At 48.7% G+C, this 142,355-nt stretch overlaps 2 protein-coding genes across 2 annotated transcripts; one reads left to right on the forward strand and one right to left on the reverse strand.

The window, feature by feature from the left end:
- The first annotated feature begins 5,883 nt into the window (after positions 1-5,883).
- Positions 5,884-12,784, forward strand: Bri3 (brain protein I3). Its single transcript, XM_070033541.1, has 3 exons — positions 5,884-6,192; positions 6,284-6,386; positions 12,387-12,784. The coding sequence occupies exons 1-3, from the start codon at positions 6,048-6,050 to the stop codon at positions 12,517-12,519; spliced, it is 381 nt and encodes a 126-aa protein (XP_069889642.1). The 5' UTR covers positions 5,884-6,047; the 3' UTR covers positions 12,520-12,784.
- Positions 12,785-13,194: 410 nt separating this feature from the next.
- On the reverse strand, positions 13,195-84,858 carry Baiap2l1 (BAR/IMD domain containing adaptor protein 2 like 1). The gene is made up of 14 exons (XM_070033540.1): positions 84,559-84,858; positions 56,756-56,831; positions 51,489-51,575; positions 29,586-29,647; positions 29,410-29,481; positions 28,614-28,751; positions 27,264-27,416; positions 25,361-25,528; positions 22,801-22,948; positions 21,086-21,293; positions 19,867-19,944; positions 18,909-19,065; positions 14,287-14,324; positions 13,195-13,713 (listed from the first exon to the last, which is right to left on the reverse strand). Exons 1-14 carry the CDS (start codon positions 84,607-84,609, stop codon positions 13,638-13,640), a joined length of 1,512 nt encoding a protein of 503 aa, XP_069889641.1. The 5' UTR covers positions 84,610-84,858; the 3' UTR covers positions 13,195-13,637.
- Between the last annotated feature and the right edge of the window lie 57,497 nt (positions 84,859-142,355).

The raw sequence follows: 142,355 nt of genomic DNA on the forward strand, positions 1-142,355 counted from the left end.
ACCACATAAGCAGAAAAAGCCAAAGTGGCACTGTGGCTCAAGTGGTAGCATGCTCACCTTGAGCTGAAGAGCTGAGGGACAGTGCCCAGGCCCAGAGTTCAAGACCCACTACTGACCAAAAAAAAAAAAGAGTCTCATGGACTTTCCAGCCCAGGCTGGCTTTGAACCATGATCCTCAGATCTCAGCCTCCTGAGTAGCTAGGATTACAGGTGTGAGCCACTGGTGCCTGGCTTGGCTTGTTATTATTCTTAACAGTTGAAGGAAGCCTGGCTGGACAAGGTTATGTGGCTTGCTCAAATTGTATTGGGAGTTTCTGGAACATTCTAGATAAGAAGAATGAGTTGTTCTTCCCAAGACAACCCATCACTCCCTGTGTGGGCTGCCAACATTCAAATTTGAATGGTTTTTTGTTCCCCTCCTCCCCCCAGTATTGTGTTTACACTTACAGGGCAGAAGCTCTGCCACTTGTGCCCAACCCCACCTGCAAATTTGATTGAAGTGTTCTTAGATTCTCCCATCAAGAAGTTTTGGAGAACCAGGCATCAGTGGCTCAAACCTATAATCCAAGCTACTTGAGAGGCTGAGACTAGAAGGCTTGTGGTTTGAGGCCAGCCCAGGCAGAAATGTTTTTGAGATTTCCCCTAATCCCTTCTCAACCCATAGCTGGGTGTGTAGTGTCACATGCCTGGGTGTAGTGTCACAGCTATAATGGGAAACTGGAAATAAGTCCATCTCCACCTAGGTAGGAAGCAAAATGAAGTAGCAAAAACAGGATTGGAGGCCTGGTTCAGCAGTAGAGCACCTTATTATAGTAAGCTTTAATGCTTGAGTTCAAACTCCTAAAAGAAGTTTTAGAGGGTTGGGCATGTTGCTCAGTGGTAGATAGACAGCAAACATGAGTCCTTGGGTCCATCCTCAGCACTACCAAGTTTAAAAAAAAAAAAAAGGGACTGGGAAGGTGGCTCAGTGGTAGAGCACTTGCCTTGCATGCCTGAGGCCCTGGGTTTGATTCCTCAGTACCACATAAGCAAAAAGAAAAAAGCTGGAAGTGGCGCTGTGGCTCAAGTGGTAGAGCGCTAGCCTTGAGCTGAAGAGCTGAGGGACAGCGCCCAGGCAGGCCCCACGATCGGACTAAAAAAAAAAAAAAAAGGCCTCAGAGAAACTCTTTGTTGTATTAATTGTTGGCCTCCATGTTTAGTGTAATTGTGTGGATACATCTACAACACAACAGCTTTCTAGGGATTTCAAGTACAGCATCATGAAAAAAAATTATTTTTATGTGTGCTGGTCCTGGGACTTGAATGCAGGGCCTGGGCAATATCCCTGAGCTTTTTCACTCAAGGCTAGTGCTATACCACTTGAGCCATAGCTGAACTTCTGGTGGTTAATTGGAGATAAGAGTCTCATGGAGTGGCTGGGAGGTTGGCTCAGTGGTAGAGTGCTTGCCTTATATTCATGAGGCCCTGGGTTCGATTCCTCAGCACCACACAAGCAGAAAAAAGCCGGAAGTGATGCTATGGCTCAAGTGGTAGGGTGTTAGCCTTGAGCTGAATTGCTGAGGGACAGTGTTCAGGCCCAGAGTTCAGCCACCATGATGGACAGGACAAAAAAAAAAAGTCTCATGGACTTTCCTGCCTGGGCTAGTTTTGAGCCTCCATCCTCAGATCTCAGCCTCCTGAGTAGCTAGGATTATAGGCATGAGCCACTGGCTCCTGGATTGGAAATATATTTTACCCAGAAACTTACTCTGTGCCTATATTAGAGTTGTTTAACAGTTGGACATAGTGGTCCACGCCTGTACTGCCAGTAGCCAGCAGCACCCAGGACACAGAGACAGGAGGATCAGGGGTTTAAGGCCTGCTAGGCAACATATTGAGAAAATATCTCAAAGACAAACCAGAATTGCTTGAAAATGTGGCCAGCAAAGGGAGGCTCTGTCTCTCATTGTATGGACAGGATTTTTTTTTTTTAGTTAGATCTACCCCCCTCCCCCCTTAGCAAATGAGGAAGGAATCTGGACGTAAATATTTGTATGTGTGACTTGTGCAAAACTGACTCTACCAGAGACGTTTTTGTGTGTCTTGTAGAAACTCATGTACTTACTTTATAAAATATTTACAACTAGTTTGCTTAGTGAAATTGTAAGACTTCCCCCTCCACAGAACTTCGAAGTGTTTATCTAAGATAAACAGTGTAGCAAATATCCAGCAAATATTTGACCAGCTCCTTCCCTGAGCAAGGCGCTTGCTTGCGAAGGGCTCCAGCCTTGGATTTTGAAATTTCATTTGCTTCACTTTCATTAGTTGCAATGCAGCCGTGTGAGATACCCACTTCCTGTGTGCCAAGAAGAGCATGTGACGCTTTCCCAGGCACAGACGAGTGAGAGCATGCAGGATCTTTGTCTCGGCTTCCCTTAGGAGAGGCCCTGCAGAGTCATGTGGATTGTCAAGGCCCCCTCTCCCCCAACAAACACCCAAGAAGACTCCTCCCCCAGCCCTCTGGCAGAGGCCAGGTTATCTCCTGTGACCAGATGCCCCAGTGGGCCCTCCTCTCTCCCAAAGTGTTTATACATAGCAGTCAACATCAGAATTGTATTTACTTGTTCTTATGGAAATGGAACTCAGTCCAGTGTGTGCTGTGGTAAGTCTGCCATCCCAGTGACTCTGAAGGCATGGATAGGAGGATCTTGGTTCTAAGGCAGTCCTGGGCAAAAGCATAAGCCCCTGTTTGGAAAATAAACCGAAAAGGATTAGGGAGGAAAGGTAGCTGGCTCTCTGCCTAGCAAGTATGAAGCAAATTCCCCAAGAATGAACCTCAATACCATCAGCAAAAACAAACAAACAAAGGGGTGCTGGTGGCTCATGCCTATAATCCGACCTATTCAGGAGGCTGAAATCTGAGGATCACGATTCAAAGCCAGCCCAGGCAGGAAACTCCTTGAGACTCTTATCTCCAATAAACCACTAGGAAACTGGAAGTGGCACTGTGGCTCAAGTGGTAGAGCACTTGCCTTGAGCAGCTGAAGAGCTGAGAGACAGCGCTCAGGCCCAGAGTTCAAGCCCCAGATTGACAAAAACAAAAAAAACAATGTCAGGTATTTGAAACATCTGCTTGGAAGAAAACTGTAGACTGTCTCATTATTCACTGGGACCCAGCGATGTATGATTTCCACCCTCCACAGCTCAAACCCCTGAAGGAAAAGGACAACTCACTCCCTACTATGGCTGCCTGATGTCCATCTATCTCCCTGTGCCCCTGCATCCCCACCTCAACCCCAGTCCATTAGGATGCTCCTCAAGCAGAGCGCCTCCCGAAGTTCTGCATGGACCAGCTTTGGTCACGGGACCTCCCAGACATTTTTTTTTTTAAGCTGGAGGATGGCATGTCCCTCAGCAGCAGCTCACGGCCAGTTCCAGCTTTGTTAAAAACTGGACTGCTAGCTGGGTGCTGGTGCTCATGCCTGAAATCCTAGCTACTCAGGAGGCTGAGATCTGAAGATCGTGGCTCAAAGCCAGCCTGGACAAGGAAAGTCCGTGAGACTCTTTTCTCCAATTAACCACCAGAAAACCGGAAGTGGTGCTGTGGCTCAAGTGGTAGAGCTCTCACCCTGAGCTGAAGAGCTGAGGGACAGTGCCCAAGCCCCAGAGTTCAAGTCCCATGACTGACAACAAACAAAAACCTGGACTGCTATCCTTCCCTCAGGGCAGCTCCTCCTGAGCCCTGAGCGCAAGCCAGGTGCACCATGGCCCAGCCAGAAACCTGAGTATCCTGGCTTTACTCCCTGTTTTTCCACCCAGGAGTTACTAAGATCTCTCCCCCTCCCCATCCCACTTCTGGAGATTGAACCAGGGCCTCAAGCTCGCTAGGCAAGTGCTTTACCACTTGAGCCATGCCCATAGCTCTTTGACTTCATTTCATTAATTATTTATTGTGCCCGTCCTAGGGCTTAGAACTTAGGGACCAGGTACTCTCCCTAAGCTTCTGTGCTCAAGGCTAGCATTCTACCACTTGAGCCACAGTTCTACTACTTGTTTTTTGGTGGTTAATTAAAAATAAGAGTCACAGATTTTTCCTACCCTGGCTGGCTTCGAACTATGATCCTAAGATTTCCTAAGTAGCTAGGATTACAGGTGTGTGCCGCTGGTGCTGGCTTTTTTTTGCCAGTCCTGGAGCTTTTACTCTGGGCCTAAGTGCTGTCCCTGAGCCTCTTTGTGCTCAAGGCTAGCACTCTTTTCATTTGAGCCACAGCGCCACTTCTGACCTTTTCTGAGCATTTCATTGGAGATAAGAGTCTCAAGGACTTTTCTGCCTGGACTGGCTTCTAGCCATAATCCTCAGATCTTAGCCTCTAGAGTAGTTAGGATGATAAGTGTGAGCCACAGGCACCTGATGCCCAATTTTGTTTTCACTTAATATATTCAATTTTTTTTGGGGGGGGGCTTGAACTCATCTTCTTCCTTTGCTTATTTGCTCAAGGTTAATATTCTATCATATGAGCTACACTTCCATGTTCAGCATTTTGCTGATTAACTGAAGTTAAAGAATCTCTCAGAATTGTCTACCTGGTTTAGCTTTGAACCCAAATCCTCAGATCTCAGCCTTCTGAGTAGCTAGGATTACAAGTGTGAGCCACCTATGCTTGGCTTTAATTTTGTTTTTGAGAAATGGTCTTGCTACCTCTGGGCTGGCCTTGAACTCAAGGTTGGTGTGGAGCCATGACTGCGCTGGGGGCTGCAACTCGCAGACTGGAAGCGCCTTCTACAGAAGGATGGGTGGGTGGGCAAAACAGCCAGCAAAGGGGAAACAAGCCGAAGGAGGCTTCAGAAGATGAGATTCCCCCCTTCCCATGCCAGGGTTTAGCTTGGAGGATAATGGTGAGTTGTCTCCAGGGACCAGGGAAGAGGCTTCCTGCCCCAAAGGGGGCACAGAAATCATCTGTAGCAGGACTTAAGTTACTTGTAGCCCTGGTCCTGGAAATGCCTCCAGGAGACAAAAAGACTCCCTGTCTGGGGCAACGTCTGTGCCCAGACATTGTGGGGGTGGCATTCCGGAAGAACTAATTGAGGAACTGTATGGAGTTTAAATGGGAGGAGGGAGCACAGGATCTAGGAAAGGATGGGAAATACCACTAAGACAGAGGCGGGGCCTGCTGGCTCAGCCTGTAATCTCTTCTGGGGAGTTGGATGCAGGAGGTTTAGGCCAGTCTGGGCGACATAATAAAAGACTGCCCCCCCCCCCAATTCAAGTAAAAACAAGGCCCTTCTTCGAGGAGCTGTGGTCCCAAAGCTGGTTCAAAACGTAGATCACCTAAGACAGGGCAGGAAAAGGGGAGAGCGGGGCCGAGGTTCTACACCTGCGAGATCCTGAGTGCAGCCACAGCCCCACGGAGCCAGGCGCTGCGATGCCCGGGTGGAGGGGCCGCGGCGCGAGTGGGGAGGCGGCTGGGAAGGTGTAGGGCAGCGATTTGCCACCGGCGGTCACCGCCCCGGTAGCGCGGCGGGGACCCGGGGCGGGCCCGGGCCTCTGCGGGCGGGGCGGGGAGGAGGGAGGGGAGCGGGTGAGGGGCGCGGCCTGGGGCTTCCTCCCGTCTGGATCCACGGGTGGTAGCCTGGGGCCCCCGGCCAGTCATGCCAGGCGATGTCTGCCCTGGAGTTGGGTCGAGGGAGAGGGGCCCAAATGACCACGACCCTGGGCAGGGAGACGCCCCGCCCTATTTGGACCCCCGGGGTAGGGGGCAGCGAGGGGCGGAGCCTGGAGGAGCCGCGGCTCCTTTAAGACGCCGGCCCCGCCCCCGCCGGTCCCTCAGGCTCCGCCCCCGAGGGCCCCGCCCCTCGCAGACCCCCCCCCCCTCCGCCTCGCGCCTCCCACGTGACCGGGGTGCAGGGACCGGCGGGAGGGCGGGGAACCCGCGGCGCCTACGCCCCGCCCGGCGCGCGCCTCCCAGGGCCGAGCCGCGGGGCCGCTGCCGTCCCCACCGCTGTCCCCGCCGGGCCGAGGAGCCGGAGCCGGGCCGGAGCGGGCGGGCGGGCGGGCGGGCGGGGCCGCCATGGACCACAAGCCCCTGCTGCAGGACCGGCCGCCCGCCTACAACCTGGAGGCCGGCCAGGGCGACTTCGCGTGCGGCCCGCACGGCTACGGCGCCATCCCCACCGCGCCCCCGCCGCCGCCGCCCTACCCCTACCTCGTCACAGGTGGGCCGGGGCCGGGCGGGGCGGGGGGCCCGGGGCGCGCGCGGCGCGGGGGGGGGCGGCGGGGTCGTAACCTGAGCGCCCCCGCCCGCAGGGATCCCCACCAGCCACCCCAGGGTCTACAACATCCACAGCCGCGCCGTCACCCGCTACCCCGCCAACTCCATCGTGGTGGTCGGAGGCTGCCCGGTCTGCAGGTGAGTCCCCGCCTGGGGCGCAGGCCCCGGCCGCGCGGGGTGGGCGGGGGGGTCGCGGGGGGAGCCCCCCCCGGCGTGGGGTCCGGCCCGTGACCGCGAGGGGCGGAGGCCTGGCGGCGGGGCCAGGCGGGGTCCCGCGCCCACGGCACCAGGCCGGCTTCTTTCCCTTGAGCGGTGGGGGTAGGGGGTGGGCTCCTGGCACCCCGAGTGGGGAGCGAGTGGGGTGCAGAACTGAGAACAATGGACTCGACCGTTGTTGGTGCCCCTAGCATCTGGGGCCGCACGGATCGGGGTTCTTTTCTGCAAGTGTTTTTTGTTGTTGTTTGTTTTGTTTTAATCCAAGTGGGTCTTTGAAGAGGGTGCCTGCACTCGGGGTGTCAGGGTTCGGAGGAGGGGGGGGTTCCCGGTGTGCGGCGGCTGCGGGGCCCGCCAAGCAGGCTGTGACGACTCCTGGCCGCTAGCTGGCCCAGGAGGAAACCCCGTGCTTCTTTGTTCTGGGCAGGGGTGCTTTTTGGCGTACCCGCGGTCCCAAACTGGTGGCGACAGAAACTTTGTCAGGGCTGTTTTTGGGGGGTCCGAGGTGCAGCCAGGCTCTTTGTTCTGGGGCAGGTCTTGAGGATTCTAAGTCCAACTCGGAACCTGGGCCCTGCCCTTGGCCATGGGGCTGCCCCGATGGGCGGAGGAGCTGGGGCAGGGTTGGCAGGCGGGGTGCCAGCCTGTGTCAGGGAGGAAGCCAGAGTGGCCGCCGCGCTTTGGACTTGGACTTCAGCTCACAGTGTGTCTGTAGGAAAGTTAGTCGTTTCACAGCCTGAGGGCCACTCTTCCCGAATGTCTGCTGTTGGGGGTACCCTGTCCCTCCCCTCTCATTCTGTTTGGGTGTCAAGGAGGTCTTGGGGTTGCTGGAGAAGAGTTGGTGAGGCCTAGGAGGGTGTCCTAGGGAGAGCCAGGAAGCAAGCTGGGGTCCCCAGTGCAGAGAGCCATTGGGATCATTCTCCAAAGTGGCGGGGCAATGGGGGATAGGGAACCCCAGTGTCTGGCTTTGAACCTTGTTGTGTGCAGGCCCCCTGTGCCCACCAAGTATTTCAGGTGTCTGTGCTTCAAGCATCTCCCAAGTTTAAGCAGCGGAGTTGGGCTGCAGGGGGGAGGGCGGCGCTTGGTGCATGTGGGCCTCCCTGTCTGCCCATGTTGGGCTCCAGCACCCTACTGCTGGAAGTGCTGGGTTGTGGGTTTGGATCCAGTCGTGGGCGGTGTAGCTGGTTCTCTTTCCCCATCAGGGGATGGGTGTCTGAGGAGCTGGTTCATGTGGTTCTCTTCCCTGAGCTGGGGAGAGGCCAGCCCAGCCTTGGGCGGCTGTGACCTCCGGAGGATGAAGCAAATCCTCCTCTGAGGAGTGTCCTCTGCTGGGGGGGGACACTTTCCCTCACCGTCCCCTTTCCCTGGGGCTAGATGTGTCATTTCTGAAGCTGGTGGCTCTCCAGTTATCCAGAGTCTGCCAGGCTTGGCCCCTGCCCTCTGCCCTCCGCCCTCAGGGAAGGTCTTCATCCTTTGGAAACTGGGCTTTCCTCTGCTGAGCACCAAGGATGCTGCCTTCTCTGAGGATAAGTCTTGGGGTGTCCAGTCCTGAAAGTAGGGGGCCAGTCTCTGTGCATGCACAAAGGAGAGGCCCTTTGCCCTGGGGCCAGCCACACCTGGCAGCCCTGCCCGCTGGAGGCAGGCAGTGCCCAGGATTGGGCCTGGTGACAAGACTCTTCTCCGCCTTCACCCCGCAACCCTGCTGGGTGCCTGCGGCAGGGGGCCGTAGGGAAGAGGGGTACCCTTGTGACCCTGAGGGATACAGCATGCTGCTCTGCCCCCTGCAAGTCGGGTCTGCCCCCTGTCTGGCATCTTAGGCTGGGAGACCAGACGCTGATCACGTGACCATGCTTCCTCCCTTGCCAGATGGAGCCTGCCAGGCTCTGTCCCTTCCCTCCCTGGTGGCTTGGCAGGAATTTGCCCAAGTCACACGTCTGTGATTCCCAGGGGGCGAGGCTTGGCACAGAGGCCAGTGTCGCTTGTCACTTGGCCAGCCTGTCTGAGCCTGTTGAACAGCCTGACTCTCTTCCCTTTTTAGCCCTTCGCTGTCCATGTGCTGCGGGCCTTCACCCTCCCGGGTGGCCTCCGGCCCCCCTTCCGTCCCCACTCCTCACCATGTCCCCCCTACCCCTGGGTGCAGGGTGAGGTGGCAGCATGCCGTTTGGCCTGCTAGGGCTCACTGCAGGTTGTGAGGCTGGCCAAGGTGCCCCGGGGCACAAAGTCAGTCCCAAGCCTGTACTGCCTCCTCCCAGCCCCGTGAAACTTGTTGGGTCTTTGTCTGTGGATGCCCTGTTTTGGGGGTGACCGGAGAGGCAGGCGGAAATGCAGCAAGTGGAGGCCCGGAAGGCAGGAGGAAGTCACAGCTGTCCTGGGCAGAGGCCCTGGATGGTCAGTGTGGAGGCTGCTAGTGTCTTTGGGGGCCCTGGGAACTCGAGGGGCCATGAGGGCCTCCCCGGAGCCCCTGGGGCTTCCAGCGCAGTGGCTGCCCCTGCCACCTGTGCCCAGCCAGGGCCCTGGCCCTGCTGTGGGAAGGAAGTGGGCTCTGTGGCGGCTGGCCCGGCGGGCTGCATGTGCCCTGACTGCGGGTGGCCTGCCTGCGGTGCGCCCCGTGTTGTGGAGACTGTGGGACAGCCAGGGTGAGGTGTGGGCATCGTGCCCTACCCTGAGCCTGAGGCTGGCTGAGGGAGTCCTGCCTCTTTTTCTGGGGGGCCGTGGGCCTCGTGCAGGGTGGGGGGGCTGCTCTTGAGGCCCCCAGTACGGTCCTCTCCCCCATTGTGGCCCTTCTGGACCACTTGTATCCACTTGGTATCTCAGTGGAACTTTGGGGTGTCTGAAGCCAGGGCCAGGCCAGGCCTTTCTGCCTGGGATACTCAGGGCTGCCTGTCCCTGCTCCTCTGCCCACTTGGGCCCCATGACCCCTCGTCAGCAGGATCGAGGGCCATTTGCTTGTGAGGCTCAGGGCAGGGTGCAGAGGAGCGGCTCGGAATTAGTTCCCCATTTGTCTGTGTGGGCAGCGGCAGCCCTGTCCGTCTCCGTCCCTCCGGAGGAAGAGCTGGAGCCTGTCTTGGCTGACTTGAGCTTTTTGGGGGATTGGCTAGAGGAGGAGAGGCCGCTGGGGACAGGCTAGCTTTGGGGCAGGGTCCCCCTGCTGTAGCAGCAGCTGTAGCATTTTCCTGACTTCAGAGTGAGCTAGAGGCCACAGTGGTTTCTCAGATCAAAAGCTACCCACTGTGGCGAGGTGGAGGAGGTGGAAATCGCCCTGCCTGGGGAAGGGCTCTGTGTAGAGTTTTGGGCATTGAGAATTGTGGGTGAAGGATTTTGGGGTGCTCATGGCAAAGGTGTTGACAGGTCCCCTCACTATCCCTGGGCCCACGAAGCTGGGGCCGCTTGCAGCAGGCAGCTTGTCCTGACGGGCTCTGGCGGGTCACAGCTCGTTGGCAGATCTGAGCCTCAAGGAGCGACTGAAAGGGGCCCCCATGCCCCTCCCACAGGTGCCGTGGACTTGGCCCTCACTGAGAAGTGACTCCACGTGGGCAGTGGCCCGGGGCAGCCCTCAGTGGACAGTCTGGCACTCGTGACCCAGCTGCCTAGCTCAGCTCTGGCGGGTGGAAACGAGGGCTTGAACCAGGAACTTCATGGGTTTGGAGACAAAGGCAGGGGTTGGCGCATGGCCTGGTGGCTGGGGGTAGTCAGCTAGTTTTGGCCATGGCTCTGTGTTGCTTTTTCTCTTTTGTGGTGGTTTTTTGTTGGTGATACTGGAGATGGAAGCCGGGGCCTCCTGCATGCTAGGCCAGCATTCTCCTTAGGAGTCCGTGCCTCAGGCCTGTTTTTTCTTTCCTTTGTTCTTTTTTTCTTTTTTTTTGGCAGTCCTGGGGCTTGAACTCAGGGCCAGGGCACTGTCCCTGAGCTTCTTTTGCTCTACCATTTGAGCCACAGTGCCACTTCTGGCTTTTTCTGCGCATGTGGTACTGAGGAATTGAACCAGGGCTTCATATATGCTAGGCAAGCACTCTACCACTAAGCCACATTTCCAGCCCCTCATTTATTTTTATTTATTTACTTATTTAGCCGGTAGTGCGTCTTGAACTCTGGGCCTGGGGGCTGTCCCTCAGCTCTTCAGCTCAAGGCTAGTGCTCTACCACTTGAGCCACAGCGCCACTTCCGGCTTTTTCTGTTTATGTGCTGAGGAGATAAGAGCAAATCGGGGGATTGGGCCTTGAGATGAACAGAAACAGCGGTGGTGGTGGTGGTGGTGGTGGTAGTGACCTGAATGGAGAATTAGGAGGAGCTGGGGAATGGGGATGTTGGATGGCAGAGGCCAGCAGCCACCTGCAGGCAGGATACCAGTGTAACAAGATGCAGACAGCTGGGCTTCTGCAGCGCTCCTGGGCACAGCCCCGCCGGCCTGGCTGACACAGCTCCTGCTGCGCGGGCCCCCAGGGAGCAGCCTGGGAGGCAGGAGGTGGCACAGACTGGCAGGGTGCTGGGCCGGGCATGCCAGGGCCCCTTCCGAGGGAAGGCTTTTCTCTGGAACGTTCGCGGCTGGCTCCTCTGGACAGATAGCGCGTAACTGGAACATGCAGTGTTTCTGGGAATTTCTGCAGCAGGGGCGGGAGGTGCAGAAGCTCCGTGTGCCAGCGCCACCTGCCTCGGGCACACAGGCCCCGCCCCGCCCCCCCGCCGCGCCTGGTGGCCTCAGGTGTATGTGGCTGGGTGGGGGCGTCCTGCCATCTGGGCTGGCAGCGTGACGGTGGGAAGGCCGCAGGAGCCTGTCCCAGCTGCTGGGACGGACTGCAGATAGCCAGCTGCCTTCCTCCAGGCCGCACTCAGGGCTGTGGGGGAGGGTATTCACCACACTAAGGTGACGGCTTCCTGGGCCACTGTCCCTGCGCACCCCCTCCAGGACCAGCTCAGCTGTCACCTGGTAGCCCGGCATCCCTTCTCAGCCCTGGCTTCTTGGCTGGCTCTCCAGGGTCTTGGTCTCGCCCAGGCCTGGGCCTGAGAACCTAAAGGGACCAGTGCTCTCTTGGGTCTTGTATTCAGCTCTGAATCTAGAGCTTTCCAGAAGTGGCCTAAGGAGTGGAGCACTGGGCTCCTGTGGGTGTGGCAACGCACGCCTGTAAGCCCTACCCTGGGGAGGCTGCAAGTTCAGAGTCGGGCCTCACCTCAGGCAGGATCCCCTTCCCACCCCCCCCCCCCCCCGCTTCTGTGCATGCGCAGGCTGTAGGCCGTCCTTGACCTTGTCCAGTAGGACACAGAAGTCGGCCTTCCCCAGGTTCCTAGATTCCAGACCTGCGTGGCTGCGCCCCCATCCACTGGACTCTGGTTTGCTCCTCCTTTGGTGGAGGGGCTTGAACTCTGGGCCTTGGACGCTGTCTGCACCCTACCATTTGAGCCACAGCGCCACTGCTGGTTTTCTGGCGGGTTACTGGAGATGAGTCTCCCGGACTTTCCCGCCCCAGCTGGCCTTGAACCGCTATCCTCAGATCTCAACTTCCTAAGTAGCTAGGATTACAGGCGTGAGTCACCAGCGCCCTGCTGTCCCCCCCCCTTTTTTTTAAGTTGTACTCTAGCTGATAGAAATTCTACAACTTTTTAACAATGGAAAAAATACTGCAGGATAAGGATAGGTTTGGGTGTGGGGGAGTCTGTCTTTAGTAGAAGCGAACGTATTTGTGCCATCCTGCCTTCCTTCACTAGTGCTCTGCTCTCCACCACGGGAGCTGCACCCCCAGTCTCCTAGCCATCCCCCTAGTCTCCACCAGAGTGTCTGAGAATACAGGCGTGAGGCACCATGCCCAGCTTTTCCCCGTTCCTTTGGATTCACAAGGGGTACTGAGCGGCTGGGGTAGTTGGTGGCCCTTGCTGAGGGGGCCAGGTGTGGGGTGTGGCGGGACTTGGGTGCTCACCACCTGCTTCTCTCCACAGGGTCGGGGTGCTGGAGGACTGCTTCACCTTCCTGGGTGTCTTCCTGGCCATCGTCCTCTTTCCCCTGGGCTTCATCTGCTGCTTTGCCTTGAGGAAGCGAAGGTGCCCCAACTGCGGGGCGGTCTTCACTTAAAGGGACAGGCCCTCTTTTCTAATGAAATGTAAATGTCGTGTACAATAGTTTTCTTCGATTCAGCTCCAGGACTGTTTTGTACGGTTGGTGGGGTTGGCGGGGAGGGCGCGGAGGTGTGAGGAGTGAGCGGGTCTGCAGGAGGGAAGGGAGCACCCCACCCGGTCCCCATCAGCAACAACTCCAGAAAGCTCTGCTTCTAGTTTTGCAGTCTTCAATTTGGGAATGGTGAGAAATACTGTTTTAAATAAATGCAATTCATACCATGTTGAGCCGCCTCTGCCTGCTGGGCACTGCACGGGGCATGCACAGGGCACACATGCACGTGCGCACACACAGTGACATGCCAGTCACGTGGCAGCCAGCCTGACCTCAGCCACTGCCATCTTCACAGAACCTGGTGTGTGCAGGCCTTGGGCCCAGGGAGCAGGTGAGTGATCAGGGGTCCAGTGTGGGGAAACTTGGACGCAAGACTCTGCCCGCTAATAAAGCGACTATGGTGAACACTCACTTAGCTTAGGGGGGCACCACACACAGCCCACTCTCAGGGGCCCACCCGACTGGACCCCTGGAACCGGCCAGTCCCTGGGAGAGCTGGTGGAATGTGGTGGCTGCGCGGGGTGGCCCCCTCTCCCAGGCCAGTGTCCAGCTTGTGTTCAATCAAAAGTTGAAAATTGGTAAGTTAAAAAAACTTCACATTTAATATCACGTCTCATAATTTATATTGCTTAAAGTGATGATCTGCATGCTTAGCCACAAACTTACACAGCATTTTAACACCCCGATGCTAGTTAACAGCTCATGCTTTTCGAAGCAAACCCCCGTTTCTACAGGTAGTCACCCAGAGAGCTCCTCACAAAGCACACATGTGTGTCCTTTACTCTAGCTGTTAACTAAAGATACAAAAATAAAAGCTACAGGAAGAATTGGAACTCAATTTTTTTTGAATAGAATAATAGGAAGGAAATATTTTGATTGAGCTGGTGGCTAAACTATGATTCATTTATCTTAAAGAGAAATGTATAAACCCAGCCAGGTAAAATGGAGAAAATGCATGTCTGTGGGGAAGTGAGCGCCCCCTGGTGGAGCCGTGCGTGGAAGGCCCTCTTCGCAGGTGAGCTTCAGCGAATGACGGGCGCTGAACGGTCATTTGTCACCGTAGGCCGGAGCTTCACAGTAGCAAAGGGGTTCTCTCCACTGTCAGGGAGAAGAAAAATCTACATGAACGACGGTGAACCCACATCCTGCAACCCTGTCATACGCAAGTGTGCAGCATTTCCTTTGTTCTTTTTGGTGCTGGGGTTTGGACTCGGGGCCTCGTGACTGCAGACAAGCACTACCACTTAAGCCATACCCACAGCCCTTTCTGCTTTAGTTTTCAGAGAGGGTCTTGGTGGAAATCTGGGCTGGCCTCAGACCATGATCCTCCTACCTCTGCTTCTGGCATAGCTGGGATCGTCTGCTCATTGATTGAGTTAGCTTTTGCCCAGACTGGCTGGCCTTACATTGAAATCCTCCCAGGTAGCCTGGATTGCAAGTGTAAGCTACCACACAGAGCCCTAGTCCTCACACTGTCTGCTGACCACAATGATCCTCTCATGCTGTCCTTCTGGGTAGGGAGCAGGCCAAAGTTTTGAGCAGAAGTCCAAGAGCACACACATCCACACCTCTTTAGTCCTGGTGTGGGCAGGGCCAAGTGGGAGGCTGTATCCAAAGGGGGGCACTCACCAGGATCTGCTCCCAGGAATGTCTAAAGAGGGTGACACATACCTGAGGAAAGGCGGCTTGGCAGTCCCATTTGCATCACTCTGTGGGAGGAATGAAGCAGAAGGTTAGGGAAGGGCTTCCTTGAGGAGTTGGGATTATAGGCGTGCACCACCATGCCCAGCCTGAAATCAAGGTCTTTTAAGTAAACCCATGGGTAAAGACATAGAAAACTCTGGATTGTTTAGATACTGTGAGACTTCTGGATTCCTGTAAGAGGAAGGAGGGGCGAGAAGAGCATCGGAGGGACAGTCCTGTGACACCTGGAGCTCACATCTAAGCAGTGGGGTCTTGTGTGGAAGCAGCACTCAGGGGCACCTCTGCAGCGACTGCACTTGATTTTGGGGAGCTGGCAGTGAAAATCCACTTGGGGGGTGGGGTTTGCTCCTGACCGCCCAGCTGTCTCCTAGGGAGTTCACAAAGCACGAGAAAGTAGAAGCAAATAAAGCCACAGCTGCCCTCCAATTCAGGAGCCACTCTGTCCTGACAGGTGCCAGGAGCACTGGGGCCACCCATAGGGCTGTGGAGGGGGAGCTGGTGGGGACCTGGCAGATGGCTGGTGGGCCTCCCCTCCTGCACACTTCCAGACAGGGGCTTGGCCCAACGCCAAAAGCCAGCAGTGGATTTTCATTTTCTGCCAGCAGGGGGCAGCATGGCACCATGAGGCGTAAGCAGGGCTGGGGAGGGGGTAGGAATCTTGGGCAGTGCAGAGGGGCTCTGGGGCTCAGCCGCAGGGCAGGCGAGCAGGGTGCAGGGTGGGTCCTGCGCACACAGCCAGGGGCTGCTCAGCACATCCAGATGGAGCTGCGGACCCATTTCCTCCTGCGGGGGACGCTGTGCTCCCCAAGCCCAGATCTAACTTTTTACTGTCTGATGATTTAGGGCTGATTTGTGGTTTTTCCCCCCTTGGGCAGTACTGGGTTTCAGTTCTGGCCCTGTATTGGTGAAGCTGGTGCTCTAACCACTTGAATTCAACCCCCACCTCTTTTTGCTGTCGTTATTTTTCAGTGAGAGTTTTTTTTGTTTGCCTGGAGCAAGTCCAGAGATCTTCCTACATATTGCCACCAGGCCCAACTTTTGGTTCGGATGGGGGGGGGGGGAGCCTTCCTTGTCAACTTTTCTGATTTTTAAAACACAAGGAGGCCTGCTGACTTCCTGCTCAGGGCTAGCATGACGATGGCTCGGCCCTGGAAGGAGCCTTGGCCTCTACTCCAGAGGCCAACAGGAAGGGCAACCTTGGTCTACCACACAGAGCGCCTGTCCTCCGCACACACTCCCCTCCAGTTCCCCTCCTGTGTCAGGAACCAGAGCCCCCTCGGAGCAGGGGTGCGGGAAGCAGGGGTGCAAGGCCACCAACACTCCTAAAGCCTACTGCTCCCCCAAGTCAGTGGGAGACCACCACAGCGAATGTGGAAAGTGGTGAGAAGCCACAGGTGAGTGAGGAGCAAAGGAACCCCTAAGTAACCCCAGGTCAAATGGGGACCAACCCTGTACCCCAAATCCCACACCAGCAGGTATATTGCAAGCATGTGGTGACCAGCAAAGCCTTGTCCTGTAACTGCCCCGAATGTCCAGCCAAAGGGGAATGCAGTTTTACCCAGATGCTGGCCGCCTGTGCGCCAGGGCAGCGACTGGGTGGGGGAACAACTGTGTGGAGAGTGATGTAGTGGTGCATGCCTGTAGTCCCAGCACTTTGGAGGCTGAGGCCAGAGGGTTTTGAGTTCTAAGCCAGCCTAAGCTACACAAGGCCTTATCCCTCCAAAAAACAAAAAATAGCTTTGTGCTTTTCTACCTGTGGTATTGAGATGTTTATACACAACACAGTCACTTGAGGCTGACACGTGGTGTGGCTCAGTGACCTTGCTGGTGTGAAGGTGACAACACAGGAGAAACTGCCTCCTTCCCTTCCTCAGGGGACCCTGGACGTCAGCGCCACCGTCCTGCTGGAGGCCAGGAGGCCCAAGTGACTGCAGCCTCTGGCAGCTGGCCTCCTGGCCTCCCAAGGCTGTTTCTACAACTCGGATTGGAAGCTTTGTTTGCAAAGGCTGGCGTCCTTGGAGGAAACGTGCTCTGTGCTGGGCGCCGTGGAAGGGAAAGGGAGCAAAGAGGGAGCAGAGCCCATCCTCCCCCTCAGGCCTGAGGCCTCTGGTGACTTTCACTGCTGGAGGTGCTTGCACTGTCCTGACATCGGGGCAGAGCTCATCAGGACCTGAAGGAAAGACTCCCGAGGTGGAGTGTGGCTCGCAGCCGGCTGGGCCTCCGCCTGCTCGGCCTGCTGCAGGACCCAGGAAGCAGCTGTGGTCCTTTGTGCCCCGATTGCTCCACCCAGGAGGGGTGGCAGTGCCAGGCCCATCACGGGCACAGAGGATGCCAGGGAGCCACCCGTGCCAGTGTATGGCCTGCGGGAGGGGAAGCTGAAACAGCGCCCTGTTTCCACAGGTTTCTGTGCATCCAAGGAAAGACGGTAAAATGATGACCGCAGAGCCAGGCACCGGTGCTCACACCTGTAATCCTAGCAATTCAGGAGGCTGAGATCTGAGGAGCATGGTTTGAAACCAGCGCAGGCAGAAAGTCCCCATAAGACTCATTTCCAACTAAGCACTCAAAAACTGGAAATGGTGCTGTGGCTCTCAGGCCCAGAGTTCAAGCCCCACAGCCAATTAAATAAATGAAATAAAAGCTGTTTTTTTTTTTTTTTTGGGGGGGGGGGAGTCTTTTGTGTGGCTCCAATCTAGGACCTGGCACTGTCCCTGAGCTCTTTTGCTCAGTTTTCTGGGGTTTATTGGAGATAAGAGTCTCACAGATATTCCGCCCAGGCTGGCTTCAAACCATGATCTTCAGATCTCAGCCTCCTGGGTAGCTAGGATTGAGTCATTGGCACCACCCAACTTAATTTTTGGGGGTCCGGTCGTGGGGCCTGAACTCTGGGCCTGGGTGCTGTTCCTCAGCTCTTCAGCTCAAGGCTAGCGCTCTACCACTTGAGCCACAGCACCACTTCCGGATTTTTTTTTCTTTTTGCTTATGTGGTGGGTGCTGGGGAAGTCGAACCCAGGGCCTCAGGCATGCAAGGCAAGCGCTCTACCACTGAGCCACCTTCCCAGCCCGGCCACCCAACTTAATTTTTAAAAATTTTTGTCAGGAGCTTGAACTCGGCCTGAGCGCTGTCCCTCAGCTCTTCAGCTCCAGGCAAGCACCCTACCACTTGAGCCACAGTGCCACTTCGGGTTTTCTGGTAGTCAACGAGATAAAGAGTTTCACAGACTTTCCTGCCTGGGCTGGCTTTGAACTGCAATCCTCAGATCTCAGTTTCCTGAGTAGCTAGGATTACAGGTGTGAGCCACTGGCGCCAGGCGTAATTCTCTTTTTACTAGCACTCTATTTATATCCAAAGTGGGAAGCTGCTCTCCAGTGGCTGTATGCATCCTGAACTAACTTTCTGTGTAAGACAACAGTTCATCTAAGGCCCTGCTTAGTTCATCAGAAGCCCAACACTCACGGCTCTGTCTTTTCACTTCAGAAAAGGATTTTTTTTTCTCTTTTAAATGCTGGCCCGTTTCAAGATGTAGAGTGGGAACTGTGTAAATTGTTGGAAAATGGCTCTTAAAATATGCACATGAGAGAAAAGCCACCACCCCCGGGGTCCGGGCAGGACAGTGCTTGTCCTGGGCTGGCTGCGACTGGCTGTGGCTGGCTGCGGCTGGCCACTAGTCCTGAATTGGTCCTCATCACCCCACCGCCCCCACTGCATAGGACCATCGCGCAGCCTCCCAGCCGCCCCCGGGGCTCGGAGGGCACAGCCCAGAGCCCTGGCTTCGTGGGCAGGGAATCTGTGATGCTCACCAGCCGCTCTGCACACCTACTTTATACCTTTTGTCACACTTGCCACAGCTGCCAGGAAGCAGCTGACAACTTCCTTCTCCATAGCAGTGGCCAACAGGCGATTTCACCACACCAACGCCATGCCCTAGGTCCTTTCTTAGATGGCAGAGTGGGTGCAGTCTGAGCTCCGGCCTGCCCTGCCTTCTGTCCTCCTCCACTACATCATCTACACTTAATGAAACCCCACAACTAGATGTCCTGTCACCAACTTGAGGGCTAGCCTCAAACCATGATCCTCCTGACCTCAGCCTCCCAAGGAGCTAAGATTCCAGGTGTGAGCCCCTGGTACCTGGCTATCTTGGTTGCTCTGTATGGGCCCACCCCCCATCGATCTTTTTTTTTTTTTTTTTTTTGGTAGGTCTTGGGGCTTGACCTCTGGGCCTGGGCGCTGTCCCTGCGCTCTTCAGCTCAAGGCTAGCACTCTTCCACTTGAGCCACAGCACCACTTCCAGATTTCTAGTGGTTTATTGGAGATAAGAGTCTCACGGTCTCTCCTGCCCGGGCTGGCTTTGAACCGCGATCCTCAGATCTCAGCCTCCTGAGTAGCTAGGATTAGAGGCATGAGACTGGCTTACCCTCATAGATCTTATTAACATAAGGACTGCCACTCCGACTGCATGCTGACACAAGCAAATGCTCTGAGGTGAGAGCTTTTCGCCCTTAGGAAGCAATGGCAAATAGAAGCCCCTGCAGGGAGTGGGGAGGGGCAGGTGACCGCCAGGGGGCGCGGAGGCCGTGTGGTCACTCACAGGCGTGGCGCTGTCCGGTCTGGACGGGGCTCTGAAGGTGGAGGTGTTCTTGGCAGGGTCCGGCGTGGGCTGGCACTGCAGGTAGTCAGGAGGCGGGATGGCCACGCTGCCCTTCTCGGTCAGGTCCACCGTGCTGACGCTCCTCACCGGGGCCGCACTCCAAGCCAAGGCACGGAGTCAAATCAGAGAAGGGTCCCCCCAACCTGGGTCCCCAGCGCCCCATAGCACAGACTCTGCTATACGGCATCTGCCCAACTGAAGCTTATACTCAAAGGCAACTCTTTCAAGGACAGGACTAAGGACGGGGGCGGCTCTTAAGCAACGTCATCTAAGCAGATTAAATCTGGAAAATCAGGAAAAGGGAGGTGGCAGCAAGCTCCTGAGCCAACACACACCAAGCACTTGGAAAAAAATGGAAAAACTCAGGTTTTGGATTATTTTCCCCCTTTTGTTTTCTGTTTTTTTTTTTTTTTTTTTTTTTTTTTGTGAGATGGGCCTAGGCTGGTCTTTAACTTGAGATCCTCCTGCCTCAGCCTCTCCAGTGCTGGGATTACAAGTATGTGCTACCATGTCTAACAAAACTCAGAGTTTCAGCATTCTAAAAATGACACTTTTAAGTTCTGGGCACAGGGGCATTTAAGCTGTTCTGCTAGGGCTACACAGGGGGCAGTCCTGGAAGGCTCCCAGGCTCTTGGGGGTCCACAGGAGAGCCATTAGAACCCACACACAAACTATCCACACTGAGGCCCAAATGGCTCTTCCTGGAGCAGGTTCCTGGACACTGCTGGACTTTGGTTTTCTCATTTTACGAGTGGGGGTCTATGGCAAGATGAGTGCTGCCCCCAGGGTGTAGGGCTACCTCTGGGGTGGGTGCTGCCCTCTGCTGTGGGTTACATCTGGGGTGGGTGCTGCCTGGGGTGTGGGTTAGTGGGGCGTTGGGGTCGGGCAGCCTTGCTACCTGGGCGCAGGCGCAGTGCTGGCCTCCTCGGCGCTGTCCTCCAGCAGCTTGGTGTACGAGGACGGGAACCAACCCCTCCTGTGAGTGCGACAGAAAAGTGTGCCTGGCTCACGAGGCTGCCTGGCACAGGGGGCTGTGTGCACCCACCCCACCCACCACCCCGTTTTCCCTCAGGGACTTCGCTCCCATGGCAGGCCAGCAGCCGGGCCAGTTAGGCGCATGATCTCACTGAAGTGACTTGGCGCTGACATCTTTCGCCTTGTCTGGTGCTGGAACGGAGCCTAGTGCCTCATATGTGCTGAACACACGCTAGTCCTTTTGTTTCTATTTTATTTTTGAGGCAGGGTGTTGCCGCTTTGTCTGGACTGGCCTCCAACGAAGATCCTCCTGACTCTACCTCCAGAGTAGCTGGGAGCAGTAGCTGGGATTGCAGGTGTGCACTGGCCACGCCCAGCCCTTGTCTTAAATCTGAAAACACATCTGATACAGACTAGCGAGGCCAGGTGCAAGGATTCAAGCCATTGCTGGTAGCTACTTGGGAGGTAGAGGCCAGGGCATTAAACAGTTTGAGGCCAGCCTGGAGCAAATAAATGACTGGGCATGTCACCCCAGCTACCTGGGAAAGTACAAATGGGAGGATTGTGGCCCAGGCAGGACTGGGCATAAAGCAAGGCCCTCTACCAAGAAATAACCAATGCCAAGAGGGCTGACAATGTGGCTCAAGTGTCATGCCAAGCAAGCACCAGGCCTGAGTTCAAAACCCCAGTACCACAAGGAAAAAAAAAACCCAAAAAACCACAAACCAAAACGCTCCCAGATTATTATTCCTGAGAAACAGGTCCTTTTTAAAAACAAAGGAACAGGGCTGGGAAGGTGGCTCACTGGTAGAGCGCTTGCCTTGCATGCTCGAGGCCCTGGGTTTGATTCCTCAGCACCACATAAGCAGAAAAAGCCAGAAGTGGCGCTGTGGCTCAAGTGGTAGAGCGCTAGCCTTGAGCTGAAGAGCTGAGGGACAGCGCCAGACCCAGAGTTCAGGCCCCACGACTGACATAATAAATAAAAAATAAAAACAAAGGAACGTTCACATCTGTGGGGGGTGAAACCGCCTGGCTTCAGTGCAGCGGCACAGACACTAGCAAACCAGACTCCAGCTAAAGTGCTCCTGCACCCAGTGGGCGCGGGCAGCTGTGGGAGCCCGCCGACGCGCACCCTGACTCACGCTCTGGTGGTGTCGTGCTCCCCGTAGAGCCAGCCATCCTTCTCCTCGGGGACAAGCAGCGTGATGACGTCTCCCTGCGCGAAACTCAGCAGAGTCCTGTTGGTGCCGGCCGTGTGAGGGAAGATGGTCTTCACCTTCTGCTTCTTCATCAGGTTCAGGCCAGTGGCGACGGACACCGACCGCTGTAAGCTGGGGTCCTCAGATGAGTCTGTTACAGGGGCGTGGCTTTGAGCAGTCAGAGGTGTGGCTTTTGAGGGTTGGGGGCGTGGCCCTGAGTGGTCAGGGACTGGCCGGAGGACACGCCCAGGCCCCCTCTGTCCAGTCTTGGCCATGTGGGGCGGGGCCTGCCGGGCAGTCAGGGCCTGGTACACACTGTGTTCTGTCACTGCTCTACCACCAGCAGCCCTGGCGCCAGCAACCACCCACCTCACCGCTCCGCAGCACCCACCAGTTTACCAGTGCCCTGACTGGTGAGGAAACCGAGAGCAGAAGAATCCTGAATTGGCCCAGATCACACACAGCAAGTGGTGCCAGGCCTGTCTAGAGGAACCCAGCCCACAGCCCACACTACGGGGCTTTGTGCAGACTGGACCTTCAACAACTGGGGCTCCTGCTGCCCTCTGGCCAATTCTTCACCGTGACAACATGGTTTTGCCATCTCCTTACTACTCCTGTCTCTGCCTCTTTTTTGGCTTATTGAAAAGACTCGGTGGTTTGAACAATGGTGCTGCAGGGCACTGCCGACTCAACTCCTCTGGAAGCAAAAGACCAGTCAAGTCTCAGGGGCCCTGAGTGCAGAAGACTGCATGGGGTGAGTGGGCCTGCTAAGAGAAATGGCACCAAGCTTCTGCCACCATAAACAGCCCTGCTTGGTTGAAAGGGAAGCAGTGAAGCACAAGGCGCCCTGCCGGAGAGGGTGAGTGTGGAGAGTTCTATGATGCCTGTGGGTAAGATTAATAACCAAGATTTTGGGCTGGGAATGTGGCTTAGTGGTGGAGTGCTTGCCTAGCATGCATGAAACCTTGGTTCGATTCCTCAGTACCAAATAAACAGAAAAAGCCGGAAGCAGCGTTGTGGTTCAAGTGGTAGAGTGCTAGCTTTGAGCAAAAGAAGCTCAGGGACAGTGCCTAAGCCCTGAGTTCAAGGTCAAGACTGGCAAAACAACAACAACAACAAAAAAAAAACACCACCAAGATTTTGTCATATAGCTGGCTTTACTAAAAACAAAACAAAAAACCACCACCACACAGTGCAAACTAGGTTATGTACATGCCAACCCCCCATCATCATCATTATTATTCTTTTTTGTTAGTTTCTTGAGACAGAGTCTCAAGAAGGCCAACTCAGGTTGGCCTTAACATTTGATCCTCCTGCCTTAAAGCCTCACAGGTGTTGGGTTTACAGGTATGCACCACCACACCCTGCTCAATAACATTTCTCAATAGTACATCTACCTTATGTAAGCAGCCATCAGTAGGTAGAATATCTTAAGGTCTATACCTTCCCCCGCCCCCCGTCTCCATAACTATAGAGTTGGCTCCAGGGCCCAGCTCTCAGCCCTACCTTATCAGCCTTGAGGTATAAGCTATTTGAAGCTCAGACCAATCTACCATGTTTGGTTACCTAGCTGTCAGGATATGCTGGATATTTATTTTACAAATTACTTTAAAAATTTTATGAAGGTGCCATACAAGAAATCAAAGGAAATATCTTACCTTTTGAGTGATTTGTCCTTTCTAACGTCTGCGCCCCTGTGGCTGGATTATTGAACATATCAATCAGGGGGCTGGTGTAGGCTTTGGCTGAGGGAGCGGGGGGCATCTTTGGTGAGTATTTTGAAAGTGTGTCATAGTCCTTCCCGACCTGGAAGAAGCCTTGGTTAGTTTGATGGCAGAGTACCCCAGCAGTGGGTGACAGATTGGGGGGGGAGTGTTATTTGCATCTTTTCAGTCCCACTGTCTCCCCCAAATTCTGCCACTTGTAGGACAATGTTCCCATTTAAATTATTTCAATAGAGTCCTTCACTGTCAAAAGAAAAAAAGCCGGGCGCCGGTGGCTCATGCTTGTCATCCTAGCTACAGGAGGCTGAGATCTGAGGCTCATAGTTCAAAGCCAGCCCAGGCAGGAAAGTCTGTGAGACTCATCTCCAATTAACCATCAGAAAACTGGAAGTAGCACTGTGGCTCCAAGTGGTAAAGCACTAGCCTTGAGCAAAGAGCTCAGAGACAGCGCCGAAGCCCTGAGTTCAAGCCCCACGATTGACCAACAAAGAAAAAAGAAGAAACAGCTACTCCCCCTCACCTCCATTAATCAACTTTCTGTCCTCAGGGTTCTGGCTCCCCTGAGGAGTGAGTGAGCGGAGTCTACCCTAAAGGTGGCTCTTAATCACCCTCTCCCCTTCTGAATGCATGTTCTTTTTCAAAATCTTCTCTAGCTTCCTATCAACTAGATAGAATCTCTGGCAGGGCGCCTCGTGCTTTCTGGAAACTTCATTCACTGCTTCCCTTTCAACCAAGCAGGGCCGGTTATGGTGGCAAACATTTTGTGCTGTTTCTCTAACCAGGCCCGCTCATCGCAGGCAGTCTTTAGCACTCAGGGCCCCTGGGACCTAACTGGTCTTTGTGTGTGTCTCAACCCCAATCCATGAAGGGCAGGTCCCTGGCTGCCAGACCTTGGCCCTAAGTCCAAGGACAATGTGGAGGGTGAGGGGCAGACACCGGTGACACGGGCTGCACAGGCGGCAGTGAGGGCTTCCTCTTGCTGGGTGGGGATTCCTCAGGTGGTGTTGGCATGGTTTGGGTGAGGGGATTGAACCCCCAGGGTCCAGCCTGTCTTCTGGGTATTCATCCCCCTTCTCATCTTCTGAACCCCTTTTCTTTCTTCCTTTTTGTTGGTTGTGGGGCTTGAACTCTGGGCTTGGGCGCTGGCCCTGTGCTCTTCAGCTCAAGGCGAGCGCTCTACCACTTGAGCCACAGCGCTCCTTCTGGTTTTCTGGTGGTTAACTGGAGATAAGAGTCTCCTGGAGGGGCTAGGAAGGTGGCTCAGTGGTAGAGTGCTTTCCTTGCATACATGAGGCTCTGGGTTCAATTCCTCAGCACCACACAAACAGAAAAAGCCAGAAGTGGCGCTGTGGCTCAACTGGTAGAGTACTTGCCTTGAGCTGAAGAGCTGAGGGACAGCGCCCAGGCCGAGTTCAAGCTCCACAACCGACAAAAAAAAAAAAAGTCTCATGGATGTTCCTGCCTAGGCTGGCTTCGAACCACAATTCTTAGATCTCAGCCTCCTGAGTAGCTAGGATTACAGGCATGAGCCACCACTGCCTGGCTTGAACCCCTTTTCTTATGGCAGTGTTGGGACAGTCCTTTTGCCTAGTTCTGAATCCCTTTTTACTAATGACTCATCGACCACTAGTGCTGTTTTGGAGGGAGGGGTGAAAAGGATAATCCCATGTAAAAAAAATTGGGGGTGGGTGGGTAAGAGGTGTGGCTCATGTGGTAAAGTACTTGCTGAACAAGGACAAGGCCTTGAGTTCAAACCCCCATATCTTCCCCATCTTGTTTTGGAAGGAGTCTAACCATGTATGGAAGCAGGATGGAGTGGCATAGAAATCCCCCCACCTGCTTGGGCACCAGCCCAGGCCATGTGGGCCTTTACTTTGTGCCCGTGTGTGTGGGGAAGGCTGGCCCTGGCAGTGCAGGATGGTCCTGGATGCACTCTAGGGCATCATGCCAGGCTATTCTGGCCGGGGCTGGGGGGGGCGGGGGGGGAGCTGCTGCCTGTCGCTTGGCACAGGGAGACGGGGGAGAGACACGATGTCCTCCCACTCCACACCTGCCGGCTCTGCACCTTGTCCTGCTTAGCCTTGGGCCTGCACCAGACCCCGTGGGCAAGCAGCTGGGTTTTAAAGCTGTTCCCATCATTCCAGTGCCCTTAGGTAGACAGGCAGGATGGACTCAGGTATCCAAACTGCCAGCCAGCTCCAGCTTTCCCTGTACGTTTGTGAAAATAAAGCTATAAAGCCCAGCTCACGGCTGGCGCTCTACTGTAGAGTTCCGCCTCCAGACAACACCTCCGTCATTGCTGGAAAACTCATGTGCGTGGCTTGCTTCAGCTCTGAAGACAAGGGGTGGCCATGGGAAGTGGTGGGCTTGGAAGTAAGAACAAGGCCTGTGGTCTCCACCAATGAGGGCAGCCCTCTGCCTCTGCTCAGAGCCCAGCTGGCCCCAACACACAACAAGGGCACCGTGCAACTAAGGAGAGGGAAGGGGCACCTACCATGTTGCTTCTCTCGATCATGGGCGACGGCTGGGGCGTCATGGATGTGGGGGTGGAGATCGGGGTCCTTATCTCTTCGATCATGTTCATGATTTTCTCTGGCACTTTGGTGGCATCACAGCAGGTTTCATGCCACCGGGGCAGTTTGGAACTCAGTAATTCTGCAGACTAGAAATCCAAAAGAAACAAAACCAATGGCAAAGGCGTCTGGTGAAAGATTGCATGGACGGTGCATTACTGCTTATTTCACAAGGGAAGGGGCTGAATTTGATTGATCCAAGGAGTGGAATACTGAGATCAGGGGTCATAGTGATTAAGGATATGTTCAAGCTGGGTGTGGTGGTGCACACCTGTAATGCCAACACTTGGGAGGCTGAGACAGTTGTGGCCTGCCTGGCCTACATAGTGAAGCACTGTGTCAACAGTGAAACAAGGAGAAAAACAAACAAAAAGAAACATGAGTCAGTGGAGACACAGCTCACCCTCAGAGCACAGAAGACAAAACAACAACAACAACAAAAAACCCCAATAACTCTCTACTCCCTACCACCAAAAATAAAAAATTCAAAAGCCAAATAAGAAAGGTCAGGGGCGGAATCTTTGATCTCAGGGAAACTGGCGGGCTCGCGTGTCTGTGTATGTGTGTGCGTGCATGCATGCGTGGTTAGGCCAACAACACTCTGGGAAGTGGGTTCCGAGGCCGTGCTCCAGTTGAGCATGAGGACACACTGAGGGACGCCTTCAGGCCTTTGCAGAACAGCTGGGCTGCAGCTCAAGACAAAAGTAGGCAGAGCCTGGAGATCCAGGTGCCCTCCCCTACTCTCCCAGGTCAGCAGTCTGTCTGGGAAGGGGAAGCTGGAACTTTCTGGAAGCTTCATGCATGGCAACTTTGCTGTTCTGATCAGATCTGCATCAGCAGGGGGAGAGCACAGCCACCCCCCCTCCCACCACATCTGGACCAGCGCTGGGCCTGGAGGAGCTCGGGGCTTTGGCTGCCAAGAGGGAGGGGATAAATGATTACTGGGACTCAAGGTCAAGTCTAAGAATGCCGTGACCAATATCCAGCACTCTCTGAAAGCACTCCAGGTGCCTTCTGACATAGTGGGGTGCTGCCTTGGGGAAGAGAGCCTCAAGGCTGTGCAAGGCCCTCACCATGGAAACAAAGTGTAATGTTACACATGGTGGTTATTCATATTAGGTAGCCAACAAAACCTCTGCAGAATATACAACAAATGTGTGCAGATATGCAAGGCCCTGAAAGAAGAAGCTGTGGTCAAGCTTCTCGGATGATGCAGAACACTCTAGATCACTTTTCTATGAGCAATGGAGAGTACCTGATCTTAACTAGTGCTAGTTTTGGACAGCTGCACAGGCATAAGAGAATTCATCATTTAAAAGATGTGTATTAGTCTCTGGCATCCCCATAGCTGATGTGTCAGAGGGCCTCCTCCTGTCAGCCCTCTGCAGGGACAGGAAGGACTCCTGGAACACAGTGTCCTGACGCCTGAGAAGGGGCAGGGCTGCTGGTGACCTGCTCCACAGCCGTAGCAGGACAGTGCCTTGGGCCACTCGAGCTGGCCCTAGGAAGGACATCAATGCTGTAGATGCATTGTAGATACATAAGATAGATGACTCACAGAGGAAGAGTGGACTTTTCTGCCCACGCTGGCCACAATCCTCAGATCTCAGCCTCCTGAGTAGCTAAGATGACAGGCCTGAGCCACTAGTGCCCAGCCTGAGCATTTGTTTTACAAGAGGATTTTCAAAATGGATGCAGTTCTACATCCCACACTACAAGCAGGCATGTCTACGGGCTGTCTGGGATGTCTACGGGCTATGTACTAGGGTAAAAGCTCCCTCTGGAATGGCCTGGCTGGAGCAGGAGGCCCGAGCCCGCGCCCACCTTCACATGGTAGTGGTGGATGTGGTCCGTGAAGCTACAGTGCTTGTCCACCAGGAAGCAGAAGCGCCGCTTCTCCTCCAGCAGGGCCTCTCTGCAGCCATCAGCGATGAACTTCTGGATGTCGCTCTGGCGGGAGGTGACTGTCTCCACATACTAGGAGAGAAAGCGGAGGTGTGGCAGTAACAGGGTGCATCCTGTCCCTGCCCAGCCCCATGCTCATCTTCTGCCATCTTTATGCTGTTTTATTTTAATAATGGAGGCAGAGCAGAGTTGTCACCTGACCTGCGCATGCAGCCCTCCTTATAAGCCCCTACGTGCCGGCCTGCAAGTGGCGTGGATTGTACCGCAAAGCTCTGTGAACTTGGCAAGGTGAAGGTTCAAACCCTGGGTCTACATGCCAGTCACAGGGCGTAACCTAGGCTGACCCTTCCAATGTAAATTGGGGCAGGAATGCTGATCACAGAGTCCCTTCTCCCTGCTCCAGGGAAAACCTTGCAGCATGCAGCTCTTTTTTTTTTTTTTTTTGGGGGGGGGGGGGGTCCGGTCATGGGGCCTGAACTCTGGGCCTGGGCGCTGTCCCTCAGCTCTTCAGCTCAAGGCTAGCACTCTACCACTTGAGCCACAATGCCACTTCCGGCTTTTTTCTTTTTGCTTATGTGGTGCTGAGGAATCGAACCCAGGGCCTCAGGCATGCAAGGCAAGCACTCTACCACTGAGCCACCTTCCCAGCCCCGAGCATGCAGCTCTTATGAGGCCAGAATGCATTCATTCATTCACTCATGACAATGTCTCATGGAATACTGCCTCAAACTTGAGACCCTCCTACCTCAGATTCCTGAGTGGGGCTGGGTTCACAAGCATGCACCACCATACCGGGCTCAGAATGCTGAGTGTGTATGTGTACACGCATGCTCGAGCTGCTCTCCTGGGACTTGAACTCAGAGCCTGGGTAATGGCCCTGAGCTTTGTTCAAGGTGAGCCCTCTACCACTTGAGCCACAGGTCTACTTCTGACTTTTTTTTATTTTTTTGCCAGTTCTGGAACTTGAACTCAGGGCCTGGGTACTGTCCCTGAGCCTCTTAGTGCTCAAGGCTAGCACTCTATCACTTGGCTTTTTCTAAGTAGTTTATTGGAAAGTCTCACAGACTTTCCTGCCTGGGCTGGCTTCAAACCATGATCCTCAGATCCCAGCTTCCTGAGTAGCCAGGATTACAGGCGTTAGCTATACGAGTGCCCGGTGTAATGCTTTTTAATTCAGCAATAGCACAATGTTGAGTGGAGACAGCAAGGGGCAGGCCACCCTTTAAATCATATGACTAGGGGTCAAAAGTAGTAGGGGGAGGGATGTACCTCGATTTCTTTGTGCTCATATTTTAGGGCATTGCGGCCCCCTTGACTTTTCCTCCGTATCTTCTTCAGCTCGGCCTGGGACTTCTCCAGGGAATCCAACTTGCTCTTGTGTTCTGTTTGGTATCGCTTGAGCGTGGCCTGCGAGTCAAGCGTGGGCTTTCCTTCACTGCAGCACCTAGTAGCCGCCACGCACGCGGCTACCATGACCGTGGCTTGCTCTGCATGGGCGCCCAGCACTCACAGGCCTGCTGAGGGCCCGGGGGCAGGGATGGCTCTGGAGTAATGAGGACCAAGGACTCACATATTGGGGTGTTGGGGGACATTGGAAAGTAAGCTTTCTAGGGGAGATGGAAAGCACTTGTGTGACATGGCTGGAAGACCAGGGGAACGGAGACCCCAAAACCAGCTAAATGGACACGGGAAGTGGGGCAGGCTGGGGGCGGGAATGGCTGTCCTGATAGGCATGTATCAGCTGACAACACTGCTTTCTAGGAACACAGTTATTTCTGAAACTATTTGGTTCTTGTGCCTTTTCTTTTTAAAAATGGTTTGGGGCCAGGGTCTTGCTATGAAGTCCTGGCTGGGTTCAAACTCTCAATCCGCCTGCCTCAGCCTCCTGAGTGCTGGGATTACAGGTGTGCACCACCCCACCCCACCGGTTCCTCTAGTTTTTAATACAGATCCCAAGTGGTGGCACAAAGAGGCCCCTCAGTTCCACAACCCTCCTCCCCCACTTCCCTCCCGCCCCTAGGACTGAACCGAGGGATGGCCGTGGAGTGGACCAGGCCGCACGCACGTTCATGTACTTCACATCCAGCTCCGTCTTCTTCTCCAGCTCATGGATGATCTCCTTATGGAACTTTCGGAACTGTTCATGAAATAAAAAAAAAAAAATCCCCACCAGGTTGGAGGCTTTTGGTGCGATCAGCACAAAGCACGGTGCCATTGTGCTTGGCGCGCAGTGGCACGTACGTTCTCTTCCAGGCTCTCGTTGAGCTTCTTGTGGGTGCTGGCAATCTCGATGAGGACGTGGCCTGCGAAAGGAGAACAGACACGTTAGGAGGCGCCATGCGCCAGGGACAGGCTCTGCGAGGCAGGTGCTCTCCCACACAGCCACCCCTGGTCACCACATAGGAGTTGAAAAGTAACAGAAGGGAACATGGTCTGACAGGGTGCGGGGGAGGGGGGAGGTAGGAGGGGGACACACTAGCACCACTGGCCCCCATGGCTGCTTCTAGGAAGAGGGCAGGGAAGCACCTTTGCCACCATCAATAACGCTTTGGCTGGCTTTCCCCACGCTCCGCCTCCCGCTGCTTTAATTCCGAAATTCTCTTGCCAAAGATCACCTCCACCATCACAGCCACCAACTTTAGGAACAAGTGATTTATTTTTATCTGATTTCCCCAGAGTAATCGGAGTATATGCTAGCCATGAGAGAAAAATGTTTCTCATTTTAGTTCATGGATTGTTCTGGAACTATGAATGCCAGGGGAAACTGCAACAGGAACAGTGGTTTGGCTTGGGTCCCCTGGGAGGAGGCCACTTCTCTGAAATGGGAGGGGTGGGGGGGACAAGAGTCATATGACCGAAAAGAGGGTTCCAGGACAAAAGGGGGCCATTCCCAGAAAATGCCAGAGCACTGCTGTGCAATACCTGCCTCTCTTGCAAAGTGGTAGCCTTGCCTACTAAACAGCGAAGTACATTTCAATAACAGTAACAGCTGTGCAGGGCAGCTCATGCCCATATTCAGGAGGCAGAGATTAAGAGGCTTGAGGTTTGAGGTCAGCCAGGGCAGAAAGTCAGTGAGACCTCCATCTTAGTCAACAAGCTAGGTGTGGTGGTTCACAGCTGAGAAGAGGGAAGAGGATCACAGTTTGAGGCCAGCCCCAGGAGAAAATACAAATTTTTTTTTTAAAGAGCTAAAGCAAAAAACAGCTGGGATTGTAGCTCAAGCAGTAGAGCAACCACAAGACCCTGAGATTAAAACCCCTGCACCAAGTCTGGCACCAGTGCTCACACTTGTAATCCTACCTATTCAGGAGGCTGAGATCTGAGGATCACGTTCAAAGCCAGCCCGGGCAGGAAACTCCAGAGACTCTTATCTCCAATTAACTACCAGAAAGCTGGAAGTGGCGCTGTGGCTCAAGTGGTAGAGCATTCACCTTGAACTGAAGAGCTCAGGGACAGTGCCCAGGCCCAGAGTTCAAGTCCCATGACCAACCAAAAAAGAAAACCAACAATCCCGCATGGCAACAAAACCAAAACCCCAACAAAAGAATGTGCTGCTGGGTCATCTGATAGTTCACTGGCCAGAGAGAAAGGATTCTTATGGCAAACCAAATAGCTGTAGGTGAGGGAGGGAGACAAGTGCGGGCCAGCAGCTGGCCTCAGCTGTCCCTTCTGTATAAGAGCCGTCGCATTCTAGGACAACTCGGAGACAGCTGGCTCATAGACTGCCAGCCCAGACCTTCCCACGCGCTGCCATCAGATACGCCACAAGGCCGCCCACCAGCCACCCACATCCTCCAATCCCAGCTCCTTTTTGGCTGCCAGCTAGTCATGAGGGGCGATTTGTCATCAGTGCCACACCCACAGGGAAGACTCACTGCACAGATGCTACCATGTGGCATCTTTAGGGCACATGTGACGTCATGGGCATGTGCTCACCAAGTCTCTCCCCAGCCCCTGTCCTGCCAGCTGGGCTCTGAGGAGCCCCGTTCTCTGCCCTCTGACACCTGGCTCATGTCCTTACCATCTTCTCTCCTGCTCACCTGGTGGTAAGCTGGATACACCAGTATCTAGGGCAGTCAGAGCTACTAGAACCCTGAGCATTGTGGCACAGAGAACCCACTCTGAGGACAGGATGTGGAGTCACACTCTGGAGGTTCCAGTGACATAATCTATTCCCTGTGTGCTGCACAACACTGACAGGACAACAAGTTGGACAAACGAGAGGATGGGGCAGAACCTCCCCAGGACCCAGGCTCCACCCACCCTCCCAAAACACCCCAACTCACTAAGAAAACTGAGACTTCTTCACAACGAGCAGCCTTTCTACCTCAAGAATACAATCAGAGCCGGGTGCTGGTGGCTCACGCCTGTAATCCTAGCTACTCAGGAGGCTGAGATCTGAGGATCGCGGTTCAAAGCCAGCCCGGGCAGGAAAGACCGTGAGATTCCTATCTCCAATAAACCACCAGAAAACCGGAAGTGGCGCTGTAGCTCAAATGGTAGAGCGCTTGCCTTGAGCTGAAGAGCTGAGGGACAGCGCCCAGGCCCAGAGTTCAAGCCCCATGACCGAAGGAAAAAAAAAAAAAAAAGAAAAAAAAAAAAGAATACAATCAGATTAATGTTACTTGATATTGTTGAGTCATTTCTCAGGGAGCTCTTCAGGGTTCTTTTACAGCTATTTAAAACTCATATGTAATTCTTTGTTGAAGATGAAAAAATAAACTAAATCTGCTTAACTGTTAGAGAGTCAAGTACTTCTTCTATTCTTGGCAAGTCAGATCTCCATAAGAAAACACATCTACAAGTGATTTGGCTAATGCTGGGTGCCAGTGGCTCACCCCTGTAATCCTAGCTATTTAGGAGGCTGAGATCTTAGGATCATAGTTCAAAACTAGCCAGGGTAGGGGCTGGGAAGGTGGCTCAGTGGTAGAGCGCTTGCCTTGCATGCCTAAGGCCCTGGGTTCAATTCCTCAGCACCACATAAGCAAAAAGAAAAAAGCCGGAAGTGGCACTGTGGCTCAAGTGGTAGAGCGCTAGCCTTGAGCTGAAGAGCTGAGGGACAGCGCCCAGGCCCAGAGTTCAGGCCCCACGACCGGACCCCCCCAAAAAAACAAAACAACAACAACAACAACAACAAAAAAAAAACTAGCCAGGGCAGTAAAGTCTGTGAGACTCAAATCTTCAACCAACTAGTAAAAGGTCAGAATTGGGCTTGACCTCAGAACCAGGGTGCTGTCCCATAGCTTTTTCACATAGGTTGGTACTATATTACTTGAGCCACAGTGCCACTTCTGGCTTTTTGTCATTAATTGGAGGTCTCACACATTTCCCTGTTCAGGCTGGTTTCGAGCCATGATCCTCAGATCTCAATCTCCTGAGTGACTAGTATTATAGGCATCAGCCATCAGTGCTTGGCATGAATTATATTCTTTTTTTTTTTTTTTTTTTTGGGTCCGGCCTCATTCAAGCTAGACAAATGCTGGGTCACTAAGCTACAATCTAACCCAAAGGAATTTATGTTAAACATGTACATTTCAAATTCATGTGCTCAACATAGCTAAAAGACATCTATTATCAATTCTTCTGAAAATTCATAGAAACCCACCCCTCCTCTGGCTCAAAGGAGTATTAGAGCTGGGAATGCGGTTCAGTGGTAGAGTGCTTGCCTAGCATGCATGAAACCCTGGGTTCGATTCCTCAGTACCACACACACAGAAAAAGCTGAAAGTGGTGCTGTGGCTCAAGTGGTAGAGTACTAGCCTTGCGCAAAAGAAGATCAAGGACATGGGGCTGGGAAGGTGGCTCAGTGGTAGAGCGCATGCCTTGCATGCCAGAGGCCCTGGGTTCAATTCCTCAGCACCACATAAGCAAAAAGAAAAAAGCCGGAAGTAGTGCTGTGGCTCAAGTGGTAGAGCGCTAGCCTTGAGCTGAAGAGCTGAGGGACAGTGCCCAGGCCCAGAGTTTAGGCCCCACGACTGGACCCCCCCCAAAAAAAAAAAAGAAGAAGAAGATCAAGGACAGTGCCCAGGCCCTGAGTTCAAGCCCCAGGACTGGCAAAAAAAAAAGTAGTATTAACTCTAATAACATCTAGGAACTATGAGTACATATATCCCATGCTTTCTCCAATCCCATGCAAGGGCAAGCTTGTGCCAGCCAAAAGGCATATAGGAGGTAAAACAGTCAGGTGGCAAAGCTCAAAGAATATGCCTGGCATGAACACACAGTTGGTGTTTGACCCTTTTGTGTGCTTTTTTCAGGGCCCGCGTTGGGCAGACGCCCCACCACGGTGCTCCATCCCGGCCACCTGATCCAGACGGAACCGAGCAGCGGGAGACGGGCAGCGCCCGGGATGGCACGGAGCACGCGCCGGCAGGCGGACGGGAACCGAGGACATTCTTTCCATCAGGAACTCATCACGGCTACGGGAACACACTATTTCCCAGAAGCACCAAGTCACGTGTGACCCTCAGTGTCCTCAAAAAGACCACATGACGCAGGGCGAGCCCACCCGCTGCCAGCCTAAAGCCACCCAGAACGGACCAGGCGAATGGACCTCGGCATCCCTGGAGACAGGATGGAAGTTTCCAGCAATCCTCCAGATAGCAGAAGTGAGGCTGAGGGAAGACAAAGAGGCGAGCAGAGGACGTGGATCCTGCCAACTGCAGCGCCTGCGCTGGGGCCGAGGAGCAACAGACGGGTGACCGCGGCGAAGGCTCCGCGCTGCGCTGTGCGCACGTGCGGATGACATCAGCACGCAGCATGTGGTGCATGTGCGGACGTCGTCAGCGCGGTGTTCTTACGGCATGACCTCAGCGAGTGGCCCACTTTTGCAGGGATGACGTCAGCATGTGTGTCCGCATCTCCGGGCACATTACTCGAAAGCCTTGCACAGCCAGGCGCAGGTGGCTCACGCCTGTCATCCTAGCTACTCAGGAGGCGGAGATCTGAGGATCCCAGTTCAAAGCCAGCCTGGGCAGGAAACTCCGTGAAACTCTTTTTTTTTTTTTTTTTTTTTTTTGTCGGTCGTGGGGCTTGAACTCTGGGCCTGGGCGCTGTCCCTCAGCTCTTCAGCTCAAGGCGAGCGCTCTACCACTTGAGCTACAGCGCCACTTCCGGTTTTCTGGTGGTTTATTGGAGATAGGAGTCTCACGGTCTCTCCTGCCCGGGCTGGCTTTGAACCGCGATCCTCAGATCTCAGCCTCCTGAGTAGCTAGGATTACAGGCGTGAGCCACCAGCGCCCGGCTCCTCCGTGAAACTCTTTATCTCCAATAAAAACCACTAGAAAACCAGAAGTAGCACTGTGGCTCAAGTGGTAGAGTGCTCGCCTTGAGCTGAAGAGCTGAGGGACAGCGCTCAGGCCCAGAGTTCAGGCCCCATTGACCAACAACAAATAAATGAGAGTCTTGCACAGGGCACCTGCTTATCCTACAGCCATGCTAAAATTAAATTAAATGGATGGCGAGGAGACCTGACACACGTTAGTCAGCTAGTCAGCATCAACACGGTCGTGTCTGGCCCGAGCAGAAAATGGTGAAGGTCAGTAATGAGTTACAAATGACTAGAGAGCCTAGGAATCCAGCAGTGAGAGACCCAGGAAGAAAATGCAGCACCAGGCAGGGATGCCCTTGCCACAGGTGCAGCATCAAGCGCCTTCGTGTGTGAAGAGACTGGCATGGTGTGGGAACATCGCCATTGGGTAGCCATCGTAGTAATGCTCAGTGGCGGCAAAACTCATTGACAGATGCCAGATCTAGAATGCCCAATGCCCATCCTGATGTGGAACAGGTATTGAGGCAGTCTGGAATCCCCCCCCCCCCCCCCCAGGACTTGATGATATATGTGTGAACAATAGGAACTCTGCATGGTAGAAAGCATAGAATGTCTTCAGCACACAAATTTATACACGGGGGGTGGGGTGGGGGTGGGGGGGTGGGGGTGGGGAGAAGCTGAGCAGCAATAGCCTGTAATCCTGGCTACTCAGAAGGCTGAGGTCCACAGGATCACAGTTCAAAGCCAACTTGGAAAAGAAAAGTCTTCAATACTCCATCTCCAATTAACCAGCAGAAAGTCAGGCTGGAGGTGTGGCTCAAGTGGTAGAGCTCCATCTGTGGGCAAGCAATTCAAGTGAAAGCAGGAGGCTTTGAGTTCAAACCCTAGTACTACCAACATGGGTATGGGAAGGGAGGTAAATAATCATTGTGTCTGCATTTGATATTTGGCAGATAACAAGCTGACTTGGATAGCATTCCAGCCAAGGATGTGCAACTTAAATCCAATCACTAAGATCGGGCATTTGAAAGTTCCAAATGCCAAGATCTGCGAGAGTGCTTGCTGGGAACAGTGGCCTAGGCCTGTAATCTCAGCTACGTGAGATACAGAGATTGGGAGTTCTACCAGCCCAGACCAAAAAATTACTGAGATCACATCTCAACAAAACAAGCCAGGCATGGTTGTACCAGCGTGCAATGCCAGGTATGTGGGAGACATCTTGGTGCCAGGCGGGCCTGAGCAAAAAGGGTGACCCTAGCTCAAAAATAATGAAAGCAAGCAAACAAGCAAGCAAGCAAGGAAGCAAGGAAGGAAGGAAGGAAGGAAGGAAGGAAGGAAGGAAGGAAGGAAGGAAGGAAGGAAGGAAAAGGAAGGAAGGAAAAGGAAGGAAGGGAAGGAGGGAAAGGGAAAGGGAAAGGGAAAGGGAAAGGAAAGGAGAGGAGAAAGAAAAAAGATTTCACAATCCTAACTACCCATCTCTACTTAGTGTTTCTGATACAGATTTATTCTTGTGTGTGTGTGTGTTTGTGTGTGTGTCTCGGGGGGCCTGAACTCTGGGCCTGCGCGCTGTCCCTCAGCTCTTCAGCTCAAGGCTAGTGCCACTTGAGCCACAGCGTCACTTCCAGCTTTTTCTGCTTATGTGGTGCTGAGAATCAAACCCAGGGCCTCATGGCAAGCACTCTACCACTGAGCCACCTTCCCAGCCCCACAGATTTACTCTTCTATCAAGTATTTATTGCAGTATTAAGTACAATAGAATAGCTTCATTCCACTCTGGTGACTGTGGCTTGGTGGATGGAGGTGAGGGAGAGAAGAGTAATATTTGCTTAGAGTAAGACCCGGGGGAACTCATTCTTAGGAAATGATCAATAGTCAAAGGCCCAAAAGGGAAACATCCTCAGAGCCAAGGCAGAGTTGGAACCACAAACCCAAACCAAAACCCCTTCCCTGCCCACCCTTCCCCCTTTCTTTCCTTCCTTCCTTGCTCCTCTCCAACTTGGGGGTTCGTCACCACATTTAGACACAGAATAAAGTTAATTTTATATAAGCTTAGAAGAGACACTGGTTTTTAACACTGGAAGATCACACAAAGCCTTTTTTTTTCTTTTGGGTCCGGTCGTGGGGCCTGAACTCTGGGCCTGGGCGCTGTCCCTCAGCTCTTCAGCTCAAGGCTAGTGCTCTACCACTTGAGCCACAACGCCACTTCCGGTTTTTTTCTTTTTGCTTATGTGGTGCTGAGGAATCGAACCCAGGGCCTCAGGTATGCAAGGCAAGCGCTCTACCACTGAGCCACCTCCACAGCCCCCACACAAAGCCTTTAGGAAGAGCCCACTCATAGCACAGGCCTGCTTTCCTCCACCCTGCCTTTACTGCACTATACACAGATGACCTTCCTCCTGCACAGCACTGGTGTTATCAGGGCCATTCCATGGAAAAGCACGGAGGCTTCTGGCTTCCGCTCTGCCATGGAAAGGGTCATTGTCTCACTCACTAGCAGAAACAAGCTAGAGGACAAAATTCCAGCTAAGAGCCAGCACTGTAGTATGAACCTGTAGTCCCAGCTACTCAGGAGGCTGAGGCAGGAGAGTTGCTTGAGCCCAGCCTGGGCAACACAGCTAGAATCCATCTCAAAAACACCCGAGCTAAGCAACATGAGAAACAGATTTTCTGTAGGAATGGCTAACAGGGGGAGGTGGGGAATGAATTCTGGGGTCAGTGTGAAGGGGAATGAGTTCACAATCCCAATGGCTTGGTTTTCAGGGGTCCCCAGACCTCAACAAAAGGAGGCCTTGCACCACAACCCTCTCAGGGCCCCAGGGCAGCAAGTGGATAACAATAACACTGAGAAGAATTTTCGAGTCCTGGGTGTGGATGCTTCATGTTTGCAATTCTAGATATTCAAAAGGCTGAGATCTGAGGATTGCAATTCATAGTCAACCGGGGCAGGAAAGTCAGTGAGATTCTTATCTCTAATGAACCACCAAAAAGCTGGAAGTGAAGTAGAGCTGTGGCTCAAGTGGTAGAGTACTAATCTTGAGTAGAAAAATCTTAGAGACAGCGTCCAGGTCCTGAGTTCAAGGCCCCCTTCCCTCCCCACACACAGGCACACAGAGCAGATTCAGAAAGCTCAGTGAACACAGACAGGTGAAATAATAAACTTGATACCTCCGCTCATCACATAGAAACCACAGCACCCCAAAGACCAGAAAAAGCTGAGGAGAGACATGGAGGAACAAAGCTGTGGGCGCGGGCTCGGTAGAATTTCTTTACAGGCCATGCATGGAAAGGGAAGACCCCAGGGACACTCTCAAGAATGGGGACACTCTCTGACACACTCACTGTCCCAGGGTCATATGTGAGAAACGTGGGTGTACATGAAGAAAGATCACTCAAAGAGAACTGACTCTACAGAATGTTCAAGAAGAGAAGGCAAATAAAACTTATTTATAATTGTCATGTTAATCTCTTTCTCTCTCTTTCTCTTTCTCTCTTCCTTCCTTCCTTCCTCTTTCTTTCTCTTTCTTTCTTTCTTTCTTTCTTTCTTTCTTTCTTTCTTTCTTTCTTTCTTTCTTTCTTTCTTTCTTTCTTTCTTTCTTCATTTCTTGCCTGTGGCTTACACCGTAACCTCATGTTCTCCCTTGGCTTTTTCGCTCATGGTTGGCACTCTACCACTTAAACCATGCCTCCTCTTTTGTCTTTGGCTGGTTAATTGTTGATAAACGTCTCATGAATTTGTCTGCCTGGACCTGGCTTTGAAGCTCGATCCTCAGATCTCAGCATCCTAGCATGATAGGCATGAGCCACCAGTCTGGCTGTGTAGCTCAGCCTGGCTTTGAACTTGTGTCTCAGACTCTTGGGTGCTGGGCTTACAGGTGTGCACCACTGCATTGGTTTTGTAAAAATTATTCTCAAGTGATACAATAGATGACTAGAAAATAATATCTCAATGGATTGCATGGCCGTAGCTTCTGGGAAACAGAACTATGAAGAGGTGGCAGGAGGCACGGGAGCCCTGTTATCTGTGCCCATGCTCCTTGACTCTGGTCATTCAGTGGTGTGAAAGAGGCATTCATCAGAAACTGGACTCTGAACTCTCACTTCTGAGCTAAGGGACAAGTGGCCCACTTCCTTGTGATGTGGGGCAGTGGCAAGTGTGGGGCCCCAGTGGTCAGGTGACAACAAGATGACACTTGAGACATACATTCCAAACCTGTGTTCCCTGTCATTGAGCTAGGGGGTTCATAAGTGGGGTGACTTCAATGCATTTCCACTGTGGGGATGGAGCTCACCTGTCCCCTAAGTGCCATATCCGAACGTGACTATATCACTTGTAAATGTGTATGATAAACCCCAGGGCAATCATATAAAAAAAATTGTGAAAGAGGAGAAAGTGGAACATTATATTCTTTTTTTTTTTTGTCAGTTGTGGTGCTTGAACTCTGGGCCTGGGTGCTGATCCTGAACTCTTCAGCTCAAGGCTAGTGCTCTACCACTTGAGCCACAGCTCCATTTCTAGTTTTCTGGTGGTTAATTGGAGATAAGAGTCTCACAGACTTTCCTCGCTCAGGCTGGCTTTGAACCGTGATCCTCAGATCTCAGCCTCCTGAGTAGCTAAGATTACAGGCATGAGCCACTGGCACAGGGCTTGGAACATTATATTCTTAATGAAAAACAGGTAAGACAGGTAAAGGGACTGGCAGAGAGTACAGGCTGAGATCTGAGGATCACAGTTCAAAGCCAGCCCAGGAAGACAAGTCTGAGACTCTTATCTTCAGCTAGCCAGCAAAAAGCAAGAAATAGTGGCATGGCTTCATTCAACTTTGAGCAGAAAAAGCTAAGTGAGAGCACAAGGCCCTTGTACTAGGATAAAAACAAAACAAAACAAAAAAATGTTACAAAAGCATAATGGATCCAGGCGCTGGTGGGTCTCCTTTGTAATCCTAGCTATTTAGGAAGCTGAGATCTGAGGCTCTCCATTAGAAGCCAGCCTGGGCAGGAAAGGTCCATGAGACTCATCTCCAATTAACTATCAAAAAGCCAGAAATGGAACAGAGCTGTGACTCAAGTGATAGAATGCTAGCCTTGAGCACAAAAGCTCAGGAACAGTACCCAGGCCCCGAGTTCAAGCCCCCGGACTGGCAAAAAAAAAAATGCATTGTACTTATAAATTGATTTGTTGACTAGTGACAAACTACTTTGTGCAATGACTTAAGCCAGAAGTGGTGCTGTGGCCTCAAGTGGTAGAGTGTTAGCTTTGAGCAAAAGAAGCTCAAGGACAGTAACAAGCCCTGAGTTCAAGCCCCAGAACTGGCAAATAAATAAATACATAAAAATATAATAAATATAAAAGAAAAAGTGACTTAGTCACAAAGTTTGAAGGAGGAATAAATGGAAACTAAATTATCTCCCACCCCAAATACACACCGACCAGAATACCAAATTAATTTTAAACTTACAACAGCACTATTAATCCTGCAGGGCTATTCAAACTTCACTGAGAACTACCATTAGAGAACTTTCTGCTTATTTTCCAAGGGATGGGAAGCAAAAGCCTCAGAAAAACAGGGCCTGAGAGGAGCCCCGCCAGTCACAGGCTTGGCTGTCAATGACAGTTTTCACTATTTGGAGAAGGGCTTAGGTGACAATTTTGTCATTAAAGTGGATAAACTGATTCTGAAAGCAAATTGAATGTTTATTTCCCACTTGACTTTGATTAGCAATTAAACCAGCTAGCTTGCCTGCCTGCTGGAACTGTCAAGTCAAGCACAAAGCACAGGATTTGCAATTTAAAAAACACAAACACAAACAAAAACTACTTCCCAAGTTGGATTTCATGCACTATTCTTAGTTTAACTGAAAGAATAATGTTCATTGACTCAGGGGAGTCAACGATATGTCACATAAATAATTGATCAACTTTTGAGCTTCCAGAGGTGGGCCACAAGCAATTGTTTTCTTTATATCTAAATGCAAAATGCAACATTAAAAGAGGAAGCATTTTCTACAGGTTATTTCATCCAGTGAGGTAGATTAACATGAATTATTCATCTTCCTTCTTCCCTGATTAGTAGACTGCAGCTAAAATACAACCATTGTGGGACTCACAGGACTGAAGCAGGTGCGGCATCAATAATGCACGCAGCCGAGCGGCCACTAGCTCCCCACCGCCCACCGCCATGCTCAGGACGCTCATTAACTGGAGGAATTTCCATTCAGGGCCTAAAAAAAAAATGCTACATCTTAAAGTCACCCATTTCTTTAAAATCATCAGAACAGGAACTTAACACACAAAGATGAGGTTTTCGTTCCTGGTGCGACAGGCAAATGAAGACAGCACTGTGGGCTCTGCTACCTTCAAATCTCAAGTGAACCATTTTTGCCAAGGAACTTCCTATGTTGTCATTTTGTTTAAAGTTCTCAGTTCTTGTTGAAAGAAAGACAAGAATTAACAACAGAGAAACAGAACAGGGGGTCATGATCCTGGTCTCAGACAAGCCACTTAGTGCTCTGGTAGACAGCTATACACCCAGCGCAGCCCTCTCTCCTGTAACCACCAAAAGGCCAGCTGTGGCTCAAGTGGTAGAACATTAGCCTGTAGCAAAAGCAGCCCAGGGATAGCACCCAAGCCCCGAATTCAAACCCCAAGACTGGCAAAAAAAAGAGAATACCACAGAATGACTCCCTGCCACCAATGAAGGGACAAGAAGGAACGAGACAAGAAAGATAAGCATCAAACTCCCAGTGCCCCCAGCACTACAGCACTCATCATCTTCCTTGCCAAAAGAACACCTACAGTGAAACCTACACAGCAATAAACAATAACAAGCTGAGCACCATGGCTCATGCCTATACATGTCAGCTTCTCAGGAGGCTGAGAACTGGGAATCATGGTTTAAAGCAAGACTGGGCAGAGAAGACTCCATATCTAATTAACTAGCAAATAGCTGGCCTGGAGGTATAACTCAAGTGGTAGTCTGTTAGCCATTAGCAAGAAAGCTGAACAAGAGCTCAAGGTCCTGAGTTTAAAGTCTTGAGTTTAAGCCCTGGCAATGAAAAAAAAAAAAAAAAAGACAACAAAACAGATGATCAAGTAAATATGTATGGCATGTTGCATCTACAAAAAGCAATGTGCAAAATAATTTACAGCTACAGGTTTAAATTACGTAAAGGAAAGCACTTTAAGATGATAAAGAGTTTGATGGTTATTAGGTTCATTTTTACTGTTAAAGTGTAAGTTTTTAAAATGTGTGCTTTAATTCTGATCATATAAAAAATCAAAGTGCTATTCTCAAGTTCCCAAAGGACTCGTAAGTTATAACCTGCTCCTGTAAGTGGGAAGTTATACAGGATTGAGTAGAGAATAAAAGAGATAAAATTAAAACATTTAATCTGAGATATTAAAAAGAAGCAAGCACGGGGCATGGCCCATGCCTGGGCTCTCGGTCCTGGGGAAACTGAGGAAGGTGGGAAGGTCAAGGCCTGCCTGGGCCTCAGGTAAGAGCCTGTGACATAGGAACAATTCTGTCACCAATTCTATCCTCATAAATACAGAAGCACCTACCAGCTGGACTCTGCTCTCTGCTCCTCTGATAAGGAACCTGTCCAGGTGTCTCTTTATTCACCTCGTAGTCTCTCCACCTTTGAACCCAGACTCTGAAAACATTATGGATAGCTCAAGCCCCTTCTGTTTTTACTAGTAATTGTCATTTCAGTTTGAAATGACACAAACTTAGAAGGAAAGGACAGTTCCCACCTTCCTGTCACCTCCCACAGTCCATGCTACCATCCTTGAGCCATAGGAAAGTAGAAACAGCTGTGTCCCTAGCACCCCCATGGGGCCCATCAGAGATGCCACACCCTACCAGATATCTCTTCCTCACCTCAAAACCCTGCAACCTTCATATCATCACCCCTGGGCTAGTCCTGTTCTATGATTCTTTGTATGATTCTTATGGGGTTACGCCAGGACTAACGATGCTGTAAATGATGGATGGCCAGGGGCTCCAGAAAGCAGAGAAAATAGAGACCTAGGAATAGCCCAATCCCTTAGTGCACACGCCAACTTCTCAATCAACAGACACACCTAAGCTCATCCTTCATCTTAAACTCAGGGCCTGGATGCTATTTCTTAGCTTTTTCATTCATGGCTGGTGTTCAACTTCTGGATTTTTTTTTTTTTTTTTTTTTTTTTTACCAGTCCTGGGGCTTGAACTGAAGGCCTGGGCACTGTCCTTGAGCCACAGTGCCACTTCTGGCTTTTTCTGTGTATGTGGTATGGGGGAATCAAACCCAGGGCTTCATGCATGCTAGGCAAGCATTCTACCATTAAGTCACATTCCCAGCCCTGGATGATGATGATGATGATGATGATGATGATTTTGTAGTTAATCCTGCTTGAATTGGCTTTGAACCATGATCCTCAGATCTCAGGCTCCTGAATAGCTAGGATTATAGACATGAACTACTGAAGCCTGGCTGATGCCTGTGTTCAAGATTGGGTAGGGGCACAGGTTTGGAAGAAGACACACTTGGGAACCAGCAGGCTACCTTCCATCTTCCATCCACACAGCAAAGGACGAGATTCCAACTTCTCTGTATCTTTGCCAATACTTGCTATGGATGGTCTATTTAGTTACATCCACTCTGTGGGTGGGGTCAGACTTGGATCCCTGCTGGCCAGTGGTGGTTTGCATCCTGCCATGTGCTTGTTGGCATTCTTGCCTTTCTTGATTGTAAGTCACCTGGAATCAGAAGGCAACATCCCAGCACTGCATGCTGGGAAACATGTGTACAGTGGGCAGCCTTCCCTGCTACTGAGATATCTGCATATATTAGAATGGGTCTGTGAGCTGGGCACCATGGCTCACACCTGTAATCGCAGCTATTCAGGAGGATGAGATCTAAGGATTATGGTTTGAAGCCAGCCCAGGCAGAAAAGTCCCCATGAGACTTCTATCTCCAATTAACCACTAGAAAAAAAAAAAACCCAGAAGTAGCACTGTGGCTCAAGTGGTAGCATGTTAGCCTTGAGCACAAAGAGGCTCAAGGACAGCACCCAGGCCCTGAGTTCAAGCCCCACAACTGGAAAAACAAAATGGGTCTGTGTTCCTGTGCTACTTTCTGGGCAAAGGACCAGGGCCACCTGCCCTTCCCCCATCTATTGGTGCTATCATTTAGTGTTTTTCCTTCTGAGCTGGAACTTCACACCTGGTTTTGTGGTGAACACAGGAGGAAATCAATGCCCCTTATAAGGGAGTGGAAGGGGCTACTGTGGCCAAAGATTGCAGCGGCTGAGACAGAGACACCCTCCCCTCCCCCAGCTGTCCCTGGCTGTGCTGGACAGCGTGAGAACCGGGTAGTCCCTTTCTATCCCATCTTCAGTTGCTGGGACCTATTATATTCTCCAACGTGACTCATGATGAAAACTGTGCTGGAGCTGGGTGCTAGAGGCTCACACCTGTAATCCTAGCTACTCAAGAGGCTGAGATCTGAGAATCTTGGTTCAAAGCCAGCCTAGGCAGGAAAGTCCATGAGACTCTTATCTCCAATAAACCAGCAGAAAACTGGAAGGGTGCTGTGGCTCAAGTGGTAGAGTACTAGCCTTGAGCTGAAGAGCTGAGGGACAACACCCAGGCGCAGAGTTCAAGCTCCATGACTGACAAAAAGAAAGACAAGAAAAAGGAAAAAAAAAAGAAAAGAAAACTGTGCCATACGGGTCATATTCTGTTTACATGCATGCAATGACTAGTGGGCAGTGGTGTTCGGGTTCACATCTGGGCTGCCCTCCTTGCCAAGGTGATTAAGCCGGGTCTGATGGTAAGCTTGCTGCACTCGGCCTTGGCTGGACACAGCCAAGGATGCAGCACGCATCACTGCATCAAAGCCCAGGGCACAGCTTTCTATAACCCAGTGAAGAACAGCATTGACGGTACAGAATACCTTAACACCTTCTACCTGTGTACCAACTACAAAACAAATGTGCATGGTATACATAAAATAGAGACCTCTAATTTACTATAAGCCTACAGTAAGATAACTAGTCTTTCCCGCTCTAAAGGAGACAGAGACACTTAAATGGACAGGAGGAAGTCATTTATCACATGGGTGACTCCAGGAAAAACAGGTTCCAACTGAAATCACCACAAAAACCTTGGAATGAATGGCTATGCTAGAAATGCTCCTAGGTAAAAACTACGGTCTCTTTTTTCTTTTTTAGACAGTAATGCATTTTGAACTCAGGGACTCATGCTTGCTAAGAAAGTACCCTACCACTTGAGCCATGCCCCCTAATCCTTTTTACTTTTATTTTTCAAATAGGGTTTCATGTTTATACCCAAGCAATCCTGGATCACGATCCTCATATTTATGCTTCCTGGGTAGCTGGGATGACAGGAGGGTACCACCACACTGGGGAGGAAGGTTAATAGTGAGCCTAACTTGTAGCTAAGACACCAGTTAATTTTGGTCACTAACAACTTCCTTAGCTCTAAACTACTCTTGCTGGCTCTGGTGTAAATTTTTTCACTTATTAGACCTTGGAAAGGGGTTTGTGTGTGTCTGTGCCAGTACGGGGGCTTGAAATGAGAACCTGGGTGCTGTCACTTGAACTATGGCTCTACTTCCTGCTTTTTTGATGGTTAATTGGAGATAAGAATCTCACAGACTTTCCTGCCCAACCTGGCTTCAAACCACAATACACAGATCTCAGACTCCTGAGTAGCTAGCACCTTGTGAGCCACTGGCAACTGGCAGAAATGTGCTTGTAATCCCCTCTCCCCCTTGACAGTCCTGGAGCTTGAACTCTGGACCTGCGTGATGTCCCTGGACTCCTTTTTGCTCAAGGCTAGTGCTCGATCACTAGAGCCACAGCGCCACTTCCTGGTTATTCTGAGATTAATTGGAGATGAGTCTTATGGACTTTTCTACCAGGCTGGTTTCAAACCATGATCATCAGATCTCAGCCTCCTAAATAGCCACTGGTGCCTGGCAAGTAATTTGTTTTTGTTTGTTTTTTAAGTTAGACATTTTCATTAAAAGCATTTCAGATTTTTTTTTTTTTTTTTTTTTTTGTCGGTCGTGGGGCTTGAACTCTGGGCCTGGGCGCTGTCCTTCCGCTCTTCAGCTCAAGGCGAGCGCTCTACCACTTGAGCTACAGCGCCACTTCCGGTTTTCTGGTGGTTTATTTGAGATAGGAGTCTCACGGTCTCTCCTGCCCAGGCTGGCTTTGAACCGCGATCCTCAGATCTCAGCCTCCTGAGTAGCTAGGATTACAGGCGTGAGCCACCAGCACCCGGCTGATTTTTTTTTTTTTTTTTTTTTTGGTCAGTTGTAGGGCTTGAACTCAGGGCCTGGGCTCTGTCCCTGAGCTTCTTTTGCTCAAGGTTAGTACTCTACTACTTGAGCCACAGCACCACTTTCAGCTTTTTCTGTGTATGTAGTACTGAGGAACTGAACCCAGGGCTTCATGCATGCTAGGCAAGCACTTTGCCACTAAACCACGTTCCCAGCCCAGCATTAGCCATTTTTTATGTAAGGTCTTACTTCATGCTCAGGCCCACAGAGACTTCAATCTTCTGACTTATGCTTCCCTTTGTTGCTGGGATGACAGGCGAGAACCACAGCACCAGCTGTTGGTTAAGTCTCATTAGCGTTTTTTGCTTGGGCTTGCCTTAAACCTTGTTTTCATCTCCACCTCCCAAGTCTCTAGGATTACAGGCTTGAGCTACTATGCTCAGCCTTTTGTTTTTTAACTTTATATTTTTCTTGACACAAGTCATATATAGCCCAGGCTGGTCTCAAATTTTTGATCCTGCTGCTCAGCCTCCCCAGTGGTGAGATTACAGGCATGTACCACTGTGCCTGGCTTTACTCTTATTTTAAGACCAAACGCTATCAAGTTGGATTTTGAATATCAAGGAGACAAAACTGGAGAGAATTATTTTTTAAATTGAACAATCTATAAGTGTCCTATCAATAATAGAAAAAGCCTATTATTTTCTATGTTCCAAGATAGTAAGGAGTTAAACTATGGCTTGTGTTCAATTTAAGAGGCTGTCCCATTTGGGCACCTGTGGCTCACATCTGTAATCATAGCTTTTCAGAAGGCTGAGATCCAGAGGATCACAGTATAAAACCAACCCAGGAAGAAAATTCTGCAAGACTCTATCTCGAAAACAACCAGCAAGAAGCTGGGCTAGAAGTATGGCTCAAGTAATAGAGCACCAGCTATGACTGAAAAAGCCAAACAAGTATGGATCAAGCCAGCCAACAATTAAAACATTAAAAATAATACCAACAGCCTACTAAATTGGAACAAAAAAATGACCTAAATTTAAGCTGAAAGGAGCTCAAAGTGAATTTATAAATTCTCCAAAGCAAAGCGGTTTGTTTTTTTTTTTGAGAAATAAACGAAAAGAGCTTTTACTTTTTCTACTCAAGAACACAGTAACTCAAAGGCTTTTTCAAATATTTTGCCAAAAACATTTTTCCCTGACCATTTCTGTTTTCCCTTCCAACCTCTTAAAATATATTCTCAGTTTTTAGAATAAACATTACTGGATGTAAGGTCAAAATGGAAGTTTCTTCCAAGTTTCCTGTCTGTCCTGAACTTCTCTACTCAGTGAAGTTTTATGAGGCAGACATATGAACTGACCATACAACTTATATTTCAGGGCTGGGAATGTGGTTTAGTGGTAGAGTGCTTGCCTAGCATGCATGAAGCCCTGGGTTCGATTCCTTGGTACCGCATACACAGAAATAGCCAGAAGTGGTGCTGTGGCTCAAGTGGTAGAGTGCTAGCCTTGAGCAAAAGAAGCAAAAAGTGCCCAGGCCCTGAGGTCTAGCCCCAGGACTGGCAAAAATAAAAATAAAACAAAAACAAAAACTTATATTTCACCAATTGAAATACCTAATGTGCCAATCCTGTGGATTAAAGCAACTAATTGCCAGAGTGAGTTTGTGTTTGCGGTGCTCTTCCCACCAGGGGAAGTGGTGAAGGCTCCGCGCTTCTTAGACACATGGTTGTCAGTGTTGTGTGACTAAAACCTGTTAAGCCAGGGGCTTAGAGCTTATTAAGTAGTGAGGCTGACCTAAAACTCATGCTCCTCCTGCCTCAGTCTCTCAAGTGCTGAGACTACAGGTGTGTGGCACCATGCCCAGCTGATATTAAGGTTTTGTCCTGTCTGGATAAAGGCATGATAAGGGAGGTCATATGGTAAAAGTTTTAGGCAACTCTGCCACTGGAAACAGCCACACAGAATCCATGAACAAATGAGTGTGCCATGTTCCACAAAACTTTTAAGTACAGGAGGCCCATGCCCGCAATCCCAGCTGCTCAAGAGGCTGAGTTTTGGAGGGCCATGGTTCAAAGCCAGCCTGGGTAGAAAAGCCTGTGAGATTCCAATTCCAACTGACCAGCAAAATGGCAGAACTGGAAGTGTGGCTCAAGCTGTAGACTGCCAGCTGTTACCAAGAAAGCTGAGTGAGAGCTTAAGGCCTAAGGCCTGAAGTTCAAGCCCTGGCACAAAACAAAACAAAATAAACAAAACTTCATTTAAGGTCAGGCATGGTAATTCTGCCTATAATCTCAGCTACCTGAGAGGTGAGGACTGGGGAGGATGGCAGTTTGAGGGCAGCCAGAGCAGAAAATTAGTGAGATCTATCTCAACAAGCAAGCTGTATGTGGTGGTACAATCCTGTCATCCAAGCTGCATAGGAAGCATAGGTAGGAGGATTAAGGTCTGGGCCAACCCCTGAGCCACTTCTGTCCTCTCCACTATATCTGATTTTGTTGCTTTGTTTTCTGCCTAGATAAGTCCTCTAGACTCCATCTCCAAATAACTACCAGAAATCAGAGCTGGAGGTATGTCTCAAGTGGTAGACAAGCCTGCTAGGCCAGGAGGAGACCCAGAGCTCAAGCCCTAGTAACAGTATACACACACACACACACACACACACACACACACACGCACGCACGCACGCACGCACGCACGCACGCACGCACGCACGCACGAGAGATACCCAAAGACGTGGGAAAACAAATAGGTAGTGACACATTCCTTTGAATTTGGACCCTGAAGCACACAGGAACGGCCAGGAAGGGCAGCAGTGGTCTTCTGGAGCATGAGCGAAGGCAGAAGGAAACAGGTGGCAGAGTGTAACGGACATGCCTATGGCCCAAGCCCATGGGGGAGGGGGAGATTTGTCACCTCCACTGACAGCAGGATACAACAGTACTCAGAGAGTACCAGTGCATTAGCTGCCCCTTCATGGAAAGGCTGTAATGCCTGACCAGGCTGCATCACCAGGCATTCCCCAGCAGCTGTCCTCCCCCTACCCTGCATTCCTTGGCTACCATGCCCAGGATGCCTGCCTTTCTGGCAGCTGGGCGTGGGTGTGTCACTGAAATCCCACCATGGGATGGGTCTAAGGGACTATGTGTTGGGCTTCAGGGCATGGTTTCTCTCTCCATAGCACTGGTGGCTCACGCCTGTAATCCAGCTACTCAGGAGGCTGAGATCTGAGGCTGAGATCTGAGGATCTCTGTTCAAAGCCAGCCCAGAAAGTCCGTGAGACTCTTTTCTCCACTTAATCACCAGAAAACCAGAAGTAGTGCCGTGGCTCAAAGTGGTAGAGTGCTAGCTTTGAGCAAAAAAGCTCAGGACAATGCCCACGCCCTGAGTTCAAGCCCTGACTGACAAAAAACAAAAATGGGAACATCTGAGAAGAAATTCCACTTCCTATTTTGGCAGACAAGGGGATAACAGATGTGATAGCTACAGCAGCAACCTTTCTGGTAGCATGAGAAAATGGGCATGAAGATGGGAAGAGAGAAAAACGGGGTCCGGTGATGAATAACCTAAAAGGAAACTTGCTCCTTCTGACTTATTGTAGAAAGCAGTCTGCTGCTTCAAGACAGGCATGCACCACCCCAACCACCAAGCTTTATTATGTGTTTATACATACATACACACATACACATATACATACATACATACACATACATACATACATACGTACGTACATACATACATACATACATACATACACACACACACACATATATGAAATTTTGACTTCTCTTCCATACAGAGACTTTAAATAAATAGGGCATTTTTAAATGTTAACAACAAAAGGAAAACTTTACAAGTCAAAAGGAGTCACTCTTAGATGCCCAGAGGCAATTCTTGGTGAGGCTGCACTTTCTTAGAGAATTGAATATTAGCAAGACAACATGAAGCAAGTTACTTCCCTTCCTGACTGAACTGGGGTTTCAAGGTGTGTTTATACCAAGCCTGTTGCTGTGGAAACAGTTGATTCAATGTTATAAACCAACGACCTCACAGCTGAATAAAGCAGGGTGTGGAAAAGTGTCATTTAAACAGTGGCAAGACCCATAAAACATTAAGCAGGCAAACTGAATGGTGGTGAGTCAGGAAGGCCCACGCGCCCCCACCCCAGGTGCCAGGCACTGATGGGAGGTGGCTTTCCCATTAGGTCCTATTTTGGGAACCCTGAAATCATCCAGCAACCCCCCCACTGGCCTCAGCTTTGCTTCCTCATTGTGAAATCGATCAGGCTTAGGACGGAGCTGTTACAGAGCAGCCGCACAGATCAAGCAGCAGGACTGGTAGTGCACAGCCTGGGAGGCACCCTAAAACCTTCTAGTCAGTCCTACAGGGTTGGCATCCTTATAACCCGGCTCCCATCTGACCTGTCAATTACCTCGGCTGCCTTTTTATGAGCTCCTCGGGGAGAAATCAGGAGAACTCGAAGCTAGCAGCCTGCCCCTGCCCTGTCCCTGTCATGCAGCCGATGCTGTGCGTGAGGGGTGGGGAGGTTTCCGGGGCTCTGTGGGGGCAGTGAGTATGGTCTGGATCACCTCTATGATGCCCTGCTGTCCTGGGCTATCTCAGCCCTCTTGTTTCCTTTTCAGCAGTACTGGAATTTGAATCCAGGGCCCCACATTCGCTAGACAGATCCTCTAGCTCTTGAACCACACCCCCAAGTCCCTTTCAGCTTTACTTATTTTTCAGGTAGGGTCTCATGCTTTGGCCCAAGGCTGGCCTGGACCTCCCTCCTCCTACCTATGCCTGCAGGGTAGCTGGGATGACAGCTATGCCCCACCACATGCAGCTTATTGGTTGAAATGGAGGGGCAAATGGGGATTACAGGCATGAGGTATGGTACTAAGATCCCTTTCCTTCCCCCCCACCCCAGTGGTACTGGGGTTTGAACTTACAACCTCACACTTTCAAGTTAGGCATTCTAGTGCTTGAGCCCCACTCCTCAGCTGCCCTTCCTCTGTCTTCACTGGAGACCAATGCACTTGCAGTCCTTACTACTTTTGACTCTCGCTTTCTGAACATTTTGAATGACGATGATAAAGTACACTGAGCTAAACATGAGGTGATAGCAAGGTGGACCTTCATCCCCACAGGGGCCGCCTGGCCAGGCAGCTCTGTAAACAGAAAGCTGGCTTCCCTCTGTGGCTGAGTTGCCCAGGGTGTGGCTGTCCAATGTCTGCACAGGAGGCCGATTCATAGCGGCAGAACTGGAAAAATCACCACGGGAAGCCACTGTGGAAGCAAGAGGCCCAGCCAGGGATGGCATGGCCAGGAGGCCTTCTGTGGGCTGAGTCACAGGAAACTCACTGGCCAGCCAGGTCGGAGGCCTGGCTCCTGGCACTAGAGTCTGGAGATCAGAGGTACAGGCCAAGCTGTTGGGGTACTGGAGGCCCTTCTCTCCCCTTAGATCTCCCACCACTTCACATTACCACTGGCTGCAGACATTCAGTGCCTGACCAGCTCCCTTGGCCTATTGCTACCAGAGGACCCAAGACAGCAAGTTAAGCGAATGGAGGAAGGTCGGCTCACCCAGCTCAGTCGACACAGGGGACCCGGTGGCCATGTCCCCGATCTTGGCTACTCCATCGTAGTAGGCTTTTCCGGCCAGGATCATAGCTATACAGGGAAAATGACACAAAATCATCACTGGGACAGGAAAGGAGAAGCCACACAGGTTTTCTTCTCTCTGTCCCTTCTGGTGGCAAATCAGGCTTTGGCTGGGACCAGACTGCCTAGGGCAGCTGGTGTGCTGTAACCTGACATCAGAGAGATTTCAGCAAAGAACTTTCCCGGGCTGTGGCCTCTGCAGTGCTACTTACAGTCAGAAGACCCACATAACTGTGGTGGTATATTTGCTTTTTCTATTAAAAAAGGACTTTCAACACCAGTGACTCACACCTGTAGTCCTAGCTACTCAGGAGGCTGAGATCTAAGGAGCACAGTTCAAAGCCAACTTGGGCAAGAAAGTCTTTGAGACTCTTCTCTCTAATTAACCACCAGAAATCCAGAAGTGTTGCTATGGATCAAAGTGTAAAGCACTAGCCTTGAACAGAGAAACTCAGGGATAGTGCCTAAGCCATGAGTTTAAGCCCCATGACTAACCAAACCCCCCCCTCCCCCCAAAAAAAACAAACAAGGACATTCAGAATTACAACCAACCACATAACTTGTTGCTGGGGAAAAAGGATGGATGAAATTTTAAGCATATTAGCATTTCAATAAACAATAGAACTATCTCAAAATAAAAAGAATAAAATGTTCTACTTTTCATTAGCAGAAACAGGAGAGGAGTATTATTGTACTTTTTTCATTCATTTTTTTTGTGTGTGTGCTGGTCCTGGGGCTTGAACTCAGAGCATGGGTGCTGTCCCTGAGCCTTTTTGCTGAAGGCTAGTGTTCTACCACTTGAGCCACATCCCCACTTCAGACTTGACTGCTCTTGTTTCTTTCTTCCTCTCTTTCCTTCTTTCTTTTGGTAGTTAATTGGAGATAAGGATCTCAAGGATTTTTCCTGCCTGGGGTAGCCTGGAACCATGATCCTCAGAGCTCAGTCTCCTCAGTAGCTAAGATTACAGGTGTGAGCCACCGGCACCTGTTGGGAGTATTTTTTTCATTATACTATATGCTTGGTTCTAATTATCTTAAAAAATTACCTTACCTCTCAGGCAGATTAAAGATATCTTGGCCAAGTGGCATATTTGTTGTGAAACCAGGGTGCTGGGCTATAAAATAGCCTGGTGACCGGGGAATTGGAAGCAGTGAGCATGAAAAGAAGGAAGCGGATGACAAGCAAGCTTTTCACCAAGACCTGGCTGGTTTCTGTGACTGTGTAGAAACAACACCTATTTATGTGTCTAGCTCACAGGCTGGTTTTATACCCAGAAACTATGGGGTCTCAGAACTAAAAGGGCCTCTGCTCTTGTCTCTTCCTTTCCCCAAAGACTAGCAAGGCTGCCCTGCTCAAGATTATGAGCAGGTTCTTCTTCTTCTTATTATTATTATTATTTTTTGCCAGGCATGGAGCTTGAACTCAGGGCATTATCCCTTAGTTTCTTTTGCTCAAGGCTAGCTGGAGCCACAGTGCCACTTGCGGCTTTTTCTGTTTATGTGGTACTGAGGAATCAAACCCAGGGCTTCGTGTATGCTAGGCAAGCACTCTACCACTAAGCCACATTCCCAGCCCGAGCAGGTTCTTAAAGAAGGATTTAAAAGGAAACACAGAAGAGCGGCATGGATCTGATGTTTATGGCAAAACAAAAGCATTTATGGTGGTAACCTACACAGCTGTAGTGTATGTACATAAATTTAGGAAATGTTATGGTCTGCTACACTGATGTTTTATATGAGTAGGAGAGGCTTAAAGTGTAAAGATGAAGCCAATTATTTAATCTCCCCCCATAGTGTGAAGGCAGTGCTTGGTTATCAGCCCCTGGGGCTGATAGGATATCCTGAGGTCATCCACAAGGTCACTGGGAGACAGAGGCAGTGCACCCAGCACTGACTTAGGTCCTTCTGTTCCCTCAGTTCTAAATCACACTGCTTTTCGACTCTCTGGTCTCCTGCTAAAAAAACAAGGTGTGCAGCCAGCAAACTGTCAAGTTAATCTATGCATGTTAGAAGGAAGACTTGAAGCTGGAAAGTGTGGATCAACTGAAAAGCAAATTAGTGGGAGGATGGCATGCAGGACTGCGCAATAGCTAAATGGAAATTCTGGTTTGCCTCCACACATGACATTGAAATCACTAGGGAAAGGTTGACTTGGATTTAAAACTGTCTCAGTCTGATAAAAATCTTCGGTTTTTAGGATAAAGTTGAATAAACTTAGAAATCATGTAACATGCTGTAATCCTAGGTACTCAGGAGGCTGAGATCTGAGAATCATGGTTCAAAGCCAACCTGGGCAAAAAAATCCATGAGACTCTTTCCAATAAGACCAGCAAAATGTTGGACTGGAGGTATGGCTGAAGTGATAGAGCATCAGCCATGAATGAAAAAGCCAAGTGAGTACAAGGCTTAGAGTTCAAGCCCCAATACCAGCGTGCACACGCACAAACACACATATGCATACACATACATGCTGGCACTGGTGGCTCATACCCGTCATCCTAGCTACTCAGGAAACTGAGGTCAGAGGATCGTGGTTCAAAGCCAGCCCTGGCAAGAAAGTCGGTGAGACTCTTATCTCCAATTAACCACCAGAAAACTGGAAGTGGCACTGTGGCTTGAAGTATTAGAGCATCCTTCCTCCCCTCACCGGCCTCCTCCGTGGCCTACCCTCCTCTCCACATAGCCCCCAGCCCCAGCCCCTGCTCAGTCTCCCTGGCAGCCTACCCTTCTCTCCACACAGCCCTAGCAGGAACCCCAGCACAGCCACTGCTCTGGAGAAGACAACCTCAGGTCCTGGCGGCATCACAGGTGCCACAGTGAGCGGCTGGCTGAGAGCTGGAGGCAGCATAGGTCTCTCTGATCAGTGTCTTTCACTTCACTTACTCATGTATTAATTGTATTAATTTAGTATTTAATTTTTGGATCGTGTAAGTATCTTCTTATTACGCCTTTGGAGAATAGCTGGTAGGAATATACTCCTAAAATTTGGGGGGGAAAAAAAAAGTAGTAGAGCACTAGCCTTGAGCAAAAAAGAGCTCAGAGACGGTGCCCAGGCCTTGAGTTCAAGCCCCATGACTGACCCTCCCCCCAAAGAAAAACCCCAACAAACAAAATGAACAAAGAACAAAATAACAGGTTCATAATTCTGTCCCCCTTTCTGAACATATTAAGAGAGTTTTTGTTTCTTACTGCTTTAGGAATGAAGGATAATTACTACACTAGTACAAATTAATCTACATTTGTACCCCTACCAGATTAATTTTTTTTTCCAAATGCAGTTTCACTAGGTCACTGTTCCCCCTCAAAAGTCCACAGTGTGGGCTGGCAAGGTGGCTCAGTGGTAGAGCGCTTGCCTTGCATGCCTGAGGCCCTGGGTTCGATTCCTCAGCATCACATAAGCAAAAAAAAAAAAAAAAAAAGCTGGAAGTGGCGCTGTGGCTCAAGTGGTAGAGCACTAGCCTTGAGCTGAACAGCTAAGGGACAGCGCCTAGGCCCAGAGTTCAGGCCATACAACCAGACCCCCCCCCCCAAAAAAAAAAAAAGTTCCCAGTGTCTCCTGCTGGCGTGGGACAGGTCTACCAGACAGGCCCTCCTCCCTACAGGAATGGCCCTCATGGAGCTGCGCCTCTGGAATTCCCAGTCTGCGCAACACTGATGGGGTCCTGGCCATGGCCATTGCCCTGGCCAGTGTGGCAGAAAGCATGTTCCCACAGGCTTGATGAGAACTCGGCATTGGGGCTTGCATTCTTGGGACCGCCTGACACATGGGTTGGGGGGGCCAGTGTGGCCTCCTTGCAGGGGGTCAGTGCCACAGAGAATACATGTCTGGCCTGGGGTCCAGGCCAGCTGTGCAAAGGTGAGACCCAGGAGGAAAGAAGTATTTGGCCTACTAGGGGAAGCAGAAATAGCTGTCCTAGGCCACCAGACTGGAGGCTCGCTTGCTGGGCTCCGCATTCACACACATCAGCACTGATCCATCCCATCAGCATCTATCTCCCTATGGCCTGTGGGGCTCACCATCTGTTAGCCAGCCTGCCCCAGTCCACACCAGCCCCTGCTGCTGGGATGCCTGTGACCCTGGTCTTCACATGGCTCTCAGTTATGCCTGACACTCCACTCTAGAATCTAGCTGTGACTACACATCTGGCTGGCATCCCTGTTCTTACCCAGGGCTTTATAATGTAGCTAGCTACATTTCTCTGTGGACTCAGCAAAACTACAAGCAGGTGCCTATGCAGGGCTCAGGAAGACTCAAGAACAAGATTGTCTCTGCAGGATACAAAGGTGAGAAGAGCCTTCGGGGTGAGCCTTAGCTTCCTTGTAGCTCATGCTGCAAGTCACAGTGATTTCCTTCCCAGGGACAGCTGTGGACGTCCACAGCAAGGACTTTGTGGCCTTGTGATTGCCCAAGCAGCCAGGGAGAGCCAGGGAGAGCCAGGTTGAACCAAGGAGAACCAGCCTCACATTCTAGCCTTGTTCTTGAAGGACAGAAGGTACCCAGTATAGACACAAGTAGAAAACATGTTCATTGCAAGGACATAAGAGGACAATTTTGAGTCAAAAAGCTAGCTGGGCGCTGGTGGCTCATGCCTGTAATCCTAGCTACTCAGGAGGCTGAAATCTGAGGATCGTGGTTCAAAGCCAGCCCAGGCAAGAAAGTCCATGGGACTCCTATCTCCAATAAACCACTAGAAAACTGGAAGTGGCGCTGTAGCTCAAGTGATAGAGCACTCACTTTGAGTTGAAGAGCTGAGGGACAGCGCCCAGGCCCAGAATTCAAGCCCCACAACCGACAAAAAAAAAAGAAAAAGAAAAAGCAATATCTATCATTATAGCAGCCTATCATCCAATTCACACATTTCACACCCACCAACAGCACCAACCCTTGCAAAGTTCTTGGATTTATAATATATGTTTTCTTCATTTCAGGATATCTTAAGCCAGGTGCCAGTGGATCATGCCTGTAATCTTAGCTACTCAAGAGGCTGAGATCTGAGGATCCCAGTTTGAAGTCAGCTCAGGCAGGAAAGCCTGTGATATTCTTATCTCCAATAAATCACTAGAAAACCAGAAGTGGCACTGTGGCTCAAAGTGGTAGAGTGCTAGACTTGAGCAGAAGATCAGAGACAGTACCCAAGCCCCAAGTTCAAGCCCCACAACCATTCATCGATTTGGATGAACAGACTTACCATTAACAGCTTTTTCATAATTTTTTCCTAGGTTGATTAAATTTCGTAGTCCAGGATTGAACTGCTCCATAACATTCTGACAAACATACAAAACAAAATTATTAATAAATAATAGAACACACAATCTTGAGTCCTGGTTTCTATGCATGATTAACTTCACAGTCCCCAAAGTCATGAATCTGGACCAGCACCATTTCCTGACCTCATGGTCCAGTTGTATGGAACCCTGGAAGCCCTCAGTTCCCAAAGGTGGCCTAGAACTTACCATAAACAGAGTAGGCAACATACACTCACATCCCTGAGCACCCCCAGGGGCTGTGACCTCAGAGACTGAGGCACCCTCTTGGGTGTAAGTGGATTGGTAATGGTTTTGTTCTCATGTTAGCAAATGGATGCTGGTGGCTCATACCTGTAATCCTACTAAGGAGGCTGAGACCTGAGGATCTCAGTTCAAAGCTAAGTTTAGCAAGAAAGGCTATGAGACTCTTATCTCCAATTAAATACCCAAAAGCTGGAAACAGAGATATGGCTCAAGTGGTAGAGTATCAATCAGACTTGAGTGAAAAAGCTCAGGGACAGCACCCAGTCCTTGAGTTCAAGCCCCAGCACTGGCACAAAAGAGGAAAAAAGAAAAAGAAAAAAAAAAAGGAAAGGAAAGGAAAAGAAACAAGAGACATGACCCTGGACTTCATTATGACTCATTATAATATGATGACTTGCTTCACTATATGACCTGAACTTCATTATATTATAATCAGGGGAAATGGACGATTGACCCAGTGACTAGAAACTTCTTAGAGATTTCGATTTTATTCTTCCTGACTTCAAGACTGACAACATGATGACTGTATGTCTCGGTGCTGTCTCTGAAGTAATGAGCCACTCAGTACTAATCACTGGCCGGCTCCAGTCTCCCCACCTCCTCCAGCCCACTGCACATCCTGCCTGTCTGTGACGAGGGGTAAGAATGAGAGTACCCAGTATGCCAGGGGGCAAGCACCTCACCCTCAGATCCAGGTTCTCATTAGCGCTGGGAGTGGATGGGATCCAGGCACCCAGGAGAAACCACCTCTCCCCACCCTGCACACTCCCAACAATGCTTTCAATTAAGCTCTTTTGTTTAGTATCTAGGGTTCTTGATCTTTCCGTTGGGAGAAGTAACTTACTGGCTTCAAGAGGACCTAGCTCTCTGCCCCACCTCGCTTTGCCCTCCCTCAGTCCTTCCTATAGAACCCAATGGCCATTTTCAGTGACATCATCCACCTTGCCTTTGTAAATACTGGTGGCTACAATGGGAGGAAGGGACTTTCTTGGTTTAAAAGGCCTTTGTGTTTGTCCTGGGATTAATATTGTCTCCTTGGTTCCTCTGCTTCCTTTTCTATGTACCTGCCTTAAATCCTTCCTGCTGTCAGAGCTGTTGTACCCCCTACTAGCCTGCTCCGGAGACTCTGGTCCTCTTGCTCCATGTGGCCCCATGTGGCCAGACTGTCCCCAGTCTACCAGGCTGTTGTCCCTGCATCTCCCTCTGGCTGCTTGTGGCCGGAGCTCAGTAGTCAGATCTATGTCAACAACTTCCTTCCTTTCGGCTGCAGACCAGTCTCCAAAACACATTTAAGAATGATCGTGAAGCCAGGTTCTGGTGGCTCATGTCTGTAATCCTAGCTACTCAGGAGGCTGAGATCTGAGGATCAGAGCTTGGAGTCAACACAGGCAGGGAAGTTTGTGAGACTCTTTCTCTCTAATTAACCCCCAGAGAATCAGAAGTGGCTCTGAGGCTTAAAGCACTCTTGCTAGCCTTGAGCAAAAAAGCTCAGAGACAGAGCCCAACATCACACACAACTGCTTTCCTCAGAATTGCCCAGACACAGCTCTGCTGTCTCTAGCATCCAGGATAGTTAAGGTGACTTTTCCCTTTAAGGCTTATTGCCAGGCTCAGATCTGTAATCCTGGCTACTCAAGTGACTGAGAGCTGAGATCTGTTCATGGTTCAAAACCAGCCCAGGAGGGAAAGTCCATGAGACTCTTATCCCTAATAAACTACTCAGAAGTGAGCTGTGACTTAAGTGACAGAGTGCTAGCCTTTGAGCAAAAGCTGAGGGACAGGTTCCAGGCCCTGAGTTCAATATCTAGGACCAGTGTGCACAAGCACGGCTTATTTCTGGAAACCATCTTTTTTATCTCTGTCTTGTAAAACTGACCTTTGAGTCACCTCACTGTGGGTACTGTTTCCATTCATTTGACTGGACACTTGGAGGATCCTAGGCATGTGGAAAGTTAGGTCATTCCTGCTTTATTTCTTGTCTCTACTCTTTCCAGAACTCTGGAATTTTCACATCCTAGATTTGTCACTCACGGTCCATTTTCTTTAAGAATATTTTATTAACATGTACTAATTATACAAGGGGGTTTTATGGCACTATCATTTCTGTCTTTATGTTCTACATTGCTGGCAGGTATTCTCCACTTCACATTCCAATTCTATTATTTTTTTTTTAAGCTTTTGATGTCACAATTTTTGTTTCTTTCCCCTTTCCCTTCTTTTTTTTGGTGCCATTTTCAGGGTGAATTTAGGGTCTTACTCTCTCACTTGGGTTTCTGGCTCAAGGCAGGTACTCTACCACTTGAACCACACCTCTAGTTCTGACTTTTTGCTGGTTATTTAAAGTTAAGGGCTTTTTAGATTTGTCTGTCTGGAATGGCTCTGAACCTCGATCCTAAGATCTCAGCCTTGTGAGTGGTTAAGATTATAGGTATGAACCACTGGTGGCTAACCCACAGTTTGAATTTCTACAAAGTGCTTTAAAAGTTTCCTTTTTCTATTTGTTTCTGGTGACAAGGAAGTTTGAACTTAGAGCCCTGTGTTTGCAAGGCAGGTGCTCTACCCCTTTTATTTATGCTAGGTCAACATGGATCATGATTCTCCTATTTATACTTTCTAGGTAGCTGGGATGACGATACAGTATGCACAGCTTTTATTAGTTGAGATGGGGTTTCTATAACTTTTTGCTTGGGTTGGCTCACTCAAACAGAGAGATTCTTTCTGATCTTGGGCTCCTGTGTAGCTGGGATTATAGGCATAAGTTCTATGTCTGGCTCTCAACTTCCTATTCTTGATGAAGGCAGAATCTTCTTTTATCTGAATACATGCAGATTGTTGGAGTTTTATTCCATTTTCTCATTTAATATCCCTTTGTGTTCTATGCTAAAGACTGTCCTCATGTTTTTGGTAGCTGTTAAGTCCTTTTTAGCAGAGAAGGCCTTAAGTACAGCAGGAAGCTATGGTATCATGTAGCTGCATGAAATAGCAAGTAAGCTGTGAGGCCAGCTGGGCCTCTGGGCCACTGGGTTTTCCCTAACATCCCATCCCTGGGTGGGGGTGGGGGTGGGGGTGGGAGAGACATCAGGGGATCAGGACTTCCTGTCAGGAATGGGGCTAAGGAACTCCTAGGATGCTCAGCTGATTTTCATCCAATTCTAAGTGTTGCTCAGAACTGTGAGTGGCTCCAGGCCCAGGGTTCCTCACCCATCCTGAGAACCAATCCGTGGTCTGCAGTGCTGCAGCCAGTGGCGAGGGGTAGGAGGAGCCAGGAAGCCCAGGGAGCACACTCCATTCCACCTCCCTCAGGCCTGGTCCTCAGCCACTGGGGCTTTGGTTTGGTTTCCAACTCATTTGTCATCATTTTAGTGCATTCTTAGAGGAGGAAAAGAAGAGCAGGGGTGCTGAATCAGCCTGCCTAATTGGATGTCCACTCACCGCACATTATAGGGGCAGGCGTGGGCCTCAAGCCGATGTGTAACAGGTGGCCCCAGATGCCCATGCCAGCCTCCACCTCTGCCTCTCTGAAGGCGGCCACTACTGCGTACCTATAGCCACATCTGCTTTCTGCCATCTCTCCTCAAGTCTTTTAGATTTTATTTTAAAATAGTTTAAGACTCCTAAGGAGATATAAAACAATACAAAATGTCTAGCTCCTAGCTATGTGTCTCTGTATTCTCAGAGATCTTTTTCTGTAAATCACAGTGTACACTTGGAATTCCCAGAAATGGACACTGGAACAACACTATTAACTAAAGACGTTATTTGCCTCTTACCAGTTCTTGTATCAACTGTGATCCACCAACCTCTGCCACCTGAGTAGCTGGGATTACAGGTATGCTCCACCATACCCATACCCAGCCTCACTTGGTTATTCTGGAAGTGGGGATGGAGAGGGAAATTATTGCTATAAAATTTTAATGAATGTGTGGATTTGTGCAGCCATCTTGTCAACTGTAATAGAGGGCTGATCCATCGACACAAGACTCTTGTGTAGCCTTTTCTAGTTACATCCTCCCACACCTATCCTGACCTCCAGCAACCAGAGAACCTCAGCTCTAATTCTGTTACTGGAAAATTCTTGGATAAATGGAGCCACACACTATGTGACCTTTTGTGAGTGGCTTCTCATTTAGCATGATGCCCTTAAGATAGATCCAATCTAGTGGCTGTGTCCACAGCAGATTCCCTCTTTTACCAGCAGCAGCCCATGAAAAGATGTATCACAGTTTGCTTATCAATTGGTGTGAAGAACATTTGAGTTGTTTCCAGTCTGGGAAATGGACTACATATATGTGTTTGTATGAACATATGATTTTACGTCTTCTTGGGTAAAATTCCCAGGAGTTCAACGGGTACAGGTTTTAACCTTAAAAGAAATGGCCAGGGTTCATTTCCAGAGCGGCCATACCATTTTACATTCTTATCAGCAGCCTAGGGAAAATCTAACAGCTTCATTAGAAAATGATCCCTAAATTAAAGGTAAACCTATTTTAAGCCCGGCACTGGTGATTCACGCCTGTAATCCTAACTACTCAGAAGGCTGAGACCTGAGGATTGCAGTTTGAAGCCAGCCCCAGGCAGAAAAGTCCCGGTGAGACTCTTAGCTTCAATTAACCACTCCAAAACCAGAAGTGGCGCTGTGGCTCCAAGTAGTAGAACACTAGCCTTAGGCACAAAAAGGCCTAGGGACAGTGCCCAGGCTCTGAGTTCAAGCCCCACAACAACAACAATAATAATAATAATAAAGTCCTGCAATAGCCCTAGCACTGGTGGCTCACGCCTGGAATCCTAGCTATGGCAGAGGCTGAGATAGAGAGGTTCGAGGTTTGAAGCCAGACTGGGCAAAAAAGCTCCTGAGACCCCCTTGTGAACTGACAGTTGGGCGAGGTTGTGGATGCCTATCATCTAAGCAGCTATAGGAAGAGGCAGATCACAGTCCAGATGAGCTAGGGCAGAAAATGAGACCTTATCTTAAAAATATAACCAGTTCAAAACAGGGCTGGAGGCATAGTACAGTGCATTCTTGCCATATTGTTATGTACCTGTGTCTATATGGGAAAATAAAAGGATAAAAAAAGCAAGGCAGAGCTGACCCTGCCCTGGGGCAGACAAGCAGTCACTAATATCTGAAGATACCAGGGACACCACCAGGGATCCCAGACAGTTAAAAATCAAGGTTAAGTAACACCTGAGCACTACAATTCACTCCAGAGAAAAAAGACAAGAGATTTTGAGCATGCAAACAATACGTATAGGCCACATCTTTGTTATGTAGGCTTAGCTAAAGAGATTCTGGCTCCTAACAGTGGAAACTCCACCTCTATGCTGGCCTGTGGCCATTAAATGTAGCTGCTTTAGCTAGATCACATGTTGTTTCTAAATCCAGGAGCAGAAAGGGGCGTTGCCTCTGTACTGGGAAACTGAGATGTCACCGTGGCTGCTCTGTGCATTGCCCAGTCCCACATCTAGGGGTGAGGACAGTTGTGTCCCAAGCTAGTCTGTGGCCAGGGCACCTGAACGGTTCCACAGCCCACTACAGTCACCAGCTGCAACCTCTACATCCCTGCTACATTTGGTGGGAAGAATTTAAAAGGATAGGAAGGTATAAAAGTGAGCCTATTACTTCCTTAAAGCAAGAAAATAACCAAGCTTAGTATGCTTTCCAGTGCCTGCCTAGCAGGGAGGGTAAGTTGCCAAACCAGTTTTAGGCAGAATGTTTTCTTCCATCCAGAGAAATTGGAAGGCGATGGAGAGAAAAGAAAATTAGAGGTCTTCAACTGGCCATATAACCTTTCCACTTATGCCACATCTGATGGACTGGAAGAGGGGTTTGTTCCATCACAACAGCTCAGCAGTAGCAAGTTAGTGGCCAGCTACTAGAAATCGGCTGTTCAAAGCTGGGCCCTGGTGGCTGACGCCTGTAATCCTAGCTACTCAAGAGGCCAAGATCTTGGGATAGAGGCTAAGATCTAAGGATAGAAGTGTGAATCTAGCCCAAGCAGAAAAGTCTGTGAGACTCCATCTCCAATGAATCTGCAAAATGCTGGGTTTGGCTGGCTCAAGTGCTAGAAGACTTGCTGTGAGCAAGCAAGCTGAGCAAGAGCTTGAGGCCCTGAGTTCAAGCCTTGTGTTACACACACACACACACAAAGACAAGGAAAAAAAAGAAGAGGAGGAGGGGGAAAAAGAAAGAGAAAGAAGAGAGAAACAAAATGAAGAGAAAAAGGGCCGGGGGGAGGAGGTTGTAACAAAGGTTAACTGGACAAGCTTCTAGATATGATTTTTCCTGGTAGGAAATCTATCTTCCTCCTTCCTTGTATGCAGCTGGGAGCAACTGTCTCTGCCCCACCTTTGTCTACACCTGGCTTCCTCCTCTGAGCAATGTGTGGCCACACATTGCTCACATAATCATAGATGCATAGAGCACAAACTGGCAAAGGAAAACTGAGTAACTGGGATAGCTTTTTTTTTGGGGGGGGTCCGGTCGTGGGGCCTGAACTCTGGGCCTGGGCACTATCCCTCAGCTCTTCAGCTCAAGGCTAGTGCTCTACCACTTGAGCCACAGCGCCACTTCCAGATTTTTTTTCCCTGCTTATGTGGTGCTGAGGAATTGAACCCAGGGCCTCATGCATGCAAAGCAAGCTCTCTACCACTGAGCCACCTTCCCAACCCTTTTTTTTTTTTTTAAGTTTTTACTTAGATCAGAAATATTCATACAAGGCATGAGTGTAGTGGATCATACCTGTAATCCTAGCTATTTGGGAGGTAGAGACTGAGAAGATCTATTGCAGACAATAAACTGGCATGGTGGTACATGACTATCATTCCAACTACATGGAAAGTGTAAGTGGAAAGATCACTGCCTAGGCAAAACTGTAAGACCCTATCAGAAAAATAAATGCAAAAAGGGTGGGAGGTGTGGCTCAATGTGGAAGAATGCCTGCCTAGCTAGCTAGCACCAGACCACCCTGAGTTCAAACCTCAAACTTCAGTACTGCTGGAAAACACAAACAAAATACCCATCCAAATTTGCAAACTTTTACACTTCCTATTGGATAAGAACAGTTTTGGTTCCCACCAGTCTGGGCTTTTTACACTAGCAGTCACATTGTATTACACAGCCATCTGTATCATAACATCATGTGTAATGGGCCTGCTGCGGGACGCCCACGCGCTCTAGATCCTTGGCTAAATGGACAGGCCTCAGTCTCTTCTATAAATGATAATGAGGGGCCTGAGGGCTGAACTCGGTCATCTAACCTACCGAGCACCTACTCAGATTCTGATCGGATCTGGAGATGGAGCCCAGGGCCCTGCCCTTGTTAAACATTCCACTAGACACTGAGCTTAGCCCCACCCCTCAACACATCTTACCAGCTCTCAGCAGCACTAGACATTTAGCATACCCCAGACCGACTGTAATCAAAAGCTCGAAAATCTTAGTCTTTTTTTCTTTTCTCTCTCTTTTTTTTTTTTGGTTGGTCGTGGGGCTTTGAACTCAGGGTCTAGGGGCTGTCCCTCAGCTCTTCAGCTCAAGGCAAGCACTCTACCACTTGAGCCACAGCACCACTTCTGGTTTTCTGGTTAATTGGAGATAAGAGTCTCACGGGGCTGGGAAGATGGCTCAGTGGTAGAGCGCTTGCTTTGCATGCATGAGGCCCTGGGTTCAATGCCCCAGCACCACATAAGCAAAAAAGAAAAAAGCCAGAAGTGGTGCTGTGGCTCAAGTGGTAGAATGATAGCCTTGAGCTGAAGAGCTGAGGGACAGCACCCATGCTCAGAGTTCAGGCCCCACGACGGGACTCCACCCCCCCCCCAAAAAAAAAAAAAAGTCTCACAGACTTTCCTCAGATCTCAGCCTCCAGAGTAGCTAGGAATCCTAGGAATGAGCCACCAGCATCCGGTTGAAAATCTTAGTCACTCTTCAAACAAATGATTGCTCTTATTTACCAGGACATTCTATAGACACCTCCATTTCTTCTCTTCAGCAGTTGGCTGTCTAGAGAAGCACAGCATAGCCAGCAGAGAACACTGAAGGCACTTACTGGTTTTATTCAATGGAGAGCCTTTTCCTTTTTTTCCCTCCATTAGATGCTTTTTTTTTGGGGGGGGGTCAATCCTGAGGTTTGAACTCTGGGCCTGGGTGCTGTCCCGGAGCTATTCTACCACTTGAGCCACAGTGCCATTTCCGGTTTTCTGATAGTTAATTGGAGATAAGAGTCTCATAGTCTTTCCTGCCCTGGCTGGCTTTGAACCATAATCCTCAGATCTCAGCCTCCTGAACAGCTAGGATTACAGGCGTGAGCCACCTGCACCTGGCTGGAGATACATTTTAACATGTATGGAGAGCCATGTTCCTGGCTTGGAGCCCAGGATTTTACAAGGATCTTCCCATTTGATCCTAACACCGCGGTTATCATTATCCTGGTTTTACAGATGAGCTGCCAAAACTGAGATGTCCTATTTCAAAACCTTGCTCAAAGTCCTGTGGCCAGAGGCAGAGCTTGGCCCACGCACCCATGAGTTCTCCAGGTTCACCTTCCTCACCTTTCCACTAGCCCCAGGCCAGGAGAGTTCTTTCAAATGCATTGTGAAGTAAGAGGAAGGATTGGCCCATGGCTCAGGTAGTAGAGCCCCAGCCTAGCAAGGGAGAGGCTCAGAGTTCAAACCCCAACATTGCCAAACCAAAAACAAAAGTAAGATGTCAGAGGACTGGACTATTTTGGTGAGAAATTATGGTCATTTCTATCTGTTTTCTTCTAATCTTCCCTTCCATTCTTAGAGGAATATCATTAACCTCCCCACCACCCCAGTAGCTTCACTACACAGACCCCTTCTGAGCAGGCAGCCATTTCCCACTCTCTCCTCCTTTTCTTTTCATTAAAAGAGAGAGAAAGAGCCAGGCACCAATGGCTTATGCCTATAATCCTAGTAGGAGGCTGAGATCTAAGGATCAAGGTTCAAACCCAACTCTGCCAGGAAAGACAACCACCAAAACACTGCAAGTGGAACTGTGGTTCAAGTGGTAGAGCTCTAGCCCTGAGCAAAAAGTTCAGGGACAATGGCCAGGCCTGGAGTTCAAAACCCCAGGACTGAGACAAAAATAAAAATAAAAAAGCTACATGTAGTGCCCCTGATAAGACAGACCACGAATGCTTTCATGCCACCTCCCTTGGCAAGGTACTAAAAGGTGCACCAACTTCACTCCCTGCAATCCCCTGGGGGTGGGGGCTGCCAACAGGAGCTAGGGCTAACAACTTCCTAACATATTTCAGGCTTTGATTCATGCATGTGTTTAATCAGGATTGATGGGCTGAGAAGATGCTGAAATGACAAAAAGATGTCAATAGCATCATCTAATGCTCTCACTTGAGTGTTATTTTATTCAGCATTATACTTTGGAGATCTGTCTGGGACACTTGGTATATTGGGTTCACTGTGACTAAGCTACACCACCCACTCAGTTCACTAGCCCTAACAGAGTTACTGCCATGGAAGGGCCTTCCACACACAATCAAAGGAAGTTAGTTTTTGGGTTTTTTTTTTTCCGGTTGATCATGGGGCTTGAACTCTGGGCCTGAATGTTGTTCCTTAGCTCTTCAGCTCAAGGCTAACACTCTCACTTGAGCCACTGGGCCACTTCTGGTTTTCTGAGTGGTTTATTGGAGATAAGAGTCTCACAGACTTTTGTGCCCAGGCTGGCTTTAAACCTCGATCCTCAGATCTCAGCCTCCTGAGTAGCTAGGATTACAGGCATGAGCCACCAGTGCCTGGTAGTATCTTTTTTTTTATTAGCACATATTAATTATAGAGAGGTTTCACTGTGACATTTTCATATATATGATGCATTTGGTCAAATTCACTCCTCTTCTGATTGCTCCCTACTCAAAACAACTTTAACAGCCCCCCTCTCTTTTTTGGTGATACTGGAGAATTGAACTCAGGGCCTTTGAGCTTGTTCAGCAGGCACTCTACCACTTGACGCACACCTCCAGTCCTTTTTCGCATTGGTTATTCTCAAGATAGGATCTGCTTTATGCCTGAGTCAGCCTGAGATATGATCCTTCCCCACCTGTGCTCTGATTTCACTGGGCATGACAGGTGTAAGGCACTGCACTGGCCACTGGTTGAGAGGGAATCTTGTGAACTTTTTTGCCTGTGCTAGCCCTGAACTTCCATTCCCCTAGTCACTACCTTTTAGGCCTGAGCCATTGCACTCAGCTCACTATTCTATTTTTCATAAACACATAAAAAATATTTTGATCATACTCACCCTTGCCCTTTACCCTTTCCATCTGCCTTTCCCCCTCCCACAGATCTCTGAAATCTCCATTTCTTTATTTTTAGATCTATGGTTTTTGGTCATTCTTTTTTTATTTTTAGGCCTACATCTGCATATGAAAGAGACCATGTGACATTTGTCTTACTTTGCAGTGGGGTTTATTCTGCTTGACATTGCAATCTCCAGTTGCATCCATTTTCCTGCAAACAACCTGAGCCAGGCCCCTGGGCTGATGTTCCCCACTGCCAGGGCTCTGGAGACCTCCAGCTCCGGCTCCGGCCTCCGGCTCCGGCTCTGGCCACAAGGCTCTGGTACTGGACATCCAGTCCACCTGGGGTCAGCTCCAAACCTCTGGGAGACCTTCCTTCTCTCTCCCTGTCAATTGCTCACTGTGTCCTTAGAGTCTGTTTCTTCCAAGTGCTTATTATTACTTCATGTGCTGCTGTCTGTCTGCCTGCCTGCCTGCCTGTCTCCAAGGTCCTAAGTTCAATCCCCACTGCATCCGAGCAGGAGGACAGAGCCTGGACCATCTAATGCCCTCTAGGCACCTGTGCCGCAGACACCTGTGCAGTGTAGCACACTGGCCCTCCAGTTCCACGGGTGCATACACAAGGACCCAGTGGGCCAATTAGCCGTGAAAAGCCAGTATGAGATAATAGGGCCAGGTTTGCAAACCTCATTAGCTCAAAGCAGTAGTTCCATCCAGGAGTCACCAGAGCTGCAAGGCACTGCCCTCTTACTAAGGCATAATGGGCTTACAAAAGATGATCACAATTTCTATTATATATATATATATATATATATATATATATATATATATATATATATATATGTAAATGCAAGTCTGTCTCTCATTTACTCTCTCTCTCTCTCTCTCTCTCTCTCTCTCTCTCTCTCTCTCTCTCTCTCTCTCTCTCGTCTCCCCCCCCTTCTCTTTTGCTTGTCCTGAGGCTTGAACTCAGGGCCTGGCACTGTCCCTGAGCTTCTTTTAGACTAGCACTCTACCACTTGAGCCACATGCCACTTTCAGCTTTTTCTGTGACTAATTAGAGATAAGAGTCTCACAGACTTTCCTGCCCAGGCTGGTTTTGAACTGCGATCCTCATATCTCAGCCTTCTTCCTGCATAGTTAGAATTACAGGCATGAGCCACTAGTGCCCAGCTCATAAAAGTTGTGTTTTTTTTTCTCCAGTGTTATAGTTTTATTGATTCTTTTTCAGTTTCAATAGCGTAGGACAGCACAATTTAGTGACCACCATTACTAAGCTCTGCCCACTTCTATAAACAGCAGTCACAAAATTGGCCACCAGGCTTTAGACACACACGTGTATGCATACACACACATAAGATTTTGCATAATCCTACATACAAATAATATTACACTCATACAACTTTTTTTTTTTTTTTTTTTGTCGGTTATGGGGCTTGAACTCTGGGCCTGGACACTGTTCCTCAGCTCTTCAGCTCAAGGCGAACGCTCACCTGAGTCACAGCGCCACTTCCAGTTTTCTGGTGGTTTATTGGAGATAAAAGTCTCTCACGGGCTTTCCTGACCAGGCTGGCTTTGAACCATGATCTTCAGATCTCAGCTTCCTTAGTAGATAGGATTACAGGTGTGTGCCACTGGTGCCCGGTGACAACTTTTTTTTAAATAACAACAAAAAAAATGACAAAAGCACTTGATGCCCCTAAACATGCAGGTATGGCCACAATTGTGTGTCTGCCTGGTGTGGGATGCACAGGTCAGCCAGTGAGCACAGGTCCCCCGGTCCCAAACACATTATGCCCAAGCAGTGTCGGCACCAATCCTCTCCCTTCCCTCCCCCACAGGAAATCAATTTGATCCATTAGTACAAAATGATAGGCCATCTATTTGGAGACAAATCTGCTGGATTAGCAGCTGTCGTTCCAGCTGGCTTGGAGAAGGACTTTGGAAAATGTTTTTCCAGGAAAAATAACCTTCCTTCTTCCATCCTCCTACCAGAGGCATTTTTCACAAGAAATCTTCATCCCATAGGAAATTAAAACACACACATACACACACACACACACACACACAAACACACACACACACACACATACACACACACACAAACCAACTCTCCAGAGGCTGCAAAGATGGCTTAGTGGTAGAGTGCTTGCCCAGCATGCATGAAGCCCTGGGTTCCATTCCTCAGTACCACATAAACAGAAACGATGGAAGTGGCACTGTGGCTTAGGTGGTAGATTACGAGGCTTGAGTAAAAAAGCTCAGGAACAGTGCCCAGGCCCTGAGTTCAAGTCCCAGAACTGGCAAAAAAAAAAACAAAAACAAAACCAAAAAAACCTCTCCACTGACCATTCACTGTGGCTTAAGCATTGTTTCACCTTCCTTCTCCCTCCTTCATCCCAATCTAAAATTTGGTTTATGCAGAATTATTCTTGTACAAGTGGTCCTTCAGTGCAGAGGTCATGCTGGAAAGTAGGGGGTAGGGCCCATGGGCTCATGAAAGTACAAGTGGTCCTTCAGTGCAGAGGTCATGCTGGAAAGTAGGGGGTAGGGCCCATGGGCTCATGAAATTTGTCTGGAACAACATGGCCTGAGCACAGAGGCCGGTAGGCCAATGCTCAGTGATATACAGAAGGCTGCTTTGGCTAAGCCTGATCCCCTCCCTCTTTTTTTCTCAGTGCTACAGATGGAGCCCAAGGGCTCAAGGTATGAGTTCTTCTACTTGCATTGTATTCCTGAGGCCTTTTTGTTTGTGAGACAGGCTCTTACCAGTACCTTTGCTCAGGCTGACTTCTAACTCTGGGTTCTCCTGCTGGGATTACAGGTGGATACCACCATGCCTGGCTTGGTTTCAGCCTCTAGTAGAAAATCCTTAGAGAGCACAGTACTTCTATTGGGTTCTTAATTCCCTAAAAACCAGTGCCAGATGCCAATGGCTCATGCCTATAATCCTAGCTACTCAGGATTGCAGTTCAAAGCCAGCTCAATCAGGAAAGTCTATGAGACTCTTATCTCTAATTGACCAGTAAAAAGTCAGAAAGAGCTGGGCTCCAGTGACTCACACCTGTTATCCTAGCTACTCAGGAGGCTAAGATCTGAGGATCTTGGTTCAAAGCCAGCCTGGGAAGGAATGTCCTTGAGACTCTTTTTTTTTTTTTTTTTTTTTGGTCCGGTTGTGGGGCCTGAACTCTGGGCCTGAGCACTGTCCCTCAGCTCTTCAGCTCAAGGCTAGTGCTCTACCACTTGAGCCACAGCGCCACTTCCGGCTTTTTTCTTTTTGCTTATGTGGTGCTGAGGAATCGAACCCAGTGCCTCAGGCATGCAAGGCAAGCGCTCTACCACTGAGCCAACTTCCCAGCCCCTGTCCTTGAGACTCTTATCTCCAATAAACCACCAGAAAATCGAGATGGTGCTGTGGCTCAAGTCGTAGAGCACTCATCTTGAGCTGAAGAGCTCAGAGACAGAGCCCAGACCCAGAGTTCAAGACCCAGGACCAAAGTGGTAGAGTGCCAGCTTTGAGTGAAAAAGCTAAAGGAGTGCACCCAGGACTAGAGTTCAAGCCCCAGTAGTGGCATACTCATACTCACACTCCTCTCTTTCTCTTACACACACACACACACACACACACACACCGTACATTTTTTTTTTTTTTTTTTTTTGTCGGTCGTGGGGCTTGAACTCTGGGCCTGGGCGCTGTCCCTCAGCTCTTCAGCTCAAGGCGAGCGCTCTACCACTTGAGCTACAGCGCCACTTCCGGTTTTCTGGTGGTTTATTGGAGATAGGAGTCTCACGGTCTCTCCTGCCCGGGCTGGCTTTGAACCGCGATCCTCAGATCTCAGCCTCCTGAGTAGCTAGGATTACAGGCGTGAGCCACCAGCGCCCGGCACACCGTACTTTTTTAATTCATTTGATGAAATCTTCTTGCCTGCCTACTTATGTTTTTATTTTTTATTTTTTTGGGTCCGGTCATGGGGCCTGCACTCTGGGCCTGGGCGCTGTCCCTCAGCTCTTCAGCTCAAGGCTAGCGCTCTACCACTTGAGCCACAGTGCCACTTCCGGCTTTTTTCTTTTTGCTTACGTGGTGCTGAGGAATCGAACCCAGGGCCTCATGCATGCAAGACAAGCACTCTACCACTGAGCCACCTTCCCAGCCCCTACTTATGTTTTTAAAGGTGTGTCTGGGAATAAAAGGCAAGCAATTAATATACAGGAACAGGCCCACCCCCAGTACTAGTTTGCATTTGTCTAGAAAGTCCCAAAGGCCTTCCCAGGTATCAGATCAAAGTACACCAACCATATCACCCCATTTTTCTTTCCTTTTTTTTTGACACGGGTACCTTCCTAATGCCACTGTCAGCGCAGTATCTAGAATAATCATAGTGAACTTCTGTCCCAGATACGGGTTGTCCACTCTGCATTAAAACTGCAGCCCCTGCAATCAAAGCGATATTGTTTTAAACCCCCAGAGCATTATAAAACAGTTCTTTATGAGTTCTCAGATTCCAGGAAGGAGAATCAAAATTTCTAAGTAGTATATATATGTAAATCTATCTCTCATCTACTTTCCCACCCCTTGCTGGTCCTGGGGCTTGAACTCGGCCTGGGCACTATCCCTAAGCTCCTTTTTGCTCAAGACTAGTACTATACTACTTGAACCACAGTACCACTTACAGCTTTTTCTGTGATTAATTGGAGATAAGAGTCTCATGGACCTTCCCACCCAGGATCAAATCATGATCCTCAGATCTCAGCCTCCAGAATAGCTAGGATTACAGGCTAGCTAGGATTACAGGCGTGAGCCATCAGTGCCTGGCTAACTTTTTTTCCTCTCTCTTATGTTTAGCGCCCCAAAGTTGTGTTACAAATTGCCTACAATTTTTTTCTGGAAACCAGGTACCAATGACTCATGCCTGTCATCCTACTTACTCCAGAGGTTGAGATCTGAGGATCAAAGTTCAAGGCCAGCGCAGGCAGGAAAGTCTATAAGACTCTTATCTCCAATTAAGCACCAAAAAAGGCTAGAAGTGAAGCTGGGGCTCAAATAGTAGAGCACCATCCTTGAGCCAAAAAACTCAGGGATAGCAACCAGGCCCTGAGTTCAAGCCCAAGGACCAGCACAAAAAAAAAAAAAAGAAGAAGAAAAGAAAAGAAGATTTCTTTTTTTTTTTTTTTTGTCGGTCGTGGGGCTTGAACTCTGGGCCTGGGCGCTGTCCCTCAGCAATTCAGCTCAAGGCAAGGGCTCTACCACTTGAGCTACAGCACCACTTACGGTTTTCTGGTGATTTATTGGAGATAGGAGTCTCACAGTCTTTCCTGCCCGGGCTGGCTTTGAACCGTGATCCTCAGATCTCAGCCTCCTGAGTAGCTAGGATTACAGGTGTGAGCCACCAGCGCCCGGCTAAGAAAAGAAGATTTCTAAGATGAAACAAAGGTCAAAGAAATGAAGTGACAGAGGCAGATCCCCTCAGGGACAAGGTCAAGGAAACAGAAGGTGACACCAGCCAGGCAGGCTGGAGGCACTGAGCTTGGCTCGGCTATGCTGTCTCAGCCATGCACTCAGCGGGGCAGGGACCTATGGGCCTGAGAAACAGGACTATGGGCCTAACCTGCTGCGCAAAAAAACAGGGAACAGAAGAGGCACCTGAAACAAGATGGCCATTATTACTGGCTGTCACTGCCCCACTTGCAAAGGCGCAGGTGAGTTTTCATCCCCACCGCGTGGTAAGCACAGATCCTTAGTACTAAGCCCATAGCAATTTCTATCTTCTTACAATCTGGCCCAAGGAAGGGTTTTTCATGCTCGGAAAGGGCATACGTTGTATGTCACCAGCCTCAACACTGTTCCTTTAGCAAATATTTATCTAGTTCCGCCTGTGTCTGTCACTTCTAGATATAGCAAAGGCAGAAAACAAAATATGCAAATCCATGCTTGCTCAGCAGTGACCCTGCAGTAAGGGCCTGCCACTCCTACAAACAGCAACCATTAACCCAACACCTACTAAGTGCCAGTGTTTAATCCCATGTTTAATCCCAGCAGCCTCCTGACTTAGTTACTATTAGCATCCTATTGTTGTTTGGTGTTTGCAATACTGGGGTTCAACTCAGGGCCTTGTGCTAGACTTGGGCCATATCTTTGTTTTATTAGTTATTTTTCAAATTAGGGTCTTTGGTGTTTGTTTTGGTTAGTCTGGACTTCAATCCTCCAATTTGCACCTTTCGAGTTGCAGGGATGTCAGGCTACTACCACCACACCCAGACTATTGGTTGAGATGGAGTGTTGATAACATTTGGTCTGAAACCTTGATCCCTCTGATCTCTGCCTTCAAAGACTCTAATCCTTATTTACAAACTTGAAACCTGAAGCACAGGCATGCGGATTAAGTATCAAAGCACACAAAAATGAGGTCTAACACAAACTGGATCTGTTAGCTGAAGATATCTTCCCAGAGTCTAACAGCTGAAGGGAATGGAGCGTGTTCGCACACTTAGTGACACAGGGCACTGTTGGACACGGTGCATCTCCTCTGCTCCAGGCTGCTCAAGGTATAAGATGCAGCCTATTGTAACACTGGGCCAATGAAACTTACTTTCTTATTTACCTTGTAGTGCTGGAGATGGAACCCAGGGCCTCATGGCAAGGGTTCTAACATTGAGCCATACTCTACCTCCCAGCCCAACCACCAGAGTTTTATTAAAATAAATCATCATTCTCACAGGCCATGAGTAGAATAAGGAATTATCATTATGACTTTCTTGGTTTGTCACTTGAGTTTTGGGGGACCAGAAGCAGATTAGTCAATCTACTCCCTACAGTCCCCAGCGCAGGCATCTGTAGGGCATGTGAGGGTGACCTCTGATCCTTGCGTGTCACTACATTTCCACCTCTCCATGGGAGCACGCTGACAGAGAACCAGCCACTTCCAACAGGAGTACAGCTTCAAAAAAACAAAAACAGTCTAAGAATTTCAATGTTTCCAGCATAGCTAATCTATAGTCTCGTGTATTCATTTAAAATGATCTCTTATTAACATAAAAGAGCAAGACTAAGCAGGATGACAGTGGCTCACTCCTGTAACTCTAGCTACTCTGAAGGCTGAGATCTGGGGATCATACTTCAGGGCTAAGTCCATGAGACTTTTTTATTTTTGGTCGATCATGGGGCCTGTACTCTGGGCCTGGGCGCTGTCCCTCTCAGTGCTTCAGTTCAAGGTTAGTGCTCTACCACTTGAGCCACAGCGCCACTTCCAGCTTTTTCTGCTTATGTGGTGCTGAGGAATCAAATGCAGGGCCTCATGAATGCAAGGCAAGCACTCTACCACCAAATCACCTTCCCAGCCCCATCCATGAGACTCTTAACTCCAACAAACTACTCAAAACAGGCTGGAAACGGGGCTGGGAAGTTGGCTCAGTGGTAGGGCACTAGCCTTGAGCTGAAGAGCTGAGGGACAGCGCCCAGGCCAGAGTTCAGGCCCCACGACCAACAAAAAAACAAAAACAAAACAAAAACAAAAAAAAACCTGGAAGTGGAGCTGTGACTCAAAGTGGAAGAACGCTAGCCTTAAGCAAAAGAAACTCAGGGACTTGGGCTGGGAAGGTGGCTCAGTGGTAGAGCATGCCTTGCATGCCTGAGGCCCTGGGTGCGATTCCTCAGCATCACATAAGAAAAAAGCCGGAAGTGGCGCTGTGGCTCAAGTGGTAGAGCACTAGCCTTGAGCTGAAGAGTTGAGGGACAGCGCCCAGGCCCAGAGTTCAGGCCCTACAACTGGACTCAAAAAAAAAAAAAAAGAAACTCAGGGACTGAGCCCAGGGCCTGAGTTTAAGTCCCAGGACCAGCACCAAACAAACAAAAAAAAACAAGACCAAGTTTCTGTTTAAGAAGGGTAATTTTCAGGGAGGATGGGAAGGGGAAACAAAGGAGGAGGCTACAATGTTTGATATGAAATGTACTCATTATCTTGCCCATGTAATTGTAACCCCTCTGTACAGTATTTTCACAATAAAAAAATGGTTAATTTTCAAAATGGAGTATAAGATGGGAAATCTTAACTTTGTTCCAATAGATGCTATTGAAATGGAATCTATATATCCATTTGTACATTTTTTATTGTTGTTACATGTAACCCTTTCCTATTTTAAAACCAATCCAATACAGGCATGGTAGCTCATGCTTATAAACCCAACTACTTGGGAGGCAAAGATCAGGAGGATCTTGGTTTGAGGTTAGCCCTGGTAAAATGTCAATTAGACTCCTATCCCAACCAGTAAAAGCTGAGTGTGGGGCATATACCTGTCATTCCACTTATTCAGGGTGTAAATAGGATCTTGGTCAGGACCAAGCATAAACTCTGGACCCTATCCCAAAAGTAACTAAAAATAAAAGCGGGGGTGGGGGGTGGGGGGGGAGGGGAGGCTGGGAGCTCAGCTCAAGTGGTAGAATGCATATCTAGAAGCTTGAGGTCCCTAACTCAAACCCCAATAGTACCAAAAAGAGAGGGAGGGAGAGAGGAACGGAGGGAAGGAGGAGGGAGGGGGAGAGAGAGAGGGAGGGATGGGGAGAGAGAGAGGGAGAGAGGGAGAGCAAGAGAGTGGGGGAGGGAGGGAGAGAAGGCTGAGTAGGAGAAGCTCGCCTCCTTCAGGCAGCCCTCCAGTTAACTCCAGGAAGCCATTGAAGTTAGTAGCAAAGGAACCTAGCAGCCTACAAACACAGTTTAAACAACAAAATGGCCAGCATCACCCCTGCTGTTCTCTGAGTGTGAGGGGGGCGGGGTGGGAACACCACCCCACAGAAAGGGAGCTTCCTTCCATCTAGGCCAGCATCCTCTATTTTGCTCCTGGTTTGGGAACACTTCTAAACATGATTTCATTTAGTTTTTTTTTTTTTTTTTTTTTTTTTTTAAATGGAAAACCATCCTTTTATTTTTTTATTTATTTTTTTTATTTTCTGGGTCTGGGCGCTGTTCCTCAGCTCTTCAACTCAAGGCTAGCGCTCTACCACTTGAGCCACAACGCCCACTTCTGGCTTTTTCTACTTCTGTGGTATTGAGGAATTGAACCCAGGGCCTCATGCATGCAAGGCAAGCATTCTACCACTGAGCCACCTTCCCAGCCCTCATTTAGTTTTTGAAAGGAAACAGCAGGGCACTATTTTAATTTCATTTACCCTGCCCCACCTCTATCCAGAAAGTTCTGAGGCAGTTGTTGTTACCTGCACTAAAATAAACAGGGAAAGATTCAAGGTCAGAAAAGCACAAGTCTCAAATCAAGAAAATTAGAAGCAAAGTGTAGAGGGCTGAGTGTACGGGGTTCTGGATGTATGGCGACATGATTCTTAAAGCAGAAGGCATGAAATTCTGGGTGTTCTGGAAAATGCCCATATTCCAGACACACACACACACACACACACACACACACACACACACACACACACACACACACACACACACACACACACACACACACACACACACACACACACACACACACACACACACACACACACACACACACACACACACACACACACACACCCCTACTGTTTTAAAAGATCTGCTTGATTGCCATGAGTTCAGGAACCATACTACCCATTACAGACAACAGCACAATTTGGTGCCTGCTTTCTGGCATTTTCTGATGGGTAGCAACTGTGTTTTAAATGCATGACCTCTTGACCCCAACCTCCCTTCTGGGGACTGAGCTTTCAGGAAATCAGCAGGGATCTGGGCTAAGCTTGGGTACGCACTGCAGTGGCAAAACAGCAAAACACCAGCAATGATCTCTACCCAACAGCAGAGCTGTTTCAATAACTGATGAAGAGCTGGAATACTGAGCGGTCCTCAAAATGAACTTCTGAACATGGACAGACAGACTGACGTAGAAGTACATACAGAAGGAAGTGGCACTGTAGCTCAAGTGGTAGAGCACTAGCCTTGAGCTGAAGAGCTGAGGGACAGCACCCAGCCCAGAGTTCAGGCCCCAGGACTGACCAAAAAAAAAAAAAAAAAAATACAGGGGCTGGGAAGATGGCTCAGTGGTAGAGCGCTTGCCTTGCATACATGAGGCTCTGGGTTCGATTCCTCAGCACCACATAAGCAGAAAAAGCCGGAAGTGGTAGTGTGGCTCAAGTGGTAGAGCGCTAGCCTTGAGCTGAAGAGCTGAGGGACAGCGCCCAGGCCCAGAGTTCAGGCCCCACGACCGGACCCCAAAAAAAAAAAAAATACAGAAAAAGACTGGAAAGGGTTGTGGGTTCCTGGACTGCAGATTACTTTCAGTATAAATTTTCATAAATATCCTGGAAATACTCTGGCATCAGAGAGGAAAAATTATTTTAGAACACCTTCACGACTAAATATATTCCCAAATAATTATGGGAGATGCTCAAAGTATGATTCTGGGAATTGGTCTCAAGCACATATGTTACCTAAATCTCCTGATTAAATTAAGTCTCCTGTAACTATATGTTACAGAAATTTCGTGATGAAAATGTAGCTCAAAGCTGGGTGCCAGTGGCTCATGCATGTTATCCTAGCTACTCAGGAGGCTGAGATCTGAGGATCGAGGTCAAAGCCAGCCCGGGGAAGGAAAGTCTGTGAGACTCCTATCTCTAACAAACCACTCAGAAAACCGGAAGTGGCACCGTGGCTCAAGTGGTAGCCTTGAGCTGGAGAGCTGAGGGACAGTGCCCAGGCCCAGAGTTCAAGCCCCACAACTGGGGGGTGGGGGAGGGAAGGGAAAGGCTTCTTATTATGGGCTAGGGACTTGACACCAGTGGCATCCCACCTGCCCAACAAATGAGGCCCTGAGTTCAAACCCTAGTATAAATAAAAAATAGCATTGCCCATAACAGTGAAGTTCCTACATTTCCAAGAAAAGGTACACTAAAAGTGCTTATGTTAATAATTAGCAAGGAAATCAATTTATCACAACTTCACACTCCATCCCAGGAATTCCACTTTACCTAATTTTCTTCTTTTTTTTCTGGGGGTTGTGGGTTTGAACTCAGGGCCTGGAGCTTGGGAGGCAGGCACTTCACTGTTTGTCTAAATGGGGCTCACTTACACCCTCAACATCCCTTCCATAATGAAACCCTGTGTGTGTTCAGCCACCATAGTCCAGAGTGTAGTAAACTGAAATCATGTTCTGTTTCTAGTGAGCCCCGCAGCCATGTGACCTGAGACCCATACTCCCTGGCTTTGAAAGTATCTCTCTCCTTCCCCCATTTCCTTTTCCCCTTCTCCTGCCTGGGGGAGTTTGGGTTTGAATTTGCAGCCTCATACCCACTGGGTGATGATGGCAAGACTTCAAAGAACTGACAGCATCAACCGCTGGCAGAGTATGGAGCAACTGGAACTCTCATTCTCATTTTCACCGCTAGCAATCCACTCCTGAGTGCACCCAAGAGACATGAAGACCTGCACCCACCCGACATGCACTAGAATGCTCCCGGAGCACCCACTCCTAACACCGGGGGATGGGAGGGGGGCAAGCAATGCAAATGCCCATTCAGAGAAGAACCATCTGTTCATATAGTACAACACTACTCAGTCAGGAGAATGAGCTGGGTACAGTACCTCCAAGGGCATGGACAAACCTGGAATCTGACAAGAACCCAGGGGAAAAGAAGACAGACAAAATAATGAATGCCATTAGAGGTTCGGTAAGTAGCTACCCTGGGGGTGTGGTGCTCAAAGGGGCTGGTCTCATCTGCTCCTTCCTTCCTTCCTTCCTTCCTTCCTTCCTTCCTTCCCTCCCTCCCTCCCTCCCTTTTTCCCTCCCTCCACCTCCTCTCACTCCTACCCTTCCTCTTTCTCACTCTGTGCTGGGGATTGAACCCAGGCTTAGTACTTCCCAGGTAGGTGCCCTACATTTGAGCCCTCCCCTCTCCCCCATGGTCTGCTTTTTCATGTGAGTGCTGGTCACACGGTGACCAGCTAGCTCTTCTTTATGTGTATTATAGACAGCTCTTCTCTCTATATATTACAGTTCAATAGCGAGTTTCACAAATAAATAAAAAACCACATTGCTGGGGCCAGCAGGTAAGTTAAATGAATGTGTATGCAGATTTTAGAAGAATGCTTGCTTTGTAACTGCACAATTAAATAAGACATGTGGAATGTTATTTAAAAAAAAAATCTAGCCGGGTGCCCGTGGCTCAAGCCTGTAATCCTAGTTACTCAGGAGGATCTCGGTTCAAGGCCAGCCTGGGCAGAAAAGTCCACGAGACTCTTATCTCCAATCAACCACCAGGAAACTGGAAGTGGCACTATGGCTCAAGTGGTAGAGTGCTAGCCTGGAGCTGAAGAGCTGAGGGACAGTGCCCAGGCCCAGAGTTCAAGCCCCAGGACTGACAAAAAAAAAAGTTGCTGCTACTCCATGCACATGATATTTCCCCATGGGTCTGTGCAAGGGAGAATGAATGCTTTTAGGTAAACTTAAAAGTGCCCTTCTGAAACCAGGCACTGTTGGCTCATGCCTGTAATCCTAGCTACTCAGGAAGCTGAGAGCTGAGGATCACAATTCAAAGTCAGCTCTGGCAAGAAAGTCCATGAGACTCTTATCTTCAATTAAGCAGAAAAAAAAAAAAAGCTGGAAGTGGAGCTGTGGCTCAAGTGGTAGAGCATTAGCCTTGAGCAAAAAATGCTCAGGGACACCACTCAGACCCTGAGCTCAAGCCTGAGGACCAGCACCAAAAATAAAATAAAATAAAAAATTTAAAAAACCCTGAAACTTAGGGAGGGTGTCATCTCTCCAAGAGACCCCCCCAGACTCCCAAATTTTGAAAACTGCACAACAAAGTCACATAGCTCAAAAAGTTCTTCCTTGTTAAGGAAAAAAAGTTTTTGATAGGGAAAAAAAACAAAAAAAACAAAAAAGCTTCATTTTACCAGACAAAAAAACCAATACTGGGCTGCTCCGATTAACATTCAATAGTTGGCAGCCCATCCTGCTGTTTGTTCTCTGACTCTTGCTATCTATCACCTTCTCAGTCCTCAAGGAGCCAAGAGCAAGCTGTCTGGGTTCTGCAAATTCCATTTTTATCTTCAGCACACGAAGAAAGTAGAGTTATGGGAAAAAGATTAAGATACTGAATCGTGGCTCATGCCTGTAATCCCAGCTACTTGGGAGGTGAAGACCATGAGGATTAAATTTCAAGGTGAGCCTGGGCAAAAATTTAGTGGAGACACCATCTTAACTGACAACCAGTACATGACGATGCATGCCTGTGGTCCCAGCTATATGAAAGGCTGCAGATAGGAGGCTCAGAGTCTGAAGCCACACAGGGCAAAAACAAATGACCCTATGTGAAAAATAACTAAAGAAAAAAAAAAGGAGGAGGAGGTAGGGTGGGTGAAGTGGCTCAAATGGCAGAAAACCTGCCTAGCAAGTGTGAGACTCTGAGTTCAAATCCCAGTACTGGAGGGCAGGAGGTTATGATGACATGTCTGTCATCATAATTTGGTGACATGTATATAACTGAATTAAGAAAACATGTGGTGTGTACATTTGTTGGTCACTACAAACAGCTCTTTGGAGGCTGGGATAGCAAATGGCCAGTGGAAAGCTGGCTACTCACAGATTCTAGGTCTCAACTTTGAAAAATAGCACACACACTCAGAGCTCACATCTACCTTGAGGGCAGATTTATGAAATGAAACCTTCTATGAAACGTATCAGGGAAGAACTAGTATGGTGGTGCACACCTGTAATTCCAGTAGTCAGGAGGCTGAGATAGGAGGATTTTGAAATGGAAGCTAGCCTGGACTACAAAACAAGACTCTGTCTTAAACAAAATGAGGGGGGTGGGGGGGAGAGAAGGGTATCAAAAGAGGGCACAGGGAGCCTGGCTTAACAAATATCACTACTAGACATCAGGAACTGTCCTGGGAGCTTGGCCTTCGACAAAACTCTTTGCCTGGTGGGGAGCTCACATTCCAGGTAGAGAGGAAAGAAAAGAACAAATATCATAAATAGACATGTCATTGAGTATATTTATATTCTAAGGTGGTAAGTTTTATGGGTGAGAAAAGGTAAAGTAACTGCTAAAGGTGGAGTTGAGAGATCGGCAGAGTTTATTGGCAATTTCAAGAGTGTGCTTTGAGCAGGACTCCTGGAGAAGGTGACATTCAGAGACTTTGTGACCCTTTTCCTCAAGCACTCCCTTAAGTGTCTAAGTCCCCTACACTCACAGCTTAGCAAGAGTCACATGAGCAGGGCATGCTGTGATGATGCCACCCTCCTCCAATCCAACTTCTAAGACTGGTAACAGTTCTAAACTTCTAGGAAGGTTGTGGCTGCCCTTAATGAAGGGTGTTTTTGAGCTTCACCTTGTACTCTCCCACTAAAGCAAGGACTCATCGGAAAACCACGCAAACGCACAAGCAAGCTTTTGAGGAGCAAATTATGGCCCCACTACAGACTGAAGTGTGGGAAGAGGGAGGGATCTTGGGCTGAACCGAAATTAGCAGCAGCAACAAGACTTGATATTGTGGGGCTTATTATGGGCCATTTGTTTGAAGAAGCTATAAGGCACACACCCTCCCAGGGGATTAGCATAGATCACCAGTAACCATTTGTCTATGTACATATTTTAGAAGACTCAACAAATGTGTATTTAAGGATATTTGATATTGCATACAGGATCAGGCTACTTTCTAGTGGCCTCCCCTCTTCTCTAAAGCATTTAGTCTTTTATTTCAAAGAAATCTCAGTATTTAAAAAAGGAAGGAAGAGAGAAACCTCTAAAATCCATATGGGAGTTCATAAAAATCTCATTTGTAGGGAGCTTTCATAATTACATCTGGCTAGGTTAGGTTTCCATTCATGAAACACTGTAGACTTACTAGGTAACATGTAGATGTGTTGTGAAAAGAACTAGGTTGACCACCAATTTGCCTGCAGAATTTGGCCATATTTTGCGTACACTGTTTTTAGCTGTGATGATGGGTGTGGAAGGGGTAGAAATGTTCAGGCTTCTGGTCAAGAGCTGTGAAAGAAAAACCTCACAATTTGTTTCTATTAGAGCTAAACCCTGGGGTAGGGCAGGCAGGCTTTACTTTATTTCCTAGTTTATATAAACTTCTCTGCCACTTTGGGATTCTAATCTCATCACCTCAAAATAAATAAATAAATAAATAAATAAAAGCAAACAAACAAAATTAACCCAGATCCCAAAACACTAATTGGGAAATGATGATTAAAAACAATCAACATTAGCCGGGCGCCGGTGGCTCACGCCTGTAATCCTAGCTACTCAGGAGGCTGAGATCTGAGAATCGCGGTTCAAAGCCAGCCCGGGCAGGAAAGACCGTGAGACTCCTATCTCCAATAAACCACTAGAAAACCGGAAGTGGCGCTGTAGCTCAAGTGGTAGAGCGCTTGCCTTGAGCTGAAGAGCTGAGGGACAGCGCCCAAGCCCAGAGTTCAAGCCCCATGACCGACAAAAAAAAAAAAAAAACAATCAACATTTAGTGAGCTTTGGGTAAACGTTGAGACATCTGGAATGCAATATGGTTCTCTTTCCTGATCTCTAGGAGTTAGACCCTTTCAAAGACTGAAAATCTGCTTAGGTGTGGTAGTGCACACCTGTATGCCCAGGGTTGTAAAGGCTGAGGTGGGAGCATTTGTGAATTCCAGGACAAGCTGGACTACACTGTGAGACCTGTCTCAAAAACTAAATAGAAGGCCCATTTGGTGATCTCAAGTTGACACTCACATTTCAGAATGGAAAAACAAGCCTGTTTGAGGGATCTGGGTGGGTCTGTGAGATTTTTGAAACTGAGACATCACTGACCATATGCAATGATCTGCAGTTCTGCTTTACAGTTTTCTCCTGTCCTGTCAATCCAAGAAACTTGTACTCCTCAAGTCTAAGAGTTATTTACATTCTTTATCAGTACCCACAGCTCTGGTCCTACCATTCTCATTTATATACAAGAAATCTCACTACTACTAACATCAGGCTTTAAACATCCACATTTCTGGCATTTCTCTGAAAACTGCCTGAGCTGAAGAAAACACACTATTAAGAGTCACAGTTGCTAGCTGTGTCAGTGAAGTCTCTATTTGGTCCTACTATAAAGTTACATATGTTACAGTATTCACTCTGTGTTTGAAGAAAAAAATGGATAATTTTCTGGACATCAATGGCTAGATTATGAAAATATTTGCACGCTATTTTAAAATTCTTGTCCAGCTTTTGCTGGTCAATAAACTGATTTCGGAGACTTGCTCAGACCTGGCAAATTCAGAAACTCATTTTAGCGTTAAAAAAAAAAAAATTAAAGTCCAACAAACTATAAAAATGACTAACTACTCTGGCTACAAATGCATTTAGGGAACCTTCCATCTCAGGGGCTCAAGGAGCCTAAGTAGAATTAAAACAAAAGTTGTTTTGTATTCTATTAATAGTAGATGATTAAACGCCTATCTTATTTCACCTGGAATTCATTTATAAGTACTTAAAACTTACTAAACTGACCACTAATCCTCTGTCGAGTTTCTGGAAAAATTCGATCACACGAACAGGCAAGTTAAAGAGCCTCATCGAGTGTTGCTAGTCTATAAGATTGGGTCAAATTTATTCAAAACTCGGTTCTCTTTAATGCCAATCATCGGTGTAGAAAAGCCAGGTTCAACTTAAAGCTTGGTAGGGGAAGAAAAAAAAACAAACAAACAACCAAACAGGGAGGGGCGTTTCCAGCCTGCCCAAGAGTAGTTAGCCTAGAAAATTCTCCGGACCCAGAGAGCCAGACTCACCTGGCGATTCCTAATTATGGGGGAGTTTCTCCCCCACATTCTGGCTCTGCCGAAACTCTAGATCTTTTCTTTGCTCTTGGTGGGAGGGGTCGAGGCTGGGGGGGGGGGTGCTCCAGCCCAGCCAGGCCGGGGCGATCACCGATCCCAAGGAAAAGCAGGAAGGAGGACGTGGGACCCCCGAAGACCGCACAGAATGACCACCCCCCACTTTTCCCACTACTCCCCCACCCCAAATCGGCCGTAAAATGCGCCGCTCGGTGGAGCGTCCCCGGCGCCGGGCTGGCCCGGAGGGGGAGGGGAGGCCCTTCCCGCCCAAAGTCCCCTTCTCACCCCGAAAGTGCAGAGTCCCCACTTTTCCTTCCCCGGAGCACAGCTGTGTGCGCTGCCTGGCCGGGGCTGCCCGTCCCGAGCCTCGAACCCCCGGCACCCCGAGCCCCGCCGCGCGGCGCCCCGAGGCTCACCCGGTAGGTGCTCTCCGTGAGCCGGTTCACCTCCTCCGGACCTCGCGACATGGCTGCAGCCTCCCTCCGGGCCGGCGAGCGCCCTAGGACACAGCGGGGCCTCGTGGCCGCCCGGCCCGGGGCGCCGGGGAGCGACGGAGGAGCCCTCGAGGGTCGGCCGCCGCCACAGCCGTCGGCCTGAGATAGCCCGCGCGCGACTCGGCCGTCTCGGTGTCAAAAGTTAGGTCGCCGCCGCCCGCGGGGAGCCGAGGAGAAGCGGCCAGGCGCTGCCGGGCGAACGGGGCGGGCCGGGCGGCCCCACCTGAGGTGCTCTTGGAGCGGGCGGGGCCGAGGCCCGAGGGGCAGGGCGGCCCCACCTGAGGGGACCTGGTGGGCGTGGCCGAAGCACGGGGGCGGGGCCATCGTGGAAGGGCTCGGGAGAGGGCGGGCCACTCTAACCTGAGGAGCCTAGGAGGAGGGGAGGAGACGTGTCTACAAGAGTGGGCGTGGCCTATCAACCTGATAGGCGGGGCTGGGACGAGATCGGGCGGAGTGGACGGGGCGGCCCCGCAGAGGAGGCCGGATTGGAGGGGAGGAGACAAGTGTGGGCGTGGCTTTTTACCAGCCTGATGGGCGGAGATAAGGAAGGAGTGGGCGGGGAGGTCCCGGCTGAGGAGGTCGGATTGGAGAAGGCGGGGTGGGCGTGGTTTACCTGGTGGGCTGAGCGGCCCGCGTGGGCGGGGCGGAGAGCGTTGGGTTGACTGGGTCCGGTCGCCCCACCTAAGGCTGTTGGAACGCCCCGCCACAGTCCGCCGGGACCTCCCGCACCCGGGGCAGCTGCTGCGTGGCTGCGGTGCTAAGGGCCGGACTTAGATCTCAGTGGTGCCAGAGCCCCTGTGTGCCCTGGAAGGCGCTGGCCTGCGGGGTCCGGGGTCCGCGGATGCCTCCCCCAAGCCCTGCGGTTCTGGCGTTGGCGGGATTTGGGAGACGGGCGGGGGGTCCTTCACCCCTCGGAAGAGTTGATTTTTCCGGATTGACACCTCCCTGCCAACTCCAAAACTGTCAAAGAATAAGGAAAAGGATCTGTCCCCTTCCCCCGCAGGGTTGGAAGCTTCTGGTATGTCCGAAACTTAATACAGGCCAAGATCTGGTTACTCAAATGGCAAAACACTTTTTTTTAAACCTTTACATTAAGAACTACTTTTAATGCACTTAACATCTGTTCTGACAATCATTACAGGATTTAGAAAGTCACCCCAGGTGTGCGAACAGTGTCATCTAATAGGATCCGCGTGTCTGTATAGTTCCTAGGGCTCCCCCTGTGCTGTTCCCACCCTGCCCAAGATGAGTCAGGGCCAACTCAGAGCCTTCTCAGAGGGGGTGAGCCAGCCCATGAAGGCCCAGAACCGCTTTCTAGCAAAAAACACTGCTTAGAATTTGTGCATATGTGCACACATGTACATGCATGTAGTGAGACTTGAACTCTTGGTCTCTCCCCTAGCTCTCCCCTAGCTTTTCCACTAAGGGCTAGCACACGCTACCATTTTAGCCACAGCTCTAGTTATGGCTTTTTGTTGTTGCTGTTGTTTTTGGTGGTTAATTGGACATAAGAGTCTCATGGACTTTCCTGCCAGGGCTGGCTTCAGACTGAGATCCTCAGATCCCAGCCTCCTGAGCACCTAGGATTACAGGCATGAGCCACTAGTGCCTGACTAATGTTTACATTTTAACACTTCCAATCAACAAAAACAGGAGGTCTTGGGGCTGGGAAGGAGGCTCAGCGGTAGAGTGCTTGCCTTGCATACCTGAGGCTCTGGGTTCGATTCCTCAGCACCACATAAGCAAAAAAAAAAAAAAGCCGGAAGTGGCGCTGTGGCTCAAGTGGTAGAGCGCTAGCCTTGAGCTGGAGAGCTGAGGGACAGCGCCCAGGCCCAGAGATCAGGCCCCACAACCAGACCCAAAAATAAAAAAAATAAAAAAAAACAGGAGGTCTTATTGTTATTTTTTTAATCTGCTATATTGGCTCCTAGGCGTAGTTTATGGACTGCTAAGGATATGCAACTTCTAAACTGTTCTTGGGCTGAAGTTTTCTAGGAATGCACTAAAGAAAGCTGTATGTAGGCCAGAGGGCAACTCTGAAAGTAAGAAATGTCTGTGGACTCGGAAATGCTGCAAACATTTGAACCCTAGGGCCGTCTGTCTTATCGGGTTTTGTAAGCAATAAAACCTTTGCTTGGGAACCAAACAATGGTGTGTCAGTGGATACTGGAGGAAAGTACTAAGCAGCCTTAGGTTTGGGGCAATGGGAACAGCCAAGTCTTTCCTTCACATAAATCCCTGTGTGTCGGGGCCCATGAGATCTGGTCATCCGGGACTCATTTGCTATATATGTGTGGAAGGCATTCACAACCGTATAATTATTACCACCACATATTAGGCTCTTGTCTGCCGGCTCTTCTTGGAACTTGAAAATCACTGCCTTAACTGCTCAGAGCACCTTTTGTCTTGGAAGTTGCCTCCTCTTTCCTTCTGATGAATGAGGTCATTTTACCTTCTGTTGCCAGGCAGTCATCTGGGAAACTGTAGAGAACAGAGAGAGACAAAGAGACAGAGAGAGCAGAGACTAAGACAGTCAGAGAGAGACAGAGACAGAGTGAGATGGGAGAGAAAAAGGGAGAGACTTAATTTTTAATATCCCACATCTTGGCTAGATGGTTCTGAGCCACAGACAGGTTACCAAGCTACCATAAAAACAGCCAGAATCTCAGATAGCCTAGTTTGATTGCTGAACTGGGAATTTGATCAAGGAATCCGGTTCAAAATCATATGCCAATCTTCAAATAGATATTTGCCCATATTTGCCCAAGCACCAGTGGCTCATACTTGTAATCCTAGCTACTCAGGAGGCTCAGATCAGAGGATCGTGATTCAAAGCCAACTTGGGTGGGAAAGTATGTGAGTCTCTTTACCTCAGATTAATCACCTGGAACTGGAGAAGTGGCCCAAGTAGTAGAATGCCACCTTTGAGTGAAAAGGACAGCATCCTAGTCCTGAGTTCAAGCCCCAGTTCTGGCACACACACAAAAAGAAAGTGGCAATTGTATATAAGTCCTCCCATAGGTTTAAAAAAGAAAAGAAAAGAAAAAGACAAATCAGGGCTGGGAAGGTAGCTCAGCGGTAGAGTGCATGCCTTGCAAGCATGAGGCCCTGGGTTCGATTCTTCAGCACCACATAAACAGAAAAAGCTGGAAGTGGCGCTGTGGCTCAAGTGGTAGAGCGCTAGCCTTGAGCTGAAGAGCTGAGGGACAGCACCCAGACCCAGAGTTCAGGCCCCATGACCGGCAAAAAAAAAAAAAAAAGAAAGAAAAGAAAAAGACAAAAAAAGAAGCAGCCGGGAGCTAGTGGCTCATGTCTGTAATCCTAGCTTCTCAGGTGGCTGAGATCTGAGGATCACAGTTCAGAGCAAGCCCCGGCATGAAAATCCATGAGACTCTTATCTCCAATGGACCACCAGAAAACCAGAAGTGACACTGTGGCCCAAATGGTAGAGTGTTTGCCTTGAGTTGAAGAGCTGAGGACAGAGCCCAGGCCCAGAGTTCAAGCCCCACAACCAACTGAAAAAAAAAAAAAAAAAAAGGATTGCTGTCCAAAGACCATTTAGAGTCTTCCAGAATGTTTATTCATTGCATGTAAATTTGAGGAGCCAGCCTTCGTTGTTCTTGGACTTTAAGATGCTCAGAGCAAAGGAAGCAAGTAAATGAGGAGTAAGGGATGAGTCAGAACAAAGTGAGCCATAGCTGCCATTACATTGTTCCAGGCAGTATGTGCTGGGCGCCATCTTGATGGCCCGAAGCTACGTAACAGAGCTGATCTGATCTCTCCGTGTTCTAGCAAGACTTCTCCTCCGGCAGGCAACTGAGGCCTCCGCTTACAGATCCTGCTTCAGTTGAAATCCTCCGCTGTCCTGTTACTGTTAATACAGTTTGTAAGAATCAATTACAAGAGATCAATTAGATCTTCACGGCCACAATTAAAACAAGCTCTTGTTTCAGAGACATCTTCTTTTGTTTTTTTTTTCCTGAACTCACAGTACAGCTGCAGAGTATCTCTCTGTGATGTGTGCCCTGGGGCTTTCTCCAAGAATTCTACTAGGTTTTAGGACAAGAGTCCCTGCTGAAAACTGTCCTTTAGAGAAAAATTCCTATTTTTTTTTTAAAGTATCTAACTGGGTGCCAGTGGTTCACATCTGTAATCTTTACTCAGGAGGCTGAGATCTGAGAATCAAGGTTCAAAGCCAGCTGGGAGGAAAATCTGTGAGACGCTTAACTCCAATTAGCCAACAAAATCCAGAAGAGGAAGTATGGCTCAAGTGGTAGAAGACCAGACTTGATAGGATAGCTACACAAGAACATGAGAACCTGAGTTCAAGCCCCAGGACAGGCTCAAAGGAAAAAGGCAAGGCTTAAAAAGTTTTCCTAGTCAGGCACTGGTGGCTCATGCCTGTAATCCTAGCTACTCAGAATCTGGCTGAGATCTGAGGATCACCATTCAAAGCCAGCCTGGGCCAAAGAGTCTGCGAAACTTAACTCCAATAAACCACTCAGAAAAAGCAGGAAGTGGGCTGGGAAGGTGGCTCAGTGGTAGAGCACTTGCCTTGCATGCCTGAGGCCCTGGGTTCGATTCCTCAGCACCACATAAGCAAAAAAAAAAAAAAAGAAAAAAAAGCCGGAAGTGGCGCTGTGGCTCAAGTGGTAGAGCGCTAGCCTTAAGCTGAAGAGCTGAGGTACAGCGCCCAGAGTTCAGGCCCCACGACCAGACCCAAAAAAAAAAAAAAAAGAAAAGAAAAAGCAGGAAGTATACCCTGGCTCAAGTGGTGGAGAACTAGCCTTGAGCTCAAAGAGGCTCAGGGAGAGTACCCAAACCCTGAGTTCAAGCCCCAGGATTGGTGGGGGGAGGGGAATACCAACAACAACAAAAATACTTTCCTATTCTGGGAAGGCTTCTGAATAGACAATTCCTACATTAATTCATTCATTTCTTTTTTTTTTTTTTTTTTTGGGTCCGGTCGTGGGGCCTGAAATCTGGGCCTGGGCACTATCCCTCAGCTCTTCAGCTCAAGGCTAGCGCTCTACCACATGAGCCACAGCGCCACTTCCGGCTTTTTTCTTTTTGCTTATGTGGTGTTGAGGAATCGAACCTAGGGCCTCATGCATGCAAGGCAAGCGCTCTACCACTGAGCCACCTTCCCAGCCCTCATTCATTCATTTCTTAAAAATGTTTTGTTGTTGTTGTTGTTGTTGTTTTGTTTGCCAGGGCTTAAACTCTGTCCCTGGGCTCTGTCCCTGAGCTCCTTTTGTTTAAGCCTAGTGCTTTACTACTTTGAGCCACAGCACTACTTCTGGTTTTCTGAGATTTAATTGGAGAGAAGAATCTCATGAACTTTTCTGCCCAGGCTGGCTTCGAACCATGATCCTCAAATCTCAGCCTCCTGAGTAGCTAGGATTATAGGCATGAGCCACCCCCCCCCCATCATGCTCCACTATAATAAACTTACTTTGGCGGTAGGATTTACACTGGCTCTTGCTTGGAATATTCTCTGCCTTACCATCCCCAAACTCCTCTCTTCCCCAGTCAGCTCTTAACTGTCATTTGGATCTCAGTCTAGACACAATCTCAGAGAAGCCTTCTTGGACCACTCACCCTGACTGTCTTTGTCGGAAGGTTGGCACATATCACTTGCTGGGTAATAGCTCCCCAAAGATACCCATCCAAACTCTTGTTACCTGTGAATGTTATTTCATAAAGCAAAAGAGACTGAAAAAGTGGGTGAATTAAAGATTTTGAGGGAAAAGGTCTGTGTCTGGATCACCCAGTGGTATTTTTTTTTTTTTTTTTTTTTTGTCCGGTGGTGGGGCCTGAACTCTGGGCCTGGGCGCTGTCCCTCAGCTCTTCAGCTCAAGGCGAGCACTCTACCAGTTGAGCTACAGTGCCACTTCCGGTTTTCTGGTGGTTTATTGGAGATAGGAGTCTCACGGTTTTTCCTGCCCGGGCTGGCTTTGAACCTCGATCCTCAGATCTCAGCCTCCTGAGTAGCTAGGATTACAGGCGTGAGCCACGAGCGCCCGGCCTCACCCAGTGGTCTTGGTGTAATAACAGAGGTTCCTGAAAGAAGGACACAAGAAGTGCCAAAGGAGCCAGTGACATTAGGATGGCAGAAACTAAAGCTGAAGTGATGTCCTTTGAAGATGGAGGAAGAGGCCAGTAGCCAAGGAATGGAGGCAACCACAGACATTAGAAATGGAAAAGAACAAAGAAACAGAATATCCTGCCAGTACATCTAGAAGAAACCAACCTTGCTGCTGCCCCCATTTCAGCCCTGGCTGACTCCTTCCACCCCTGTGGCTTAGAATACTAAGATCACACATGTAACTTGCTGTTTTTTTTTTTTTTTAATATTATTTTATTTTATTTGAGAACATACTGTACAGAGGGGCTACAATTACATGGGCAGGATAATGCATACATTTCTTACCAAGCATTGCAGCCTCCTCCTTTGTTTACCCTTCACCTCCCTTCCCAGCCTCCCCCCTCCCCCACCCAATTATACCCCCCCCCCCCACCGACATTGTAAAGCTGGTTTTGACATGACATTTTGTACTTCTCATTGTTGCAACAGGTCCACCTGAATCCTTAAACGACTTGTTTGCCCCCATCTCCTCCACATGTTATACTGAGTAACTTGCTGTTTTAAGTAACTTGTTATAGCAGCAACCAGAACCTAATACAGAGCCAGGCGCTGGTGGCTTATACCTGTAATCCTATTCAGGAGCCTGAGAGCTGAGGATCACGGTTCAAAGCTAGCCTGGGCAGGAAAAGCCGTGAAACTCTTATCTCCAATAAACCACCAGAAAACCGGAAGTGGCACTGTGGCTCAAGTTGTAGAGCACTAGACTTGAGCTGAAGAGCTGAGGGACAGCACTCAGGCCCCAGAGTTCAAGCCCCATGGTGGATTAAAAAAAAAAAAAAGACCCTAATACAGTGATCCCTCAGTCTTGGTATATGATTGGTTCCAGGATCCCTTTTTGTTTGTTTGTTTCCAGGATCCCTTTTTAATTCCCAAATGCTTGAGTGGTACCCAAGTCACTTGTATCAAATAGTACAGTGTTTATAGGTAACATACACTCATTCTTCCATACCCTTAATTTAATCATTTATATTTCAAGCTGCTGGGCATCAAATTCAAGGGCTCATGCAAGGTAGGCAAGCATTCTGCAGTCCAAGATGGCATTTTTTCACTTCCTGGCCACAATTTGTTTATTTTTCACCTCTGAAATAGAATACTTGGGGCTGGGAAGGTGGCTTAGTGGTAGAGTGCTTGCTTTGCATGCATGAGGCCCTGGGTTCGATTCCTCAGTACCACATAAACAGAAAAGGCTGGAAGTGGTGCTGTGGCTCAAGTGGTAGAGCACTAGCCTTGAGCTGAAGAGCTGAGGGACAGTGCCCAGACCCAGAGCTCAGGCACCATGACTGGCAAAAAAAAAGAGAATACTTGATCTTCAAGTTGTTTTGAGTTCTGCAATTCTCTTTTTTCCCCCTCTCTTTGTACACTTCTGTGCTCAGCCCAGCTGTGACTGGGGAATCTTATTCCCTAGGTGCAGGCTGGCCTTGTGAAGAGAGGCTGTGTGCCAAAGGGGCCAAGATAACCAGAACCTTCTCTCCTTTCCCAAGGTCAGACTAGGGGAGAGACACTGCCGCTCTGTCATCTTGAAAATCACCTCTGAGAAATGGCTAGCTGGATTGGTGGCAGCTGACCTACCTGATCTGGCCTGGCCTCATTTGTTTGCCATGACTCTCCCCCAACACACACACACACACACACACACACACACACACACACACACACACACACACCATAGGTAGAGAAAGTTCTAGAATTTTCTTTCCTAAGCAATTTGTTTGCTTTTTTTTCCTCCTTTGCCACACTCCAAATATCGACCACTCCTGTAAATTTCCTCTTAGTAGGACTTAAATCCTAGCACCTGTGCCAGTACTGCTGCTTGATGAATAAGCAAGGAAAGTTCTGGAACACTTTCCAAATGAAGGGACTTCATTTGAAAGGGAGTGTGTTGGAGTGATAGCCTGGAGACCTTTCGAAGAAATTTGTTGGGCCAGATAGATAATACTTCTTTCCTTCTGCTTTCTTTCCTAACTTCCTTCTCTTCCTCTCTCCCTCCTTCTTACCCTCTTACCTCTCTCTTTTCCTTCTCTCCCTTTCTTCCTTTCTCTCTCTCATTCCTTCCCTCCCTCCCTCCTTCCATTCCTTCCTTGCTTCCTTCCTTGCTTCCTTGCTTGAGCTCCAGTGATCTTCCTTCCTCAGCCTCCTGAGTGGTTGGAACTGCAGGTATACCCTGGAACCTGGCTTTCTAAATTATTTCCTTCTATATTGTGGGGTTCACAGTAACAAAACCAGAGGGGAAATCGCTTGGCTGACAAGCAGTTCCCTAAAATAAACACCAGGAGATACTGAGTGGGGTGGAATAGAGTGGAATATTCTTTTCCACAGGACAATGGACCCCCCCTCCCCAGCCTTGGGAGAGCAGGGACAGGTGAGCCAAAGGTTGACTCTGATGGTCCTTTTTGGATTTAGGTACCAGGCTCCACCTTCTGCATCAGGCCCCTGCATATCTGGCGAATTGGCTTGCACAGCAACCCGGACCCGCCACTCTGACCCCCAGATCCCCTTCTGCATTTCAGGGGTCCTGGGAGGGCAATAAATGTTCAGAGACAGTGGCCATTTTTGCTAGAAGAGGAAGCATCAGCCCTGCGGATCTGGAAATTCAGCACAAAACGAAATCTCCCATTAGGCCAAATGCATCCAATGATAAATAATTAAGCAAAACCTTGAGTAGTCATTTATATGTTGCTTTTCGAATGTCCCCAACTGACTGACTTTGATGGAAAAGCCCAAGGACATTTTGGAATCAATGAGAACTCTGCTGAGCACTCAGCAGCGAGCCCAAAGTGATGCCATTTCATCTTCATCAGCAAAGAATCGCTAAGAAAGTTCCAGTAGGAGTTTGGATGGGGATTTAGGAAACACTGGGTACCCCCAAGCAGGATGACATCTACTTTCATCTTATCTGTCGAGATGCATCTGTCCATTGGAAGGATGCATCCCATGTATTATTTGTTTGTTGCATTTTGAGGTATTTCCAGTCTCTAATTAGACTGGTGAAGACCATGATCGGGCCTGTCAGGACTGCTTGGAATTCTCTTCTCTTTAAATGAACAGATTTTTTTAAAAAATTCTTTTTGTTTTTATGCAGTTAGGAGTGGAGAGAAAAAAACCCACACATATCCTGGCCAAAGATTACAAAGTCAACAGAGGTCTGTTTTGTAGATCTTTCTAGAAAAGGCAATTACGTACGAAGTTGACACCATCTGCACACTGGATGCAACAAAGAAGGCCATACTTTTTAGGCTACCTGCCGTAGCTGGGGTGACAGGTATATGCTATCATGCCCAGCTTTCTCTGTTGAGATGAGGTCTCAAGAATGTTTTACTTAGGCTAGCCTGGAGCCTTGAACCTCTTAACCTCAGCCCCCTCAAGTGGCTAGGATTACAGGTGTGAGCCATTGTGAGCCGTTCTTTAATTTCATTCATTTTTATGTTTTGGCAGTACTAGCCGGGGTTTGAACTCAAGAATTTGTACTTGTTAGCGCTCTGTCACTCAAGCCTCATCTCCATCCATTTTTTACTTTATTTTTCAGATCAGTTCTTATGCTTTTTCCTGGGCCAGCCTTGGACTGTGATCCTCCTCTCCCCGCTTTTTACATAGCTGGGGTTACAGGTGTATACTACCATGCTCAAGCATAGGAGATGAAATTTTTTAGCCCATGGCACAAGACATAATTCAGAGCTCCTTAGGATTTGACACATTCAGCTATTTGACGCTAAGGTGGCTAAATTATTTGGGTGTCTGCATTTCCCTGAGTGGAGCAGGCTCTTTGCATATTCAGTGGACTCTGGGATCTTAAAAATAATATCAATGAATTCTTCTTGCAAGATAGACCTGAGCAGCCCTGAGCGTTGTTTCCGAGCCTGTAGACATAAGTCTGCCCTTGGTTACATCAGAAAGCTGCCCTCCTCCTGCCCCTGTGGCCATCAGGACTTGGTGACAGGGGTCACAGGTCTTATTTGAGCAGGTGAGGTCCTGGGGCAACATGCTGGACTGTGGAAAATTCAGTTCCTGCCCCAGAGCAAATAAGTGCAGTGACTTTAGAACTGGTCACAGCATGTCCTGGGCTTTTGGGTCCTGATCACTTGGGGGGGCGGGGGAGGGGGGAGAATGTTCTCCTCGCCAGATGACCCGGAGGGAACACACAGGGGTCACTCTCTCTCTCTCTCTCTCTCTCTCTCTCTCTCTCTCTCTCTCTCTCTCTCTCTCTCTCTCTCTCTCTCTCTCTCTCTCTCTCTCTCTCTCTCTCTCTGTCCCTGGAGGGAAATTCTCAAGGGCTGTGGTTATGGGTTTGAGGCCACTGTCACACTTCTCCTGGGAAGGCATAGGGGACACCTGGTAACTGCCCCTGCTAGGATGCCCCAGAGGGGGGCAGAGGCCCCGCCTCCAGAGATACCTGGATGGACACAGACACTTCCATTCCCTAGGTGGCTGGCTTTGATCTGTCAACAAAGATTGCAGTTCAGAGCTCCCCCTCCCCCTCTCCTGTTCTGTCACCTTGCCTTCCGTTCAGGTCACCAGAAATCACCACACCTGGACACACGTGTTTCAAGTTGAATATATTCTGTATATGTATTATTGCGTGTGTTTGTGCTGGTTCTAGGGTTTGAACTCAGGGCCTGGGTGCAGTCCCTGAACTTTATTTTTGATCAAGGCTAACACTCTATCACTTGAGCCACAGCTCTACCTTTGGCTTTGTGGTGGTTTATTGGAAATAAGAGTCCCACAGACTTTGCTGCCTGGGCTGGGTTTGGATCACAACTGCCAGATCTTAGCCTCCTGAGTATCTGGGATTACAGGCGTGAGCCACCAGTACTTTAGTACTTTGTCTTCTCTGCCTTTTTTCTTTTTTTTTTGTCGGTCGTGGGGCTTGAACTCTGGGCCCTGTCCCTCAGCTCTTCAGCTCAAGGCAAGCCCGCTACCACATGAGCCACAGCGCCACTTCCGGTTTTCTGGTGGTTCATTGGAGATAAGAGTCTCACGGATTTTCATGCCCAGCCTTGCTTTGAACCAAGATCGTCAGATCTCAACTTCTGAGTAGCTAGGATTACAGGTATGAACCACCGGCTCCTGGCTCTTCTCTGTCTTTTGAAATCATTGCTCCTGCCCGGACTTTGCTGTCTCTGCCTTGGAGAGTCACAGTACTTCTGTCAATGGATTGCTGTCTATCCCTGCAAGATGGTTCCCTGTGTTCAGTTTCTTTCTTTCTTTCCTTCCTTCCTTCCTTCCTTCCTTCCTTCCTTCCTTCCTTCTTCCTTCCTTCCTTCCTTCCTTCTTCCTTCCTTCCTTCTTTCCTTCCTTCCTTCTTCCTTCCTTCCTTCCTTCCTTCCTTCCTTCCTTCTTCCTTCCTTCCTTCCTTCCTTCCTTCCTTCTTCCTTCCTTCCTTCCTTCCTTCCTTCCTTCCTTCCTTCCTTCCTTCTTCCTTCCTTCCTTCCTTCCTTCCTTCCTTCCTTCCTTCCTTCTTTCCTTCCTTCCTTCCTTCCTTCTTTCCTCCCTTCCTGCATCTGCTGCATCTGCTCTGTGGAGTTTCACACCACAAGGCCTGGGTCACCCAGGGCTAAGTCTTACCTGCCCAGGTGGGTGTCAGTGTGACTCACCTTGACCAGCTGCTCATCTTTAGGTCACCCAGATCCAGAAGCCCAGGCTGCCTGTGACACCATCAGCAAATACAGCCAGTCACAGAGGTGGGGTGACTGTGTGGATCTTGGTGCTCAGTGCCCCTGCCCCTGCAGGGCCTGCATAGGGAGGGTGAGGGACGTCAGGCCCACGTGTCTGGAAATGGACCAGGGAAGAGGGGGTGGCGCTGCAGCTCTACTGTAGTCATTGTGTCTTCATAACTTTGCCTTGGCGAGTCTCCCTGTTGAGTAGCTGGGACTACAGGTACGTGTGTCATCATTCCTGATTGCTTCTCCTCCTCCTCCTCCTCCTCCTCCTCCTCCCTCTTTCTTGTTCCCCCCCTTCTCCTCTTCCTCCTCCTCCTTTACTTCCGTGTGCTGGTACTACAGTTTGAACGCAGGGCCAAAGTGTTCTTTAAGAAGCTTTTTCTCTTAAGGCTGGTACTCTGCCACTTGAGCCACACATCTACTTCCAGCCTTTTGATGGATAATTGGAGATAAAAGTCTCACGAACTTTTCTGCTTGGGCTGGCTTCCAAATGCAATCCTCAGCTCTCAGCCTCCTGTGTAGCTAGGATGACAGGTGCCAGGCTCTGGCCAGGTAGGGTCTCATTATCTTTTGCCCAGGTTAGATTTGAATCTCCTTCATCTCCTCCTCCTGTTTGGATTTCAAGTATGGGTTCTATGCCTGGCCCTGCTCCCACTTTTTTTTGTTGTTGTTGTCATTCTGGCTGTATTTTTTAATTCATATTTTTTGAAATGGAGGTGAAACTCAGAGCATAAAACGAACCACTGGAAAATGTACAATTTCTGCCAGGCACCAGTGTCTCACACCTGTGATCCTAGCTACTCAGGAGTCTGAGACCTGAGGATGACAGTTTGAAGTTAGCCCCAGTAGGAGAGTCCATGAGATTCTTACCTCCAGTGAACCACAACAACTCAGAAGTGGAGCTGTGGCTCAAGTGGTAGAGTGCTAAGCCTTGAGCACAAAAGTTCAGGGACTGCGCATGCGTGATTGAGTCTGGGCCTTACAAAAACCAAAGCAGGGCAATATAGCCACAAGAGGATCCTTCCTACCAGGTGCTGACCTACAATGAATAGAAGTCAGAAAATCTTATGACCTTGCAGGAACCGGCTGAGGTGGACACCGGGGTGGGTACAGTCCAGCCCTGGCCTGTCCAAGTGCAGTGACACAAGTCCTTGAAGTGCCACACCCTGTAAGCAGAGCCAGGCAACTGTATCTATCGACTGTCTGGTTCTGTCCCCACTGCTGCCTAGCGGGCATGGAACAGGAGTGACAACAGTTTTATTGCCAGGAGTTTAGCCAACACCTAGGCTGCTAGGCCCCAGGCTGTGGCCCAGCCCAACTACCTGGCTTAGTGTGACACCTGTCCCTTTTGTCAGGGACCTGTGCAGGGCCAGGCTGATGAGATACAGGGAGTGACAATGAGTGTTCCTGGAGGCAGAGAGAAAGATCAGGCATACTTCCAGGCATGGTGGCTCATGCCTGTAATCCCAGCTATTCAGTTGGCTGAGATCTGAGGATCGCTGTTCAAAGCCAGCCTGAGCAGGAAAGTCTGTGAGATTCTTATCACCAATGAACCACCAAAGAAAGGAGAGCTGTGGCTTAACTGGTAGAACACCAGCCTTGAGTACAAAAACTAAGAGATAGCACGCAGGCCCTTAGTTCAAGCCTTGCAACTAGCACCAGAACAAAAACAGAACAGAAGATCAGGTATACGAATCTTATCTTTATTTATACACTTGATACTTTTTGCATTCATTTTTGATTTTCAATTTTAAAAATGCTGCATTTTGAAGAGCCAGGCATGTGACTCAAGAAGTAAAGGGCTTTCCTAGCAAGTGTGATACCTGGAATTCAATCTCTAAGCCCAGAAAATAATAATAAAATAAAATATTGCATGGAGTCTCTTGATGATTGAGTTGTTTGGGGCGCTATTGCATGAGGCACTGAGTTAATTGCTCTTAGACGCTTGTCTCATCTTGTTCTAACCATATCATATGCCCCTGGTATCCAAATTGTGGATGGGTGGAAGGAGACAAAAGCACCAGGTTACACAGACTGGAATCCCTTAAACCTAGCTAAAAGTTCCAGTTACCACCGGGGACCTAGGAGGGCCAGGTGTGGGCAGAGCTGCATGAAGTGCATGTTGTGGCCACTAGATGGCGCTGGCTGTACAGGTGAGCATGGAGTAGTGGCTTCTCTGTCTTGCCGATGAGGAGACTGAAGCATGGAGTGGAAGTGAGGTGTAAAAGCAATACATTGTCCTTTCGTGTACATTACTTGGGCTCTGACTTGGCATATTGTGTGTGTGATGGCACTGGAATTTGAACTCAGGACCTGAGCGCTGCCCCTTAACTTTAGGCTGGCTCTCTTAACACTTGAGCCACAACTGTGCTTCTGGCTTTATGCAAACTAATTGGAGATAAGAGTCTTATGGACTTGCCTGCTCAGGCTGGCTCTGAACTGTGATTTTCACATCTCAGCCTCCTGAGTAGCTAGGATGATAGGCCTGAGGCACTGGCACCTGGTAATGTCCACCTTCGATTCCAAGAGGTTTGTATTTAACACCTAGCTTTCTTTTGTGGATTTGAATCTAACTCCTGTGCTCTCTCTAAGATAAGGTATTTATTGAGCTAGGCAAATAATGAAATCACACTAGATCATGATAGACCTCATTACTGATGCTGCCTTACATATTTCCAGCTCTCTCATTCTGGTCTAGGACAAGATTTTACTTCCGGATGCTCTTGGCCTTGAGTGCAACCAATAGGCCATTTCTGGCCAATGAACTGTGAGCAGCAGTGGGTCATGTTTGCACTATTCTGGTCCCTTTGCTTTGAGAAGGTCAAGGGCCTCTCTTTTATCTGGGGCGGCTGTCCCTGTGTTCTGAGTCAGAACACTCCTCCTCCCCCTAAGTTGGCAAAGTTTTTGGAAAAGCTGTTTTCCCTGAGGACCTCACAGGCTTCCGCTTTCCTAAAACAGAAAACCATAAAAAAAACACAGAATCGCAGCGCCTGAGAAGCCGTGGCAAGAGGATTTGCCAATGCGAGGGAGACTGTCTCCCTAAAAAGGCGAAAAGATGTGGTTCCCTTTTCTCTTCAGCTGCCAGGAGTCTCAGAGCCAAGTTGGAAACTTCAGTTTGGGTATATGTTTTAACTTTCTCTTATTCTAGGTTCCTGCTTAGAACCCTCGGTTTTAAGTTTTTCAGTTTTCATTTCTATCACGTGTGTCTTCTTGCTTTAAACTGTCTCAAGTTTTTGTGGGATAGGGAATAAAAGAAAGAAAGAAAGAAATGTAATTGGATAAAGTTGCTTTTTAATAATGATACAGCTCATTTATAAATAAAAAAGATATTGAAGAATGGTCTCTGAAGTAATTTCCTTAGGCAGAGTCTTAGATTTTTGGCTGACTTGCATTATAAAGTTGAAAATTGGTCCCTCAAGGAAAAAAAATAGAGTTCTACTCCAGAAATGTTATAAAATCCACACTTCAAAATCACAGTGGATGTAAATTGGCCTATTTTCAAGGAAATAAGCCATCATAAGATACTGATCATAATATACAAAATAAGCTGCAAAATTCATGTGCAGAATAACTGCAGAATTCTTCCTCAGTCCTGGTGGGATGATTTCTATGGCTTACAGGAATAGGAATGAGTTTTCCTGTTTGGACACAACTTTCTCAGAGTCTCTATCTAGTTTGCCTTTTCTAGAATCCCTGAAGCACGGTTTCTCAGACCTCAAGACACCTCAGACGCCTTGATTTGTCAGGTCCTCATAAGCTTGTTTATTATTATTATTATTATTGCTGGGGTTTGAACTTGGGCCCTCAAGCTTTCTAGGCAAGCATGCTACCATTTAAGCCACGCCCCTACCACTTAAACCACGCCCACACGCGGAGCCTCGCTCTCAACGTAAGCCACACCCCTGCATCATACACCCTATCCACATCAGTAACCACGCCCACACCAGCCATCACACCACACCATACCACTTTAACCGCGTCCTGCCATCTAGGCCACACCCACAATTTAAGCCACACACTGTCGCTGCACCCAGGCCCCCTACCATATAAGCTACACCCCTATCACTTGACTCCAGTTCTGCCCCTGCTTTATTAGTCTGTCAATATTAATTACTTTAATCCACTTCCTACTTAAACTTAAATTGACCTAAAAAAGCAGTTTAAATAAAACATAGTATGAGTAAATTCATAGGTTTGCTATACCCTAATATACATTACACTCCATACTCACAATCAGGTATTAAAATACAGGTATTAAAACACACAACCATCTCTCCTGGTTTACTGAACATCCACAATGAGGTGGATGAGGCCGGTTCTGTCCTGGAGAGTAAATGTCCAGTTGCCAGCCATTGGAAGTAGTTAATAAATGGGTCTTAGATGACCTGGGCATGGCAGTGCACACCTGTAATCCCAGTACTCAGGAGGCTGAGGTAAGATGATTGAGAGTTCAAGGCCAGACTGAGCTACAAAAACAAAAATGACAAAAACCCAGCTAGGTTAGCTGGGCAGAGGAAAGCAAGCCCAAGTGTTTCTTAAGTGAGTCAACAAAGAATTTGAAGATAAGATTTTCAGGGGGATACTTCGATTGCTGAATTTTTCTCCAAATATTTCTTTATTGAGATTAAGTGATTACATAAATTTCAGTATAACTATGTGAGCATAGTTATAGGTAGCTAAAGTGACAAACACATTTTAACCTTCATAATGATAATCATCATTTTAATCTATAAAGTTTATGAACTCTACAAACTTTAGCAAAACCATTTTTTCCAAATTGGGTGATAATATGCTTTGATTGCTGAATGTTTTGCTTTTGGGGGAATTAGGGGTTGAACTCACTATAACTTAAGACACACCTCCAGCTTTGTGTGTGTGTCAGCGTTATGGTCCTGGGACTTGAACTCAGTGCCTGGGCGTTTGTGCTTCAGGTTAGAGCCCTATCATTTGAGCCATACCTCCACTTTCAGCTTTTTGGTGGTTACTTGGAATACGAGTGTCACAAGCCGGGCGCCAGTGGCTCACGCCTGCAATCCTAGTTACTCAGGAGGCTGAGATTTGAGGATCACGGTTCAAAGCCAGCCTGGGCATGAAAGTCCGTGAGACTCTTATCTCCAATAAACCACTAGAAAACTGGAAGCGGTGCTGTGGCTCAAGTGGTACAGCACTCACCTTGAGCTGAAGAATGCAGGGACAGCACCCAAGCCCAGAGTTCAAGCCCCACAACCGACCAAAAAAAAAACTGTCACAAATTTTCCTGCCCAGGCTGCCTTCAAACTTCTATCCTTAGATCTCAGCCTCCTAAGTACATAAGATTACAGGTGTGAGCCACTGGTACCTGGCTTTTTGTTTGCTTTTCTACCCCCACCCTCCAATCCTGGGGCTTGAACTCAGGGCCTGGGCACTGTCCCTGAGCTTTTTTGCTCAAGGCTAGCACTCTACCACTTGAGCCACAGCACCATTCCTGGCTTTTTCTGTTTATGTGGTACTGAGGAATGCAACCCAGGGCTTCATGCATGCCAGGCAAGCACTCTCACTACTAAGCCACATTCCCAGCCCTCCACTTTTAAGACAAAGTCTTCAACTAACTTTCTATGAGCTGGCTTCAAACCTCCATTCTCCAAGAAGCTAGGATTATAGGTGTGCAACACCACATCCAGCCTTGAATATGCAATCTTTTTCTTTTTCTTCTGGTAATGGGGCTTGAATTGGGTGCTGTCTCTTAGCTTTTTTGCTCAAGGTTGGTGCTCTACTACTTGAGACACAGCTCCAGTTTCAGCTTTTTGGTAGTTAATTGGAGATAAATCTCATGGACTTTCCTGCTCAGGGCTGATTTTGAACCACAGTCTGTCCATAGACCTCGACCTCCTGAGGAACTAAGATTAAGGTGTGAGCCCCCAGCTTGCTGCAGAACTTCTACTTGTCATGTCACACATTGGCCACCAGGGGGAGCAGATACACCACAGTTCCCTGAAGCTCCCGAAAGGCTTGTTATTTCAGTCACCTCCAAAGACCCCAAGGCTCTGCATCTTCTACTCCCTCGCTGAACTGAATGTGCCTCTCCTCCACGGATGGTCTTACCCGCTGCCTTCCATCCTGTGGGATGGCCAGCAAAGTCAGACTGTTACCCACTTTCACCTAGATTTTTGTTGCTGTTGGTGGTGGTGGTGGTGGTTGTGGGGCTTGAACTCAGGGTCTGGGCGCTGTCCCTGAGACCTTCTGCTCAAGACTAGCTCTCTACCACTTGAGCCACAGTGCCACTTCCAGTTTTCTGGTGGTTCATTGGAGATAAGAGTCACTGGCACCTGGTTTTTCACCTAGATTACAAAAAAAATCTCAGATACCAGCAAAAAGCCAGAAGTGGATCTATGGCTTCAGTGGTAGAGCACTAGCCTTGAACAAAATTAGCTCAAGGACAATGCCCAGGCCCTGAGTTCAAGTCTCAGTAGTAGGGAGAGGGAGGAAGGGAAGAAAAGAGAGAGGTGAGGGAAGAAAGGAGGGAGGGAGGGAGAGAGCGCAAATAGGGAAACACAATTTTGATCCCAAGATTTTCTTCAATCAGATCTTTCTTTCCTGGATTCTATTTTTCAGGGCTATTCTAAGGGAGAGACACATAGACTTCTGTTGGCATCTAGGAGGGGCCAGGAGAATGTATTTTTCCTAGCTTGTTTCTAATTCTAAGGCCCAGGCAGGTGGAAACATTTATGTGAAGAAGTTCCAGCCCTCAGTCTGGAATCTACTACCTCAGGTCCCTGTGGAGGCCCAGGGGGCCCGGAAAGCTACCTAGCAACACACAGACAGTACTGAACTCTCTGAAGGCCTCCAGTAGAAAACAGAGCTACAAATTCTGTTTACCATATACTTGGGACTGAGAGAAGGTTCTAGAGGAAAAAAAGAGAGAGAGAGAGAGAGACTGCCACAGAAACTAAAGAGATAGTCTATTTATTTAAAAAAATAACAAAAACAAAAAACCCTTCACTCTCAACAAACGAATCACAAGTTGGTATTAATCACGAGGCCTTGGGCTGGGAAGAGAGCCCAGTCACCCCCCAGGAACAGAGTTCGAAGCCTGCCCTAGGCTTCAGCTTGTTTGTTATGAAAACTTTCTTTTCCCAAATTGCTTTTTCCACACTCATTTTTCTGACCTTGTTCACCTCTGATTTCATTCTAGCATTCTTCTTTCTGATGATGGATCATTATTTCAATTTAAATAGTTTATATTATTATTATTATTATTATTATGTTGGTCCTGGGGCTTGAACTCAGGGCCTGGGTGCTGTTCCTGAGCTTTTGTGCTCCAGGCTGGTGCTCTAGCATGTGAGCCATAGTGCCATTTCTGGCTTTTTTGGTAGTTTATTGGAGATAAGAGTTTCATGGAAGCTGGGTGCCGGTGGCTCACGCCTGTAATCCTAGCTCTTCAGGAGGCTGAGATCTGAGGATCACCGTTCAAAGCCAGCCTGGGCAGAGAAGTCTGTGAGACTATCTCCAATAAACCACTAGAAAACTGGAAGCGGCACTGTGGCTCAAGAGGAAGAGCACTAGCCTTGAGCTGAAGAGCTGAGGGACAGCGCCCAGGCCCAGAGTTCAAGCCCCACAACCAACAACAACAACAAAAGAGTTTCATGGACTTTCTTGCCTAGGCTGGCTTCAAACTGCGATCCTCAATTCTCAGCCTCCTGAACAGCTAAGATTATAGGTGTGAGCCAGTGGTGCCTGGCTAAGAGCTATTGCATTTTCTTTTTGGCATTATATAGTCCTGTAAGATGTCACCATTGGGTGACAATCCAGGTTTACAGATCTAAAAGACCAGAATATTCTTACAACATTCACACGTACTCTCCCATCATCTCCAAATGAAAAGTTTAATTAAAAAAATTAGTGACCCAGAAAATCAGCCTGGGAATGGGGCTCCAGGCGGCTTGGGGCAGGTGTTCCTCATTTATATTAATCAATCTGTGAATCGGCAAGTAGTTCTGGGGCCCGCGTGGCCCTGTGTTGGGGCTGGGTGTGGGTCCGACTCGGGCAGAGGCCACAGCAGTGACCCAGGCCTGTCCCTTCCTAGGGAGGCTCCGGAGTGGGCACCCAGCGTGGGGCAGCTTGTCTCTGACAAATAAAGAGGGGGCGGGGGCAAGGGGAGTGTTGGAATCATTCTAGAAGGTTCTCTGAGGAAAGCAACTCCCCTTTTCTGGCTGCTCCACGTCACTCCAGCATCGTCAGGAGGGGAAGTGGGGTTACACAAAGGCACCCTGGACCTCAAGGAGCCCGGGGTGAGTTGTTGAGTGGGGCGAGGGTGGGTGGGTGAGGGGCAGGATCATCTGGATATTTATGGATTGATTCACAGGACGCCCGGCACATCTGGATGAGAAGCTGTGCCTTTGCCCCCTGGGGGGAACGAGTTAACTGAGTCGCTAAAGCACAACACGCTCTTGTAAAATCGCTTCCATCTTTCATTAGGCTCCGATGAGTATAAATTAGGGCAAAACCAGAAGGGAGGGTTTGCAGTTTCAATCCTTGCTTCTCCTCCCCACCCCCAACAGCTTTTTTCTCACCCAGAAAGATTTTTCATGCGTGTAGGTTTAAAACACGAACATGGAGCCTTTCCCTCATTTATTCATTCGTCCATCCATCTGGCCAGCTATCAAGCATTTACTAGGCACTCACTATTTGCCAAATGACACAAACTCAACTATAGCTGGAGATCTGTGTGTGTGTGTGTGTATGTGTGCTTGTGTGTGTGTATGTGTGTGTGCCAGTACTGGTGTTTGAACTCAGGGCCTCCAGCTCTTGCATGGCTTTTCTGCCCAAGGCTGGTGCCCAACCACTTGAGCCACAGCTCCACTTCGGCTTTTTGCTGGCTAATTGGAGATAAGGGATCTCACAGATGTACCTGCCTGGACTGCCTTCAAATCATGATCCTCAGATCTCCATCTCCTGAGTAGCTAGGATTACAGGTATGAGCCACAGTGCCCAGACAGAGCAGAAGATAATACTGTCACGGAGCACTGCATGTCCAAAGTGGCGTTTTTGTGTGCTGCTGTTACCACAGGGCGGACTCTGTGAGGCTTCCTTGTGTGTATCTCGGGCGCCACTGGAGAGAAGAGTCCTGGTTACAAATCTCTTCACGGTTGGCAAGGCTAATGATCACAAATTCCTTTTCCTTACAATTTCTTCAATGGCTCCAGGGTGTGAAATTTCTTGGGGGGGGAAATGGACACGGTCGTGCATGACCGTCTTTCCAGTTGAATGGATCTTATGAGTTTTTCCCACTTCGTGTGGGTCTGCCAAATTAATCCCAGCAGGGCATCGGAGGGTCTGCTTTCCATTAGGACCCCCTGCTCTGGATGAGGGGTGGGGACTGGGACCACCCTCCTCCTCTTCCTCTTTCACTTCTCCTTCTCCCTCCTCCTCTTCCTTCTCCCTCTCCCTCCTCCTTCTCCCTCCTCCTCCTCCTTCTCCCTCCTCCTCCTCCTTCCTTCTTCTTTCTATGCTCAACCTATGCTTGAACACAGGGCCTAAGCACTGTCCCTGAGCTTTTTCCATTTAAGACTGGAGCTCAACCACTTGAGCCACAGCCCTACTTCCGGCTTTTGGATGATTAACTGGAGATGGGTCTCATGGTCTTTCTTGCCCAGGCTGGCTTTGAACCATAGCCTTCAGATCTCAGCCTCCTGAGTCACTAGGATGACAGGTGTGAGTCACTGCAGCCCGGCAGGGTGGAAAGTTTGGTTGCTTGGCTTGAGCCAATGATTGCCAGGCCACCATGGTGGTGATGGCTGAACAGATGAGGTGAATCCCTCACCCAAGCTAGAGAGGGCGTCTTCCTGGCCTGGAAGCCAAGGCCCCTATTTCTTTGCATGCTCTCTCCCTCCCTCTCTCTTTCCCTCTCTCTCCCTCTTCCTCCCCCTCCTGTCCCTTCATCAGGAACACGGGGCTGGCTCTATTTACCCAACAGTATCTCTTCTGTCAAGTCAGGTCATCATGGCCCACCCTGGGGGGCGGCTGAGCAAAGTTTGGGCCTTCATTATGATGGACCAGTCAAGTTGCCACCATGTAAGGACTTCTAGCTGGGCACCAGTGTTTATGTCTGTAATCTCAGATACTCAAGAGGCTAAGATTGGAAGATTGTGGTTCAAAGCCAGTCCAGGCAGGTAAGTCTGTGAGACTCTTATCTCCAACAAACTACTCAGAGAAAGCCAGAAGTGGCGCTGTGGCTCAAGTGGTAGAACACTAAACTTGTGCAAAAGAAGCTCGGGACAGCCCAGGACAGCCCTGAGTTCAAACCCTAGGACTGGCAAATAAAGACTGTTAAGAGAGAGTAGGAGAAACATTAGAACTTATAGGTATAGGCAGAAACTTCTTGAATCGAGTCACAGAGGCACAATGGATAGGAGAAAGACTTGACAAGTGAGACTATCAAATAAAAAGTTTCTGCACAGCTAAAGACAGAAAGACAGAGAGCCAACAAACTGGGAAAAGATCTTTAGCAGCAATACATCAGACAAAGGCCTAATAGCCAATCCATCTATACAAGGAACTCAGGAAACTAACCTCTCCCAAACCAAACCAACTAGTCACTAATTGGGCAAGAGAGCTAAGGAGAGACTTCTCAGAAGAGGTAAGAATGGCAAAGAAACACATGAGGAAATGCTCATCATCCCTGGCCATAAAGGAAATGCAAATTAAAGCAACTCTGAGATTCCATCTCACCCCAGTAAGATTGGCCAACATTGTGAATTCACACAACGAACATTGGTGGGGACGTGGGGACAAAGGAGCCCTACTGCACTGTTGATGGGAATGTTAACTAGTACAAACACTCTGGATAGCAGTCTGGAAGTTCCTAAAAAAAACCTAAACATAAGCCTTCCCTCCAATCCAGCCCTACCACTCTGAGACATCTACCCTGAACATCATGTGACAGGTTATGATAAGGACACCTGTATATCCATGTTCATTGCTGCACTATTCACCATAGCCAAAATATGGAAACAGCTCAGATGCCCCACAATAAATGAGTGGATAAAAAAAAACGGTGCTATCTATACACAATGGAATTTTACCCAGCCATTAGAAAAAATAACTAGAACAAATCATGTTAAGAGTGGTAAGCCAAGATCAGAGAGACAAACAGCACATGTTCTCTCTGATACGTGGAAGTTAGATCTAAAATGCACTGGGATATGATAAATTATACAGGATTCAAGATACTCACACACAGTGAGACCAGAAGAGGATACTCTTAGAAGAAAAACACAAAGGCGCAATGCCTAAATGCCTCTTTATATTCATAGAAAAAAAATGTACATACCGAAACAAAGTGGAAGATATGGAAACAAGAAACTTGTTTCCCCCCTTTTCTTTTTAATTTTTAGTTTCTGATGATTCTGCCTTCTTTAGGGCACAGAACTCAAGGGGGAAAAGTGCAGCCGTGGAGCTCACTGGACATTAATCAAATTTTAAAAGACACAGAAAAGGATAGTAAAAAAAAGAACTTGCTGGAGGCAATGAAGTGTGAAACAGGGTGTGGTTTCCTTTCAGGATGGAGTGGTTCCTGCATCCACCAGCTGGGGATTGGAGAGCCCCCCAACTTTCTGAAGCCCAATCCTTTTTGATCTGCCATGTCCCACTTCTAAGGGCCGAGAGCATTTTATCAGGGCTGGCTGCCGGTACTGCTGCTTGAACTCAAGCTTCATCTCGCTCCTTGGCTTTTTTGATCATGGTTAGCACTCTACCACTTGAGACCACAGCTCTACTTCCCGCTTCTTTTCCCAGCACACCTTGCAGCCAGAGCGTGGGACCCAAGCCTGGCCAATCAGACACGGGGAAAGAGGGGGCGGGCCCATCGGAGGGGCGGGGCGTTCATCTGATGGTGGCTGCTAGGGACAGCGTGTGAACTTTCCCCAATCCTTCCCCACGCTGTGTGTGTGTGTGTGTGTGTGTGTGTGTGTGTGTGTGTGTGTGTGTCACTATCTCTTAGCTTTGTTTTTTTCTTATTCAGGACTGGTGCTTTACCCCTTGAGCCATAGCTCTACTTCCAGCTGGGTGATCCTGGGGCTCTTTCTTCTCCCTTGGGTCCCTCCCAGTCTCTGAGTCTGCCACGCAACACCTTGACAGTTCTCAGCGTTGTCTGCCCGTGTCCACAGGCTTGCTGGAGGCGAAGGATGAAAAGCATCAGGATTCATATCTGGGCCTCCTCCCTCTTTTTCTTTCCTGGCTTTGGATAAAGGCTGTCCAAAAGGGGCCGGGGGTGGGGTGGGGGGGGGACTCTGAAGAAAGGAGAGAGATGAGCTCAGGAGCGCAGATTCCCAACCAGGGATCAACAGAGGAAATGTGGGAGACTGACAAGGGTTATAGAGGGAAAGGCTCTCAGACAGACACTCACCCGTTCCACCCTAAGGCCAGCCCAGGGCACCGCTTGGCTGGGGGAGAGCCCAACCCAGGCTTGGGAGCGGTTGCTGCAGGCAGGTATAAATAATGAAACATTACCGCTTCTTATCGAGCCACATTTGGGCAGGGTGCTTGCAGATTCTCTTTGATTTCTCCTCTGCGTGTGAAGAAGGTTTGCCCTGTGCCTTCTTCACTGCAGGGAAGCTGAGCAGACCCCCTGGCTGGTTTTGGGGTGTGGATGGGGGAGGGCAGCTCAGGTCATGGTTTGTGAGATCACCTAACCAGTGATTAAATATCCCGGCTTCTGATGTGCCCAAACTGTGTCCTAGTAAGGCAGGGATTGCCAGTTTTTTTTTCTTTAAATTAATTGTTTATTTATTTAAAACATGAACATATTCAGTCTTTTTTTTTTTTTTTTTTTTTTTTTGGTCGGTCGTGGGGCCTGAACTCCAGGCCTGGGCGCTGTCCTCAGCTCTTCAGCTCAAGGCTAGCGCTCTACCACTTCAGCCACAGTGCCATTCCCAGCCTTTTCTGTGTATGTGGTACTGAGAAATAGAAGCCAGGGCTTCATGCATGCTAGGCAAACATTCTACCACTAAACCACGTTCCCAACCAGGAGAGGCAATTTTTGTAAGTGTGTAGAAAAAAGAAAAGTCACTCTGGATATGTAATTGGAGATAAAGAGTCTCACAGACTGTCCTGCCCAGGCTATGTTTGAATAGTGATCCTCAGCTCTCAAGGCTCCTGAGTAGCTAGGATTACAGGCCTGAGTGAGCCACTGGTGCCAGGCTGAGGGGGAATCTTTTTTTTTTTTTTTAAACAGGATCTTGCTGTGTAGCCTAAACTGGTCTGAAATCAGCTTGTAGTGCAGTCTAGTCTGGCCTCAGATTTACAATCCTCCCGCATCAGCCTCTTGAGAAGGTTGGGATTAAAGATATGTGCTGCCACACCCAGCTTAACTTTTTTTCTTTTCTTTTCTTTTTTTTTTACAAGGCTCTCAGACACATTTACTTTGGACCTAGGTCCTGGCCTTTGCATGCCTTTTCAACTCCCACCACACACACACACACACACACACACACACACACACACACACACACACACACACACACAGAAAAACAAATGAGAATGAAGGCTAGAGAGGTCTTCTAGGAGGGTGACCACGTTCTAATACCCAAGCTTTGCACTTTACCTTAGACCCCTTGGACGGTGGGTAGTGGGGATGCAAGGCTGAGCCAGGATGTGAAGCCACTTGGGGGACCTGGTCCCCAGATGTCTGGTGAAAGCTAGTTCCTCAGAGTTGGGGGCCCTGGGGACTCTGAGGTTCTTGGGGGGTGATACTGTCTTTGCTGAGCCAGGCTTGTCCCCTCCTGGAGCACTCGGGAGAGCTGTTTCAGCCCCCTTCCCAACCCTTTGTTGCTTGAAGGACAAAGCTAGCAGGAAGCTGGAAATAGCTCAACCCCCACTCCATTCCCTCCCCCCCCCCCCCAGCTCCCGGAGCACTTTACACATTGAAATGCTATTGAAAAAAAAAAGAAAGAAAACAGTATCTCATTCTCTCTAATGCCCTTCTAGGCAGCCACAGATGTGCATGAATGAGCGAATGTTCTGTGAACCAAAGTGCTTCTGTGGGCCTCAGGAGCCTCTCCTAGGCCAAGAGCAGCCTATGAATCATACATTAGAGCCTGGGGTCCCACTTCACAGAGGTGGTAGCTTTGGCAAAGCCAGGGAGAAGGCATTGCCCAGGGCTCCTGTGGGGGTTGGGGCGGGGAGAAGGAAGGCTGAAGACCCTAGAAGAGGAGAGAGAACCAGGTCAGCTACTGAGGATAAACCTGGCAAGAGGGTCCAGAGCCCTGATGCCCGTTTCCATGGCAACGGGATGCAGGTTATGGAGCGGTGTTACACATCCATGCATGGTGGTGGCAGACTCTATCCTGAATAGAAAGGGGCTGAGGCGGTCCCAGATGGATCCTGGCTTGCCTGGGGGTGGGGGTGGGGGGCTGGGAAAAGACCCAGCAGAACTTGAGGGGCTGGAATTTGGGGGAGAAGTTTCTGCAGGTTAAGGAGAGCATCCAAGAAGCTAGACTATGACTGTGCTCACGTGTCCCTGTAGCAAATACCCACATCCAAATGATTTGCACACACTGCTTGTTGAAATATACAAAAGCATAAATTAAACACGGCGGCCGTCTGTCCCAGAAAACCAAAAAATTAAAAAAAAAATGTGTCAGGCAGACAGACAGATGACAGGGTGGTGGGGGTGGGGAGGACTTCCGATATTTCTGCCGTTGGGTACAAAGACGGTGTTTTTTTGATTTTTGAGGGGGAGGCGCAAAAATTCGTGATTCAACTTTTCAAGTGATTTTTCAAAGTTCTTTAAAAAAGAAAAAAAAATATATGTTCAAAAATGTCCCTGGAAATGAACATGAAGATGTGTTATTGAAGTAAGGAGGCCAGGTCTGGCCGGCACCATATTGGCCACATGGTGGATGGTAGGGACTGGCATCTTGTCTTCCTGCTGGAGGAAGGAACCCCCTCCCCCACATCACCTGCCTCACAGGTAATGGGCGTGCCCCTCCCCCCCCCCCCCGGAGGCAAGCACTTGGCTGATAGGTTACTGAATCTGTCAGTCCAGTGCCTGGGACTGGGAATTTTCTGAGCCGACCCTATTTAGGCCCAGACCAGCCTAGCCATGGAACTCCATGCCACGTGTGTCTCCATGATCGTGTCCTGTGTCCTGTCTCCTGGCTCATCTCCAGTCATCATGGAGTCCCAATTCAGCTCTCCATTGGAGCTGAATTGGCTTGTTGGTATTGTTTTTGTTCTTTCTTTCCTCTTTAGCATGTTTCCTAGCTGTGTTATGTGTATTTGCGTGCTGCAGGCCTTGGTAACAACTGGCGGCCTGCAGCCTGTTAACTGTATAATAAAGACTCCGATATTCTATATTTTAAAAATGTGGCTTCTGGGATGATTTACCTTACAGTGTACTCAAGGTGGGGTCCCAGTGCCAAGGAGGGCACCTGGGGTTCCTTGAAGCCACTGGCGGATGGTCTCTATGGGCGGGCTGCCATGGGACAGAAACCACTACAGGGGAGGCCCGCCCTCTGGGAAGTTCCAGGGCCCTGTGGTGGTTCTGCCACTCCTGACAGCTTGTCCATGCCAGACTGGCTAGCCAAACATCTTTTTGGAGTCACTTAGAAATCTTCCGGAAGTAAGTCTCTGTTTCTGTGCCCTGTACTCTGTCCTATATTGTGTTTATATGTTTTTCTGAAACCTGGGGGCCGGTCCATCTGGAAAGTGAAGAGGATAGGGGAGCAGACGGACTCCTTACCCCATCCTTCTTCCTCTCGATTGACAAATCTGAGAGGTTCTGGTGGCGCTGAGTGGGAGAGGCTCACTCGGCAGACTCTGGTACTGTGGAGAGTTTTGCAGCTTCTGTGACTCTCATACAGTAGGGAGTCTGGATACGGTTGTGTTGGGGGAGGGGGTCCACTCATGGTAGGAGAGGCCCCAGCTCAGCAGGCTTTTTCTGTGTTTGTCTTGGTCTTATGTCTCTTCTTGTGTTTGGTTTTGTGTCTTTATGGGGGGAAATCAAAGCTTGCTATGTGCTGTACCCCACTTCTGCAAGGAGGCATTTGGGGGTGTGCAGGCAGCTGAGGGTCTGGTTCAAACATAGTAGCTAATGTTAGCAGTTTAAATTCAGTGCTCCTGGCTAAAACTGACACACACACACACACACACACACAAGTAGCTAATCTTAGTTTAAATTCAGTGCTTCTGGCTAAAACTCACACACACACACACACACACACACACACACACACACACACACACAAGTGCAGCTTGGTGGGCTGAGAGTTTAGTTTCTGGTAACTTCTCCCTTCTTCCAATTGGCAGCATTCAAAAGGTCAGTTGATAAGTAAAATGCTCTAGACAATTGGGACAAAACTAGGGTGGGTCAAATTTGGGCACCAGGGAACCCCCACCCAGCATTCTTCAAAAGAAATATTTGATATGCTAATATGCCTTGGTAGATAGAACTAGCTAGCTCTGGAAAAAGTAGACCAGAAAAGTAATTTGTTAAAAAGTTTGTCTTAAATCTTGGTCCCCAAGAGTAAGATTGGCAAAAAGATCTCTTGCCACTAAAATTCAGGAAAATGTATGGCTGATACTCATTTTGCACACATTAAGATCTTTTTGCACAAAAATGTACGTATGACGTTAAGATTAAAAATTGTCATCATGATGTTAAAAAATGTATAAGTTTAAACTGTAAGAAAGGTTAGCAAGTTTGGACATTACCAAAGTGTAAAAGGGTTTTTGCATTTGTTTTAAAGAACTTTAGATAAAAGATTTTGCAAGGATTCTTTAATTTGGAAAGCAAAAATCTGCTGTTTTGATGCATAAGGCTGCTTGCATTGTAATCCAGTTATCTGGCTTAACAAAACACATTGGAAACTTGAGATTATTTCCCACCACTGCTAAAATTTGGAAGTGAATGTTAGAATTTGGATGTAAAGTTTTGTTTACCATTGTTAAAGACATTGCTTCTTCTGTGTGTCCAAACTGCTTGGTTTCTCAATCAGAGATTAAAAAGTACAGGAAAATTTAGGATAAGCCTGTGTGCTTATCTTTAGGGGTGAGGGGCGCAAGAGAAAAGGTACAGCTCAGTGGCTCCATGCATGGTGGGTCAGGCCCTAGGGGAGTTCATGCATGGTGGAAGAGGGTAAGCTGGCACAAAGGCAGTTCATCTAACCCTACAGAGTCAGATTGGGTGTATGCCCAAACTGTGGGACGGGCCAACAGGCTCATCTTCATCCTGCCTCTTTTCCATGAGGATTGCAGTTCAGCGCTAACCTGGGCAGGAAAGCCCATGAGACTCTTACCTCTAATAACCTACTCAAAAAAAGGAGAGGTGGGGGCTGGGAAGGTGGCTCAGTGATAGAGTGCTTACCTTGTATGCATGAGGCCCTGGGTTTAATGCCTCAGCACCACATAAGCAGAAAAAAGCCAGAAGTGGTACTGTGGCTCTAGTGGTAGAGCGTTAGCCGAGCTGAATAGCTGAGGGTCAGTGTTCAGGCCAAGAGTTCAAGCCCCATGACCAACCAAAAGGTTCCAGGTTAGACCATGCTTATAGAACTACTTCCAGTGACCATATTTGTTGCTTTTAATTGGAGTAAAGTGGCCATATGTATAAGACTCATTGATCTGAAAACTGGTTTGAAGCCAGCCTGGGCAGACAAAGGTCCCTGTGAGATTGTCATTGCTAATACACTAACTAACAAAGTGCTGGAAAAGCAGAGTTGCTTTGGCACTCAAAGTGACAGAGTGCTAGCCTTGAGCTGAAGAGCTGAGGGACAATGCTCAAACCCTGAGTTCAAGTCTAGCAACCGACAAAGGAAAATGCCAAGGGTGCATTTATTCCAGCATGGAGAAAGGCACTCCTGGGACCATGACAAATGACGGAGCATCCTGAGGCTGTAAGCTACTGCCCAGATGGCGGAGGTGGTGTCAGATCCTGGAGTCATTTGTGCATGGCCCTTCCAAAATTGGTCAAAGTCAGGAGGTCATGGGAAGATAGTCTGTAAGCATGCCTCATGTCCATGACTATCTACCTTGTAAAGAAACAGGAAGCCGGGCGCCAGTGGCTCACACCTGTAATTCTAGCTATTCAGGAGGCTGAGATCTGAGGATCACGGTTCAAAGCCAGCCCGGGCAGGAAAGTCCGTGAAACTCTTATCTCCAATAAACCACCAGAAAACCGGAAATGGCGCTGTAGCTCAAGTGGTAGAGTGCTAGCCTTGAGCTGAAGAGCTGAGGGACAGTGCCCAGGCCCAGAGTTCAAGCCCCATGACCTGTAGTGGGGAAGGTCAGTGAGACCACTCAGTCCACAGTGAAAATGTAAAAGATATTATTGAGCAAAAGTGCTGATGCACCAAGACCGCACTTGGAGTTGGAATCCCAGGAAATGGCCCCAAGTGCCAGCCCATATGGGCTTTTAAGCATTTTGGGCTAGGGCTGGGAAAGGGGGAGGCTGGGTGTTGGTTTTAGCCAATGATTGTTACAAGAAATGCACACCTTAAGTTTAAATTTCCCGCCAAGGTTTTGCTTGTGGGAAGCAGGGGAATAGAACAAAGGGTGGTAATGGTTCCACTGGGTTAGGGTGAGCATTGCTCAGAAAACAGCAGAAGCAGAGTTACAGAGTTACAGGGTTAGGGAGTTACAGTTATAATTACAGTTACTAGCTAAAGTAATGAGTTACCAGGGAAGTCTTATCCACAGCACACTTACATTTATATCTTAAAAATCATTCATTATCCATTTTACACAATCCAAGTCAAGTATCATATTCCAATTTTATGTCCTCCACCATATCAGACCAACAAAAAAAAAGAAAAAAGAAACAGGAACTTGCCAGTCATCTGTGATAGTAGTAAAAAGCTAAGATTGTAAAATCCCAACTCCCCTGTATTTGCTAGTGTGTAGCCTGAACAAAATATAGCAATTTTAGGTTTGGATTCCATTTTGTCCAGGAACTGTGTCAGTAACTTCCCTTGAGCCCAAATTCCAGGAAATCAGCAACTCCCCTTGATATTCCAGGAAATCAGCAACTTCCCTTGATCCCCTTGAGCCCAAATTGCAGGAACAACCCTATTTATGGAAAATTCCACTAATCACAGCTAATCAGCAGATAACAGTATAAGGACCACTGGGTCGGGGTTCAGACCATCTGCTCCAGCCAATCATTTCGAAGAGCATCAACCCCATGAACCAGCCAATTCCCAGTACCTTGTCCAGTCCCACCACGGGTTACACTAATCATCTTTTAGATTTATTTTGATTTTCCTGCGGTGTGATATGATTTGTTTAATGTTGCAGTGATGCATAGAAGTCCCTAAACACCCTATAAAAACCCTGCTAGAGGGCTGGGAAGTGCTTGCCTTGCATGCTCGAGGCCCTGGGTTCGATTCCTCCGCACCAGATAAGCAAAAAGAAAAAAGCTGGAAGTGGTGCTGTGGCTCAAGTGGTAGAGCGCTAGCCTTGAGCTGAAGAGCTGAGGGACAGCGCCCAGGCCCAGAGTTCAGGCCCCACGACTGGACCCCCCCCCCAAAAAAAAAACAACAAAACCCTGCTAGAGGAAGGGTCAGGGCTCTCAACTACGATCCGATGCGTCGGGGACGGTTGTGAGTCCAGGCTCACACTTGGAATAAACGACTCTCATGTACTTGCATCGGAATCGGCTCTTTGGTGGTCTTTGGGGATCCTTAGCTGGGCACAAGACTAGACGCTCTAATTGGCAGTAACTTTTGGGCTGGCAGCAGCCACCTAAATTCATCTATTCAGAATAGAAGATTGTGGACCTGCGATTGTGTCCCCATCGAGATCTGTCTACAGGCCTACACAGGTAACTTAGGCATGGTTAGGGTCACTAGAGATCACATTCCTAAGCCAGCCAGAAAGATGCTTTTTGCAAACTAGCATGCTAAACAAGGTACACGGTTGTAGCTGGAGAAAAGGTCTGTGCATTTGTTAAAAGTTAAATGTTGTATATATGCAGTTTGGAGTAAAATAGGCTAAGACTATAGGTACCTGATGAGGTAGTCTCAATGCCCCTGAGTCAGCTTGAAGAAGTTCTCTGGTTATTAAAAAGTTGTTACCTTGGTAAATTACCCAGGAGGCGCTACTGCCTAAACTGCTTTAAAAACCAATGGGGCTCCAGCCTGCAAGAGTCAGTATACAACCAGGAAGAGGTGGGAAATTTCACTAAAGTCAGAGATTAGGTTAAGCTTCTTAAACCAGTTTGTGCAGAAATGGCAGGTACCTCAGCAGGAGGTGTGACAATCTATGCGAGCCGCTGGGAGACATTGCTGCTGCTGTCAAGCTCATCTCTTCTAACCTGGAGATTCCTGTTTGAGTAAAGTTCAAAAAGGGCCTGGCAGCATCTGGAGGAGACTACATTATCATCCTGACCACCTCCACCGTGGTCAAAGTGGACTGGACTCCTTGCCTGACTCCATCGCCTACTGCCGATACCTGGCAAAAGATCCGCCTAACCTAAAACTTTGGTTGCAGGCCATTCTTTTGTGGGACATAGGTTTGTAAATCATAATCTGCCTGACATGGGAAGGACAGGGCCAAGTCCCCTGACTGTATAGGTACCAACCATATGGAGCCAACTTTTAACTGCTGGAGACTCCATAAGTCACAGGAGTAAATGGCCTAGGCAAAAATTTGGTCCTTTTACAGAGAAATAAATGATTTGATTTCATGTACATAAGAAAAAAAAGAGGGAATAAAGTAAGGAGGCCAGGTCTGGCCGGTGTCATATTGGCCACATGGTGGATGGTAGGGTCTGGCATCTTGTCTTCATGTTGGGGGAAGGACCGCCTCCCCCCCCCCAATCACCTGTCTTGAAGGTAATGGGTGTGCCCGGATCCCTGGTGGCAGGGGCAGACACCTGGTTGATAGGTTAGTGAATCTGTCAGTCCAGTGCCTGGGACTGGGAATTTCCTGAGGATCTGCCCCCTGTGCTGACCTATTTAAGCCCAGACCAGCCTAGCCACCAGGACTCCATGCCACGTGTGTCTCCATGATCGTGTCCTGTGTCCTGTCTCCTGGCTCATCTCCAGTCATCATGGAGTCTCAATTCAGCTCTCCATTGGAGCTGAATTGGCTTGTTGGTATTGTTTTTGTTCTTTCTTTCCTCTTTAGCATGTTTCCTAGCTGTGTTATGTGTATTTGCGTGCTTCAGGCCTTTGTAACAACTGGGGGCCTGCAGCCTGTTAACTGTATAATAAAGACTCCAATATTCTATATTTTAAAGTGTGGCTTCTGGGATGATTTACCTTACAACATTAAAATGTTGTAATCTTTCTCATCAATAAAGATGACACGTGATTACACCAGTCACACCGATGTAGTCAGGGCTGGGGCAGTGGTGGGGGCTCTTCAGAGGGGGAAGGAGCTCAGATTCACTTTTTTTTTCTTTTTTCTTTTTTTTTTTTTCTGTGTGTGGTGGTCCTGGGGCTTCAACTTAGAGCCTGAGCCTTTTTTGCTCAAGGCTGGTACTCTACCACTGGTGCCATATCTCCCCTTCAGCTCATTGGAGATAGGAGTCTCAAGGACTGGGGTGGCATGGACCCACAATTTTCACATCTCAGCCTCCTGAGTAGCTGGGATTACAAGTGTGAGCCGCTGGCACCCAGCAGATCCAATGTAAGACCCCAGATTTTTTTTTCTCCAGCCAGTCACACCTACCCTGCTCTTGGGCTGTACTCCCAAGGAACAGGGCTGTCTTAGAGGGGAAAAAACTGCCATCCCCATTTCCAGCACCCACAATGGAATGGGGACTTGTTTGGGGAGGAAACCCAGTAGGGGTGGGTGCAGGCTTTAGCTAGTGCTGGTGGCACCACACGCATGTAGCTATTTGGGAAGCTGATAGTGGGAGAATCAAGGTTAGAGGCCAGCCTCCAGGGAAGAAGAGCTCTGGAGACTCCTTTGTCAATGCATAGCTGGGCACAGGGGCTTCTTCCTGTCATCCCAACCTATGTATGTGGGAGGCTGAGAGTTGGAGGATTGTGGTTTCCAGGCCAGGACTGTGGTTCCTGGGCAGAAAAAGAGACTTCATCTCCACAGAAGGAAGTTAGATGAGATGGCCGCTCACCTGGCATCCCAGTGATGACGGGAAGCCTAAAGTAGATGGATAGCGGCGCAGGCATGTGCCCAGCAGGGGAGTGAGTTCTTATCCTAAAAATAAGCAATGAAAAACAGGGCTGAAAGGCATGGCTCAGCCGTCATTTCGGAGAGGATCACAGGGCGGGCCAAGCAGAGTGACCTTGGCATTGCCAGTTAAGTCATCTTCCCCAGAGAGGAGACTAAGTCAGATCTCCTGTCTGGCTGGGATTGACCTTAGCAGGATCTCAGGAAATAACCACAACAAACCTGAAGACTTGGGACAAACCTAGCAAGCTTGTGCTCAGGAATCCCGGGGCAGTCTCAAGAGGCAGCCTGGCCTCCATGTATTAACTCAGTTAACAGAACTCTGGCCGCATGAAAGCATCCATTTGGAAAAGAGTAACAAGAAGCAGGTTGGCCTGTCTGGAGCCTGCAGAGAGCTGAGCCAGGGGCATCCAGTGGGGCTTGGCTTGGCATGCAACAGCACGGCTGGGGTTTTTGTCACCATGCTGATCTTTGGCGTGGGAGATAAAGCGGTGGAGGGGGGGAGGGGGAGAGTGAATCCTGGACAATCTCAGCCCAGAGTCTCTGCTCAAGTTCCCCTCTGTCTCCTCATTTTAAATTCAGACAAGGGTGGAGATTGTTGGGCCATCTCTGCAAGACCTGGTTCAGTAGGAGAAAGTGCTGTTGATCTGCGAAATGACCTGTCCATCCAAAAGGGTCAGCCATTGGACAGCAGGCTCTCCTGGGAGGCTAAGGGAGTCAGGGCGCCCGTCTGTCATCTTGTACATTTGAAAGCTGTGTCTCTCAGGGCAAATCATTCAGTTGGCACTGTGGCTTTTATCCATCAGTTTCTTTGAACTTGGTCCCTGCCGGTTCACCTCCAGAGAGATGGAACCATTTCACTACGTGCAAAAAAATCAACAACCGGTACAAAGGCAAAGCTTAGTAAATAGCACCCAATAGTATCAAATATTCCATTTCTGAGTGTGTTGGGCAGGCCTGATGCAGGTCAGGGCGAATTCCCAAGAAAATGGTCACCTTGTTTGGCCCAGGCTCTGGGTGTGACTGGTCTGTTACACTCATACTTGGGCTTGAACTCAGGGGACTGGGAGCTGTTCCTTAACTTTTATGCTCAAGGCGGGTGCTCTACTACTTGAGCCGCAGCTCTACTTATCTTTTTGCTTGTTTGCTTTATTATTAGTGACTATTTGGAGTCTAAGAGTCTCATGGGCTTTCCTGCCAGGGCTGCTTTTGAACCAGGATCCTCAGAAGTCAGCCTTCTGAGTAGCTATGATTAGAGGCAAGAGCCCTGTTTTAAGATCCTTCCTTCCTTCCTTCCTTCCTTCCTTCCTTCCTTCCTTCCTTCCTTCCTTCCTTCCTTCTTTCCTTGTTGGTTGTGGGGCTTGAACTCTGGGCCTGGGCCCTCCCTCAGCTCTTCAGCTCAAGGCTAGCACTCTACCACTTGAGCCACAGCACCACTTCCGGTTTTCTGGTGGTTTATTGGAGGTAAGAGCCTCATGGACTTTCCTGCCCTGGCTGGGTTTGAACCATGATCCTCAGATCTCAGCCTCCTGAGCAGCTAGGGTGACAGGCATGAGTCACTGCTGCCCGGCAACATTTTTCTTGTTTTGGTTGAATTGGGCTTTGAATTTGAGGCCTTGTGCTTGCTAGGCTGGTGCTCCGGAGTCAATGCCTGCAGCTCTATTTGCTATCTTAACTCTGCCTGAATGGGACTCATCCATTCCAGGCCCCACCCATCCCAGACCACGCCCACCACAGACGCCCACCAGGGCCCAGCCCCTGATTTTCTCCACCTGGGCCCTGGGATTGTGTTCTGTCATTCTTGTCATCTTCCTCCTCTTCCTGCATTTACTGGCTTCCAAAATTAATGAGACTAAAATTACTTTTGAGAATTTTAGGGACATTTGGAGACATCACTTTAGGAAGCAGGAGTATGGAGACCAGAGCTCGTGGATTTGATGAATGTTTTGTTGGTGTTGTTGTTTTTATAGGGTCTGGGGAACTGAGCCATTTGGTTGGAAGAACTTGCTTCAGGGATTGTAGAACACAAACATTTTTGGTTTATCTGCAAGCCTGGGGCCCTAAGGGCCCACGACAGAGCCAGGAGGGTGGAAGTGAATACTGAAAATGAGGAATAATAATGTCAGTAACAGCTCACCTTGGGGTAATTAATGAAGAGTCGATCTCCACCTTCTGATTTGCTCCTTTCCAAACAACAATAAAACCCCTCATTTGCCCCATTTTAAAGACTGAGGCTCAGGGAGGCCAGCCCCAACCCAAGCCTGCCTCCTGGAGAGAAGGAATAGAGAAAGGGATACAAGCTTAGAGACCCTCGCATTGGAGGAGAGTCCAAGTCCTAGATTAGAACCTCTGCAAGGGAGGTGTATTATCTTTCTATGACTGTAACCAAACACCCAAGGCTATTCACTTGTGAAGAGAAAAGGTTTATTGTACCTTGTGGGTTTTCAGGTTCCAGTTTAAGATCTATGGGTCCCATGGCTTTGAGCCTTTGATATGAGAGCACAATGGAGCTTCCGCTGTCCTGGATCCCCCATCTTAGCTGGGTCCTACCCCACCTGGTGGCCCAAGCCCCTCTAATCCAGTCCTCTTTGTGCCCGCCTAACCTCTGACCTATACTTGCTGCATCCTGTGGATCCTTCCTGTGATCCTGCCCCCACCTCATACCTGTCCCTGCCCACTTGAGCCAGCCATTTGCCTACCCCCCACCCCAATCCCCTCTTCTGGGTTGTACCCCAAGCCACTTACCTTGGGCCCCAAGGAGCAGAGATAAGGAAGAGGAAGATTTGAGGGCCCCTCTTCAAGGGAAGGGTTACCACATACTAGTCCCTTTCCTTGATTTGACAAGCTGGTGCTTAGCTAGGTGTGGTGGCTTATGGCTGTAATCCTAGCTCCTCAGGAGGCTGAGATCTGAGGATCACAGTTCAAAGCCAGCCCCGAGCAGGAATGTCCATGAGACTCTTATCCCCATTTAGCCACCAGAAAGCCAGAAGTAGCACTGGAGCTCAAAGTGGTAGAAAGCCAGCCTTGAGCAAAAAGAGCTCAGGGATAGCATTCAGGGCCTGAGTTCAGGCTCCATGACTGATAAGAAAAAGAAAAGGCTGTGCTTAGCAGGACATGATGGCTCATACCTGTAATCCCAACTACACAGAAGGCAGAGGGTAGGAAAAAGTGAGAGACCCTATCTGAAAAGCAAATGAATGAAAAAAAAAAAGGGCCAACGTATGGTTCAGGGGAAAGAGCACTAGTTTAGGAAATGACAGTTAAAACTCCAATATGCCCCAGCAGAAAAACCAAATAACCACAAAAATAAACCAAAGATATGTTCAATTACCCATCAAAACCAGAGCAGAGCCAGGCAGGCCAGAGAGCTGCTGTTGCCAGGAGCCGGTGAATCCTATGCGGGGAGCGGCTCTCATTCTTGGCTGACATGCTTTATGTGCGATCACTCTTCTGACAACAGAAGGTAGATAAAAAGGCTCAGTTACAGTTGCTTAGAAATAATAAAATAACTCGGAGGGACTCTGTACGCCAAGAAGTCTGAAGATGGATGTCAGCTCTCAAGGACTGGATTCATATTTCATAAAGCCGTGGTGCAGCTGCCTGGCAGGTGAGCCAGGAAATGATGGGGTTATTCCCAGAACGTTTTCCGTTGCACCCCCCCCCCCCCCCCGTCTCTGGTTTATTGAATCAACGACATTTGGACAAGGAAGGGCATGAAGACGATGCTACTCCCTCACAGCCCTGGAGGTGACAGTTGATGGACTAATTGACCACAATTCAATAATGAGCTGCTGGAGCAGGAGAGAAAGGAAGTCCAAATCCAGTCCCCAAAGTACATGTCAAGCTGGGGTCCTGGTCTTCCTCTCCATATTTCATATGGGGAAACTGAACCTGTTCAAGGCTAAAAGCAAAACACACAGAACTTGGACTCATAGTAAGGACGAGCTAGTTTCTAAGCCTGGGTGATCTGTAAAGCCAAACACCCTCTTGTCTGTTATTCTAGCTACTCAGGAGACTGAGATCTGAGGATTGCAATGTAAGGCCAGCCCAGGATTTGAAACTCTGATCTCCAATTAACCAGCAAAAAAAAGCCAGAAGTGGAACTGTGCCTCAAGTAAGCCAGCCTGGAAAGAAAAAAGTTCAAGGGCAGCACCTGTTAGGTCTGCCTGGGAAAAGAGCCTCTATTCTCTCTGAGAGTCTGCATGTAGACTTCCCCCACCCACTTTGTTTTCCATGCAAGACAGCAGGTGTCTTCCCTAGAAGCCCCGCCCAGCAGCGCTCCTGGGGGCAGTAACCTCCCCTTTCTCTGAGGTCACATCCTAGACTGCCCTGGCCACGCCTCCTTCAGACAGTGGGAGGTTCCCAGACTGTGAGGTCCCTTCCCTGTGGCCACTCCTCCTCCCGCCCTCCCCCTATATTAACCTCAATCCTGCCAGAAGTTGCCCTTTCTTCCCTTCCCTTCCTTCCTCTCTCCACACACCTCCATCTTGTGTGGGCTGGCTGTCCCCCTAATAAACTCTTTCCTGCCTGAACCCTGTGGCAGTTTCCTTTTGGCTAAACCTGACCTATTGGTGCTGAATCCCAGAAGGGGTGTCTCTTCTCTTTCTGAGGATCAGTCCACCTCCTTCACCGCCCATCCTCCAACCAAACTGCCAAAAGCCAGAGGAACCCCACCTGAAACTTCCCGCCTCTGCCCTGCCTGGCCTTGTATCTCCAACACCGGGTCTCCTCTGCTCTCTGTCTAGACACAGCACCATACCAGAGGGTTCTTACACCTCCTCAGCTGGTCATTTCCGGTTTCAGGGATGCCTGAATTGGGAATCTGATACTCACTCTAAGAGAGGCAGTATGGGTGGATAGCGCTACCTTCCCTCCAGAACCTCTTTACGCTCACCAGACTCCCTCTCCACATTTCTTGTTCCCTTACCAGCCAGGACACTCCTTTGGGGTGTCTCCTATGTTCTCTAGATGTCTTTTTCACTAAAGGACTAAAACCACCTTACATTTTCTGCTGACACAATGGTTAATGGCCACATGTTCTGTACATTCAGACCCGCCCTTTTCTGTGTCCAGTTCTCCTGTTATAAGCCTTCCAACCAGCTCTAGAAACTTTTGTCTTGGAGGAGTTCAATTTCCTTTCTCCAGCCCCCCCCTCCTGACTTGTGCCCTTGAGAGCTGAGATGCAGGTGGGGTCCCAGAGCCCCCCCTCTAGGTTCATTCACTTCTCAATGCTAGTTATCCTGGCTTAAATTCTCTTAGCTGTTTCTCTCTGTTTATCTCTCCTTGAGAGCACCCTGGCTGTGTGCTCTGCCTTTCTGCTTGTCTGTCTGCTGCTTGTCTGCTTGCTTGCATAATAAATCTCCACCAAGTTTTCTTACCATCCTGATTTGAATTTGTTGCCATCTTGTCCATGTGATGGGTTTCATATGACCCCCCCACCCCCCCGTACTTCTAGCAAGTGTTCAAAGGTCGACTTGTATGAGTTAAATCTCCAAACCCCTAATGTGTCTCTTTAGCAAAATCGTTGTAAAGGTTTTCTGGTAACTGTCTCCACAGGCCAAAGGAAAATAAAATGGGCATTTTTATAAGATAGAGCTTATGAGTAAAGTTGGTATGGTATTTAAGTAAGCTGGCTGTGATTTAAATAAGGTCAAGGTTAATACACTGATGTAAAACCAGCATGTCATTCTTTATGTCCATCTATGAAACTAATTGTTTGCACACTATTAAGTTTGTCAAGTGTTTTGTTTTGTTTTGGGTTGTTTTTGTGGTTGTGGGCCTGAACTCTGGGCCTGGGCGCTGTCCCTCAGCTCTTCAGCTCAAAGCTAGCGCTCTACCACTTGGCCACAGCGCCACTTCCGGCTTTTTTTCTTTTTGCTTATGTGGTGCTGAGGAATTGAACCCAGGGCTTCACGCAGGCAAAGCAAGCACTCTACCATTCAGCTACCTTCCCAGCCCCTTGTCAAGTTTTTAATACATGTTTCCCAAGTATGTAAGCCACCTTGGATATGGAGTTGACAATGATTTTACTCTTAAGTAGTACCTTAAAGTGATGTTTAGAAACTCTCATCATGTCTACTGAGTTTTGTCATTACAGATTTTTATCCTCTGCAGCTTTTAGTCAGACCCACAGAGGAAGAACTCTGGCAAGAATTTGTTGGTCAATTCTTAACAAGTTACAGGTAAGCTTTCTTTCTTTTTTCTTTATTTCCTTTCCTTCCCTCCCTCCCTCCCTCCTTCCCTCCCTCCCTCCCTCCCTCCCTCTCTCTCTCTCTCTCTCTCTCTCTCTCTCTCTCTCTCTCTCTCTCTCTCTCTCTCTCTCTCTCTCTCGTTGGTCATGGTGCTTGAACTCTGGGCCTGGGCATTGTCCCTAAGCTCTTCAGCTCAAGGATAGAGCTCTACCATCAGAGCCAAAGTGCCACTTCCAGTTTTCTGGTGGTTAATTGGAGATAAGAGTCTCACTGGCTTTCCTGCCTGGGCTGGCTTTGAACTGTGACCCTCAGATCTCAGACTCCTGAGTAGCTAGGATTATAGGCTTGAACCACCAGCTCTCAGCTCTCTACTTTTTATTTCTATTGACCCCTTGTTGTTTCAGTTTGGAATAAAAGGGTTTTGTGGCAAAGGCTCACTTGATCTAAGGATTACAGTTCAAAGCCAGACTGGGCAGAAAAATCTCTCTGAGACTCTTATCTACAATAAACTACTCAAAAAATGCCAGAAATGGAGCTGTGGCTCAAGTGGTAGAGCACTAGCCTTGAGCAAAAGAAATCAGGGATAACAACCAGGTAATGAGCAAAATGTCAACGGGGATAAGCCATCCCAGCAATGAGCACCTAGACCCTCAGGACAAAGCCAGTTCTGACAATGAGGGATGATGGAGAAGAGTAAGGGGATGGAGTCACATACTAAATGGAGTCACTTTGTGCTGCCCTTTCAAAACTAACCAGAGCCGGGAGATCAAAAGAAAATAGCTAATGAGCAGGCCTATGTTCATATCTGTCTTCTAACTGGACAGGAACTTAACGTGAGTCTTAGATTCAGGACAGTTAGCCTTGGCAGCTTCCTGGGTCTCTTATACATATTCTATAATCCAGTTATCTACCAAGGCCTCCTGTCAGCCCCTAACCACTCCAATCCAGCCCTAGCTTCTGACGGCTTATTCCTAACCAGTTGACCATACTCTTCCCTACCCAGTCATCAGATGTTAGAAGTAGCTAGGGACATTTTCCACCAACTCTAGAACTGCCTGGAACACAGGAGATAGGACTAACCAAAATCATCCAATTTTAAAATTTTCTGTCCTGAACCCTTCTTTATGCTGTTTGTGTACCCACTAATATATATATATATATATATATATATATATATATATATATATATATATATATATATATATATATATATATATTGTTCAGTTCTTACCTCAGAAGATTTATTTCAGACTTCTTCCAAGGACATGTCCACCACCAAAGAACACTTGCTGCTTGCTGTCCTCTCCTGGAGGGGGCCACATCCCCACCTTTTACCCTTAATGTCCACAGCCCTTGCCAGCAGGAAGTAGCCAGAGAGAGCAAGCATCCCTTTCTACTAATCAAAAGGCTGGAATGTTAGGTCTGCCTGGGAAAAGGGCCCAATTCCACAGGTCTGCAAGTAGACTTTCCCCTCCTCCTTTGTTTTCCAGGCAGGGCAGCAGATGTCTTCCCTAGAAGCCCCGCCCAGCAGTGTGTTACCCAGGCCACCGGTGCACCTGAGGGCAGTTACCTCCCCTTTCTCTGAGGTCACATCCTGGACTGCCTTGGCCACGCCTCCTTCAGACAGTGGGAGGTTCCCAGACTGAGGTCACTTTCCTGTGGCCACTCCTCCTCCCGCCCTCTCCCTATATTAACCCCAATCCCTTGGTTTCTGGCCCCTTCTTCCCTTCCCTTCCTCTCTGTTTACGTGCCTCTATTTTGTGAGGCTGGCAATAGGCTGTACCCCGCCCCCCAATAAACTCTTTATTGCCTGAACCATGGGGTGGTTTCTTTTTGGCCCTGAGTTCAAGCCCCAGTATTGGCACACACATACATACACACATATGCACAAATGCACACATCCACACACATGCATACCCATCCACACACACATCATTTAAAGAAGACTGGGATACAAAAGCGTCTGCTACAAAAACAAAATCAAAAATTAAAAAGTCCCTCATTAGACATAATAGGATATATTCATTAAAACGATTTGCTTACTGTTAGTTTTCCTCTGTCCTTGCTAATTTTAAATACTTTTAAATATTTAACAAGGCAGAGCCAGAGCAGTGCATTTATTTAATGATTATGGTCACATCTCTGGTTAATGTATTTTCCACACCTTTCGGAAGCAATGACTCACTGGTGGGTTTTTTTTTCCCCCTTTTCTTTCTAGAGTTAGAAATTGGATTAAAAGACATGGAAGTTCAGAAATCTTAGGATGTTTTCTTTAAAAGTAAAAACAATTTTTTTTTATTTCTCAGCTTTATGGAGGTGTAACTGTGGATGTTAAACTGCATATATTTGAAATACAGAAGTTTTTCTATTTTAGCATCTATCATCCATTTATCCATCAACATTATCTAATTATATATATATATATATATATATATATATATATATATATTTTTTTTTTTTTTTTTGTCGGTTGTGGGGCTTGAACTCTGGGCCTGGACACTGTCCCTCAGCTCAGCTCTTCAGCTCAAGGCAAGCGCTCTACCGCTTGAGCTACAGCGCCAGTTCCGGTTTTCTAGTGGTTTATTGGAGATAGGAGTCTCACGGTCTTTTCTGCCCAGGCTGACTTTGAACCGCGATCCTCAGATCTCAGCCTCCTGAGTAGCTAGGATTACAGGTGTGAGCCACTGGCTCCCAGCTTCTAATAATATTTTAAAAGCTTAAAAGGTGGACATTGCTGGGTGCTGGTGGCTCACACCTGTAATCCTAGCTTCTTAGGAGGCTGAGATCTGAGGATCGTGGTTCAAAGTCAGCCCAGGCAGGAAAGTGTGTGAGACTCTTATCTCCAATTAACTACCAGAAAACCGCAAGTGGTGCTGTGACCCAAGAGGTAGAGCGCTATCCTTGAGCTGAAGAGCTCAGGGACAGTGCTCAGGCCCAGAGTTCAAGCCCTATGATTGAAAAAAAAGTGCATATTAAAAAATATGTAAGGGGCTGGGAAGGTGGCTCAGTGGTAGAGCGCTTACCTTATATGCATGAGGCCCTAGGTTCGATTCCTCAGCACCACATAAGCAGAAAAAGCCAGAAGTGGTGCTGTGGCTCAAGCAGTAGAGCACTGGCCTTGAGCTGAAGAGCTGAGGGACAGCGGCCAGACCCAGAGTTCAGGCCCCACGACAGACAAAAAATAAAAAAAATAGTAAAAAATATGCCCATTAAAAACAAACAAACAAACAAACTTACAGGGCTGGGACTCCCTAGACCACAAGAATGAGCTGGGATGAGTTTACTGGGGTTATCGGCATGTACCACTACGTAGACCCAGCTTTCCCTTTGTGGAGCTGGAGTCTCAGACTTTTCTTGCCTCAGCTGGCCTTCAATTGTGATCCTCCAGATCTCAGCCTCCCCATTAGTTAGGATCACAGGGGAGACAGTTTTGATGAGCTGAAGACGGGGGTCCACAGCATTGGGTCGGGGGCCTCCCATGAGAGGAATCTGGGCACACAGCAGCTGAGATGGCAGAAGAATGAGGGCCGCAAAGGTCTGACCACACAAGGCCCCCTGCTGCCTGTCAGTGAAAATCTAGGGTGTTGTTTGCCCCTTCCACAGTCTCGGGGCAGCTCTGGGGGTGTCTCAGCTAGCAGGGAGATTTTGGGAGAGAGTTCCTAAGTGGAGGGGAGACTACAAGAGTAGCCCCTCCAATCTCCATGGAGAGAACAGACAGCTTGATTTCCTGTTCATTTGCCCTGGCTGCCTGCTCAGTAATCCGTGATTCACGGAGGCCCTGATTATTTCTGAAGGGCTCTTTTACCGGAAGTCCAATAAAGGTGGAAGCAGATCCCGCCTGCTGGGGGAAGATGATACTAGCACAGAGCAGGGCCAGGAGTTTGTCAGAAGGAATTCCAGCCCAGCAAGCAAAGAAGGGAATGAAGTTGGCACTTGGAGACAAGGAATTAGAGGGCTGGAGATGTCCCTTTAATAATAATTAATAATAGATGTCGAGGCATTTGCTGTAACTCACAGCGCAGGAGGAGAGCCTGGAAATTTTATGGCTGTGTAGTGCGGCGAGAAATGTCTCAGACGTGCCTTGATCTTCTAAACAGAAGAGAGATGATCTTCTGGGAAATTCACTGATTGGAAAGTTTTGACCAGGCATGGTGCCACATACCTGTAGTCCCAGGTGCTAAGGAGACAGAGATAGGAAAGATCATAGTTTGAAGGCTAGCTCAGGCAAAAGGTTAGAGAGAGCCCATCTCAACCAACAGGCCTGGTGCCGTAGGACACGTCTCTAATCCTAGCTATGCCAGAGGTCTTAGGGAAGAGGACCAGCCCTGGCCCCAATCACAAGATTCCATCTGAAAAATAACCAAAGCCTAAATGAGGGGTTTCAAATGGTAAATCTGCCTAGCAAGTGCAAGGCTCTGAGTTCAAACCCCATTGCCTCTAAAGTTAAAAATGTCTACCGTTATGCAAGACAAACAACAGATTTCTCGTTTGCTCCATTTTGCCTCACCTTTCCTCTCTGTCCTCCGCGCCCCGCTGAGCTCTTGCCAGCAAGAATCAGGGCAGCTACAGGCACAGGGCATTTACCTCTAGAGTCTCAAAAGCTGGGATTACAGGCAGGAGCCACGAGAGTCACAACCAAGCTGGCGACTTTCCAAGGTCTCTCTAATGGGAGCAGAGCCCATTTAGATCCGTGGGCTTGCTTTCCCATTGGAAGGCTGGAGGAGCTACAATAGATGGAAAAGAATGCTAGGGAGGAAGCTTTCAGCGTTAAGCAGCCTGGGAGTCTATTTTTTTTATTAGGGCTCAGGGCTTGTGTTTTCAAGTTCCATGCTCCATACAGAACAAGCCTTGAATCAGAAATAAAACCGGGCCTTGGGTATGCAGGTTGATGTAGACCTTTAATGATTTATTTGAGGCAGGAAAGGTAGCATTTTGCAACTCCCCTCCCCCTCCCCCTGCACTGCCCAACCTTTCTTGTCCACCTGCAAAGGTGCTGGAAAATATCTGGTTCAAATCCCTTGACCTCACGTCTGGCACCCCTGCTGGTGTATCCTTGCTCAGTTTTTGCAATCAACTGCATTCGCTGTGAGGGACCCTACTGCACATGCTGGCTTCTCCAGCCTGGCCCCTGGCCCCGCCCACAGCCTCCTCGGAGGTTTGCAGAATGAGGAATGGGAAGTCACATCCAGCAGTTTGAGATTACAGGCAGGCTCTACCATGTTCAACTATTGCTGTGTGTGTGTGTGTGTGTGTGTGTGTGTGTGTGTGTGTGTGTGTGTGCGTGCATGAGCGCACCAGTCCTAGGATTTGAATTTATGGCCTGGATGTTATTCCTTGACTTCTTTTTTTTTTTTCTCAAGGCAGGAGCTCTACCACTTGACACAGCTCAATTTCTGGCTTTTTGGTGGCTCATTGGAGATCAGAGTCACATGGACCTTCCTGCCTAGGATGGTTTTGAATGGTGATCCTCAGATCTCAGCCTCCTGCGTAGCTAGGATGACAGGCACGAGCCATTATGCTGGACCCAAGCCCTCACCTCTTTATTGCCAGGGCTGCTTTCCTCTTTTGCTCCTGTGATCTCGTCTTCCCTCTGGGTTTGCGATCTGTACCAGAGTCACAGGCTTCATTTATTGAAGGTGACTGGCTCCCAGAGTACAGGCTGTGGAAGGGAAAGTGTTTCGTTATTTTTATTTTTAATCTACGCAGTACTGGGAATTGAACTCAGACCTTGAGCTTTGCAACAAAACAAAACAACAGAAGCGTGTGCTACCACTCCAGCCGTGTCCCTGGGTTTGAAAGAAAAAGCTTAGTGTTATTCCCAGTTGCCACGGCAACCAGAGACCCAGGCCAGGTCCCATCCAGGAAAGGGAAGTAAGTGGGAAGGTGTGGTCCAAGGGGCTCAAAGCCACTGAACCAGCCAGGTTTGCCAGGCGGTGGAGGGTAGACTGTCATCATCTGAATGAGAGTCCCTCTCCAACCCTCCCCCCGCCCCCAACCAAACATTGTTTATTCCAGAGGCAGCCAACTGGGAGACCAGTTCTCCAATGGGTAGAAGAAGATGGAAGAGGGTGAAGATGGTCCAGTAGAACCTGTGGAGATGGCTCTGGGGTAGAAGCAGGCCAAGTCCTTATCAGATACAGGTTTCCTGGGCTAACCGAAGAGGGTGCTGATGAAGATGTTTAAAACAAGACGAAATGAGAATCCCACACAAGCTGTGCATAGGCCGATATTTACCCGGGCTCCAGAGCAGGTGAGGGGCCAGATGGGTGTGGGTGCAGTCGGGGGGTGGGGCGTGCAGAGTCTGGAATATTCGGGCTTTCTCTCCCTCCCGCGCTTGCTCCTACCTTCTGCCTTCCATCACCTGTCAATGATGTCATCATGACTCCAGGGGCTGGCCAAGGTGGAGCCCTCACTGCTCAGCCAGCTGTGGATGGGGACCCTGCCTTCCATCCATGAGCCACTTGAAGGGGGAACCCTTATCTTCAAAGCATAACCGCTAAAATACCACATGTGCAATGCACAATTTCCAAAACCAGTAAGGAGATGAAGACAAGCCAACTGGTACCAGGAGTTTGTGCCTTTGTGACCCTGTTCCAAGCATATAATATTCCCTTTGTTCTATTTTTTTTATTTTTAAAAACTCACTGATTTATGCTTTTGCAGTGCTGAAGATTGAACCCAGTTTTTTGTTTTTGCTTTTTTCCCCCCGGTCCTGGGGCTTGAATGCAGGGCCTGGGTGTTGTCCCTGAGCTACTTTTGCTCAAGGCTAGTGCTCTATCACTTGAGCCACAGCGCCACTTCTGGCTTTTTCTGTGGCGCTGAGGAATCGAACCCACGGCCTGTGCATGCGAGGCAAGCACTCTACCACTGAACCACCTTCCCAGCCCACCCAGGTTCCTGTGCTTGCTGGCTAGGGCACTAAGTAAGCCAGGCCCGCCCCGCAGCCACGCCCCCGCAGCCACGCCCCTAGGCCAGTTTATTTTTACCAGGAGGGGAAGGAATCAGCCATGGGGTCACCAACTTGGGGCACAGAGCCGAGACTGGGGACCAGGCAGTTTGGCTGTGACCCTCGCCAAGCTCACTGCCAGCAAAGGAAAAATAAAATATCCAGCAACATTCAAGAGAGACTCAGAGCTCATCCATGTACCGCAGAGAAGAAAACCGGGCAGGGGGGGAGGTTGGGGGGCCATGTCACAGGGCATGTTAGGGTTCAGGGAGAAGCAGGGTGGGGGATTGGATCCTCTGCTACCTGCAACCTCCCAGCCCAAGCGGAGATGTCCCCACCACTGGAGCAAGAGATAAAATGCAGGATTGTCAGTGTCTTTACAATTCAACAGATAAATCCCCACCCCAGCATCAGAGACCAACCACCCAACACTCCCATGACGTTTACAGATTTTGCTTTGAGCAGCAGGGCACCTCCCCTCTCCCCCATCCTGCTGCAGGAGATTTTGACAAGTCCACCCCATCCCAACTCACCCCACCAGCCACTCTGGGCATGTCGCTTTCTGAGATTCATTTAAGCAATATCCGCTTTCCTGGCATGCTAAACAAATGGAAACCTTCTTTAGTGGCTGAGTCACAGAGCGACAGAAAGGCAGAAATGATATTTATGTGCCTCTTGAATGAGCTCGCCTCCTGCTTCAAAGCAAGGCCATTTGAATATCTCTGGGTGTGTGTTTTGCCATTTCTCTTGCAGAAGCGAGTCATGCTCGTTAGCATGGTTTTGGAAAACACCACAAATGAACAGGAAATTACAAGTCACCTATGATTTGGGGAAAATGATTACATGTATATTAAAAGTGTGAACAAAGAAGTATTGATGGGCTGGGTGAGGAAGCGCATGCCTGTAATCTCAGCACTCAGGAGGCTGAGCAGGAGAAGTATGAGTTCCAGGGTAGCCTCAAACAACAACAACCTCAAGAAGAAACATGTAGGCGCTGGGAAGGTAACTCAGTGGTAGAGTGCTTGCCTTGCATGCCTGAGGCCCTGGGTTTGATTCCTCAGCACCACATAAGCAGAAAAAGCCTGGAAGTGGGGGGAGGCTCAAGTGGTAGAGCGCTGGTCTACAGCTGAAGAGCTGAGGAATAGTGCCCAGGCCCAGAGTTCAGGCCCCACAACCAACAAAAAAAAAAAAAAAAAGAAGAAGAAGAAGAAGAAGAAGAAACATGTATGCAGTGTGCACATGTGTACATGTACTATGTATGTAATTCTGTCAAGCTATCCCACCCTGTTCCTCTTGAGAGGAAGGATCACAGTTCTAAGCCAGCCAGGGCAGGAAAGTTTGTGAGACTCTTTATCTCCAATTAACCACCCAAAAATAAAGCCAAAAGTGGTGCTGTGGCTCAAGTGGTAGAGCGCTAGCCTTGAGAGAGAAAGCTCAGGGACAGCACCCAGGCCCTGAATTCAAGTCCCTGAACTGGTGTGTGCATGCACAAACATGCATATGTGTGCACACACATGCAGGCTCACACAGAGCAAGGATTTAGTTCCCTCCACTCTCTGCCTGCCTGGGATGATTGAGGCTTTGCTACACTACCTGGGTACCTTTCTTTCTAGAAGCTGGGAGAAGCTCTGGGCTTGTCAGCTCTGTGCAGACATGCCTGCTTTGGGCCTTGAAGAAGCCATTCCTGGGGCAAAGGAAGCCAACAGCTGTAGAAACTTCCAGATTTTAATTTGCTGTCCTGGGGATGGATCTCAGAGTCTTGTAGTTATAGAAGCTTGCTTTTCTATTACTTGAGCCGCAAGTCCAGTCCTTTTGATTTTTACTTTGTTTTTCTCAGATGGGGTCTCCCACTTTTGCCAGGGCTAGCCTCCAACCATGATCCTCCTATTTCTGCCTGCAGGAGTAGCCTGGATTACAGATGTGCACCACCATAATCTACTACATCTAGAATGTAATCATGAAAGAAAGACACAGGTGTAAGAGAGCAATGGATGGAAAGTTGGCATGCTGTGGTCTGATGTCTGTCTCCCCATCAAGTTTACAAAGGCTTCAGGAGATGGGGCCCTGAGGTCAGGAGGATGGAGCTTCATGATTGGGACTTGTATCCTCAGACAAGGGCGGACAGTGCTTTTTCCTGTCAAGGGAAAAACATGTAGATGTTTCTAACACCATACATTTGAGGGGTCCAAGAAAATGATCAACACAGGCCAATTGCTGTGGGAAGCTTAAGTATGTCTGTCTGTTCTGATGCATCGAATGATTTCTGGGGTCTTGTAGGACCTTCACATCTGATGTTCCCTGCACCTGGGGGACACAGCAAGCTCAAAGATCTCATGCCTTGGTCTTGAACTCTAGACCCCTGAGGTATAAATGGTGGCTGGTGGAGTCCTTCCAGCCCACCCTGCCCAGGGCCAGGCCTGTGAACAAGGCTGGGAGAATCCTGCCTGGAGGCCTGCTGTCCCCGTGGAAGGGATGAGGACTTCCTCGTGGAAACAGCGGCGTCCTTGTAGTGGCTGATTTGCTTGTTCGGCCATTTATTAAGAGAATTGCTGGCCGCAGGTCTGGCATCTGGCTCCCTGCTTCGTGTCAAATGAAAATCAATCATCTCATAAGCCCTCTGCCCAAGGCCACATTGTCCACGTAATGGACTGGCCGCCTTTCCGCCCTGGAGACCAGGGGTCCTTGCGTCCTGTGATGGATTGGAGCAGGCTCAGCTTGGGCTATAATAAGCGTTCAGTGTGGCTTCGTGGGTGCACAGGGAAACATGAATCAATTTCGTGCGCCCTTGAACCACTTCTGGAGGGGGAGGAGACTGCTGGATCTTTAGAGTATTTCCTAGCTGAAGCGGGGGGGGGGGGGGGGGGGAATGTTCTGTACCCAGGATCCTCTTTGGATAAGAGACTTAGGAGCCTTAGGTGTTAACAGTCACCTGGTATCCAGTCCTATAGTTTTGTTGTTATTGTTGTTGTTATGGTTGTTTGTTTTTAGTACTGGGGCTTAAACTCTGGGCCTGGGCACTGTCCCTCAGCTCTTCAGCTCAAGGCTAGCACTCTACCGCTTGAGCCACAACGCCACTTCTGGTTTTCTGGTGGTTGATTGGAGATAAGAATTTCACGGCTTTTTCTGCCGGGCTGGCTTTGAACCTGGATTCTTAGATCTCAGTCTCCTGAGTAGCTAGGATTACAGGCGTGAGCCACTGGCTCCCACCTTTCTGTGAGACTCTTATCTCCAATGAACTACCAAAAAAAGCCAGAAGTGGCACTGTGGCTCAAGTGGTAGAGTTCTAGCTTTGAGCAAAAGAAGCTCAGGGACAGTGCTCAGGCTCTGAGTTCAAACCCCAGGACTGGTAAATAAACAAAAATTTAATCTTTCTCATCTTCTCCTTTTTTTCCTTCTCCCCCTTCACCTTGTTTTGAGACAGGATCTGGTTAATGTAGCTCAGCCTCTACCATTTGAGCCACAACCCCAGGTCTGTTTTGCTTTCATTATTTTTCAGAGTGGGTCTCATGTTTTTGTTTTTGTGTTTGTCCAGGAAGACAATGATATTTTTTTTTTTTTTTGCCGGTCCTGGGGCTTGAACTCAGGGCCTGGGCACTGTCCCTGAGCTTCTTTTGCTCAAAGCTAGCACTCTACCACTTGAGCCACAGTGCCACTTCTGACTTTTTCTATTTATGTGGTACTGAGGAATTGAACTCAGGGCTTCATGTGTGCTAGGCAAGCACTCTACCACAAAGCCACATTCCCAGCACCTAGGATCCTTTTAGCTACACCTCCTAAGTAGCTGGGATTATAGGCAGGCACTACCATATTAGACTTGCTTTTTTGGGGGTGGGGTCCGGTCATGGGACCTGAACTCTGGGCCTGCTCGCTGTCCCTCAGCTCTTCAGCTCAAGGCTAGCACTCTACCACTTGGGCCACAGCACCACTTCCGGCTTTTTTTCTTTTTGCTTATGTGGTGCTGAGGAATCAAACCCAGGGCCTCATGCATGCAAGGCAAGCGCTCTACCACTGAGCCACCTTCCCAGCCCATTAGACTTGCTTTTGGGTTGGAATCTCACTAACATTTTTCCTGGTGTTGGCTTGGAACCTCGATCCTCCTATCTCTGCCTCCTGAGCAGCTGGGATTACAAATATGAGCCATCACTCTTGCCTAGAATGGGATTTGTACTCTTTCCAATTTACCTTCATTTGGGGCAGTGGGAAAAGATGCGGGGGATTCGGATGAAAGCCACCTGCCTCAGTGTCCATCAGACGCTGGCCCTGTGGGCAGAGGACAAGCTGCCCATGGAGAAGAAATTGCAGGGGGAGAGGAAGTCAACTCCTATGGTTTCTGGTACTTTCCACCAAACATCTGTTTTATTAATATTAAATGTAAGTGCTTTCAGCTGTTAAGAAAACATTTCTGTAAACCATGTAAGTATAATGATCACATCCTTAATACAGTTTATGTGTCTCTTGTAAGGGAGACGCGAGCTCTTCCACTTGGTATTGGTTTATTTATTTATTTGTTTTATCTTGGGCATAAGCATGGTAGGTAATAAGAACATAAATCTACACAGAATAACACAAATAAAATTTACTGCATCTGCCTGACAGGAAAATAGTTTTGCATTACATTGTGTTCTTTTTCCTTGTGAGATGAACTCAGGCTTATTTTAAACTTTTTTTCTGGGTGCAGCTGAATTCTCAGCTCAACTGTGAGGACCCAGTGGAGCAGATTCCTGGTAGTCCATTGACTCTTGTCCTGATAAATTATTATCTTTTAAACTTTTTATTGTTAGTATAAAGGTGATGTACTGAGGGGTTACAGTTACATAAGTAAAGACTGACTCGCTTGCTTGCTTGCTTGTTTTCGCTGATCGTGGGCCTTGAACACAGGAACTAGATACTGGCTTTGAGCTGTTTTGCTCAAGGCTAGCATTCCACCTCTTTGAACCTTAGTGCTATTTTCAGTTTTCTGGTGGTTAATTGGAGTTAAGAGTCACATGGATGTTCCCCAACAGGTTGGCTTTGAACCACGATCCTCAGATCTCAGCCCCCTGAGTAGTTAGGATTATGGGTGTGAGCCACCAGCATGTGGCTTAAGAGTATATTTCTTTTAGGACAATGTCACCCCTTCCCTCACTCCCAGTTTTTCCCTCCCGTCCCTACCCACAAGTTCATTTTCAACATAATGTCTAGTGAGTAGCACTGCTGCATTTGTTCACCCTTTGTCCCTCCCCTGTTCACCCTTGCCTCCCCATGTCCTCCCAAAGACAGATAAATGAACTAAGAAGACAAAAAGAAAAGAAAATGAAAACACAATAAGGGGGAAAAAAACCCTCTTGTTTCTATTCCCTGGAGTTCATTTCAATAAACATTGTTTTATATGGTGTATTATTTATTTTTTCTCCAAATAGTTGTGCAGTGGGCAGGGATTTCAAACTTACATGTCCGTGTATGTGTACAAAGCGTTTTGATCGGTGTCCCCACTTTCCCATCATTCTCCCCCATCCTTTCCCCAACCCTCATCCAGTTTCCTAGTTCCATTTCACATTGAACGTTATGATTGCCTTTGCCTACCCTTCCTCTTTCCAATCAACCACCCCCACTCCCTGTATTTATTTACTTAATTGGCTTAGTTAGCCAGTCAGTCCTAGGAGCATAAACTCAAGGCCTAGGCACTGTCCTTGAGCTTGTGTGTTCAAGGCTCATGCTCTACCACTCGAGTCACACCTCCATTTCCAACTTCTGGCTGGTTAATTGAAAATAAGAGTCTCAAGGATTTTCCTGCCTGGGCTAGGTTTGAACAGGGATCCTCAGTTCTCAGCCTCCTGAGCAGCTAGGATTACAGACATAAGCCACAAGCACCTGGCCTTTCTGTCTGTCTGTCTATTACTAGTGGGAATTGTTAGTCAATCACTCTACCACTTGAACTAGGACTCCAGCTCCTTTTGCTTTAGCTTGTGTTTCAGATAGGGCTTTATACTTTTGCCTCCAGTCTGGCCTCAAACCTAGATCTTTCTTTCTCTGCTTCCTTAGTAGCTGGGACTACAAATGTACCATACTTTGCCTAGCCTGTTCTTTAAAAATATATTATTATTATTATTATTATTATTATTTTTGCCAGTCATGGGGCCTGAACTCTGGGCCTGGGCGCTGTCCCTCAGCATTTCAGCTCAAGGCTAGCGCTCTACCACTTGAGCCATGGTGCCACTTCTGGCTTTTTCTGCTCATGTGGTGCTGAAGACTCGAACCCTGGGCCTCATGCATGCAAGGCAAGCATGCTACCACTGAGCCACCTTCCCAGCCCCAGTCTGTTCTTTAAGACAGAATCTTTTTTGTTTGTTTTTTGTTTTTGGCCAGTCATAGGCTTGAACTCAGGACCTGGGCACTGTCCTTGAGCTTCTTTTGCTCAAGGTTAGCACTCTACCACTTGAGCCACAGTGCCACTTCCAGGTTTTTCTGTTTGTGTGGTACTGAGGACTCGAACTCAGGGCTTCATGAATGCTAGCCAAGCATTCTACCATGAAGCCACATTCCCAGCCCTGAGAATCTTTGAGATAGAATCCTTTTGCTTGGTCTGGTCTTGAACAATACAAATGTCAGGTATGAGCCATGGTTCTAAAAATGTCTCCCAAAGGCTCAGGTAGTAGAGGCTTGGGCCCCAATCTGTTGGGGAGATTGAATCAAGAGGGTGCTAATGGATTCATCTATTATTGATGAGTCCAATAGCTGAATGGGCCATAAGGAGGCAGAGCCTGATGGGAGGAAGTGGGGGTGGGGGGGAAGAGCACGTGACTTTGTAGCTTTTCCACGTCTGTCTCCCAGGCTGTCTGCTTCTTGGCTACCAGGAGATGAACAGCTCTGCTCCCATGATGCTCTGCTTCATCACAACCCAGCAGCAACAAGGGATCCAGTCCCTCATGGGGCATCCTCCAGCGCTGCCCAAGGGTGGAGCTAACTTAAATCTGCTCATTTAATTCACAAATGGCAACCCAGCTGCACGTGGCTCTCTTGAACAGTGGTGAAGGCTGGAAATGGAAAGGACCAGGAAGGGCTGGTGGGATCCCACCATAGGATGAAGGGCAAGGTCTTAATCCAGTGATTTTCCATACTGTATGGGGACAAGCTTGAGGGCAGTGGACCCTGCAGAATGTGACAAGCAGGACCTCAACAAAAATGGATGTTCCACTCCTGTCAAGAAAGCACAGTGCCTAGCCGGGCGCTGGTGGCTCACGCCTGTAATCCTAGCTACTCAGGAGGCTGAGATCTGAGGATCGCGGTTCAAAGCCAGCCCGGGCAGGAGAGACCATGAGACTCCTATCTCCAATAAATCACCAGAAAACCGGAAGTGGCGCTGTAGCTCAAGTGGTAGAGCGCTCGCCTTGAGCTGAAGAGCTGAGGGACAGCGCCCAGGCCTGGAGTTCAAGCCCCATGACCGACAAAAAAAAAAAAAAAAGAAAGAAAGCACAGTGCCTGTCTCCCGCCCTTCCCCCCACCCAATGTGGCTGCCTACATAATGATTGACAGCTGCCTCCCCAGCTGTTTCTGGGAGATGCAGTTGAACGTGAGTCCGAGTCCGGTGCTGGTGGTTCACACCTGTAATCCTAGCTACTCAGCAAGCTCAGATCTAAGGATGGCGGTTCAAAGCTAGGTTGGGGCGGTAAGTCATGAGACTCTGATCTCCAATTAAGTAGGAAAAAGCCAGAAGTGGAGCTGTGTCTCAAGTGGTAGAGCGCCAGCCTGTCACAAAGGCTCAGGGATGGTGCTCAGGTCCTGAGTTCAAACCCCAACACACACACACACACACACACACACACACACACACACACACACACACACACACACACACACACACACAGAGCTTGTTTTTCCTGTTTGATAGGGAAGCTGAGGGACACATGACAGCCTGGGCAAAGCGTTGGTGTAACATATGTGGCAGACAGATGTGACATTCAAATTCCCATTTTATAGAATTTACATAAATCAATAGGAGAGAATAACTCAATGGATGTATATGGGCAATTCATAGCAAAATCAATACAAATGTCAAACAAATGTGGGAGAGATGCCCGGCTTCATTCTTCATGAGAGGTATTAGCAAAAATTGGTGGTGAAATTTTCTGTTGCTGCTCAGATTTACCAAAATGGACAAGTGTGATGTCCAGGGTGGGGACGGGAGAGTCACACATTCTTATACTGCTGGCAGTTTCTGTCAGATCACAGAGAAACTATGGGAAATAAAAGGTGCTGGTGGCTCATGCTTGCAATCTTAGCTATTCAGGAGGCTGAGATGTGAGGATCACAGTTCAAAGCCAGCCTGGACAGGAAAGTCTGTGAGACTCTTATCTCCAACGAACCACCAGAAAACTGGAAGTGGTGCTGTGGCACTGTAGAGTGCTAGCCTAGAGCAAAAGAGCTCAGGCCCTAAGTTCAAGCCCCAAGACCGGGTATACACTCACACACATTACATGTGTGTGTGTGTGTGTGTGTGTGTGTGTGTGTGTGTGTGTGTGTGTGTGTGTGTTCCCGAGCACCCCATTGCTTTAACATTTCCCTAAAAATACTCTCCAGAGTTTCTCAAGCCACATGCCCCATGACATTTTATGTACCAATAAACAGCTCCTATCTGTAAAGCTCTCATATTTATGAACTCTTGGTACGTGACACATCCTATATTTATTAAAGAAATCAATAAGGGAAGTTTGTGTGCAAAGCTCCCTCAAATAAACAAAGATATACAAACAATGCCTTTTTTTTCTTTGTCGGTTGTGGGACTTGGACTCAAGGCCTGGGCACTGTCCCTGAGCTTTTTCAGCTCAAGGCTACTGTTCTACCACTTTGAGCCCCAGCACCACTTCCGGTTTACTGGTGGTTTGCTGGAGATAAGAGTCACACAGACTTTCCTGTCCAGACTGGCTTTGAATTGCGATCCTCAGATCTCAGCCTCCTGAGTAGCTAGGATGACAAGCGTGAGCCACCAGTGCCTGGCCAGAATGGCTTTTTTTGTTTAGTGTAAAAATACACATATTTGTACTCATCATGTAGGTGCTTCATCTCCAGAGAATTCCCACCTCACAGATGCAGGCACTGGTGATGGCCCCCTCTGCTCCCTCAAGCCAGGGTCATCTTGTCACAGGTGTGAATGTCCTTGAGGGTCAGCCAGCAGGATGTAAGTCTAGGTGAGGAAAAGCAATTAGCACAAACATTCCTCACTCCTGTGATCCCACTTACCTAATCGTTATCTAATTAGTGCACACCTGCCATGTGGGTGGTTCCTAGGCACACAGAGTGATTTGTTGTGCTGGGAGAATTCAGTGTTACACACTCCCCTGTCTCTTAACTGACACCAAACTCTGTCTGTCTGTCTGTCTGATCCATCTATCCATCACCCATCTATCTATTATCTATCTAATCTATCAAATTTCCTCTAGAATCAAATCAGAATTTTGACTTGTGACTTTTCCATTATTCTTTCTTCTTGTGCCTCTTGGTGGTACTAAGCTATTCTTGAGCTCAAAACCTGCACAGAAAGTTCTAGCACATGTATCTGTGGCATCTCTGGACTCTGAATTCATGGTGATGGCATCTTTGGATGTATACTGTGACAACTGTCAGAATGATATACTAGAAACACTTTTGTTTCCCCCCTGGTGCTTGGGACTTGAACTCAGGACTGGTCAATATCCTTTAGCTTTTTCATTCAAGTTTCTACCACTTGAGCCACAGCTTCACTTCTGGCTCTTTGCTGGCTATTTGGAGATGAGTCTCATGGACTTTCCTATCTCGTCTGGCTTTACACCTCAGTCCTCAGATTTCAGCCTCCTGAGTAGCAAGGATTGCAGGCATGAGTCACTAGTGCCTGACAATGTGATATATATGGCTGGGCATGATGGAGCATGCCTGTAATCCTGTCTAGAGTGATAACTGAGGGCTGCTGAGGGCAATGACATTGTAATTTGCTTATTCCTGCCTTTCCTACCTTTGTCCCTCTCCCGTGTACCAGGTAGATCAGTTCCCTTTTCTGATCAGCTCCTTGAATGGCATGTGTTAACAGCCAGGCTTTCTCTGGTGGAGGAGTCCTTACTGGAGGAAGGTAAGCCCGGATGCCTCACCCCTCTCCTGCTGGCCCTTCATCTGCCTGTGCTTGAACCCCCCGGCTGTCTGCAGAGGCCAGGCAGAGGGGAGACACTCCCTGCCCTCCATCCTGTATCAGCCCACCTGGCTGGAGCCCCCACGATCCTCCCAGCACACACCCTCTCATTCTACCATGCTCAGTCTAGATCTCAGCATCCTGTGTGCTCCTGTTACTAGAAGTTTGATTCCTGGTCTAGCTGTCCGTTCACAAATAACAAGACCTATTTTTTTAGATAGCGTCTTGTGTCTTTGTCCAGGACCATGATTCTACTATCTCTGCTTCTTGAGATGCTGGAACTTAAAGGCATGTACTACCCTTCCTTGGGATCTTGATAACTGTTTGGGCTGGCCTCAAACTAAGATTCTTCAGATCTCCACCTCTGGAGTCGCTGGGATTACAGGCATGATGACTTAAATTAAATGAAGTTAATTAACTTTGAGCAGTTGGACAAGACAAGCTGGCTAATTAGAAAGGACAAAATAACGGCATTCACAAGGAAATAGATGGAACTAGAAGAAATCATGTTGTGTGAGGTAAGCCAAGAGCAATGAGA

The sequence above is a fragment of the Dipodomys merriami genome, unplaced genomic scaffold, assembly GCF_024711535.1.
Source record: "Dipodomys merriami isolate MVZ:Mamm:240054 unplaced genomic scaffold, mDipMer1.0.p SCAF_22, whole genome shotgun sequence".
In the NCBI taxonomy this organism is placed as follows: domain Eukaryota; kingdom Metazoa; phylum Chordata; class Mammalia; order Rodentia; family Heteromyidae; genus Dipodomys; species Dipodomys merriami.

Coding starts and splice junctions, on each gene's coding strand:
- Baiap2l1 (XM_070033540.1), bottom strand. CDS start 84,609: ATGTCGCGAGGTCCGGAGGAGGTGAACCGGCTCACGGAGAGCACCTAC. Junction 21,294..22,800: donor AAGGACAAATCACTCAAAAG/GTAAGATATTTC, acceptor CCCCTGTAACAG/ACTCATCTGAGGACCCCAGC. Junction 19,066..19,866: donor AGCACTGCGCCTGCGCCCAG/GTAGCAAGGCTG, acceptor CTTGGCTTGGAG/TGCGGCCCCGGTGAGGAGCG.
- Bri3 (XM_070033541.1), top strand. CDS start 6,048: ATGGACCACAAGCCCCTGCTGCAGGACCGGCCGCCCGCCTACAACCTG. Junction 6,193..6,283: donor CTACCCCTACCTCGTCACAG/GTGGGCCGGGGC, acceptor CCCCGCCCGCAG/GGATCCCCACCAGCCACCCC. Junction 6,387..12,386: donor GGAGGCTGCCCGGTCTGCAG/GTGAGTCCCCGC, acceptor TTCTCTCCACAG/GGTCGGGGTGCTGGAGGACT.